The sequence below is a fragment of the Scyliorhinus canicula genome, chromosome 18 (assembly GCF_902713615.1).
Source record: "Scyliorhinus canicula chromosome 18, sScyCan1.1, whole genome shotgun sequence".
Classification (NCBI taxonomy): Eukaryota; Metazoa; Chordata; class Chondrichthyes; order Carcharhiniformes; family Scyliorhinidae; genus Scyliorhinus; species Scyliorhinus canicula.
Genome location: NC_052163.1, coordinates 59,152,752 through 59,296,930, shown reverse-complemented (window position 1 = coordinate 59,296,930; position 144,179 = coordinate 59,152,752). Strand labels below are relative to the sequence as shown.

The window sequence follows — 144,179 nt, the reverse complement described above, 5'->3', positions numbered from 1 at the left end:
AGTGTATATGGTCCCAATTGGGACGATGTGGGTTTCGCGAAGAATGTGTGTGGGGCCTGATGTGTTGGGTATGCTGGGTCTGCGAGGACTGCGTTTACTGCAGCAGAGAGAGAGACAGGCTTCCAACACATGAAGAAATGCAACTCGATTTTATTGAACACTTAACTATAATACATACTTTGACTTCCGGTGGCGGCGATGACGTAGGAAGCCGCACATTTGGCAGCTCCTGTTTCAAATGGACTTTTCGGCTCTTTTAGAGCCCAAAACAGAATTTTTTTCGACGTCTCCCGGTGGGAGAAGGTGTGCTGATCGACTTTCTCCGCATTTCATGAATCGAACTCGGAGTGGAAAGGGGGAAAAAACGGCAGCAGCTCCCCAGAAAAAACGGGGGAAGGAATCCAAGATGGCAGCCGGCGGAGCACCAGAGGAGTGGAAGCAGTGGGCCCAGGAGCAGCAAGCTGCTCTCCTGCGCTGTTTTGCAGATTTCAAGGCTGAGGTACTGAGCTCTCTGCAGGAAATGAACAAAAGGCTCTCGGGGATTCAGATGACCCAGGGTGCTGCCATCAAGGCGTTGCAGACGCAGGCCACTGAACGAGAGGAGGAGGCCGTGGTCCTCGTGAGTAAGGTGGGTGGGCACGAGGCACTCCACAAGAAGTGGCAGGACCGCTTTGAGGAGCTTGATCACCGCATGAGGTGGAAAAATCTGGGGATCTTGGGCCTTGCGGAGGGGCTGGAGGGGTCGGATCTGACAACCTACGTGGCTACGATGCTGAGACTCGCTAGTGGGGGCCGGATCTTTCCATCTGCCCCTGAAGCTGGAGGGAGCCCACAGAGTACTGGCCAGGAGGCCTAAGGAGAATGAAACCCCGCGTGCGGTGCTGGTGAGGTTCCACTGGTTCAGTGATCGGGAGTGTGTGCTGCGCTGGGCCAAGAATGTGAAGAGCAGTAACTGGAAGAATGGGGTAGTACGGATCTACCAGGATTGGAGTGCGGAGGTGGCTAAGTGGCGGTCCGGTTTTAATCGGACGAAAGAGGTGCTCTACAAGAAGAAGATAAAGTTCGGAATGTTGCAGCCTGCGCGCCTGTGGGTAACTTATTTGGACCGGCATTATTATTTTGATTCCCCGGAGGAGGTGTGGGCCTTCGTGCGGACCGAGAAACTGGACTCGAACTAGGGGTTGGGGGTTGCGGGGTCTGTTGTAATGCTTTATTGCTGGTTTCTGCTGTTGCTGTGTTCTCTTTTTCTGTACTTTTGTAATTTTGATATGGTTATTTATTGGGGTGTTGTTCTGTTTTTTGTGTGGGGCATTGTTTGAGTTTTGTATCTTGCGGGGAGGGTTGGGGGGGTTTGTTGTATTCTATGTCGGGTTGGGGGTATGGAGTGGGGCTGGTATTTGGGAGCTACGTCAGAAGGGTGTGGTGGGGCAGTGCGAAAGAGCGGGCTTTCCTCTGGTTTCCCGCGTTGCAGGGCTGGGGGGTGGAGACGATGACGGGGGGGGGGGGGGGGGGGAGGGGGCCTTAACTGGTTCTTCCCCACGCTGGAGCAGTGCCTGGAGGAGGGGTAGGATGGGGGATGATCCCACTTTGGGAGGGGTCGGGTTATAGGCAGGAGTTTCCGGGGTCAGCAGAAGTTAGCTGACCCACGGAAGTACAATGGAGGATGGTTCGCGGCTAGGAGGGTTCCTAGCCTGGGGGGGGAGGGAGGGGGGGAAAGGGGAATACCGGGTTGCTGCTGGCAGGGTCAAGAAGGAGCTGGTGGGGGCCGGGGGGGCAGAGGTGAGGTGTTGTCGCTGTGGGGACTGGGTCGGGCGGGGGGTGCTGGCCTGGGGCGGGCAGTCGACGGGCTATGGCTAGTCGACGGGGGAGGGGGGCGGGACGCCCTCTGATCCGGTTGGTCACCTGGAATGCGAGAGGATTGAATGGGCCGGTGAAGCGGTCGAGGGTACTTGCTCATCTGAGGGGGCTAAAGGCAGATGTGGCAATGCTTCAGGAGACCCACCTGAAGGTGGCAGACCAGGTCCGTTTGAGGAAGGGGTGGGTGGGGCAGGTTTTCCACTCTGGGTTGGATGTGAAGAACCGGGGAATGGCGATTCTGGTGGGGAAAAATGTGTCGTGTGAGGCATCTGAGGTGGTGGCGGATAAGGGGGGTAAGTATGTTATGGTTAGGGGCAGGCTACAGGGAGAGAAGGTGGTACTTGCTAGTGTGTATGCCCTAAATTGGGACGATGCGGGCTTTATGAGGCATATGCTGGGACGGGTCCCGGATCTAGAGGCGGGATGTCTGATTATGGGGGGGACTTCAATACGGGGTTGGATCCTTCACTGGATCGGTCCAGCTCTAGGACGGGTAGGAGGCCGGCGGTGGCCAAGGTACTGAGAGGGTTTATGGACCAGATGGGAGGGGTGGATCCATGGAGGTTTGTGAGGCCGAGGGCACGAGAGTACTCTTTCTTCTCCCACATATATAGGGTCTATTCTCGGATAGACTTCTTCGTGGTGAGTAGGGGACTGATTCCGAGAGTGGAGGAGACCGAATATTTGGCCATTGCAATCTCCGACCACGCTCCGCATAATAGAGTTGGAGATTGGGGAGGTGCGGGACCAGCGCCCGTTGTGGCGGTTGGATGTGGGGTTGTTGGCGGAGGAGGAGGTGTGCAGGAGGGTCCGGGCAAGTATTGAGGGGTACCTCGAGGTGAATGATACGGGGGAGGTCCAGGTGGGGATGGTCTGGGAAGCCCTGAAGGCAGTGATTCGTGAGGAGCTGATATCCATCCGGGCACACAGGGAGAGGAGCGAGAGGAGTGAGAGGGATAGACTGGTGGGAAAGATGCTGGAGGTAGACAGGAGGTACGCAGAGGCACCAGAGGAGGGACTGTTGGGGGAGAGGCGCAGCCTACAGGCTAAATTTGATTTGCTGACCACTAGAAAGGCAGAGGCACAGTGGAGGAAGGCACAAGGGGCAGTGTACGAACATGGTGAAAAGGCGAGTAGGATGCTGGCTTATCAGCTCCGCAAGCGGGATGCGGCTAAGGAAATTGCTGGAGTGAGAGACAAGAGTGTGAATGTGGTGCGGAAGGGGGAGAGGTGAATGAGGTCTTCAAGGACTTTTACGGGGAACTGTACCGGTCGGAGCCAACGGTGGAGAGGAGGGGAATGGAGAGGTTCCTCGACGGGCTTTCTTTCCCGAAGGTGCAGGAGGAGCAGGTGGAGGGGTTGGGGGCTGGAGGAGCTAGTTAAGGGGATCGGGCAGATGCAGTCAGGGAAGGCTCCGGGGCCGGATGGGTTCCCGGTGGAATTTTATAAAAAGTTTGTGGAGTTTGTGTCTTGCTGGTGCGGACACAATGAAGCGTGGGAAGGGGGGGACTTTGCCCCCGACAATGTCGCGGGCGCTGATTTCGTTAATCTTAAAGAGGGACAAGGACCCCCAGCAGTGTGGTTCATACAGGCCGCAGGGCAGCAGGGTAGCATGGTGGTTAGCATAAATGCTTCACAGCTCCAGGGTCCCAGGTTCGATTCCCGGCTGGGTCACTGTCTGTGTGGAGTCTGCACGTCCTCCCCCTGTGTGCGTGGGTTTCCTCCGGGTGCTCCGGTTTCCTCCCACAGTCCAAAGATGTGCGGGTTAGGTGGATTGGCCATGCTAAATTGCCCATAGTTTCCTAATAAAAGTAAGGTTAAGGGGGGGTTGTTGGGTTACGGGTATAGGGTGGATACGTGGGTTTGAGTAGGGTGATCATGGTTCGGCACAACATTGAGGGCCGAAGGGCCTGTTCTGTGCTGTACTGTTCTATGTTCTGTTCTATGTTCTATCTCTGCTCAATGTGGATGCCAAGGTGCCGGCAAAAATCCTGGCCACCAGGATAGAGGACTTTGTGCCAGGGGTTGTACATGAGGACCAGACAGGTTTTGTGAAGGGAAGGCAGCTGAACACGAATGTGCGGAGATTGTTGAATGTCATCATGATGCCGGCGATTGAGGGAGAGGCAGAGATAGTGGTGGCGCTGGATGCAGCGAAGGCCTTCAATAGAGTTGAGTGGGGGTACTTACGGGAGGTGTTGGGGAGGTTTGGATTTGGTGAAGGGTTTATTAGATGGGTGAGGCTGCTATATGAGGCCCCGATGGCGTGTGTGGCCACGAATGGGAAGAGGTCGGAGTATTTCCGGCTTTACCGAGGGACCAGGCAGGGTTGCCCCCGTCCCCCTTGTTGTTTGCATTGGCAATCGAGCCATTGGCGATGGCGTTGAGGGATTCAGGGAGGTGGAGAGGTTTGGTGCGAGGTGGGGAGGAACATAGGGTGTCGTTGTATGCCGATGACCTGTTACTGTATGTGGCGGACCCGGTGGGAGGGATGCCGGGGTTGATGGAGCTGCTAGCTGAGTTTGGGACCTTTTCAGGCTATAAACTAAATTTAGGCAAGAGTGAGGTGTTTGTGGTGCACCCTGGAGACCAGAAGAAAGGAATTGGTACGCTCCCGCTTAGGAGGGCAGGGGAGAGTTTTGGGTGCCTGGGGGTGCAGGTGGCCAGGGACTGGGGGACTCTTCACAAGCATAATTTCACCAGGCTTGTGGATCAGATGGAGGAGGAGTTCAAGAGGTGGGACATGCTACCATTGTCGTTGGCGGGGAGGGTGCAGTCCGTCAAAATGACGGTGCTTCCGAGGTTTGTGTTCCTCTTTCAGTGCCTGCCCATCTTCATCCCCAGGGCCTTCTGTAGGAGGGTGACTAGCAGTATTTTGAGCTTTGTGGGGGCACATGGGACTCCGAGAGTGAAGAGGGTTTTCCTGGAGCGAGGGGGGGGGATAGAGGCGGGCTGGCGCTGCCCAACCTTTTGGGGTACTATTGGGCGGCCAATGTGTCAATGGTGCGTAAATGGGTGATGGGGGGGGGGGGGGGGGGGCGGCGTGGAAAAGAATGGAGATGGCGTCATGTAGAGGTACGAGCCTGGGTGCCTTGGCAACGGCGCCGTTGCTGCTTTCTCCTAAGAAGTATACCACGAGCCCGGTGGTGGCAGCGACCCTAAGAATCTGGGGACAGTGGAGACGGCATAGGGGGGGAAACAGGGAGCTCGATGGAGGCTCCATTAGGTGGAAATCATCGGTTCATCCCGGGGAACACTGATGGGGGATTTAGGGGGTGGCAAAGGGTGGGCATCAGTAAATTGAGGGACCTGTTTATTGGTGTGAGGTTTGCGGGCCTGGGGGAACTGGAATTTAAATTTGGGCTCCCCCAAGGGAACATGTTCAGATACTTGCAGGTAAAGGCGTTTGCTAGGTGACAGGTAGAGGAGTTCCCTTTGCTGCCCTTGCGGGGGGCGATGGACAGAGTGCTTTCGGGGGTGTGGGTCGGAGAGGGGAAGGTGTCTGACATCTATAAGGTAATGCAGGAGGTGAGGAGTCGTCAGTGGAGGAGCTGAAGGCTAAATGGGAGGGGGAACTTGGGGAGCAGATAGAGGACGGGACTTGGGCGGATGCCTTGGAGAGAGTCAACTCTTCCTCTTCATGTGCGAGGCTTAGTCTCATCCAATTCAAGGTGCTGCACCGGGCCCACATGTCTGGGACTAGGATGAGTAGGTTCTTTGGGGGTGAGGACAGGTGCACCAGGTGTTCGGGGAGTCCAGCGAATCATGCCCATATGTTTTGGGCATGCCCGGCACTGGAAGGATTCTGGAAGGGGGTGGCGGGGACGGTGTCGAGAGTGGTTGGATCCAGGGTCAAACCAGGGTGGGGACTCGCGATTTTTGGAGTTGCGGTGGAGCCGGGAGTGCAGGAGGCGAAAGAGGTTGGTGTCCTGGCCTTTGCGTCCCTAGTAGCCCAGCGGAGGATCTTGATGCAGTGGAAAGATGCAAGGCCCCCAAGTGTGGAGACCTGGATCAGTGACATGGCGGGATTTATAAAATTGGAAAGGGTCAAATTTGCCCTGAGAGAATCAGTGCAAGGGTTCTATAAATGGTGGCAGCCTTTTCTGGACTTCCTGGCTCAAAGATAGGTATCTTGGTCAATAGCAGCAGCAACCTGGGGGGGAAGAGAGAGAGAGCGGGGGGGGGGGGGGGGGGGGGGAGGAGAAGGGGGGGGGGGGGGTGAGGGGGGGGGGGTAAGGGGGTGTTCCTTATTATAGTTTCTATTTTATTTTCTCTACGGTTATGTAACTTAACATTGTGTTAATTTAAGTTGTTGTTAATATGTTGTGTTGTTCATTGAGGAGGGGCAAATGTTTATGAGTGCTATCATTATTGTTATTTATAGTGGCCGTGTCTTGTCTGGTGATTGGCTGCTGTGTTCTGTGTGTTCATTGGTCATCCTGTGTGCCAATCAATGTCTGCCTGTGCACCATCATATACTTGTGTGTACATTATGACATCTCCCCCCTTTTAAAAAATGTGTATATGTCAATAAAGAGTGATTATGTGTATGTGCCTGTGAGCGTATTTACATGATTAGGAGCCTGACTATATACAAAATACGTGAACGTATTTACATGGGAAGGTGTCTAGTGCAGATAGAGTGCATGCAACAAATTAGAAAGAACAATATGTACAGACGTGTAAACGAAGCACAACGCAATGAAACATTCAGTCTATAAATTCAGTCTCTGTGGCGGGCGACAAATTCTGGTTGCACTGGAATGGGCGGAGCTGCATCCAATGTGGAGGGTGGCAAAAGAAGCGGCAGATCGGTGACCTCTTGTAAGGGTGTGTCCTGAGGAATCAGCAGGCGAAGCGGGACATCACATTCAGGCGGCGAGCATGGAAACAGCTGCAGTGCCCGCCTATTGCGCCGAAGAAAAGAGCCATCATACATGCGAACTAGAAATGATCTGGGGGCCACTTGCTTGACCACCACAGCTGTGGCAGACCAGCCACCATCAGGTAGCTGAACACGAACTCGGTCAGCAGGGACCAGAGCAGGGAGATCTGTGGTGTGGGCATCATAGGCCGACTTGCATTGGACCCGAGACTGTTGCATTCTTTGCAGGACCGGAAAATAGTCAAGGCCCGGGATGTGGATTGCTGGCACCGTCGTCCGTAGTGTGCGGTTCATTAGCAGTTAGAACATTATAGAACACTACAGCGCAGTACGGGCCCTTCGGCCCTCGATGTTGCGCCGACCTGTGAAACCATCTGAAGCCTATCTGACCTACACTATTCCATTTTCATCCATATGTCTATCCAGTAACCACTTAAATGCCCTTAAAGTTGGCGAGTCTACTACTGTTGCAGGCAGGGCATTCCACACCCCTACTACTCTCTGAGTAAAGAAACTGCCTCTGACATCTGTCCTATATCTACCAGCCCTCAATTTAAAGCTATGTCCCCTCGTGTCGGTCATCACCATCCGAGGAAAAAGACTCTCACTGTCCACCCTATCTAACCCTCTGACTATCTTATATGTCTCTATTAAGTCACCTCTCAGCCTTCTCCTCTCTAACGAAAACAACCTCATGTCCCTGAGCCTTTCCTCATAAGACCTTCCCTCCATACCAGGCAACATCCTAGTAAATCTCCTCTGAACCCTTTCCAAAGCTTCCACATCCTTCCTATAATGTGGTGACCAGAACTCCACGCAGTACTCCAGGTGCGGCCGCACCAGAGTTATGTACAGCTGCAGCATGACCTTGTGGCTCCGAAATTCAATCCCCCTACTGATAAAGGCTAGCACACCATATGCCTTCTTAACAGCCCTATTAACCTGGGTGGCAACTTTCAGGGATTTATATACCTGGATGCCGAGATCTCTCTGTTCATCTACACTACCAAGAATCTTGCCATTAGCCCAGTACTCTGCATTCCTGTTACTCCTTCCAAAGTGAACCACCTCACACTTTTCCGCATTAACTCCATCTGCCACCTCTCAGCCAGCTCTGCAGCTTATCTATGTCCCTCTGTATCCTATAACATCCTTCAGCACTATCCACAACTCCACCGACCTTCGTGTCATCTGCAAATTTACTAACCCATCCTTCTACACCCTCTTCCAGGTCATTTATAAAAATGACAAACAGCAGTGGCCCTAAAACAGATCCTTGCGGTACACCACTAGTAACTGAACTCCAGGATGAACATTTGCCATCAACCACCACCCTCTGTCTTCTTTCAGCTATCCAATTACTGATCCAAACCGCTAAATCACCTTCAATCCCATACTTCCTTATTTTCTGCAATAGCCTACCGTGGGGAACATTATCAAACGCCTTACTGAAATCCATATACACCACATCAACCGCTTTACCCTGATCCACCTGTTTGGTCGCCTTCTCAAAAAACTCAATAAGGTTTGTGAGACATGACCTACCCTTCACAAAACCGTGTTGACTATTGCTAATCAACTTGACCTTTTCAAGATGATTATAAACCCTGGGCGCGATTCTCCGGACTCACGACGGTTCGGAGAATAGCGGGCGTCGCAAATTTTTACGGCGACGCTGTTCCGACGCCCTCCCGCTATTCTTCGAACCCCACAAAATCTCGGAGTCGCCATTCCCGACAAACGCCTCCTTCCCGCCCCCGACACGACCAGATTCGCCACTAATAGCCCCCCCCGCTCTTCACCTGCCCGGATGGGCCGAAGTCCCGACATCATCGCGCCCTGTTTGCACGGCGTGAAACACACCTGCTATTTAAGTTCGTCAACCAGTCGGGCTGGCTGACGACAGCTTGGAGGAGGTGAGCGCACCGCTCAGCGCACCGCTCAGCGCACCGCTCGAGTCTGGCCACAATGGAGAAGGCATCCCTGAGAACGGGAGGGGGGGTCCAGAGCGGGGTCAGTGGGGGAGACGGAGGGGGCAGTGGGGGAGACGGGGGGGGGGGCAGTGGGGGAGACGGAGGGGGCAGTGGGGGAGACGGGGGGGCAGTGGGGGAGACGGAGGGGGCAGTGGGGGAGACGGGGGGGCAGTGGGGGGGACGGGGGGGGCAGCGGGGGGGACGGAGGGGGGAGTGGGGGGGGACGGGGGGGAGTGGGGGGGACGGGGGGGAGTGGGGGGGGGACAGGGGGGAGTGGGGGGGGACGGGGGGGCAGTGGGGGGGAGGGGGGAGTGGGGGGGGAGTGGGGGAGACGGGGGGGGAGCGGGGGAGATGGGGGGGCAGTGGGAGTGGGGGGGGGGTAAGGTAGAGAGTGAACGAGTGAGCCGTCCAACCCCGTAACAAAATGTCTGCCACCATGCCATGGCGTGCCGGTCACGAGGACACGGCCGCTGGTTGCACTGTGGCTTACGGCCACAGACGCACCCGTGAGGAGGACATAGTTTACTGGCCGTTGGATGCAGAAAGTGACCAGGGGTTAGGCTGACCGCGTGTCAGCAGCGCGACCAGGCCACCGGGACACACAGGTATCCCGTGGCTGGCGGCTGCCGAGGTGTTGACTAACCTCCGTCTAACATGTCCCGTTTCTCTGCCCCCACCACCCTTCTGTAGGTTAGCACAATGTCTGCGAACAGAACGGCTATGTTCTGCGCAGTGGTTGGGGCCGCTGCACTGCATTTGGAGATGCAGCAGCATCCACACCCACAACCCGCAGTGGATGCAGGGCCAGCTGCAGCAGCAGAGGGAAGGGCCGAGGAGTTGCCAGTCGTCGAGCAGCATGGGGGGGGGGGGGGGGGGGGGGAGGAGGAGGAGGAGGAGGAAGAGGAAGAGGAGAGAGTGAGGGTGCAGCCACGGCGCCAGAGGCGACAACCAAAGCCGAGGGTGTACCGTGTCCGGGTCTCTTTCCTAACAAGGACGGACATCATCTGCAGGAGGAGACTCCGGCTGAGTAGGCAGACGGTGATACATATCTGCGAACTCCTGTCGCACCTCGCCCCACGTGGAACGGGGGGAGGACACGCGATCCCGGTTGCCATCAAGGTGCCGGTCGCTCTTAACTTCTATGCTACCGGCTCCTTCCAGTCTCCGAGCGGGGATGTCTCCGGGATCTCCCAGTCATCGGTCCACAGGTGTATCCGGGATGTGACCGACGCCCTCTATGCCATCGCGGACCGCTACATCACCTTTCCCGAGGACCGAGCAAGTCAAGACTCACGAGCTCGTGGATTTGCCAGCGTGGCCGGGATACCGAGGGTGCAGGGGGCAATCGATTGTGTTCACGTCCCCATGCGCCCGCCTGCAGGGGACAGGGATGTGTTCACAAACAAAAGGGGGACATACTCCATGAATATCCAGGTGGTAAGCGACCCCTACATGAGGATCATGAACGTCTCTGCAAGGTTCCCAGGGACTGTGCATGACTCCTACATACCGGCGCAGTCGTTCATCCCTGCGATGTTTGAGGGACGTCCCCCCCCGGCTGAGGGGCTGGTTGCTAGACGACAGGGGTTATCCGCTGAGGTCTTGGCTGATGACGCCTATACGGAGGCCTCAGACCAATGCGGAAACACGATACAATGAGGTCCATGCAGCAACCAGGGGTGTGGTGGAGCGCTGCCTTGGCCTCCTGATGATGAGATTCAGGTGCCTGGACCGCTCCGGAGGGGCCCTGCAGTACCAGGCCGAAAGGGTCGCTCGCATTGTAGTGGTCTGCTGTGCGCTGCACAACATCGCGATGCAGAGGGGAGATGACCTGCTGCAGGAGGCGGAGGGAGAAGCCAGTGGCAGTGGTGCCAGCACAGAGGAGGAGGAGGAGGAGGAGGAGAGGGAGGAGGAGGAGGCTGGTGGAGCGGCGGGCGCAGCACGCAGACACGACCCAGGTGCTGGTGATGTCCAGGAGGCGGCACGACAGACCTGGCGAGGACGGCGGGCACGCGACGCTTTGGTGGCAGCACGGTTCACGCATCGCATGTGACGTCCCCGCTGAAACCAAACCACCACCTGCATCGCTAGTCGTGCAGAGGGTCAACACACAACTTCCACCACCACAACCCCCCCCACCCCCTCTCAGTGTACCCTGCTCCACTTCGACATCACCCTTACCACTGGGTCCAGACGGTATGGCACAACATTGATGGCTGTGTCAGCGGGTGTGATCAGTGCCATGTGGAATGATGACAGCTCGCTCTGCGATGAACTGTGAGCTCAGAATCGTTAGAGAGAGTCTGACCCATGGCAATAGCTGAACCATCCATCTTGGTGGCCGCTGAGATCGTCACTGACACTCCATCACGTGCCCGCGTGGGCTAGCTGTGGGAGGGGTTGGGGGGGGAGGGGCAGGGACTGCACACCCGGCACCGAAGTTTCACCACTTGTCAACCCCAGCGACACTCGGTCACCATTATGATTCCTGTGGCTGTGGAACAATCACACGGTATTACAAGTAAGGTGGAACAGTGCGTTTAATGTTAACAATTATTTACAGGTGCCCTAGTCCCTACAACTAAACTGTGCCCTTCACCCGTGCCAACTTACTCAGTGTCTATCTTAGTTGCCTTACGGGCCCTACCACTACGTCTAAGTGACTCCCCAGATGATACAGCAGGAGTGGAGGAGAATTGCTGCGAATCGCCCCCCTCGACTCGTTTCTCCTTGGCCAAGCGTTTCCTGGGGCGACCCGGCCTTGATGGGCCAGGCTGCTCTGCGGGCGTCTCGGGTGACATTGTGCCACCCTGCTCTGCCTGCTGCCCACCCGATGCACCAGGGATGGGACGGGGGGAGGCCGGGAATTCCGGGACGTCCCATGATGGACTTAATGGGACGGGCCCCGAAACCTCCTCCTCCCTCGGGGAGCCCGGTGGCTCCCGGGCCTCACTTTGGGACAGAGGTGCGAGCGGGGAGGTGCCCCGTCGCACCACCGACACCTGGCGCTGCCAGTCCTGGAGGCCTGCAACGGTATCCACCAGGATCCGAAGGTTTGCAGAGACGGAGTCCAGGGAGTTAGACATTCCCGCCAGGGACTGTGCGATCTCAACCTGTGTGTGCACGACGCCATCCAGCACATGTGTCAGGCGGTTGATGCTCTCGGCGACTGACTGCTGCGACTGGCCAATGACCTGGTGAGACTGGGCCAAGGCCTGCAGGGCGCCGGCAATGTCGTTTTGCCTCTGGCACATTGCTGCCTGTGAGAGGGCAACCCTGTCCAGTGCCGAGGATGACGCGTGCATATTAACCCCAACGCCTTGCATAACCTGACCCATTGCCTCCACCGCGGATGCCACCCGTGCGGTGTCGGCCTGGGTCTCTGCCATGAGCGGCACCACTCCCTGCTTGTAGACGCGGTTCGACTCCTCTAACAGCGTCTGCAGAGTCTGGAAGGAAGCCCTCATCCCGTCGTTGTTTCCCTGGGTTTCTTGAGGCATCGGCTGTGCGGGTGGGTTGAGAAACTCCAGGAACTCCGAAAAAGTCTGGGAGCCAGCTGCATCCTGGGCCTGGTCTGGCCTCCGCGAGTCCGGGCCCTCGGTTGCTCCGACCTCCACCTGCTGTACCTGCTCAGCTGTGATGTGCAAACCAGACTGTGACCCAGGAGACTCATCACTAAATAGGCCCGCCGGGGTGAGTGTCTCTGGGATGATGGATGGTGTGGGAGATAGCAGTGCCGCAAGCCCGATATTTTCGCAATTTAGCCCCTCCTCAATGGTGTGGGGCCGCTCAGAGTCCGGAGGGTTATCCCTGGCCATTTCCGGGGGTTGTGTTCTCGCCACCCTCTGGGCATCCTGATCCGCAGATTGGGTTGGGGAGGATGGGGCTCCCCGCTGATCGGGCACCCTCTGTCGTGCGGCCCCGGGTGAGGTGGCAGCAGATGCCTGTGTCCGTCTGCAGCCAGACAGCCCTGGTCGTTCGGCATCACGTCCTAGGGAAGAGAATGAGACGGGTTATTTAGATTTGCTCGGCAGGCCGCTGGACGGTCCCAGTGGGCAGCGTGTGAAGGGACAGAGGATGGGGGACGTATCCCAGTGGGCAGGGTGTGTGAAGGGACAGAGGATGGGGGAGGTGTCCAAGTGGGAAGGGTGTGTGAAGGGACAGAGGATGGGGGAGGTATCCCAGTGGGCAGGGTGTGTGAAGGGACAGAGGATGGGGGAGGTGTCCAAGTGGGCAGGGTGTGTGAAGGGACAGAGGATGGGGGAGGTATCCCAGTGGGCAGGGTGTGTGAAGGGACAGAGGATGGGGGAGGTGTCCAAGTGGGCAGGGTGTGTGAAGGGACAGAGGATGGGGGAGGTAACCCAGTGGGCAGGGTGTGTGAAGGGACAGAGGATGGGGGAGGGGTGGGTGTTTGTCAAGGAGGGTTGTCTCACTTGCTGCAGATCCGCCAACCTCGCATAGCGCGACATCCCGGGTGGCAGACCCCCCAACAAGGTCCAGTGCCCTCTGCTCAAAGGTGGTGAGGGGGTGCAGGTTGGGCGAACCCCCTCCAGTCTTGTGCCGCTCACGGTTGTTGTGAGCGGACTTGGCCTGTTGGGGGAGGGTACATAGGTAGATCATTACAATACGGCAGGTATCAGCAGTCCGTTCAGATACTGGCACAGTTTGGGGGTCAAGTTGTCATAAGACGATTGCATCTCTCCACGGGGCCAGAGCGCTGGGTCTGTGACAACTTTGTGAACCATCCTCAAATAACTCTGGCCCAATCCCCCTCCACCCCCCGTGCCAGGGGGGGAGGTGGGTGATTAGGTAAAGGGGGGGGGGAGGGATGGTTGTGACCAGGGGCACCTTCTTGGCACTTACCCTGGCAGCCCTTGTGAGGTCGTGTAGCTTTTTCCGGCACTGCTCTGCAGAGCGAGGGTTCTGCCCCACAGCACTGACGGCAGCGGCCACCTCACGCCAGGCCTGGCGTACCGCGCTGGCAGGTTGGCGATGCCCTCTCCGCGGGCGGAGGATGCCCCTCCTCTGCTCGACAGCATCGAGCAGAGTCTCGACATCGGCCTCCACAAAACGAGGTGCAGCTCTCCTGGACTCCGACATCATGGCCGACAGATTCTGTGCTCGCCCGCGCCTTTTTACGGCGTCGGGCGGCGTCACGTGGGCGTGATCGTGTCGTCGCCGCGTTCCGTCGTCATCGCGCACGTGATTCTCGCGGCCGCGTTACTAGCCCATTTCCCGGAAGTGAATACGTCGGGAAATGGACCTTTCCCGACCGTCATAAAACGCGCCCGTTTTTTACGACAGTTTCGCGATTTTTCGCGGGTGCGGAGAATCGCGCCCCCTATCTCTTATAACCTTTTCCAACATTTTACCCACAACCGAAGTAAGGCTCACAGGTCTATAATTATCAGGGTTGTCTCTAGTCCCCAGTTGTGCTGGGGACAGGCCAGCGGACAAGGGAGTCGCCCTGTAGGCTAGCAATGCCAGGTTAAAATCTGAACCCGAATCAGCCGCTTTACACAGCAGTCGTTTGACAATGTGTACCCCCTTTTCAGCTTTCCCATTTGACTGGGGGTAGTGGGGGCTCGAGGTGACGTGATTGAAATTGTACCGTCGTGCAAAATCCGTCCACTCCTGACTGAAGAAGCACAGGCTGTTATCAGTCATGACCGTGAGTGGAATACCATGACGGGCAAAGGTCTCTTTGCACGCCCTGATGACTGTCGCTGATATGAGGTCATGCAGTCTGACCACCTCGGGGTAATTAGAAAAATAATCCACAATGAGGACGTAGTGCCGGCCTTTTGCGTGGAAGACGTCAATGCCAACCTTGGTCCATGGGGGCGACACCAGTTCAGGCGGCTGCAAAGTCTCTTTCGGCTGAGCCGGCTGGAACCGTTGGCACGTTGGGTAATTGAGGACAGTGTTGCCGATGTCCTGATTGATGCCAGGCCATTATACTGCCTCTCGGGCTCGTCAGCGATACTTTTCCACCCCCAGGTGACCCTCGTGGAGTTGGCCAAGGACGAGCTCTCGCATACTCTGTGGTATTACTATTCTGTCCAGTTTCATCAGTATGCCATTGACCACTGCCAGATTTGTCGATCTGGCAGTGGTCAATGGCATACTTTATATTGCAGAATTGTGGGCACTGACCCTTTTGCCAACCATCTGTGAGATGGCGCATGACCCGTTGGAGTAGAGGATTGTGGCCGTTTCATGACGAATCTGTACGACCCTTTGTCAGTGGCCGGAAGGTTGGATGCGCAGAGCTCAACATGGGCATCGATCTGGCAGACGAAGTCCGACTGCTCGCACGGCGTGGTGATGGAGCGAGAGAGTGCATCGGCCACAATGAGCTCCTTGCCCGGGGTGTAGACCAGGTCAAAATCATAGCGTTGGAGTTTGAGGAGGATACGTTGTAGGCGTGGGTCATATCGTTGAGGTCCTTCTGTGTGATGTGAACCAGTGGCCTGTGGTCCGTTTTGACCGTAAATTTGGGGAGTCCATACACGTAGTCATGGAATTTGTCAATCCCCGTGAGAAGGCCCAGGCACTCTTTCTCGATTTGAGCATAGCTCTGCTCAGTTGGTATCTAGATGCATATGCGACTGGGGCCCAGGAGGAGGATTCGTCGCGCTGGAGGAGTACTGCCCCAATGCCAGACTGGCTCGCATCAGTGGAGATCTTCGTCTCCTTGGCAGGTTCGAAAAACGCCAGTACCGGGGCCTTGGTGAGTTCCGCCCTGAGCTCACGCCACTCTCGCTCATGAGCGGGGAGCCACTGGAAGTTGGTGGTTTTCTTTACAAGATTGAGGAGAGCTGTGGTGTGCGATGCAAGGTTGGGGATAAACTTCCCAAGGAAGTTGACCATCCCCAGGAAGCGGAGGACCGCTTTCTTGTCCTCCGGGGTCTTCATAGCATGGATCGCCGACACCTTATCTGCATCTGGCTGCACACCGAACTGCGAAATATGGTTGCCGGGGAACTTTATTTCTGCTTGATCGAACGAGCATTTGGCTATGTTGAGTCAGAGGCCATGCTCGTGGATCCTCTGGAACACTTGCTTGAGGCGATCGATGTGTTCCTGCGGAGTCGTGGACCAGACAATGATGTCATCGACGTACATCCGCACCCCCTCGATGCCCTCCATCATTTGCTCCATTATTCGGTGGAGCACCTCCGAGACAGAGATGATGCCAAAGGGCATCCGGTTGCAACAACACCGGCCAAACGGGGTGTTAAATGTGCAGAGCTTTCGACTGGATGCGTCAAGTTGTATCTGCGAAAACCCCTTGGACGCATCCAGCTTTTTGAAAAACTTGGCATGAGCCATTTCGCTGGTGAGCTCTTCGTGCTTAGGGATAGGGTAGTGTTCCCTCATGATGTTACGGTTCAAATCTTTCGGGTCGATACAAATGCGCAGTTCCCCTGATGGGTTTTTGACACAAACCATGGAGCTGACCCAGTCCGTGGGTTCCGTGACCTTAGAAATGACGCCCTGGTCCTGGAGGTCTTGCAGCTGCTGCTTGAGGCGGTCCTTAAGGGGCGCCGGCATCCGACGGGGTGCATGAAACACAGGTGTGGCATTTGGTTTCAAAAGAATCTTGTATATGTAGGGGAGTGTGCCCATACCCTCGAAGACGCTGTGGTATCGTGCAATGATGTCATTTAATTGGATTTGGAAGTTGACATCTGGCGAGGCTAATGCCTCAGCTGGCGACATGGAGTGAACCCGCTGTACAAGATTCAGGATCTTGCAGGCTGAGTACCGTGCAAGGAAGCTTTGTTGGACCGTACAATTTCGAAATGCAGGGTGGCTCTTGAGGAACGATGCAATACCACAGGCTGGCATAAGCCACTGGCAGCAATGGCATTGCCATTGTAGTCGAGAAGCTGGCAGGCAGATGGAAAATGCATTCCAAATTGGAAATTCCAAGAAATGCATGCAGCAATCCTAGATGCAATTGGCTTCAATAAGGGAGATCCTGTCGAAGGCCTCAATAAATGTAGGCAGAAAAAGACCGAGCACCCAACAGCGTTTGCTGGACGCCTTTGGACTCATTTCACAGCAGTATTTGGAGAGTCAGCCTGCGCCCATTTGACACCAGAGAATATGACCAAATGGACTCAAATCCTAGTCTCCCACGCGACCAAAGCAGGACAGAGAACTTGCGCCAATTATGACCCCTCAGACGAAACACACAATGAGAAATGGGTACTAAAGAGACTATCCCGAGCTTGGGAACAGTCCCTTCAGGGAATGTCAGATTACGGAAAAGCAGATGAAGAGCAGGCAGATGCTAACATGCATCCAGTCAGGACACATCAGAACCCCGCATGGGTACACGAGGGAAGAAATAGCCCACAGCAGCCTAAATCCCACGAATGCTACAATTGTGGACAGTTAGAACATTACACCCGAGAATGCAATGCCCCCCAGAAACAGCAGCGAAACCAGCAGGCAAATACCCTGAATAAGAATAGGGCCAAGCCCATTCATAGTATTAGCGCCTGTTCCGAGAATGCAGACATGAATGGCACTGATTGATGGTGTTCGGACTCCCCAACTTGGGTCTGCGACACCCTCTGGGACAAGTCCGGGAGACCGGCAGTAGCAGGCACAGTCCGGGGACACCCCGTAGAATTTCTTTGGGACACAGGAGGGTCCCGTACCACGTTAAATTCCTCCACAATGTACCAACGAGATACATAGCCCACCACAGATACCATTACCCTCAGCGGTTTCACAGGACACTTGCAGCAAGGACACATTACAGCCCCTGTAGCGATTCAGATAGGCAACATTAAAACCAAACACCCCGTTGTTCTAGTAGATCTACCCCAGATAGCCGAACACATTTTGGGATAGACTTTATGAGCTCCCACATTCATTCATTCGACCCCGTAAATAAATGTGTGTGGAGAATGGTAAAGGCAACACGAGCCTCCTCCATGCTCACAGTTGGAGACTACACACACAGGATTAGCGCAGTAGGAGACTTCTGGTTTGATCTACGAGCCATTGGTCAGGACAAAGACGGTAGAGACATTGTGCAGAGACACAAAGCCTCATTTGCCCAGCACAAGCACGACTGCGGCAAAATAGCAGGTTTAGTCAACATTACAGGACCCGACCCCAAACCCCAAAAACAGTACGGTTTTCCCCAACAGGCAGAGGGAGAAATCTCAAAGGTCATCCAGAGTTTGCTTGACCAAGGCGTACTTTGTTCAGTAGCCTCAACGAACAATGCCCCAATTTGGCCCGTCAGGAAACCCGATGGCTCATGGCGACTGACCATCAATTATAGGGCACTAAACAAAGTAAGCCCAGTAGCAGCCCCCACCGTAGCCACGAGTCCCGAGACAATGTTAAAACAGGGACCCCAGTCAAAATTTTACTCCGTTTTGGACATCAACAACGGCTTTTGATACATTCCATTGGATAAAGCATGCCAATACAAATTTGCTTTCACCTTCCAGGGACAGCAATACACGTGGACGTGCCTACCACAAGGCTTCCACAACTCCCCTTCCATTTTCCACCGACAGCTGGTGAATGGATTAGCTAAATTTTCCCGACCCGATTGCCTCATACAGTACGTAGACGACTTGCTTCTACAGACGGGCACTAAGGGAGAGCACATTTCACTTCTCTCCGAATTATTCGCACTCCTTCACGAGATCGGATGTAAGGTAAATCCCAAAAAGGCCCAGATTCTACAAGTAAGTCATTTATTTAGGCACAGTAATCACACATGGCGAACGCGAGATCGAGCAGAAACGCATTGACTCCATTGTCAAATTAACCTTGCCCCATAATGTCACAGCCCTCCGATCATTTCTAGGACTGGTTGGCTACTGCAGGAACCACATAGACGGTTTTTTCACAAAGGCCCTCTTTCCGAACTCCTATAAAAGCAAGCCCCATGGGAATGGCTTCCACAGCACGTGGATGCATTAAAACGAGCCCTCAGCACAGCTCCCGCATTACAGGTCGCAGACCCACTCTCCCCATACGCTAGGTTTGCAATTGAGGTTGCATCCACTGACCGAACCCTTTCGGCCGTGCTCCTCCAGGAAAGACACGATCGTTTTGGCCCCGTAGCATACGCCTAATGAGTTCTCGATCCAGTAGAGCAAGGATTTTCTGCCTGTGAAAGGCACTTGCTTGCAGTGTTTTGGGCTGTTCAGTACTTTGCGTACATAACAGGACTCAACCCCATAACCATTTTAACAGAGCATACCCCAACCCAACTTCTACTAGACGGTAGACTAAAGGACAGCACAGTCAGCCAAATCCGTGCAGCACGATGGACCCTACTCTTACAAGGACGGGACATTACAGTTAAAAGGACTAAGACACACACGTTTCTCGCAGATAATTTACATTACGCAGGCATCCTACATGAGTGTGAGATCATTACCACAAGGCAAAATACAGGACCCTTTGTACCCAAACCACCTCCCCCAAAACCAGGCACTATACCTCAGAGACCCCAGCCCACAGACACAAACGCACCCCTAAAGATTTATGTGGATGGCTTCTCCACAGTTTTAAATGGTAAACGAATCACTGGTTGTGGCATTTATGTAGAGGATGCGCAGGGACGCGTGTTAGAGGAGATATCATTGAAATTGCCTGGACATCTCGGTTCGCAGGCAGCAGAATTAGCAGCCGTGGCATATATTGTAGAGCACCCCGACTTGTTCCTGACCCCAGCCGACATATACTCCGACAGCCTATATGTCTGCAATAGTTTAATGGAATCCCTACCCATGTGGGAATCGAGAGGTTTTGTTTCCACAGATGGAAAACCCCTACCCTCAGCCCCATTACTCCAGCATATTCTCAGGACAGCAAAAGATCGTAAATATGGCATCATTAAAGTTCGCAGCCACCATCGTTCTTCCCCCCTGGTAACGTTAAGGCAGACGCCCTAGCAAAGGCAGGTTCCAGACACGGTCACATTTGGAATCCCCCCCCCGAGAGTGCCACAGTAGACATGGTTCAGGTCTCACAGACCAATATTCAAGATTTAGCTCAGGCCCAAAAGGAAGACAAAAACCTCAGGGAAGTTTTAAAAGGCAACTTCCCAGCCCCCCTGTGATAAGTACAGAAACACTTTAATGACACATGACGGCATAATTTTAAAGGACGGTATTTATGTGGTCCCCACCCAAGACAGAAACCAAATTATCTGCCAATTCCATGACAACCTTCGACATCAAGGAATAGAAGCAACCCTTGCCTACCTCAGACCTCTCTGCTGGTGACCCGATTTAAAATCCAATGTAACGCATTACATTGAAAATTGCTTAATTTGCGCCCAGAACAATCCAGACAGGTACGCGAGGAAAGGTCAGCTCAGTCACACCGGCCCTGTTAATGGCCCCTGGACGAATTTGCAGATTGATTCCATAGGACCCCTACCCTCCTGCAAGAATGGTTTTAAGTATGTGTTGGTAGTAATCGACACCTTCACGAAATGGGTGTAAGCTTTTCCATCTAGAACTATCATGGCCAAGACGACAGCCAAGATCCTAACGCAGCACATCTTCACAAGATGGGGTCTTCCCCGTAGCATAGAGTCAGACCAAGGCTCACATTTCACAGGACGCGTCATGAAAAATGTCCTCACAATTTTCGGCATCCGACAAAAATTTCATATTGCCTATCACCCCCAATTAAGCGGAATCGTAGACCGAATGAATACAACCCTCAAGGCAACCCTCAGGAAAGTGGTGCATCAGCACAATACCACATGGAACACAGTTCTCCCCTTTGCACTAATGTTCATAAGGAACATGGTATCCACTTCAACAGGATACACCCCCCACACCCTCATGACCGGACGACCCATGAAGGGAACAGAATACTTGTTGGGACTTGATTTGGACAGCCCCGCAGTCACCGCCCTCACGCATGAGAAAGCAGTACAGCAGATTATCAATAACGCTAAGGCAGCCCAGCTCGCCGCAGCTGTTAGGCTTGGCACACGAAAGAAACAAAGTAAAGTATGCTTTGACAAAACAGTACACGCCACTAAATTTTCAGTAGGGCAGCAGGTCATGCTCTCCCTATACAACCCCAGTTAATTTCTTTCCCCCAAATTCGCAGGACCCTACTCCATTTCAGATAAAGTCAGACCCTCCGTTTATAACATCACTTATCTCAATGGCAAGTCAGGATGGTTACACATAAACCAGCTTGAGGGTTAAGGCACACAGAGCAACCACTCACACCACATTTCACTTGCAGCAGCAGACAATCACGCCCCGCCCATGGACGGCCAGGCAGCTTTGGCACAGCTACTCCAGTCACGAGTGTGGCAACCGGGAGAAGATGATGACTCAGAGTCTGCCTCCCACCAGACGATCCCCTTTGCGACTCCTTTTGCAGTGGAACATTGAGGTGTCCAGATGATGGTAGAAAGGAACTGATTGAGATTTACGGTGTCCTTCTTTCTGATGGAGCATGCCCGATTTTGTTATTTTAGTTTGTTAATTTTAAATGTTGAATGTTTGTTTGTGTACGGCCCTCTGGTACAGTTTATTCATGGTCCCACGCCAAATTTTGATGCAGTCATAACCACTCTTTTAATGCCAAGTGGCAGTTAAAGGAAGAAGTTTGTCGACAGACACCCATTCATAGCTACTCTTCTGATTCAACGGTAATCATAAAAGGCAGTATCCACGATGAACACAACTTCTTTCCATTCTTGTCCGGTCACCCAGGCAGTGGAGTAACGGCACTGATCCCCGCCTTGCCTGAGGACTCGCATTTGGTCAGCTACGCTCGGGTAGTGCCCTTACGGCACTGGTCACCATCCTACTCAGGGATTCCACCCATTCTTGCCCCGCCTCGGCCCATACGCACCCCATTCTGAGCTTTTGGTTCAAAACTCTTTTACTGCACTTTTAGTATGTCGTTTAAAGAATGCTCTTTACCACAAGTTTTGTTTGTTTTCCGGCGACCCTTAGGTCGCTATCTCCCACATGCTATTTACATCCTTAAACACTTGGATGAAACGCTTTACTGCTGGACGGAGAAATTGTCCGCCCACTCACTGCATCGATCACACAGGCTGCGAGACTGCTGTGACTGTGACAGTATTTTCTTTTCGCATGTCCTGTCCCCAAAATATTTGGTTTTAAAAAAAAATGAGGGAGTCACATGTGGTGACAATTCTAATGGGCAATTGATGATAAAAGGACAGACAGACAGACTTACGAGATCTTAAACAAGGTAATAACAGATATTATGCTTGTGTCCACAGGAAATCCAGAACAACAGAAGACAGAGGAAGAGCCAGAAGGAAAAGAGACCATGAAGACAGACATCATGATCTACATTTGGATCTTCGTGGGATCACTACTGTTGCGCGCGGATGCGACCCTCCTGACCCCTACCCCACAGGCCGTGAATGTTTCCCATCCTGCCACACACCACACCCAGAGACAGCCACTGACACACCAACCTGGTGTGACAACCTTATAAAATGGTATTCCCTTTCATACATCGGTAGAAGCACTGTTAGTCATAGCGATACTCTGTAATGTCATCCAGACACTGAGACTTTGGAAATGGCGAAGGAAAGCCTCCCGCACTCTGGTGTATACACTCAGACCCTCTATTTTCGGACTCCAGCAAACCCCCCACTCTCTTTAAGTAAATAAAGTGTATTGACTAATTTCTTTTGTTTGTTCTGATAAAGAGAAATGTGAAATTCTGTACTTGACCGCCAAGATACAGAGAAATGTAATGCTGCTGCTATTATATAGTTTATAGTGTTTGTAAATTCTTTTGATTGACTAAGGATAGTTTAGAGAAGGATAGTTAGAGGTTCCCGTGTTTTAAATGATAAAGAAATGTAATGCATGCTTGAATGTCATAGTGCCCCTTAGAATTTTATAATAATGTGATGTACAGAAAGCAATTTAGGTAAAGGTTCCAATCCATAGGACAGAGTAGGATAGAACCTGTCCTTGATTGCGGGTGCTCGACTTAGGCAGAGAACAAAGAAGATTCAGTAATATGATCCTTCACGTTTCGCGTTGGAGGGAGTGTAGCTATCTGGGATGGCCACTTTCGGTATACAAAATGGACACCCGCAGAGCCTATAAGGAAATATGGACAATACTAAGCAACAAGCAGGCACAGTGCCTGAATGGAAGGCAGTCAGCAGACGGAACCAAAACTCTGGGTCGATTTACATATTGATGGCCCATCTCCGAGAAACAAAAGACTAGTGCTCAGGTAGCCGATACTGTCTCAGACAGTCCGGCACCACTACCTCAACCAGGAGACACAAACAAAGCAAGGCCAACGCCCACCTCGGACACGCCCAGCCATCAAGGCACCCTCCCCTTTATTGGCTTAGATCGATGGCAATGATCAAGAAGCGGCCCAATTAATTGGGACCAAGTTTAAGGCCCGCCCAAAAGCACGCAAAGCCCCCCTAGTATAAGAAGGAACCCCCGCAAAAGGTTCACTCTCTTGGATTTGGCTCTCAAGCGGAGAGACCCGTCCACCAGCACCACCAGAAGCAGTAAGTTGAAGTTCAACGCTCGCTACCAGACAGACGACCTTAGCTGTTCGCCTGTTACCTCTTTGAACCCAACAGCCTCAGATCCGAACAATGGCCATTGTTCCTCTGACCTAAGTGGGCACCCAAAGTTAAGTATAGGTGTTGGTGATAGATACAGTTTAGCCTGTAGTGTTATTGTGCATGAGTAAATCATACTGTGTGTAAATAAAGTAGTATTGACTTTGAACTGACTAACTGGTGTATTGGCTCTTTGATTGGTATTCGGGTTGAACCTTGTGGCAGTATCGAGAGATACCTGGCGACTCTGAAAGTATACTCATAATTTGGATTAAGAAAGGCAACCTTATTAACCATATTTATAGCAAGTAAACAGAGCAACAGTTCAGGCACAGTGTCCAGGCATCACGGTCTGATTGGGATGCTAGGCAATGACTCCCACATGCTACATGGCACGCCCACCCACGGGAATTCACTTGGCATGTGTAAGGTGCTCACAAACATGACCGCCAATTTCCTATTAGCAATAGCTTTCAAACGCACAGCCAGAGGCTTCTGCAGTCGGTGGGGGTTGTGGGTGGTTGGTGGGGCAGACGGGCAGACACAAGGGTCGTCCCTGGAATGGGTACACATGATCCAGGGGTTGACATGACGGAGCCAGTGCGGTTGTTCGCTCAGCAGTACCCCCACCAATCCCCCTTCCACCACCCCCCCCCCGCCACCACCCCGCCATCCCCCCATGGCAGACCACCCCAGCCCAGGGTGCCCCCTCCGCTCCCATCCGAGCACTGGGGTGGCAAGCCCAGTGTCCTGGGCTCTATGCCTGCGAGCGAAGATGGCTACAGGGCAGCACGATAGCACAGTGGTTAGCACAGTTGCGTCACAGCTCCAGTGTCCCAGGTTCGATTCCCAGCTTGGATCACTGTCTGATTGGAGTCTGCATGTTCTCCCCGTTTCTGCGTGGGTTACCTCCGGTTGCTCCAGTTTCGTCCCACAGTCCAAAGCTGTGCAGGTTGGGTGGATTGGCCATGATAAATTGCCCCTTAGTATTCAAAAAAGGTTAGTTGGGGAAATTGGATTATGGGAATAAAGGGGCTAGGATAGAGGCATGGGGTCTCTTTCCAAGGGCCGCTGCAGACTCGATGGGCCAAATGAACTCCTTCTGCACTGTAAATTCTACTCACCTGCTTGTCTCTCCACAGAAGCCCTTCCACCAGGTTCACATTTTTAAAAGGTGTACTAATTGGTGCCAGTGTGACCACTTGCTGGGGTGGGCCGCGGGATCACCGGAGGCTGTTGAATATGGGGTGGGCCGTGGGATCACCGGAGGCCGTTGGAAATGGAGTGGGCCGTGGGATCACCGGAGGCCGTTGGAAATGGAGTGGGCCGTGGGATCACTGGAGGCCGTTGGAAATGGGGTGGGCCGCGGGATCACCGGAGGCTGTTGGAAATGGGGTGGGCCGTGGGATCACCGGAAGCCGTTGGAAATGGGGTGGGCCGTGGGATCACCGGAGGTCGTTGGAAATGGGGTGGGCCGTGGGATCACCGGAAGCCGTTGGAAATGGGGTGGGCCGTGGGATCACCGGAAGCTGTTGGAAATGGGGTGGGCCGTGGGATCACCGGAGGTCGTTGGAAATGGGGTGGGCCGCGGGATCACCGGAGGCCGTTGGAAATGGAGTGGGCCGTGGGATCACCGGAAGCTGTTGGAAATGGGGTGGGCCGTGGGATCACCGGAAGCTGTTGGATATGGAGTGGGCCGCGGGATCACCGGAAGCTGTTGGAAATGGGGTGGGCCGTGGGATCACCGGAAGCTGTTGGAAATGGGGTGGGCCGTGGGATCACCGGAGGCCGTTGGAAATGGAGTGGGCCGCGGGATCACCGGAAGCTGTTGGATATGGGGTGGGCCGCGGGATCACCGGAAGCTGTTGGATATGGGGTGGGCCGTGGGATCACCGGAAGCTGTTGGATATGGGGTGGGCCGCGGGATCACCGGAGGCCGTTGGAAATGGGGTGGGCCGTGGGATCACCGGAAGCTGTTGGATATGGGGTGGGCCGTGGGATCACCGGAAGCTGTTGGATATGGGGTGGGCCGTGGGATCACCGGAGGCTGTTGGATATGGGGTGGGCCGTGGGATCACCGGAGGCTGTTGGATATGGGGTGGGCCGTGGGATCACCGGAGGCCGAAGGATCACATGATACTCGGCGAGGCAGAAGCCAAGGCTGGTATTTTGGAACGGGCTCAACTCAACTGTGTTGAAATGATTGGCTCAGCCTTTAGTTATTAAAACAGTTTCTGAGAACTCCTTTGGTGTGCGGCTCACCAGAAAGTGTGAAGAATGAAGCTTTGAATGTGGACAAAGGTTTCTAGCTGACCATTTGGGAATATTAGCTGATTTTGGATATGGGGTGGCTCCTGTTAATTGTATGGAAATAGGGCTTAAGTAGTGATTATTGGCTTCTCTCCACGATAAGGTGGGATCCCAATTTCACTTATGGGAGTGGGCCGGTTGGATCTCAAACTGTTTGGTGCCTGGCACGGTTCTCGCTTTTGGTTTCTCCCGCTATTCACTGGCTTGGAGAATCACGTCCGTCAGCTCCCTTCTCTCTCACAGGTGCTGTCAGACCTGCTGAGATTGTCCAGTATTTTCTGTTTTTGTTTCAGATTCCAGCATATGCAGTAATTTGCTTTTACCTTTTAGGAGGAGATTTGATAAAGCTGTCTGTGTATCAGTGTAGGTGCAATACAACTGAGCAAGCACTAGAGGGAGCACGGGAAAGCTATAAATACAGAGGGACAGGAAGTGAGGACACACTTCACGGAAGGGAGAACTGGTAGCAAGACACAGACACAGGCAGGCAGGCAGCATTGAGATAGCTATAAGTTAAGCTCTGAAGACAGAACGAATTCACAATAAAGCTGAAATCCAGTTGATATCAAAAGGAAGAAGTAACTTGAATTTTTCACAAAGACAAAACGCTGAAATCCAGTACAGATCGAAAGGAAACGGTAACTTACACTTTTTTAAAAAACGCTGAAATCCGCTGAAAATGGCGTCGGAGCACATTTCACAGTCTCTGGGGGACAAAGAATGAAAATCTGCGTCTGCGTATGCGCAGGAAACAGAAGCTGCGCATGTGCAGTTACAATCACCCGTTTTGCATTCTGCGCATGTGCAGGCCGCGCATGCGCAGTTTAAAAAAGTTTTTGTTGCGGAACGTTATGCGCATGCGCAAGTCACGCAGGCGCAGTGGACACAAAACCGCACAGTAAAGGAAGGCCGATGTGCGCATGCGCAATCGATTCCTACGCATGATGTCACGAGCGTCATGATGTCTGAGGATCCTGACCACGCCCACTTAAAAGGGAAATGCCCGAAAATTGAAAACAAGATATTTAAAGCTGTAAAACCAAATTTTCTTGCCTCAGAATACAGAAAAACGCCTGAACTTAAACCAGCAGTTGAAAATAACTCTCACAACACCCTGGAAAAAGCAGTCTGCACCACCCAAAGTGAAGAGAACAAAAAAAAATCCGAAACTAAAAAAGATGATTTGTTTTTCGAACAATACGACTCAGACATGGCTGAGTTATTCGGATATGCTGATCACAGTATCAGCGACACGGTCGCAATGCTCAACACGAATCTACTCGTGGTAGATGAATCCAACACCATGTGCCAGGGCAGATCGTCGATACATTGGATAACAGCAATACCCAAGACGAAGACGACGCCACACAGAGAGCACAGAAAGACTCCACAGAGAGAGCGTGACAGGCTCCACAGTGAGAGTGATGAAAGACTCAAAAAGGGAAGCAAGCAAACACTCCCTGGCGATCACAATGCATGAACAAGACCATGAAGGTCAACCCGCCGTATCTGAGCAACCACAAGCAGACTATGAAAGTCTACCAAGCTCACATAATCAAGAAGAAGATGATGTAAATCTACCCACTGCATACGAAAACGGTGACAAGGTGATCACACTCGACATACAGGAGGTACAGGATCACAGCGACACTGACAGTTCTCAGCTCGTCTGTACAGAAGCCAGAGTAGGGCCACCCATGGTTCGTTATGGGGGTTTGATGGCAAGCTAAGGCCCAAAACCAAACTGTAAATAAATGCCTATAAACATGTGCCTCGGCCATATTGGGGAATGTAAAATATGTATGCCGGCTAAAGGGGGCGGCCACAGTTGTTATTATGAAGATGCTTACCTGTAAATATACATGTTAATTTTTGCGTGTTTTCTTTCTAATAATTTGTAATTTGTTGGATATAAAATATGAAAACTCAATAAAATTTTTTTTAGAAAACCCCAAAAAAAACGTTTGGACTCATGAATGTTTTTATTAAGATTGGACTCATAAATATAAATTGGCTTTGTAAAATATGCAATAGCATCATCACTTGTATAGATACACATATCGTAAGTAATCTAACTGTTTTGTACAACTTTCTTTAACGATGTACAGAAAATATGTAAAGAAAAAGGGGGGATGTGGTGATTGTGTATCAGTGTAGATGCAATACAACTGAGCAAGCACTAGAGGGAGCACGGGAGAGCTATAAATACAGAGGGACAGGAAGTGAGGACACATTTCACGGAAGGGAGAACTGGTAGCAAGACATAGACACAGGCAGGCAGCATTGAGGTAGCTATAAGTTAAGCTCTGAAGACAGAACAAATTCACAATAAAGCATCTTCTCCAACTTTGAGACTACAAGCTTTATTAAGACACAAGGAACAACACATTGTCCAATGTCATAAATAATTTGAAAGAGCAAATGAGAAATGGTTTCCCCAATAGAAAAGTTGCCAGCCAGAGGACACAGAGTTAAGGTGATAAAGTGGGGTGCTCTTTCGGAGAGTCGGTGCACATTTGATGGGCCGAATGGATTATCAAAAAGGAACTACAGGCAACATGCTGAAACATTTTTTTCCACACAGTGAGTTAGTATGCTCTGGAATGGATTGCCTGAAAAGGCAGTTGGAGCAGAGTCAATGGTGTTGAGTTTGGCCCTTTATGCCCTACGAAGGAATCCACCAAACACTTTGAATTGTCCAACCCAGAATATTTTATTGAGTCTCTTGTGGTAAGATAGCAATCTGATACAGAACACATTATCCTGGAGTCTGCCTACCTCTGGAATCTGCACCGAGTACTGACCATTCACTTGTATGTCTTACTACCCTCTCAATCTTCTTCTGAAGATAGCCAGATGTGTCTCCCCTTATATGGGAGTCACTGGTCACATGACCTTGGTCTAGGGACCGCATGGTGTGTCTGCACCGCCACCTGCTGGTTGGAGGTCGCACACCATCCATCTATGATATAGCCCATAGGCATACACCACAAATGGTATCATTCGATGGAGAACTGGATAAAAACATGGAGGGAAAGGGATGCCTGGGTAGGGTGTGGAATTAACTGGACAGTTCTACCAAATATCCGATGCAGGCATGATGGGCCGAATAACTATTTTTTTGTGTTATATCATTCAATAATTTCTTGGGACTACCTCAACCTCGACTGCCTGTACTGGCCAATTGGAAGAAACAGATCATTTTAGATATTTTATTTTTTGATGCTCAACCTCTGAGACTGCCTGGAAAAGTGGGGACCACCTTGAGAAGTAAATAGTTGTCAGGTCATAGCACTTGAGCCGCTGATATACTGTACAAAGGCTCGCATGCTCATACGTGGCATGTAGCTGTTTCTGGCTTGTATATTATTAGAGCCGACATTAGTTGGATCACATGATACTCGGCGAGGCAGAAGCCAAGGTTGGTATTTTGGAACGGGCTCAACTCAACTGTGTTGAAATGACTGGCTCAGCCTTTAGTTATTAGAACACTTTCAGAGAACTCCTTTGGTGCGCGGCTCACCAGAAAGTGTGAAGAATGAAGCTTTGAATGCGGACAAAGGTTTCTAGCTGACCCACTTGGGAATATTAGCTTATTCTGGAACAACATACGATCATCTTTTTACACTTGGATCAGCTTTAACTGTAAGTGAATCTCTCAATTCAAAGTAGTTTTAAAACGTGACTGCATATTTATAGGTCTGTATGAATGATTTGATTAGATCTAAAATAGTTACAATTTTAAAAATCGCATAAGGAATTGCTCGGCTGTTTTCTCAAAAAAATCCCTTTACAGTTCAGGAAAAATGATCAACTTTTTGATAGAGGTCAGAGGGATTAAATTATACGTATCATCATTAAAAATTGCAACTGGACACTTTTTTAGCCAGTGAAGCAGAAGAGGGAGCATGTTACAAATGACCAAATTCTAAAACCATTGCTTAAGAACACATTTGTGTTGCACATGAAATGAAGTCGCTTATTGTCACGAGTAGGCTTCAATGAAGTTACTGTGAAAAGCCCCTAGTCGCCACATTCCAGCACCTGTCCGGGGAGGCTGGTACGGGAATCAAACTGTGCTGCTGGCCTGCTTGGTCTGCTTTAAAAGCCAGCGATTTAGCTGAGTAAGCTAAACCAGCCCCTGACACACATCACACAGGGTAAATCTGATAAAGAGGGCAACACAGTGGCCATGCTAAATTACCCCTTTATTGGAAAGAAAATAATTGGGTACTCCAAATTTATGAATCTGATAAAGAAAGAATGAAATAGCATTTATATAGAACTTTTCTCAACCTCAGGATGTTTCAAAGTACTTTTCTGTTAATTAAGTGCTTTTGAAGGGCAGTGTCACTGTTGCAGTGTAAGGAAAATAGCCAGCTAACTTGTGAACAGCAAGTTCCAAGAGATCACAATTAGAAGGGAGGTGGTGGTGGGTAGACTGTAGTAATCCAAAAACCCTGGCTAATCTTTCGAGGACCTTGAGTTCAAATCCTACTGTGGCCGATGGTGAAATTTGACTTCAATTTTTAAAAAAATCCGGAATTGGTATTCCAAAATTTCCATTTAATTATAATCATTCTTTGAAAGTTTTGGGTATCATGCTCACCAGAAGTTCAGTTCTCTAAATTGAGACTCCTATGCGGGCTCAAATAAGTTTTACACAGTTGGATGTACAGTCCTCTGGACTTTAAATATTGGCCCCATTTCAATATATGTTCAAGAAAGAGCACAATGGTGTTCTGGGCACTTTCTTCCTCCCTCACCCAACACAAAATAAATATATTAAATGGCCATTTTGCTTGCGACTCTTGATGTATGCAAAATTGCTGCCTTATCTGCCGACATGCAACAGTCATGGCACTACTAAGTAGCTCATCTCATTCAGATGATTCTGAATGAAGTACTATTTAACTACAAATCCTTATTCCTTTTTAATTGAGAACAGGTGGTCATACAAAAAAGCTCCCTAATAATACCACAGAGCATAACTATACAATCTGTGCATCTATTTAATTCCCATTTAACATTCAATGAAGCGATATTGTTTTGACTTAAGCAGGCTACTGCTGCCACAGGTGCAATCTTTTTGGATTGGTATTTACACTGCCCCTTGTTTGTGAGTCAGAGGTTATGGGCCCATATTCTAGTTCAGCACTTGATCAACTATTTAGGCTGATGCATCAATGCAGTTTTGAGAAAGTGGTCCACGAACAGAGGTAAGCTGTGAATTTGAATCCCCATTTAAAGAAAAACGTATGGTTGCATTTGACGTGCCCCTATTGGGTATATTTCCGAAAGGGGTAGGTAAAATAGGGTGGGTGTCCACCACAATACCTTCCCACCCACCCCAGAGCTCACCATAATAACACAGGCTGGTGGCGGGCACTGAAATGGGCAAGCTGCCTGCCATATTTAAATGCATGTTCAAGTTTAAACAAATAATGTTTAATAAACCTACGGATGTTTTTTGAGGATGTAAGTAGTAGAATAAATAAGGGAGAACCAGTGGATGTGGTGCATTTGGATTTTCAGAACGCTTTTGATAAAGTCCCACATAAGAGGTTAGTGTGCAAAATTAAAGCAGTTGGAGGTAATGTATTGTTTGGATTGAGAATTGGTTAGCAGCAGGAAACAGAGAGTAGGAATAAATGGCACTTTGTCAGAGTGGATGGTAATGACTAGTGGGGTCCCGCAGCGATCAGTGCTTGGGCCCCAGCTATTCACAATATATATCAAGGATTTGGATGCGGAAATCAAATGTTGGGCGGGATTCTCCCCTACCCGGCGGGGCGGGCGGTCCCTTTACAAGGAATGGCGTGAGCCACTCCGGCGTCGGGCCACCCGGAAGGTGCGGAATCCTCTGCACCTTCAGGGGCTAGGCCGGCGCCCGCGGGGTTGGCGCTGTGCCAGCCGGCGTCAAAGGGCTCGGCACCGCGCCAACTGTTGCCGAAGTGCCTACACCAGCTGGCGTGAATTGGCGCATGCGCAGGAGTGCCAGCATGTGCTGGTGTCATCTCAGCGCATGCACAGGGGGGTTCGTCTTTGCACCAGCCATGGTGGAGGTCCACAGCAGCCGGTGCGGAGGGAAAGAGTGCCCCCACGGCACAGGCCCACCGGCGGATTGGTGGGCCCCGAATGCGGGCCAGGCCACCGTGGGGCACCCCCAGGGCCAGATCCCCCCGCACCCCCTGAGGACCCCGGAGGCCGCCCGCAGAGCCAGGTCCCGCAGGTAAGTATCTGGTCTAATTAGCGCCGGCGGGACCTACTCAAAACGGGCCCGGAGAATCGCTGGGGGGCCCACTGCCAACAGCCCCCGACCGGCTCAGCGCAATTCCTGCCCCCGCCAAAACCTCGGCGCCGGAGAATTCGGCAGCCGGCGGGGGGCGGGATTCACGCCGCCCCCGTCGATTCTCCGGTCCAGCGGGGGCTCGTAGAATCCCACCCGTAATGTTTCCAAGTTTGTTGACGACACAAAACTAGGTGGAATTGTGAGTGGTGAAGAGGAAGTATAGAGGCTTCAGGCCAATTTAGACACGTTGAGTAAGTAGAAAATACAAGGCAGATGCTATATGACAATAAGTATGAAGTTGTCCACTTTAGGAGGAAAAACAGAATGGCAGAATGTTACTTAAATGGTGACTGATTGGGAACTGTTGATGTACAAAGGGGCGTGGGTGTCTTAATATACCCAGTCATTGAAACCAGCCATGCAGGTACAGCAGTTAGGAAGGCAAATGGTATGTTGACCTTCATTGCAAAAGTATTTGAGTACAGGAGCAAGGATGTCTTATTGCAGTTGTACAGGCCTTGGGCAAACCACATCTGGAGTACTGTGTGCAGTTTCTCCTTATCTGAGAAAATATTTATTTGCCATAGAGGGAGTGCAGCGAAGGTTCACCAGACTGATTCCTGGGTTGGCAGGATTGTCGTATGGGAAGAGATTGGGCCAACTAGGCCTGTATTAACTGGAGTTTAGAAGAATGAGATGGGAGCTCATTAAAATGTATAAAATTCTACAGGGCTGGACAGACTGGATGTAGGGATGTTGTTTTCCCTAGCTTGTGGTGGGGGGGGGGGGTTCCCACAATAAGGGGTCATGGTCTCAGGATACGGGATAACCCATTTAGGACTGAGGTGAGGAGAAATATCTTCACTCAGAGGGTGGTGGACCGGTGGAATTATCGACCAAATAAGGGTGTGGAGGCCAAGTCACTGAATGCATTTAAGAAAAAAATAGATAGATTTGTGGACACGAAAGACATCAAAGCGTATGGGGAGAGAGTGGGAGATGGCATTGAAATAGATGATAAGCCATGATCACATTGAATGGCAGAGCAGGCTCGATGGGCGGAATAGCCTACTCCTGCTCTTATTTTCTAAGTTTCTATGTTTAGGGCGGTTGATGACGGTTTTGTGGTCTCCTTTCCCATGACTAGCTTTCAATCCCATATTTATTAATTTAATTAATTGAATTTACAAAAAAAATCCACTATGGGGAGATTTGAACCCACTGCCCCGACAGAATTAGCCTGGGCCCCTGAACTACTAGTCCAATGACATTACCACTAAACCTCCACCTCTCCATAACTTCCTCACCATCAACATCCTGGGGTTGGGGGTGGTATATTGACCAGAAACTTAACTGAACCAGCCTGGTTGTAAGAGCAGATCAGAGGCTGAGAATTTTGATGTGACTAACTCAGCTCTTGCCTCCACAAAGCCAGTTCACTAGCTACAAGGCACAAGTCAGGGGTGTGAAGGAATACTCTTCACTCATCTTGATGAGTGCAGTTCCAAGAACATTTAAGAAGCTCAACACCATCTAGGTCAAAGCAGCCACTGCCTTGAACATTCACACCCAACGCACAGTGGCAGCAATGTATACTATCTGCAACATGCATAGATTACAGTACAGAAGGAGGCCATTCAGCCCATCGAGTCTGCACCAGCCCTTTGAAAGAGCACCCTACTTAAAATCACACCTCCACCCTATCCCTGTAACCCAGTAACCCCACCCAACATTTTGGACACCTAAGAGCAATTTAGCATGGCCCATCCACCTAACCGCACATCTTTGGATTGTGGGAGGAAACCGGGGCACCCGGAGAAACCCCACGCAGACACGGGGAGAACATGCAGACTCTGCACAGACAGTGACCCAGCCGGGAATTGAACGCGGGACCCTGGAGCTGTGAAGCAACAGCGCTACCCACTGTGCTACCGTGCCGCTATTTTGCACTGCAGCAACAATTGGGGGGAAGTGGTGGTGTAGTGGTATTGTCACTGGACTAGTAACCCGGAGACGCAGGATCGTGCTCTGAGGATCCGGCTTCCAATCCCACCACAGCAGATGGTGGCATTAAAATCTGGAATTAAAAAAGTCTATAATGACCTGTCGATTGTTGTAAAAATCCATCCGGTCCATCTGTATTTATTAGGATCCCCAATCTATATTGTTAGCTGTTCTCAATTATTGGTCTGGCCTACATGTGACTCCAGACCCAAAGCAATGCGGTTAACTCCGAAATGGTCTAGCAAGCAAGTTCAGGGGCAATTAGGCAAGCGACGCCCACATTCCATAAATTAAAAAAAAACTCACAAAGGCTCCTTTGAAAGCACCTTCCAAACCAATGAACTCTAGTGTTTAGAAGAATGAGGGCAGCAAACCCAAAGGAAAACTACCACTACCATTAAACCACGACTTGTAGGCATATCAGTTTTCATTCCCTATTGCTGGGTCAAATAACTGGAATGCCCCATGCTTAACTGTACTGTGGGAGTATCTATATTACATTGCCTGCAGAGGTTCAAGAAGACAGCTCACCACCACCCACTCTACACCAAAAATGCCAGCCAGTGATTTCTACATCATCTCAAGAATGAATTCAAAAGTGCACGGACCACTATTAATTGTAGTTCTGATTATTACTTTTTATTACACCGATTAATGTATTTTTTTGGTTTCTGGTTACTGTGTTCATATAATACTGATTTTTTTTGAGTATCAATGATTAATATTTGCAGCACTGATTGCTGCTCTTTTGCTAATTGCAGAGAGATGGGCGCTCTGGCTTTATTGAGCCTTCCATTACTGGTGGCTGGGATTGCTGGCATTGCTTACATTTACAAGAGAATAATGCAATTGATGTCCAAATCAGCTGTGCGGAATAAAGTGATTGTGATAACTGACGCCATATCAGGACTTGGCAAAGGTGAGCAATCAATTGTTCTTTGTTTCTTTTGTGAACAGTGCCTTTTTTATTTGAATTCTTATATAAGTCTACCATAGATAACAACTTGAAATTACCCACGGCCGTGGCTTTAGCGTACTAAATCATCTCAAGGTGTTGAACAGCTGTGTATTGGAAAACATAAAGGGCCTCATGGTGGCATGGTGGTTAGCATCAATGCTTCACAGCTCCAGGGTCCCAGGTTTGATTCTCGGCTGGGTCACTGTCTGTGTGGAGTCTGCACGTCCTCCCCGTGTGTGCGTGGGTTTCCTCCGGGTGCTCCGTTTTCCTCCCACAGTCCAAAGATGTGCGGGTTAGGTGGATTGGCCATGCTAAATTGCCCGTAGTGTAAGGTTAATGGGTTATGGGTATACGGGTTACGTGGGTTTAAGTAGGGTGATCATTGTTCGGCACAACATCGAGGGCCGAAGGGCCTGTTCTGTGCTGTACTGTTCTATGTTCTATGTTCTATTTGACATTGAATCACATAAAGAGAGATTAACAGGTGATCGAAAGATTGGTCAAAGAGGTAGGTTTTAAGGTAGATCTTATATAAGGAGAAAGGTTAGATAGATGGAAGTACAGAAAGGTTTGGAAAATAATTTCAGAGCTAGGGGCCAAGACAGCTGAGGGCACCGTCTCCAATTATGGAATAATTCAAATTAGAGAAGTGCAAGAGGCCAGAATTAGAGGAGCTTAGACATGCTGTAGAGCAGTGCATCTCAAACTATCTGATGTGGTGTACTGGCAGTTTTTTTTTTCAATGTGCCAGGGACCGGTGAGCGAAACAAGCCAATCCAGGATTACTGTCTCTTTCTTTTCTGGAAACACTCCAAGTACCGGCAGACGATGGCTCGTGTACTGGCACCGGTACACGTACCACACTTTGAGAAGCACTGCTGTAGAGCATCAGAAGGATAGAAAGGTAGGGAGGAGTGTGGTAGTCACCACTGATGTATATATTGTATATAGAGGATGTCGGTGTAGGTATTTTGTGGTAAGGCCCTGTACTACAGGTACTTGGGAGTTCCCTGCCTGATGGCTCCGCCCAGTAGGTGGAGTATACATATGTGTGCTCCCAGTACAGCAGCCACTTCGCCAGCTGCTGCAGGAGGCCACACATCTTAGTGTAATAAAGCCTCGATTGCATCCAGCTCTCGTCTTTGTGTAATTGATCGTGCATCAATTTATTACACTAAGTTTTCAGAAGATAGACCTCCGCATCAAGCCGGATCGCCTGCAGCTGGATCCGCAGTCAGACAATGCCAAAAAGGACTTTCAACATTGGCTAGCCTGTTTCGAAACATTCATCAGGTCTGCGCCTGACGAAATTCCAGAAGCTCAGAAAATTCAGATCCTCTACAGGCGGCTGAGTTCCAACGTTTTTCCACTTATCCAGGACGTGCCGACCTACGCAGAAGCCATGGCGCTACTGAAGGAAAACTACGCTCAGCGGACTAACACGGTCTACGCCAGTCACATCCTTTCCACTCGTCGTCAGCTTCCTGGTGAGTCAGTGCAAGATTTCTGGCGTGCCCTGATTCCCCCAGTTAGAGGCTGTGACTGTCAGGCCGACACGGCCATGGAACACTCGCATTTGCTCATGAGAGATGCTTTTGTCACAGGGATAGGGTCCGATTACATCCGACAGCGTCTCTCAGAAGGGGCCACGCTGGACCTCGCGGAGACAAAAAAGCTAGCGCTCTTGCTTACGGTTGCTTCGCGCAACATCCAGGCCTGCACCCCTGGCCACGCGGCCCACCCCCCCCTGCACATCATGGACTCCGCAGACGGCCGCCCCATCGTGGACCTCACCAGCAACCCCCCCCCAGCCAACCCCAAGCCTGTGCCGCGCGGCAGCCAACCAACCCCAGGGGTCCAAAATGTTACTTCTTACCTGGCTGGCAGGATATTCACTCTCCTCACTGACCAACGGTCGGTAGCCTTCATGTTCAACAACACACAGATCAAAAAGATCTGTAAGATCAAAAATGATAAAATATTGAGGTGGAGGATCGAGCTCTCCACCTACAACTACGAGATTTTGTATCGCCCCGGTAAGCTCAACGAGCCCCCTGATGCCCTATCCCGAGGTACATGTGCCAGCGCACAAGTGGACCGACTCCGGACTCTGCACGACAACCTCTGTCACCCAGGGGTCACACTTTTTTACCATTTCATCAAGGCTCGCAATCTGCCCTACTCCATTGAGGAAGTCAGGGCTATCACCAGAGACTGCCAGGTCTGCGCGGAGTGCAAACTGCACTTCTACTGGCCAGACCGTGCGCACCTGGTGAAGGCTTCCCGCCCCTTTGAACGCCTCAGCGTGGACTTCAAAGGGCCCCTCCCCTCCATCGACCGTAACATGTACTTCCTCAGTGTGGTCGATGAGTATTCCAGATTCCCCTTCGCCAACCCATGCCCCGACATGACGTCTGCCACAGTCATCAAAGCCCTCAACACCAGCGACAGGGGATCCTCATTCATGAGCGATGTGCTGCGTCAGTTCCTGCTCTACAGGGGCATTTTCTCGAGCAGGACGACTAGCTATAATCCCTGGCGAAATGGACAGGTGGAGAGGGAGAATGGGACGATCTGGAGGGCCGTCCAGCTGGCTCTATGGTCCAGAAATCTCCCGGCCTCCCGCTGGCAGGAGGCCCTTCCTGACGCACTTCACTCCATTCGGTTGCTCCTGTGCACCGCAACTAATGAAACACCCCATGAACGTCTCTTTACCTTCCCTAGGAAGTCCACCTCCGGGGTGTTGCTCCCAACTTGGCTTGCAGCTCCAGGACCCGTACTCCTCCATAAACACGTATGACTCCACAAGGCGGACCCGTTGGTTGAGAGGGTACAGCTACTTCACGCCAGCCCACAGTACGCTTACGTAGCATACCCCGACGGCCACCAAGATACTGTCTCCCTCAGGGACCTGGCACCAGCTGGTTCCCAACACACCCCCCACCTCCGACTCGGTGCCACCCTCCCCTCCCCCGGTGCACCCCACCGCAGCCCCCGCTCCGGGACAATCCGTCAATCCGTCCTCCCCTTGCCCACACCCGAGGATGAAAAGGATTTCAACACACTCCCGGGGTTACTGAAGACCAAACCGACACCGGAATCACCGCCAGCACTGCGGTGCTCCCGATGGAAGATCAAGGCTCTGGACCGACTGAATCTGTAACATGACCTGGACTTTTAAAACACCATCCCGCTGTACATAATTTTCCTCTCCTCCCCGCTGGACTCAATTTTTTTTTGCTCTCTGTACTTTGAAAAGTCGACCTGTATATGGTTCTCCACCACCCCCGCTGGACTCAATCTTAACAGGGGGTGAATGTGGTAGTCACCACTGATGTATATATTGTATATAGAGGATGTCGGTGTTTTGTGGTAAGGCCCTGTACTACAGGTACGGGGATAATTCCCTGCCTGCCGGTCCCGCCCAGTAGGTGGAGTATAAATATGTGTGCTCCCAGTACAGCAGCCACTTCGCCAGCTGCTGTAGGAGGCCACACATCTTAGTGTAATAAAGCCTCGATTACATCCAACTCTCGTCTTTGTGTAATTGATCGTGCATCAAGGAGCGAAGACATGGAACGATGAGGTGCTATACTCCTAACATAGTCTGGGGCATCTTCATCTGTTGGTTCACTTCTATGTACCTTGGTTTTATGCTTTTCCCCTAATTGACTCTCTTTTAAAATCTTGATATTTGTTAGGTTTCCCCTGTTGCTTCGCCCAAGTGACTACTACTGCTTTGGAACCTTGAACAGTGAGAGCTAGCGGGTTATTCACTATGATCACCCAGTTCTGTCATCGTTCAATATCCATAATAATAATCTTTATTATTGTCACAGGTAGGCTTACATTAACACTGCAATGAAGTTACTGTGAAAAGCCCCCAGTCGTCACACTCCGGCACCCGTTTGGGTACACTGAGGGAAAATTCAGAATGTCCAACTCACTGAAAAGCATGTCTTTTGGGACTTGTGGCAAGAAACCAGAGCGCCCGGAGGAAACCCACGCAGGCATGGGGAGAACGTGCAGACTCCGCACAGACAGTGACTCAAGCCGGGAATCGAACCCGGGCCCTGGCGCTATGAAGCAACAGTGCTACCGTGCTGCCCTTCTATTTCTAGCAGCAGTTCCCAAACAAATCTCCTCAAATCAGGAGTACTGAAATAATTCCTAACTTATTGAGAACATCGAACAATATATATATTGGGAATCCAGATAACAACATTAATGAGTGCCTTACTTACAAGGCAACCGAGACAACTTTCTATTTATCTCTGGGCCTCCATTTATGGTCTGCCTGTGTCAGTTTAGCTCAGTTGGTAAAGTTCAAGCTATGATGGTTGAGATATTGGCTGGAGTTCTCATGCCGTTCGCTGACTGCGGAATTCCCTGGTTCCACTGGCAGCATGGCCCCCGTCTGCAGGTTTCCTGGCCGCCTGGTGTGGTTTCAATGGGAAATTCCATTGACAGTGGTGGGAGCAGAGAATTCCGCTACTGGTAAATGGCATGCTGCCGCCCGCTGCCGGGAAACACACGCTGGGAGGCCGGAGAATCCCACCGATTAGCATTCTGTTATAATTGACACAGGAATGCGACCTAACATCAACCCTTTATTCCCAAGTATATCTCTGACATTTCTCTGTCCCTCTCCACAATCTTCACCCCATAGCCAATGTTTGCCGGTCCACACTGGCTTTCTTCTATTTACCCAGCAACCACCAACACCTAGCCTTTAAAAAAAAAAATGACACGTGACTTACATATAAATCTCATTTCACAGTCACCCTACAATAAGCGAACATGAGCATTTTTAGGAAAGGAAAAGGCTCAGCTCTAATATTTCAATATTAAATGGTTTGCCAACACTTACCCTTTTAGTGTTGCGCATGAAGGAATGACATTAGGATGAAATACTGGGTGGTGGCTGAGCCTGTAGAACTGTACATAGGAAGATGGGGATAAAGGAACAAAGGGAGATGAATAGGCCATGTAGCCTATTGAGCCCATTGTTCCACCATTCACTTAGATAATAGCTAGTCTGTGACCTAACTCTGCATGCCCGACTTTTCCCCATATCCCTACAATACTTTAATTAACAAAAATCTATCAACTTCAGATTTAAAATTTCAATCAACTTCAGATTTTAAATTTACAATTGATCTAGCATCAATGGCTATTTGCGGAAGAAAGTTCCAAACTTCTCCTATCTTTTGTGCAGAGACTTTTTCCCTAACTTCACTCCTGAAAGATCTGGTTTTAAATTTTTGACTATGTGCCCCTTAGTCCTAGACTCTCTAACCAATGAAATGAAATGAAAATTGCTTGTTGTCACAAGTAGGCTTCAAATGAAGTTACTGTGAAAAGCCCCCGAGTCGCCACATTCCGGCGCCTGTTCAGGGAGGCTGGTACAGGAATTGAACCGTGCTGCTGGCCTGTCTTGGTCTGCTTTCAAAGCCAGCGATTTAGCCCTGTGCTAAACAGCCCCTGTTCGATAGTTCTAAATATTTCTATTCACTTTTCTGTTGCCCTTAATGTCCTGGAAACTTTGTCAAATCGGACCTTAGCTATCTAAATTCCAGGGAATACAACCCTAGTTTGTGTAATTTCTCCTCTTAATTTAACACTTGGAGTCCAGGTATCATTCTCTTCACAATGTTAAACTTCCACCAGCAATGTTGCCTCTCTGTGTCGATAGCAAATTTGGATTTGTGACCCACTATTCTATCATCTAAATCATTAATAAATATGGTAAGTAGTTGAGGTCCCAATACACACTTTTGTGGGACAACCGCTAATCACATTCTGCAATTAGACCACCTGCTCATTATCCCTCCTCTGTTTCCTGCCACTCAGCCAATTTTCTAACTGGGTCAATAATCTGCCTTCAATATTATAAGCTTCAACTTTAGCTAACAGCCTCTCATGAGGAACTTTAAGAAAATGCCTTCTGGTAGTCCATATAGGTAGTCTACAGTAGAGGCTGTTTAGCACAGGGCTGGGGCTGTTTAGCACAGGGCAGGCCAGCAGCGCGGTTCGATTCCCCGTACCTGCCTCCCCGAACAGGCGCCGGAATGTGGCGACTAGGGGCTTTTCACAGTAACTTCATTTGAAGCCTACTCGTGACAATAAGCGATTTTCATTTCATTTCATGTAAATAATGGCTGTAGGCATCCTCTGTCCACATTCTTCATCACACCTTCAAAAAAATTTAATCAGGTTTTTCAGGCATGTTGGCTCTCTCTGATCAGCTGAAAATCGTCAAGGTGCTTAGTCATCCTATACTTACTTATAGATTTCAGTGATTTCCTGACAATAGATGTCAAGCTAACTGGAATATTATTCACTGGTTTTCCTTCCTCAGATTTCTTAAATTGTGAAGTGGAGGCACCTTTTACGAATCCGGAGGAAAGGGGCTGGATTCTCCCCTACCCGGCGGGGCGGGGGGTCCTGGCGGGATGGAGTGGCGTGAACCACTCCGGCGTCGGGCCGCCCCAGAGGGGTGGATTTATCACCTTGAGGGGCAAGGCCCGCGCCGGAATGGTTCCTGTCCCGCCGGCTAGCGTGGAAGGCCTTTGGCGCCACACCAGCCGGGGCCGAAGGGACTTCGCCGGCCGGCGGAAGTCCGCGCATGCGCGGGAGCATCAGCGGCTGCTGACGTCATCCCCACGCATGCGCAGGGGAGGGGGGTCACTTCCGCGTCAGCCATCGCGGAGGCTATGGCCGACACGGAAGGAAAAGAGTGCCCCCACGGCACAGGCCCGCCCGCGGATCGGTGGGCCCTGATCGCGGGCCAGGCCACCATGGGGGCAACCCCCGGGGCCAGATCGCCCCCGCGCTCCCCCAGGACCCCACCCGCGCCGCCAGTCCCGCCATTCACGCCGGCAGGACCGGCATTACAGCAGCGGGACTTTGGCCCATCGCTGGCTGGAGAATCGCTGGGGGGGCCCGCCGACTGGCGCGGCGCGATTCCCGCCCCCGCCGAATCTCCGGTGCCGGAGACTTCGGGAGATGGTGGGGGCGGGATTCACGCTGGCCCCTGGCGATTCTCCGACCTGGCGGGGGGTCGGAGAATCCAGCCCCAGGTTCCTGAATTGAGAGTACCTTGGAAGATTATAATTAGGACATTGTAAATGTCCTAATTCCTTTAAAATCCTGGGATAGAAACTAGCTGGCCCTGTAGATTGGTCATTGGTATTTTCTTGTTCATGACTGTTATGTTGCTTATGTTAATTTTGGTACACCTTTGTGCCTTATATTACCATCCCAGGTCAGACCCCAACATTGGTGCGGCACTGGGCAAAACCCCAATAGTTTATTTTTAATTTTGTTATTTTTAGTTTTGTGAGTCTGAGGAACGGACATCTTGCTCCTGGAGTGATTACACTAAGAAACAGGGGTATGGTATATTAAAACAAATGATATTACTAATAGAGTATTAAAATTTTTAGCATCACACTAGAAAATAATTTACAATTACCCCTTAAACAATGATACTCAACACAATGAAGACAATCGGCGGAATTTTCCCTGCAGGAAACCAAGTGCTGATGCTGGGACTTAATTGGTGGTGTTCTATGACAGCAAAATTGGCGACGTTTCCAGATCAATCCACTGACCGTTAAAGGGCTAGCACCGGCGCCACGTGGAACATGACTGATTTCAATGAAAAGCGGTGTCTGATTCGCTGGATTCAGGATTGGCGCTCGATAAGCTGACAAGCTGCACTCCACTCCCCACACACACCATCCCAGCCAACAAGATGGCAGCAAGGAGAGCAGCAGTGCCGTTCACCGACACCGAGCTGGAGACCCTACTAGACGCAGTGGAGGAGAGGCGGGCTACCCTGTACCCTGGGGTGGGGAGGTGGTTGCCACCTGCCTCCATGCACCGGGCCTGGGTGCAGGTGGGGGAGGTCATGAGCGCTGTGGGCAACACCGCTAGGACCGGCCAGCAGTGCCACGAGAAACTGCATGTCCTCCTCAGGGTGGCCAGAGTGAGTAGGCAGCACTGTGCCCCCGGAACTAACCCCTGCCCCACACACCCCTTACCCGCTTCTCCCTACCTGAACCCCTAACATCCACCACCTGCCAGCACCCATACCTGTCTCCATGGCCAGCTGCCCTAGCCATGAAGGCCATCAGCCACCCATGCCTTGTGCTGCAGAAGTCGGACTGTCTAACACAGTGCGGTTTCTGTCTCTTCTCACCCCACCCCCCTCCACCCCCCAGGAGAAGGCGGTGCTCAACTGCAGCAGAGCAGTGGGCCCTGGATCTGACTGGTGGGCCCGGGGAGAGGGCAGTCGCTGAGGTGGAGGTCAACATCAGGCGAGCAATTGAGTCTCCGCTGTGTTGCGGTTCTCCATTGCATATGTGTCACCACCCCCACCATTACCCCTCCCCACATACCTGTCCCCCCAGCTCTCCACCACCCCCACTCTGCCCTCTCCCCCACACACTGCGCCTCCACCACCTCCCCAATCCACTGTCCAATCATGTGCCTTGCCTTGTGTCTTGTAGGGTCACCTGGCGATGACACGGGCCCTTCTGGTGTCCCCCGACACTGCCCCAGCCCCAACCCTGGGAGGAGAGCAGTGAGGAGGAGGGGGTTGACATGGACATGAACGGGAGCCCTCGACCCGCAGCCGGGGACACCCCAGAGCACCAGTTATGGGATGACGCTGACTTTCTGTCACAGCTGTCTCCAACACCCGCCACCATCCTAGAAACACTAGCCTTGGTTGGGCACCTCAGAGAAGAGGCCCCTGGGGCACTATCTGGTGCGCATGTCTGGTTGGCGCCTTTGGCAATGCTGCTGTCACCATTGCCCTTAAGCTGGACTCCCTACAGGATTCCTCCTCCATCCTAGCCCATTCCACTCCCTTTCCTTCCACACCATCGCCTCACCTTCTCCACATTTGGTGCCCAATAGTAATGTAGCAGGTCCGGCAAAGCCAATCTCCCTGCTGCTTATGCCTTTGCAACAGGGTCCTCTTAACCCTTGGCACCTTCCCTGCCCATACAAAGTCCGAAATAATTGTGTCCAGTTTCCGAAAGAAGGCCTTTGGTATAAAGATCGGGAGTGTCTGGAAAATGAACAGGAACCTCGGCAGAATGTTTATCTTCACCACTTGCACCCTCCCCGCCAAAGTCAAGTGCAGCGTGTCCCACCTCTTGAGATCCTCCCTAGCCTCCTCCACCAGTTTCTTAAATTCCATTTGTGAAGAGTCGCCCATCAGAGTGGCAAGGAATTACGAGGGGACGGAGGGAGCATCAGGTGTTGCTCTATGCTGACGACCTGAATCCCCAGGTATCTGAACCTGTCTCTAACCACCTTAAATTGCATCCCCGGTAGATTGGCTTGCCAACCCAACTCATTCACTGGGAACATTTCGCTTTTCCCTACATTTAACTTATACCCCGAGAACTCCCCAAATTTCCCCAACAGGCGGGTCTAGCGGGTCCAAAACATACAACAGTAGGTCGTCAGCATAGAGCAACATCTGATGCTTCCTCCATCCCCTCTTAATTCCTTGCCACTCTGCCGACCCACTAAGAGCCATTCCCAGAGGCTCTATAGCCAGCACAAGGAGCTGTGGCAACAGCAGGCACCCCTGCCTTGTTCCCTTGTGTAATTCAAAATTCAATGAACCCATGTCATTGGTCCGCACAGTCGCCCTCGGTGCCACATATAACAGACGCACCCATGCCACAAACTTCGGTCCAAACTTTCCCAGTACTTCAAACAGGTACCGCCATTCCACCCGGTGGAATGCCTTCTCCTCATCGATGGACACCACTCCCTCCGGTACCTGAGCTCCTGATGGGGTCATAGTCACATTTAACAGCTTCCTTATTTTGCTCGAAAGCTGCCTGGTCTTTAAGAAGCCTGTTTGGTCCTCCACAACCACCCCCACAACACAACCTTCCATCCTTCCCGCCACCAACTTAGCCAGCACTTTCACATCTGTATTTAACAGTGATATGGGCCAATAGAACCCACATTCCAACGTTTCCTTCCCCTTTTTTGGTATTAATGTGATTGTTGCCTGCGTTATCATCTCCGGCAGCTCCCCCTTGTCCAGTGCCTCATTAAACGCCCCCAACAGATGTGGTGCCAGGTCTGCCCCTCCACCCCAACCAACTCCTTATAAAATTATGCCAAATAACTATCGGGCCCCGGAGCCTTCCCCGACTTCATAGCCCTTATACTGTCCAACACCTCCCTCAGCCCCAGGGGCTCCTCTAGCGTCTGCCTCTTTTCCTCCAGCTGTGGAAACTCCAGTTCATCTAAGAACCGTCCCATGTCCCCCTCTTTAACACCCCCCTCTGCTCTGTATAACTCCTGATAATAATCCCTAAATGCCTCATTTATCTTCACCGGCTCCAACACCACATCCCCTGCCCCAGTCCGTATCTTCAATATTGTCTGCCTCCGTAGCTGATGCACTAATATTCAACTCACCTTCTCCCCATATTCGTACTGCACCCCTCTTGCCATACGCATCTGTCCTACCGCCCTCCCCATTGTCAGCCTATCTAATTGCCCCTGTAATTTTTTCCTCCTCGCCAATCCCTCTGTGGTGGGCACCCTCGAGTATTCCCTACAACTCCACTATCTTGTTCATTAGCCGTTCATATTCCTCTTTCCTTTTACTATCCGCATGAGCCTTGAACGAGATAATCTCCTCTCGGACCACCACTTTTAGCGCTTCCCAAAAGGTGGCTGCCAACCCCTCCCCGTTTTGGTTCAATTCTACATAATCTTTAATCACAGCCCACACTTTGTCACAAAACCCTCCATCTGCCAACAACACCGAATCAAACCTCCACCCTGGCTTCTGCTCCTGCCCTGATTTAAGCTGAATCTCAAGCCAATGGCTCTCATGGTCTGAGATTACAATCCCCACGTTCTCTGCCCCCTCCACCCCAACCAAAACCTCCTGGCTCACCACAGAAAAGTCAATTTTGGAGTATACCCTGTGAACATGTGAATAAAAGGAATACTCCCTTCCCCCTGGGTTCTGCCACAGGTCCACCATACCCACCTTTTCCATAAACCCACTCAGCTCCTTTGCCATTTGTATCCTACCCATCGGCCTGGGGCTCGACCTATCCACCCTTGGCGCTAGGACACAGTTAAAGTCTCCTCCCATAATCACCTGGTGCTTGGCCAAGTCCGGGATTGCTGCCAGCAACCCCCTCATAAAACCTACATCATCCCAATTCAGTGCATACACATTCTACCTCAGAGACCTGTGTGCTCTGTCCACTTCCGAGACCTTATCCAGCACCCCCTCCACCACAGCCCCGAGAACATCCTCGAAACGTACCTCATGGCACTTCCACCTTCCACTGCTTCAGGCAGGCCCACTATTCGCAGATTCTGCCTTCTCGATCTATTTTACTGCTCTTTCACAATTGCTCTCAACGTCTTGCAAAGGTCTCCTAACCGGACCACCTCCGCCTCCAATGCCACCACCCGACTGCTGTGATCCAACATCGCCCTCTCAATCTCTCGGATCTGCGATCCCTGCGCCTCCAAACATTTCTCCACCCTCTCCATCGAGCCCTTCAGGGGTGCCACAGCCCCTTTGATGGCCTTCGAGCAGTTCTGCTGCATCTCCTTCCTCTGCTGGCGGAACTCTTCCTTGATGAAGGCCATCAACTGTTCCATCTGGGGCTTTCCAACTTGCACATGCCCTTCCCGCTCAGCCATCTTTCCACTGGCTGATGCGTCACAGGTCCCTTCCAACTCCTTGGCCAGGTCTTTCACCTTCTTCTGCCGGGTTTGGTAACCAGTGGACATACCACTCCCAGGGGGAACTTCTCCACCGACCTTCAATTATACTTTTCTGTCAAAGTTACACCCAATGTTGGGTAAAAAGTGCTCTTTTCTATGCCTTCAAACAGGAGCTGCCCTGTGTGCTACTCACACCATGGCCACCGCTGGAAGTCGAACTTTGATATTGTTTCCAAGTTTCTTTTTATATTCTATTTTTGTTGCTCTTACAATCTGCTTTGTCACTCTTTGCTGTTCTTTGTATTTTTCCCATTCACCAGTATATGTGGTACATTTTGCATTTTAGAAACACAGAAATATAGGCCAGAATCGGCCATGAATGTGCTGGAGTATCGCTGACATCACCTTCTGAATGTGCTGACTGTTCCCTATCGTCTCCATCAGCTCTGGGAATATCTCTTCCATTGGCTCAGCATCAGGCTGGGACCCAGCTGGGTCCTGGGACCCAGCAGACCTCCGTCTGCTGTCTTGCATGGTGGTTCCTGTCTCCACCTGATGTGCATCAGCAGCTGTGTGGTGCTCACCAGATTGTGCCCCAGAAGCCTGACCACTAACACTTCCCACCGAGGTGCGCGTATCTGCGCTGTACGAGGATGGCAATGACAGCTGTAATGCCTTGATTGTGCCTTCCTTGGAACTCCCCTCTGAGCTGTTCTCCTGGGAATCAGGAGAGGGTGCCGCCTGGGATGGGCTGGCACCGTCGGCTGGAGGATCTGTGGGAGCATGGACATGTGGTCAGCGGGAGAGATAGGTCAGTCAGTAAGGCAATAACAACTCACGATTGACAGACCCTCCGGGCGGAGCCCGGTGGTTCCTCACCTCTGCGGCATCTGCCAGCCTCCACATTGGTGACCGCCCTGTCTTTGGCACCCCAATCATCTCCAGGCCCGATCCTCGAAGGAGGTGAGGATTCTTAAGTCCGGCACCAAATGCCAGTCTTGGCCCTCTCCCGGCGATTGTGGGACAGGTTTTCCTGAGGAGAGATTGAGAGGGCGTGGTTTATGGTGGTGAGAAGGGTGTGTGTGAAGGAATGGTCTTGAGGGGGGTTGAAGGGAGAGTGGGGTGGAGGGAGGGAAGGGAGAGGGGGTGGAGGGAGGGTTGAGGTTGCATGGAGAGTTGGTGGGGTGGATGCCCGCATGGGGGCAGAAAGGTCTCGGTGGATGGGGGGGACATTGGTGTTGACTCACTCGTGCTGCCCAGTGTAGGTCGTTGACCTTTTTCTGGCACTGGAGGCTAGTCCCCCTGGTCAACTCCTAGCGCTCACAGCTGCCGCCACCTCATTCCAGGTAGCACTGACTGCCCTGTGACTGACCGTCCGGGACACTCGGGGGACCAGGACATCCCTCCTGGCCTCCACTACGCCTAGAAGCTTCCCCAGATCTGCATTCCCGAATCTTGGGGCTAGTCTCCTGGGCGCCATTGTTGTGAGCTGGCTGGGGTCGGTGAGTGTGGTGCCGGGGAATTGGCTGGCGATCCTTCATGTGCAATGATAAGCCCATGGGGCCTCGTTCAGTGGACCAATTGATGTTCAATAGCATTGCCGGCCTCGCTGGTCCGAGCGCCGGGAAGCCCGCGGCAGTTCCTGCTCGCTACCACATTCAAAATCTTTCTGGAGAATCATGCCCTCAGTGTTGATGCTGGGGCAGGGTTCATGGACTTCCATGACAGCAAGACTGGTGCCGCACTTGGACCAATTCAGTGACTGTTAAGGGGCTAGCACTGGCGTCATGTGGAACACAATCGATTCCAATGTGAAACAGTGCCGGATTCGCTATTGACACTCAGGAGGCTGACAAGCTGCAGCCACATATCCACACTTCACTCCCCACACACACCATCCCAGCCAACAAAATGGCACTGGTCCTGTTGATGGGTTGGCTGGGGCCAGAGGGCTCCTCGGGGTATGGCCTGGGAGGGACACCCATACGACCCGTGGCCCTACGTTAACAGTGGCCGGCCAGCGGCTTGCGCTGTTGCATGGCTGCTTTGCAGGCCGTGGGAATGGTGTTCCATGCCAGTCCACCCCGACCCCACAGCCCACCTCCTGGCCACTCCCCCGGCCCCGCAGGAGCCCCTGGCCAGCGGCACGACTGTCAGCAAACTATGCCGATGTTGGATACCTTCTGGTGGTGGTGATACAAAAGGGTGAGCATGTTCAAGCCATAAGCTCTGCTTCACTCGCACAGACACAACATTTATCAAAACCTAAGAGGGCGGCACGGTGGCACATTGGTTAGCACTGCTGCCTCACAGTGCCATGGACCTGGGTTCAATTCCGGCCTTGGATCAATGTCTGTGTGGAGTTTGTAGGTTCTCCCCATATCTGCATGGGTTTCCTCCGGGTGCTCCAGTTTCTTCCCACAATCCAAAGATGTGCAGGTTAGGAGAATTGGCCATGCAAAATTGTCCCTTAGTGTCCAGGGATATGCAGGTTAGGTTATGGGGTTACGGGGTAGGGGAGAATGGGCATGGGTAGAGTGCTCATTTGAAGGGTTTGTGCAGACTTGATGGGCCGAATGCACTCCTGCACTGTAGGGGTTCTATGGCTCTAAAGGTTTTGTCAGTCTAAACTTAACCTTTAGATTGTTGTGCCAACAATTTCATCTCATTGCAGTTTCCCTCTTTAGCACAAGATTGGGGGAAGGGCTATTAAACCATCTGTCTGTTTGGGGAGATGAAATAAATCCTCAGGCAATATGTGATGCCAAGAATGAATGAGCTGGACATCAGATACTTTGCTGTTCATTGAGTCCTTGTGTCTAAATTGGCTGCTGTGTTTGCCTGGAACACAACAGTGGCTAGATTATCAAACCCTGTTGAATAGTGTCAGAGGATGGGTATGCTTGCATAAATCTGTATATTGTTCCTCAAAATAAGAGAGTTCAAAAGTATTTATTTTTGAAGTCAATAGAGTAATAAGCACAGTGATAACTATTCTTCACAATAAATAAACAGTTAAGTGTACGTTTATGGTAATACGTGGTGAGCTCACTGGAGGTGCTGACATGGATTTGTTGGGCCGAATAGCCTCCTTCTGTGCCAGAATGGTTCAATTTACATGTAATTCCCATGTAATTCTGATATCTCTTTTAAACTGTTGCTTTTTCATCCCAGCTATGAGAATCCACATCTATCTCAGTCAATTAATTGTTCTTCCTTATCAGTAATGCTGCTTTTACAGGAATCACTCCCAACTTTGCTCTGGCTTTCTCTTGACCTTGGATAGATTACTGAACAAAGGCTCCTCCTAAAGATGACAATATAACTTATCTTGTGTTGAAGTGGCCTTGTCCTGGGAGGACAGCTGAGAGGTGTCAGACAAAGGAAGCACATAACAGAATTTTGACCAGCTAGCCTCAGTTTGGTAACTTCAAAGCCCACTGAATCTCTATTGCCAAAACTGTCTCAGCCAGGGATGCAATTTACGGCCAGAGGACCTACATCAAATAGTGCATTTTTCATGACACAACAAAACAGAGCTTAGTTACCGAGTCTTGTGGTGAATGGAAGATTTTAGGAATATTGCGTTCTAAATATTGAACCAATTCATGGGTTAAAAGCCTGGGATTCTAGTGCATTTGACTACAGTCATCATGTTTTTACAAAGGATTCTGTTTTGTCAAGGCCTGGGAGCTTCTCGGAGCCAGAAGGTGACATTGACGAAAAGAATATGGGCCTGGATTCTCCGATTTGGAGACTATGGACGGGATTCTCCGACCCCCCGCTGGGTCAGAGAATCGCCGGCGGGGCACTGCCAACGGCCCCCGACCAGAGCGGCGTGATCCCCGCCCCCGCCCAAAAAACGGCGCCGGAGAATTTGGCAGCCGCCGTCAGAGTGGCGGGGCAGGATTCACGCCCATTTTCGGCCAGTCCCGCCAGTGTGGATTAGACCAGGTCCGTACCGGTGGGACCTGGCTCTGAGGGCGGCCTGTGGGGTCCCCGGGGGGGCGAGGGGGATCCGGCCCTGGGGGGGCCCCACGATCGGGGCCCATCGATCTGCAGGCGGGCCTGTGCCGTGGGGGCACTCTTTCCCTCCGCGCCGGCCTGTGCAAAGCTCTGCCATGGCCGAGAAGAAACCCCCTGCGCATGCGCAGGAATCACGGCAGTGGTTCTGGGAACATGCTGGCGCTCCTACGCATGCACCAACCCGCGCCGGCTGGCAGAGGCCCTTCGGCGCCGATTGGCGCGGCACCAACTACTACAGCACCGACCTAGCCCTCGAAGGTGCGGAGGACTCCGCACCTTCCAGGCTGCCTGACGCCAGAGTGGTTCACGCCACTTCTTGACACTGGTACGGCCCGCCCGAAAACAGATAATCCCGGCCTATGTCCCCATGCCGGCGTGGAAGCAGCAGAGTTTTATGCCAGGAAATCTGGCACAAAACGGCCACCGATTCCCTGATTTGTTGGGACTAGCAGGGAGGCAGTCTAGAGCACCCGGCTCTAGCTGCCGACAGGGCCTGGAGAATTGCCTGTTCTGTGGCCGCACATCTGCACGCCACCGGCCTAAAGCGGCCGTGCCGTGCTTCATAGCGGATGACGCTCGTGGACCCGGCCTGCGAAATAGTGCCCCCCCTCACGGCCGTCTCGCGTGCCCTGGACCACCCTGGACCGCCCCATCACAGTACTCCCAGCCCCGAATATGTCCACCCCTGCTTTCCCCCGGCTGTGGTGGCGCTGGACTGAGTCCACAGCCGCCATGCCACTCAATGGGGTGAGACCATGAGAGATCCATGCCGTCGGGAACTTGGCTGGTCGGGTATGGAGCATTGTGGGGCGGGCCTCAGCCACCGTACGGAGGTCGTGGATACAGCGTGCGGCATTCAGGGGGCGGAGCATTGCAAAAGCTGCACCGCCCCCAATTTCGATGTCATGAGGGAATCTCCGCCCCGTTGCCGAACATGATTTCAATAAAGAACAAAGAACAAAGAAAAGTACAGCACAGGAACAGGTCCTTCAGCCCTCCATGCCCGTGCCAACCATGCTGCCCGTCTAAACTAAAATCTTTGACACTTCCTGGGTCTGTATCCCTCTATTCCCATCCTATTCATGTATTTGTCAAGATGCCCCTTAAACCTCACTATCGTCCCTGCTTCCACCACCTCCTCCGGCAGCGAGTTCCAGGCAACCACTACCCTCTGTGTAAAAAAACTTGCCTCGTACATCTCCTCTAAACCTTGCCCCTCGCACCTTAAACCTATGCCCCCAAGTAATTGACCCCTCTACCCTGGGGAAAAGCCTCTGACTATCCACTCTGTCTATGCCCCTCATAATTTTGTAGACCTCTATCAGGTCGCCCCTCAACCTCCGTCGTTCCAGTGAGAACAATACGAGTTTATTCAACTGCTCCTCACAGCTAATGCCCTCCATACCAGGCAACATCCTGGTAAATCTCTTCTGCACCCTCTCTAAAGCCTCCACATCCTTCTGGTAGTGTGGCGACCAGAATTGAACACTATACTCCAAGTGTGGCCTTCCTAAGGTTCTATACAGCTGCAACATGACTTGCCAATTCTTATACTCAGTGCCCCGGTCAATGAAGGCAAGCATGCCATATGCCTTCTTGACTACCTTCTGCACCTGTGTTGCCCCCTTCAGTGACCTGTGGACCTGTACACCTAGATCTCTCTGATTTTCAATACTCTTAAGGCTCACCGGCCTGTAGTTCCCTGGATTATCCTTGCTACCCTTCTTAAACAAAGGATCAATATTGGCTATTCTCCAGTCATCCGGGACATCACCTGAAGACAGTGTGGATCCAAAGATTTCCGTCAAGGCCTCAGCAATTTCCTCTCTAGCCTCCTTCAGTATTCTGCGGTAGATCCCATCCGGCCCTGGGGACTTATCTACCTTAATATTTTTCAAGATGCCCAACACCTCATCTTTCTGGATCTCAATGTGATCCAGGCTATCTACACACCCTTCCCCGGACTCAATATCCACCAATTCCTTGATGCAATGATGCAAAGTAGTCATTTAGTACCTGGACCATTTCCTCTGGCTCCACACATAGATTCCCTTGCCTATCCTTCAGTGGGCCAACCCTTTCCTTGGCTATCCTCTTGCTTTTTATGTACATGTAAAAAGCATTGGGATTTTCCTTAACCCACCCCCATGCCATACTAGTTTAAACCCTCCCGTGTGACACTAGCAAACTGCGCGGCCAGGATATTTATGCCTCTCCAGTTTAGATGCAACCAGTCCTTCTTATACAGGTCACACCTGCCCCGGAAGAGCTCCCAGTGGTCCAGATAATGGAAACCCTCCCTCCTACGCCAGCTGTTTAGCCACGTGTTTAGCTGCTCTATCTTCCTATTTCTAGCCTCACTGGCACGTGGCACAGGGAGTAATCCTGAGATTACAACCCTAGAGGTCCTGTCTTTTAACTTTCTGCCTAGCTCCCTGAACTCCTGCTGCAGGACCTCTACGTCGGGATTGGAGAATCCAGCCCATGGTTTTTCAGTCTGGGCTAATGCACTGTGGTTTGACTGGGGAAAGTCGCTGGGGAGTTAATGCACTGTCAGTCTGCAGATTTAATTTGCTTCTTAGGGAGATGATGTCATTGCTGGGTGGAGCCAAGGAATGCAGAGAGTCAGTCCTAGAGAAGGCTTTGAAGAGCAAAGTGGTGAAGTCTGATCTGTCTGACACTGAGTCCACAATTTTCTCAGACTAGAATAATTATAAAAGAGTAATAATATTTAAAGCAGAGCAGTCTTGTCTGGGACAATGAAGGAGCTGAAACACAGCAGATAAACCAACATTTTTGAAGATATTCAGCCTGAATGGTTTCTAACATGAGCCAAATCTGTTTTATAAAGCAAGTATTACTCTATGTCCTGCTGATTTAATAATAATAATCTCATAATTTTTATTAGTGTCACAAGTAGGCTTATGTTAGCACTGCAATGAAGTTACTGTGAAAATCACTGTGAATATCCCCTAGTCGTCACACCCCGGCACCTGTTCGGGTACACTAAGAGAGAATGCAGTATGTCCAAATCACCTAACAGCACGTCTTTCGGGACTTGTGGGATAAAACCAGAGAAACCAGATGAAACCCACGCAGACATAGGGAGAGTGTGCAGACTCCGTACAGACAATGATTCAAGCCGGGTCCCTGGTGCTATGAAGCAACAGTGCTAACCACTGTGCTACTCTGCCACCCATTTTAAGATAGATTGAAAGTTATATGCTTCTTTTCTTGTTGTTTAATGGGAAATAAAGTAGTAGTTATTCGGGTAATTGTAAGCTGTTCTTTTCGGTTGTAAAGTTAAAAAGCTTAATAGTGTATTCATAATAAAGTTTTTTGTTTTAAAAAATAGCAAATCCCAATTTCTTCATGCAATCACTCCTGGGGTGAATCATTCTTTCTGCACAGTCTTACAAATCAACTAAAATATTGGAGTTTCGGTCCAGTATCCTAACCACTGTTGGAGTCTGGTCTGGGATCACAATAGTCTATTTAAAAAGAGTCTGCAGAAAACTCTCTTTATGATTAACTCAGAAGGTTAGTTCATTTTTCATTTAAAAACCTCAACACACACACACATATACAGTAAGTGGGATGCAAAAGAGGGAGTTTTTACAACTTTTGATAAAGACAGTAAAAGAATCAGAGAAATATTTTGTTCAAATTATTTCCAGAGTTCAGGAAGTCAAAGTTCAGAGACAACAGCATGAACATCCTTGAATGTGAATGAGGATGCAGCATAATGAGATTTCTGTCCATAAATTGCTTGGCCATCGATGGTTGGATGCTTTTAAAATACAACAGGCTTCAAGGAGTTGAGAGATGGTGGGCGACTGCTTGATCAGCTGGGAGACCACTGTTGTTGCTTTTCAGTTTGTGGGGTAATCAACAAACTCCTCTGTGAGGCTTGAAATGTAATACCAAAACTGCCCAAGAGGTTAGAAGCATCGGGCTATGTGATGTGGCTCATTAATTTGTTAATTGCAGTTTCACAAGTAGTTTCTGTCCCTCTGGCTGAAACCCATCATTTCCCTTAGGAGTGCTGGCCGCAGCAAAGAGGCTCCCGCAGGTCCATAAAAGCGCGGCTTTTTTCGGGGGTTTTCCCGGCGGCATTTAAAAAAAATTTAAAGTCCCGTGAAATCGGCCCTGCCTCCCATCAGTTCCACGGAGCTGAAGAGAAAAAAAAAGAGGAGAGACTGGTCCCGGTGTGCTGCATGTGGAAGTGTGGGGATCGCAAAAAGAAACAGCTTAAAAGTCGGAACACAGAGAGGATAAGACAAAAAAACCCATTTATTTTATTCCACTCTTTTTCTCGCCTGAAAATTTAAAAAACGTTTTTAAAAAAAAACTTTAAAAAAAACCTTTAAGAAAAAAAAAATCCTTTTTATTTTAAACAAAAATCGTTTTTAAAAGGAAAAAACCCTTGGGGTTTTTTTCTTTGGGGGAAAAAAATAATAATTTCTTTGCCGCACCAAAACCCAGTAAAAAGAAAGGCACATAACAGAAATATGCCTGAAAATAATAATAAATCGGGGGTCGGCGAAAAAGGAGCAGCCGTGAAGGCGAAGGAAAAAGGCAGGAGCTGCGTCCGCACAGGCAGACGGCCACACGGGGCGAGGCGGAGGTTCAGGTGAACCAGGAAGCGGAAAAGCTGGCGAGCTGAACAGCGGAGCAGGAATAGGATGCAGCGACCATCCCCCCCCCCCCCCCGCCCCCTCAACCCCCCGCACAGGGGGAGGAATGGAGAAGCGTGCTGAAAACTGAAATAAACGCCATAAAGGACGAGATAAAAACCGATAAACGCCATGAGGGAGGCACTCAGAACGGAGCTCCACACAATGATGAAGGAGACAACGGATAAAATGCAGCGAACCATCGATGGCCTGGAAAGGGAGGTGGAGGCACAGGAGAAAACGATTCAGGAGTTGGAGAGGGCCGCCTTGGACCAGAGCGACAGGATGGTAACTCAGAAAACCGAGGTGAAAAGGCTGGTAACGACCCAGGGGAGCCTGAGAGGGAAAGTGGAGGACCAGGAAAATAGGTCCAGATGGCAGAATGTTAAAATAGTGGGTCGGCCAGAGGGGATGGAGGGCAGAGACACAATAGGCTACGCCACCCAAATGCGGGGCAAGCTAGTGGGAAGGGAGAAATTTCCAAACCCTCCAGAAATCGGCAGAGCGCACAGGTCGCTGCGACCCAGGCCCAAAGCCGGGCAGCAGCCCAGAGTGATTATCGTGAAGCTTCACCGGTTCCAAGACAGGGAAAAAATCCTAAAGTTGGCCCGGCAGATGAAATCGAGCACGTGGGAAGGGATGATCATAAGGGTGTACCAGGACATTGGGGCGGACCTGGCGAAAAGAAGGGCTGAATTCAACAGGGCCAAATCAGCACTCTACAAAAGTAATGTGAAATGTGGGGTGTTATTCCCGGCCAAACTCTTGGTAACATTTGAGGGGAAGGAGCTGTTTTTTAACACCCCAACGGCAGCTGAGGAGTTCGTTAGAGCGAACAAACTGGGGGAGGGACAGCCGCAACGGCCATCATGAAAGCGACGAGGATGGAAAAGAAAGGAAGAATCGGAATAAAGAGCGGAGGGCAGACCGCAAACCGAGACAATAAGATCACAAACTGTACACATGTGTTTGGTGTACTGTGCGGGACTGTGCTGACTTGTTCCCAGGCTCGTTGCATCTCTCAATGCAATGGGTGGGGGGGGGGGGGGGGGCGCGAAGCAAGGTAAATGAGGATGAGAAAGGTGGACAGGAGGGCAAGACAAGAGCTAGCAAAAGGAAGGTAAAACAGGACAAGCGCAAGGCAAGTACTGGGAAAGGGGGCACCATGCTAGCGAGGAGGGCCAACAGGGGAGGGCAGGAAGAAAGGAGGGCTGTGCCGCGCCTCTCAGGGGAGAGGGAGCGCCTGGTACAAAGAGCGGGGGGGGGGAAACAGGGCAGAAGGGGGAAGAACACAGGGGGGGGCAGAGGGACAGGGACTATGGGGGGGAAGGAGTCGGGGGAGAGTGCAGAACAAAAGAGAAGCAAAGAGACGGGTGAGGTAGATAAGCAGCACGAACACAGGCCTTGGTGGGCATGGAGCAAGATGGCGCCACAAACAACCACTCGGGAGGGCTGCAGGGCAGAGGGAGACCCTGGAGTGCAGGGGCACAGCCACGTGCCGTACTTATAGCTGGCGGCCATGTTGGGTGCCCCTGGACAAAGCAAAACCCTGGAGCCCTGGGGCCCGACCTCATGGTGAGAGCTGCGACCGTGGCCATTTTGGACAGCCCTCGAACAAAGGTAAACCCCGGAGTGCAGGGGCGCATCCACCAGGTAAGTATGGGTGATCCCGCAGGACAGGGGGGGTCGAAAACCCCCCACCAGGATTGTTACCTGGAATGTAAGGGGACTCAACGGCCCAGTGAAAAGATCAAGAATCTTCACCCACCTAATAAGCCTAAAAGCCGACATAATCTACCTACAAGAGATGCACCTGAGGGAGCAGGACTGACTGCTGGTAAGTAAGGATTGGGTGGGACAGACATATCACTCATGCTTCGGACGAGGGCTAGGGGGTAGCAATATTAATTATCAAGAGGACAAGGTTTACGGAAACCAAGACAGTTACGGACCCAGGAGGATGGTAGGTGATGGTCAGCAGTGTCCTGGAAGGGGCACCGGTCATGACTGGTAAATGTGTCTGCTCCGAACTGGGACGACACAGAATCCCCGACCTTGACACACACCGACTGATCATGGGGGGGGCGACTTCAACTATGTACAGGACCCACTGAGCGACCGATCAAACACCAGAGCAGGGAAAAAGACTGGCATGGTTAACAAACTAGGAGCATTTATGGAGCAGATGGGGGCGGTGGGCCCCTGTAGAGATCTACCAAGCGGATCTAGTGGCACTTGCGAACACTAAAGCTCAGTAGAAATTTGAGTTAACACTTCTTGGGTGCAAATAAGAATTGTTGTATTGACTCTAGTTAATTACAATTGAGAATGACTTAAATCATATTCTCTAATAAGTCCAGTTAGCAAAAGGACTCAAAGAGAAGCAATTTGTAGACAATATAACTTTCAAATAATACAGAAATCATTTTCTTGCTTACGGCAAAACTGCTTGCATTTACTTCAAGTGTTAGAGTTAGAAAGTGAAAGTATGAGAGATAGAGACAGCGAATAGCTTAGAACAAAGAATATAGAATGATCCGGATAAAAATGGCTGTACAATCTATCACGGTTATACTAAATCATATCTGTCTTTAGCCACCTATGTAATCCTAATTGGTTTGGTTTAGAATCAAATAAGTTTGATTTGACGGTTAGCTGTCTGTCTTTAATGTGCAACATTAACTTGAAATGTTTCAGAAATTAATTATTTTATGTGTTCTGGAATGTGATTTGGTGCCGTTATCGCAAGCGGCTTGAACTGGATTCTTGCTGACTTGACTGTTAGGACAATGGCTCCTTTAGGTTACTGTACCATTGCTATGCTGTTGTCATGGAGCTGCCCTGTCCTTGTACTGCTTAGGGTAATTTTATCCTGCAAATGTATTTGTTAGCTGAATAAGAATGCTGTTTCAATCTATAATGAATTATGCCGTTTCTGTGTTATATTGAAGCTATGTTTTGAAATGAATTATGCTGAATATGTGTTTTGAAATGACATGAGGTTATGAGTGAGTTTTAAAATGGATATTTAACAGACTAGAGGCTTAATGCTAAATAGCTATCTTCACCTATGACCAGGTGTGTTAGAAAATAGCTGGCTTCTACAGCCCATGGAGGTTCCTGCACCCGGGAGAGAAGGAATTTTCATACTTCCCACAAGTACACACGGTATACACCCGTATCGACGTCTTTGCAGTGGGGAAATCTGTCCTTCCAGGGATCACGGGAACGGAGTACTCCGCGATCGTTATCTCCGACCACTCTCCACACTATATGGATGTGAGGTTGGAGACAGGCCGGGCCCAGCGCCCCCCGAGGAGGCTGGACACGGACCTCCTGGCCGATAAGGCCTTCTATCAAAAAACATCGCGGGCAATAGGTGACTATGTTAGTAACAACCAACACGGGGAGGTCTCACCCTCCACGTTCTGGGAGGCACTGATGGCCGTGATTAGAGGAGAGATCATAGCCTACAAGGCAAGCAGAGATAGGGAAGTGAGGGTGGCCAGGCAACAACTGGTGGACTCCATCCTGGAAGTTGATAGAAAGTACTCCAAGACCACGACCGTAGAGTTGCTGGCGGAGAGGAAAAAGCTGCAAATGGACTTTAACCTGCTATCCACTAGGAAAGCAGTGTACCAACTCCGCCAGACACGGGGGACCTTCGACAAACACGGAGACAAGGCTGGCTGCCTATTGGCTCACCAGCTGAGAAAGCAGGAGCCACAAGGGAAATAGTGCAGGTAAAGGATAGCAGAGGCAGATTGGTAACAGAACCAAAGGAGGTCAATCGGGCATTTGAGACCTTCTACCAGGGATTGTACTCCTCCGAGCCCCCCAACGGGGGCACAGGGATGAAACAGTTCCTAGACGGACTGGAACTACCAGTTGTGGGGGAAGACAGATGGGGGGAGCTGGAAGCACCAATAGACCTGGGAGAAATCATGGAGAGCATCAGCTCCATGCAGGCGGGGAAGGTACCGGGACCTGACGGGTTCCCGGCGGACTTCTACAAAACGTTTGCACCAGTCCTGGCCCCATACCTAAGAGACGTGTTCGCGGACTCACTGGCAAGGGGCACCCTGCCGCCCCCCACACGCTAGCGCAGGCCACAGGTTCACTGATACACAAAAAAGATAAAGACCTGACGAAATGCGGATCATCCAGACCCATTTCACAGCTGAACGTGGATGCGAAAATACTTGTAAAGGTCCTGGCCAAAAGGCTGTAGGGCTGTGTACCAGAGGTGGTTGCAGAGGACCAAACGGGCTTTGTCAAGGGTAGGCATCTCATAGCGAACATCAAGCGGCTGCTGAACGTAATAATGACCCCCTCCGGGGAGAGAATACCAGAGGTGATCATCTCCCTGGACGCAGAAAAAGCCTTCGACAGAGTCGAATGGAAACACCTCCTCGAAGTACTGGAAGGGTTTGGGCTCAGAGCGGGGTTCAACGCCTGGGTGAGGCTCCTGTACAACGCTCCCAAAGCGAGTGTCCAAACTAACACCACCAGCTCTGAATACTTCCAGCTGCAGAGAGGAACATGACAGGGCTGCCTCCTGTCCCCACTCTTGTTCGCGCTAGCGATCGAACCCCTGGCGATAGCCCTGCGGGACGCGAAAAGCTGGAAGCGAATCCGGAGAGGAGACAGAGAGCACAGAGTCTCACTCTATGCAGATGACCTGCTCCTCCTATGTCTCAAAGCCACAGGAGGGACTGACGGCAATACTGCAAATACTGAAAGAGTTTGGAACCTTCACGGGGTACAAATTTAACCTGGGCAAAAGCGAGGCATTCCCAGTGAACCCAAACGGGGGGGGGGGGGGGGGGGGGGGGGGGCGGGTCAGAGAGCTGGAGGGGCTCCCTTTCAAAACAGCCCAGAACAGATTTCATTACCTGGGGATCCAGATAGCCAGAGACTGGACACAGATCCACAAGTGGAACCTGACCAGCATGGTGGAGGAAGTAAGAAGAGACCTTCAAAGGTGGGGCTCACTCCTACTCTCCCTGGCGGGAAGAGTGCAGACGATCAAGATGAACGTACTGCCAAGGTTCCTCTTCCTGTTTAGATCCATTCAGATCTTCATCTCTAAGGCCTTTTTCCAAAACATAGACAGTCTCGTCATAGCGTTTGTGTGGGGGGGGGGGTAAGAACCCGAGAATTCCCAAACAGACACTGCAAAGAAGGAAAATCAAAGGCGGCTTGGCCTTATCAAACCTACAATACTACCGCTGGGCAGCAACAGCAGAAAGAGTGAGGTGATGGGTACAAGAACCCATAACAGGCTGGGTACAAATGGAGGAGGCATCCTGTAAAGGAACGACCCTCGAGGCACTGGCCACAGCAGCACTCCTATCCCCCTCAACAAGGTACACAACAAGCCCAGTGGGAGTGGCCACGCTGAGAACGTGGACCCAGCTGTGGCAACACTTTGGGATAACCAAAATGTCCCCCATGGCCCCCATCTGCGGCAATTACAGATTCCCCCCAGCCATGCTGGATACCACCTACAAAAGATGGAGGGGGGAAAGTCGGGGACTTCTACATAGGGCACAGACTGGCGTCACTAGATGAACTGACGAGGATGATGAGGCTCGCAAAAGGACAGGAAATGAGACACCTCCAAATAAAACACTTCCTCTGCAAAGAGGCAGTAGGGTACCCGGATCCCCAGAAACCACACTACTAGAGGACCTGATAGGCACAAGCAACGAGAAGGGGGGGCTATGTGGGAAAATATACGGACTGCTACTGGACAGAGCCCAGACTCCACTGGAGGAAACCAGACAGAAATGGGAGGATGAATGGGGGGATGTGGTGGGGAGAGGGGTCCGACCCCGGGGGGGGGGCCTCAGCTGTGGCCTGGCCCACGATCGGGGCCTATCGATCGGCGGGCCGGCCTCTCGGGCTGGGTGCCTCTTTTGTTCCGCGCCGGCCCCTGTAGCCCTACCTCATGTTGAGTCGGGTCCGGCGCGGGAAAGGGAGCATTCAAGGCAATTGCGCCGGTCCCACTGCGTATGCATGCGTAGGCGCCGGCCCCACTCCGCATGCGCAGGCCCGCGGCGCCCATCTGACGCCGGGGATCAGCAGCTGGAGCGGCGTGGGTCGCTCCAGTGCCGTGCTGGCCCCCTGTAGGGGTCAGAATCGCAGCTCCTGAGGCCATGTTGACACCGTCGAGGAACACGACGGCGGCTATGACGGCGTCAACACTTAGCCTCAGGATCGGAGAATCCCGCCCAATGAGTTTCGATGTTGCTGTAGGAAAAGCAAAATGCTGCGGATGCTAGAAATCTGAAAACCCCCCAGAAAATGTTGGGAAAGCTCAGGTCTGGCAGCATCCAAGAAGAGAGAAACAGAGTTAACGTTTTGAGTCTGCATGACTGTTCTTCAGCTCTGAAGAAGTCACAGATTCACAGAAAAATGCAGTGCAGAAAAGGCCCTTCAGCCCATCAAGTCTGCACCGCCGCATGAAAAGCACCTGATCTGCCAATCCTAATTCCATTTGCCAGCACTTGGCCCATAGCTTTGAATGTCAAGACGTGTCAAGTGCTCATCCAGGTACTTTGTAAAGGATGTGAGGCAATGCGCCTCTGCCATCTTCCCAGACAAGGTGTTCCAGGCCGTCACCACCTTCTGGTAAAACGGTTTTTCCTCAATTCCCCCCTGAAGCCCCCGCCCTCACCTTGAATTTGTGTCCTCTCGTAACTGACCCTTCAACTAAGGGGAACAGCTGTTCCCTAACCACCCTGCCCGCACCTCTTATAATCTTGTACACCTCAAGAAGGTCACCCCTCAGTCATCTCTGCTCCAGCGAAAATAACCCAAGCCTATTCAACCTTTCTTTATAACTTAAATGTTCCATCCCAGGCAACATGCTGGTGAATCGCCTCTGCACCCGCTCCAGTGCAATCACATCCTTCCTATAATGTGCTGACCAGAACTGCACACAGTACTCCAGCTGTGGCCTCACCAATGTTCTATATAACTCCAAGATGACTTCCTTGCTTTTGTAAACTAGGCCACGCTTGAAAAAGGCAAGTGTCCCATATGCCTTTTTCACAACCCTATTAACCTGCCATTCTGCCTTCAGAGATCTATTTACAAACACACCAAGGCCCATGTAAACCACATCAACTGCACTAACCTCATTTACACACTTAGTCACGTGCTCAAAAAATTCAATCAAATTTGTTAGACATGACCTCCTTCTGCAAAAGCCATGCTATTCCTGATCCAACCTAACCTCTCCAAGTGGAGATAGATTCTCTCCTTCAGAAATTGCTCTATTAGTTTTCCTACCACTGACGTGAGACTCATTGGCCTGTATTTCCCTCGCTTATCCCTGCAACCTTTCTTAAATAGTGGGACCATATTCACGGTTCTCCAGTCCTCTTGCACCTCTCCCATGGCCAGAGAGGAATTAAAAATTTGGTTCAGGGCACCTGCGATCTCCTGCCTTGCCTTCCACAGTAACCTGGGATACAATTCTTCCAGACCTGGAGATTTCTCCACTTTTAAGCCTGCCAACACCTCCAATACCTTCTCCCTCCCTATGACAACTTGCTCAATAATCTCACAGACTCTCTCCCCAGGTTCCATATCTGCCTCCTCATATTCTTGGGTGAAGACAGATGTGAAATATTCATTTCACACCCTACCTCTGGCTCCACCCATAGATTCCCCCCTTGGTCCCGATGTTTTCCATAGTGATCCTCTTCCCATTGATATACTTATAGAATATCTTGGGATTGTCTCTACTTTTACCAGCTAGAGATTTCTCATATCCCCTCTTTGCTCTCCTGTTTTGCCCTGGCTGGGGAGCCAATTCATCTCATAGCCTTCTAGTTTCATGATTATAATGTGGCCTTACAATGGGGTGTGAGTTCCACAGGAATGAGAGTGGAATTTTGTTCTTGAAATCACTGATGTAAATTTCCAGATCAGATGGTCAACCTTGTGAGTCATGTGACTAGTAGCAGCCACCTTTTTGGTTCTGCAAAAAACTTTAAAAATAGCAAAAAAATAAAGTTTTAATGTGCGCAATATTGATCTCTTTTCATGTTTTGATATGACATATGCAACCAACTTATAATTGTCACAGGCTAACTGAACTTTACTAAAGCACAGAGGGGCTGGTTTAGCACAGTGGGCTAAACAGCTAGCTTGTAATGCAGAAGAAGACAGCAGGGACAGACGAAGCCTGTGTGGAATATAAGGAAAGTAGGAAGGAACTTAACCAAGGAGTCAGGAGGGCTAGATGGGTACACGAAACGTCATTGGCAAATAGGGTTAAGGAAAATCCCAAGGCTTTTTACACATACATAAAAAGGAAGAGGGTAGCCAGGGAAAGGGTTGGCCCACTGAAGGATAGGCAAGGGAATCTATGTGTGGAGCCAGAGGAAATGGGCGAGGTACTAAATTAATACTTTGCATCAGTATTCACCAAAGAGAAGGAATTGGTGGATGTTGAGTCTGGAGAAGGGTGTGTAGATAGCCTGTGTCACATTAAGATACAAAAAGACGAGGTGTTGGGTGTCTTGAAAAATATTAAGGTGGATAAGTCCCCAGGGCCTGATGGGATCTACCCCAGAATACTGAAGGAGGCTCGAGAGGAAATTGCTGAGGCCTTGACATAAATCTTTGGATCCTCACTGTCTTCAGGTGATGTCCCGGAGACTGGAGAATAGCCAATGTTGTTCCTTTGTTTAAGAAGGGTAGCAAGGATAATCCAGGGCACTACAGGCAGGTGAGCCTTACGTCAGTGGTAGGGAAATTACTGGAGAGAATTCTTCGAGACAGGATCTACTCTCATTTGGAAGCAAATGGACATATTAGCGAGAGGCAGCATGGTTTTGTGAAGGGGAGGTCGTGTCTCACTAACTTGATAGAGTTTTTCGAAGAGGTCACAAAGATGATTGATGCAGGTAGGGCAGTGTGTGTTGTCTATATGGACTTCAGTAAGGCCTTTGACAAGGTTGACTGGTACAAAAGGTGAAGTCACACAGGATCAGGGGTGAGCTGGCAAGATGAATACAGAACTGGCTAGGTCATAGAAGGCAGAGAGTAGCAATGGAAGGGTGCTTTTCTAATTGGAGGGCTGTGACTAGTGGTGTTCCACAGGGATCAGTGCTGGGATCTTTGCTGTTCGTAGTATATATAAATGATTTGGAGGAAAATGTGACTGGTCTGATTAGTAAATTTGCAGACGACACAAAGGTTGGTGGAATTGCGGATAGCGATGAGGACTGTCAGAGGATACAGCAGGGTTTAGATCGTTTGGAGACTTGGGCGGAGAGATGGCAGATGGAGTTTAATCCAGACAAATGTGAGGTAATGCATTTTGGAAGCGCTAATGCAGGTAGGGAATATACAGTGAATGGTAGAACCCTCGAGTATTGACAGTCAGAGTGATCAAGGTGTACAGGTCCACAGGTCACTGAAAGGGGCAACACAGGTGCAGAAGGTAGTCAAGAAGGCATACGGCATGCTTGCCTTCATTGGCCGGGGCATTGAGTATAAGAATTGGCATGTCATGTTGCAGCTGTATAGAACCTTAGTTCGGCCACACTTGGAGTATAGTGTTCAATTCTGGTCGCCACACTACCAGAAGGATATGGAGGCTTTAGAGAGGGCGCAGAAGAGATTTACCAAGATGTTGCCTGGCATGGAGGGCATTAGCTATGAGGAGTGGTTGAGTAAACTTGGATTGTTCTCACTGGAACGATGGAGGTTGAGGGGCGACCTGATAGAGGTCTGCAAAATTATGAGGTGCATAGACAGAGTGGATAGTCAGAGGCTTTTCCCTAGGGTAGAGGGGTCAATTACTAGGGGGCATACGTTTAAGGTGCGAGGGGCAAGGTTTAGAGGAGATGTATGAGGCAAGTTTTTACACAGAGGTAGTGGTTGCCTGGAACTCGCTGCCGGAGGAGGTGGTGGAAGCAGGGATGATAGTGACATTTAAGGGGCACCTGAACAAATACATGAATAGGATGGGAATAGAGGGATACGGACCCAGGAAGTGTAGAAGATTTTAGTTTAGACGGGCAGTATGGTTGGCATGGGCTTGGAGGGCCGAAGGGCCTGTTGCTGTGCTGTACTTTTCTTTGTTCTTTTTTCTTCTTCTAGCCATGGTTCAATTCCCGTACCAGCCTCCCCGAACAGGCGCCGGAATGTGGCAACTGGGGGCTTGTCACAGTAACTTCATTGAAGCCTACTTGTGACAATAAATAATAATTATTATTAATTTAAAAATTTCATAAAAAGACCTCAAGAAAATTAAATTAACTGTTATAATTGAAAGAGAATCCAATAGGTTCTGTACGGATGTGCGAACCTCCCCATTGGACTTGCCTTTCTGTATTATACCTGCTAATTCTCAATGGCTAGGCAGTAAAGTCAGCTTCAAAGCGACCAAACCAGAGTAGTTGTACTCATATCAACATGGCTTCAATGCCAGTGGACTTGGAAGGTTCAAAGATCTCACAAGTTGGCCAATTTGCTTTGCCAGTTCACGTATGTGAGGTCCTCGGTTTCTGGGGGTGGAAATTGTCAAGCTGCTGAATTTAAAAACTGTAAAATTTGAAGAACTTATGCCATGTAGAAGGATACTTATAGCAGATGTATGCATGTTTGACTTTGATTGAAGTTCAATGTCTTGTTATTTAGAGATGTTCTATTTCAGTGTTCCTTCTATATTGGTACATCATTTGCTGACACACTAAATAGATCAGTGAACCAATTGGCAATATATAATATGTATGTAATTGGTTATGTGTCAGAGAATACATTCCTGCTGGTTCTGCGCCATGTGATGTGTAGTGACGTCAGCAGTGTGTGGGGACTTAAGGCAGATCACCATCTTGATTGTATACGCAACACCTCTGAATAAACCTCTCATTGTGTTTTACAAGAATCCAGAATGTGGGCACTTCCATACCTTTTCTCTTTGCGGCAACAAAGAAATATAACAGCAGAAAACTGGCGACAAGGATTGAGGCAGGAAAAAAAATCGCTGAAAAAGAGGTTTTCATTGACTAACAGTGGGGCGGCATCAAGACCAACAGAGAATTCCTGCGAACGGACTCGTATGAGAGCGCACACACATACACACACACAAATGTTGGACGAAGCACTGCCGCCGAGGCAGAAGGTTAAAATAAAATGTAGGCAACGACTGTGAGTAAGAAGGCCAACAGTCAGGGAAGACTTGTTTGCATTGAAGTGAGTGGGGTCTCGGCTGAAGGGACCACTCACGTAGCAAAGTTAAACGGGCTGTGGGGAACGGGGATTTTGACGTCCGCTGACACTGCACAGGCCACGACTCGGGGGAGAAAGTTGGTCTACAGTCGGGAAAAATGGAAAGGAATTCCTAGTTGCTTGTAAAGGGATTGTTTGTGCCTTATTTTCCATTTAAAAATTTAAAGGTAGTGTCAACCCTAGGAGCCAGGATCCCAAAAAATGGTGGGAAAGACAGGCACCATCCATGCATTTGATAAGGACTGTGAGACATGGATTTTATATGAGGAAAGATTCCAATTGTTTCTCTTAGCAAATCAGATACTAGAGGGCCGAAAGGTCGCAACATTTCTCAGCTTAGTTGGGTGTAAAATGTTTATGCTGTAACAGAATTTAGTTCACCTAGAAAAACCAAGAGGTAAGTCCTCTATTGAATTAATGAAAATCTCCGAAACCGTTATTGACTGCAGAAAGGTTTTGGTTCCATTGCCGTAGTCAGGAAGAAGATGAAAGCATTTTACAATTTGTATCGTCTTTAAGAAGGTGAGCTAAATATTGCAAATTTGGTGCAACACTTAATGATACTCTTCATGAACAGTTTAGCTTATTTGTGGAGTCTGCATATTCAGAAGATATTCAGAGGAAGCAGCTCAGTGTAAGTGATTTAATTGTAAAATCTGCTGTGGAAGCTGCCACACCTACGGAGCAAGCAACAAGATAAGCTTCACAGATAGGGTCTGGAACAAAATGGATGCTATAAGGAACGAGGCTGCAAAGGTGCAACATGTCACTGTTACACACAGGTTGGACACTCTGTGGGGGGATGATGTTAAATCAAGTACGTGCAGGAACTGTGGTAAGAAGGGCCACGTTGGCAAGGCATGTTGGGCTCAGAAAACTTCCCTTACACGACGAAGGTACAAGACAAAAAACTCAGTTGAACAATCTAGTTGTGTCTACCAATTAGTGGATGAAGCTCAAGATTACTCATAAGACAGCACAGCCAAGCTACTGCAAGAGCTAAAGGTAGGTGATTTTTCAATGTAGGGTGATCAACAATGTTTTTGGGCCCATCAAAAACTTGAAGGTCATGAAATTAAAATGTAAGTGGATACAGGCGCTGCAGTATCATTAATAGCTGTGACAAATTATCATCAAAAGCTGAAGCATCTGTTTTTAAAACTGTCAAATGTGATCCTAAAGCTGTGCACTGAAGAGTAGTACCATTAAATGGATGCATTATGGTGAAAGTAGAAGCAAATGGACAGATGGTGACGTTGCCTCTTCATGTTGTCAGTGGAAACTTTCCTGCTCTATTTGGCAGAGCATGGTTGGCTAAGATTAGGCTTAACTGGGAAATAGTCAATCAATTCGTGGATTCAAAGAGCAGCTGCAACAATTTCTGCAGAAGCACGGGAAGGTGTTTGAAGATTCACTGGGCTCTATGAATGGAGTTGAGGTACACCTAAAAATCAAGCCAGACAGCACACTCAAATGTCTCAAAGATAGAACGGTCCTATACTTCATTAAGCCTAAAGTTGAAGAAGAACTAGAGTCATTGAACCTTTGCTACAAGTGATTGGGTAACACCAATAGTTCCTGTACTAAAACGCAATGGCTCAATAAGAATTTGGGGAGGTTTTAAAATGAATGTAAACTCAGTGTTGAGCACAGATCATTATTCACTGCTGCTGATTGAAGACTTGTTTGCTGCACTTTCTGAAGGGCAGAAATTCAGTAAAATGGATATTTCACATTCATATCTGCAGTTGAATGTGGCTGCTGAATCTCAGACATTACTCTGTAACACACCAAGGTCTGTTTCATTACAGAAGACTCCCTTTTGGAATAATATCTGCACCTGCTCTTTTTCAAAGATCCATGGATCAAATTCTATGTGACTTGAATGGAGTGAAATGTTATTTGAATGACATACTCATCACTGGTTTGAGTGAACAGGAACACTTGGAGAATTTGGAAACTACCCTGAAGCATTTACAGAGCCACAAACTGAGAGTTAAAAAGAAAAAGTGCAACTTTTTAAAGTCATCTACAAATTACTTTGATCATATTATCGACAAAGATGGCTTACACAAAGAGCCGAAGAACATGTCCTCAAAATGTGACACAATTAAGGTTGTTTTTAGCATTGATAAATTATGGTAAATTTGTGCTGAATTTAGCAACACGATTGAAGCCTTGACATACTTTGCTATATGTCAAACAGGCATGGCACTGGTCAGAAGAATGTGAAAATGCATCCAATGAAGCGAAAGAAGCTTTAAAGAAGTCAGTGCGGTTGGTTCATTTCAATCCCAAGTTGCAACTTGCCTGCGATGCCTCACTCCATCAGATTGGTATAGTTATCGCGCACATTTTACATTCAGGAAAGGAACGACCGTTAGCATTTGCTTCACACACTCTTACTAGTGCAGAAATGAATTACGCTCATCTAGAAAAAGAAGATTTGAGCATCATGGTTTTGAGCATTAATAAGCAGGCTACTGTCTGCAAATGCGGCTTGGTAGAACTGTCCATAACATCAGCTTTGGCGACCTGATAGAGGTCTACAAAATTATGAGGGGCATAGACAGAGTGGATAGTCAGAGGCTTTTTCCCAGGGTAGAGGGGTAAATTACTAGCGGGCATAGGTTTAAGGTGCAAGGGGCAAGGTTTAGAGGAGATGTACGAGGCAAGTTTTTTACAGAGGGTAGTGGGTGCCTGGAACTCGCTGCTGGAGGAGGTGGTGGAAGCAGGGATGATAATGAGATTTAAGGGGCATCTTGACAAATACATGAATAGGATGGGAATAGAGGGATACGGATCCAGGAAATGTAGATTTTAGTTTAGATGGGCAGCATGATCGGCACGGGCTTGGAGGGCCAAGGGGCCTGTTTCTGTGCTGTACTATTCTTTGTTCTTTGTTTATCATTTTCAGTGTAAGAAGGTTTCCTTATGGGCGTCAATTTACTCTTTTGATGGATCATCACCCTTGTCCAATCTTTGGGCTATTTAAAGGATACCTTTGGCAGCTAGTAGATTGCAAAGATGGTCATTGATATTGTTGGTACACACTTACAATATCCAATATTGCAAGTCACAGCAGCATACAAATGCTAATGCTTCGTCATGATTGCCGTTACAAGTCAAGCATGAATCAGAAGAATATTTTGTCAACATCCTGCATTTCTTGCTCGTGGATAGTGTACCTGTGGCTTCATCTCAAGTTCAAAGATGAGCAAGAACCGATCCAGTGATGGAGAAAGTGATGGATTTGGTCCAAAAACACTGTCAGACGTTGATAGGAAAAATACAGACCTCAAGCCCTGCATGACACAAAGACTTGAGCTGACAGTGTAGAATGGAGTTCTATTGTGGGGAATCCGTGTGATTATTCCTCCGTGCTTACATAGTAGAGTCCTTGACCAACTGCATGAGGGACATCCTGGTGTGCTGAGGATGAAGGAGTTAGTACACAGTTATTTTTGGTGGCCAAGATTAGATGCTCAAATTGAAGAGAAAGTAGGGCAATGTCAATCCTGTGCAAAACTAAGGAACACTCCACCATTACAACCATTACAACAATGGGAATGGCCGACACAGCCATGGCAGAGAATACACATCAATTATGCTGGTTCACTGGTGGGTCACATGTTCTTAGTGATTATGAACTCTCACTCAAAATGGCCCAAAGTTATGATAATGAAGTCAACAATGACTGATAATAATAATAATCTTTATTGTCACAAGTAGGCTTAAATTAACACTGCAATGAAGTTACTGTGAAAAGCCCCTAGTTGCCACACTCCGGTGCCTGTTCAGGGACACAGTGAGAATTCAGAATTGCCAATTCACCTAACAGCACGTCTTTCAGGACTTGTGGGAGAAAACCGGAGCACCCGGAGGAAACCCACACAGTCACGGGGAGAACGTCCAGATTCTGCACAGATAGTGACCCAAGCCGGGAATCGAACCTGGGACCCTGGTGCTGTGAGACCATTAAGACACTAGACAAAGTATTTGCAAGATTTGGAACACTGGAGCAGACTGTCAGTGATAATGACACTCAGTTTACTTCAAAGGAGTTTGCAGACTATTTGAAAGGAAACGGTATATGCCATATCAAGTCAGCTGATATCATCCAGCAATGAAAAGGATTGGCTGAACATTTTGTGCAATCATTAAAGCATTGTATCAAAGCGTCAAAGGATCAGTGGACATTGGCAAGTTGAGTAAACAAATTCCTAATGACTTACCGGAACACTGTACATGTTACCATGCAGAGTTCCCTGGCAATGTTGCTGCTCAAGAACAAACTACAAACAGTTTGATTTGTTAACTCCACCTGATACTTCAGAGATCGTCAAATGACACAAACAACAAGCACAAATTGCTGGGAGGGAGAAAATCTCTAGAAAACTATTATTCAACCAGAGAGAGAGAGAGAGTTTTAGCTAGGAGTTACACCACCAATGAGAATAGTGTACCAGCAATGATCCTAGCGAAGACAGGTCCTGTCATAATATACACCAGTATATCATGGTGCAGACACACACTGATGGACACACACAGGGACCAATCAACATGTACAAACACCGCAGCCAATCACCAGTTAGAATACACACACTATAAAGGCAGAGGTCACCACGGTTCCCGCTCATTCTGGGTGCTGCCTCTGAGTGTAACAAGAACTCATCCAGCCCAGCACAGACTTACAACACGTGCTGAGAGAATCAACTGGTTCGGACAAGGCTTAGGTCTCTAGTTTAAGTTAGCATCATTTAGACCCACAATCATCGTGTGTTAGTTAGTTAGAGGTAGTTAATAAAATTGAGTTGAACCTTCATCATTGTTGGAAGTGTCTGTTCATCTCTCAAGTCTCCACTAGCCAACACTTCAGGTCCAATATCATACACCGTACAGATGATCAAAGAGTTTGTTGACATCATGATGATCAGTTACTTGCTACACAAAATGAGTTCGCAGAACCTCTCAAGAAGTTCTTCCCTTAGAAAATCTAGAGAGTAATACTTGGAACAGCGACCAGAGACAGTGACGGGTTTAGATTGTGTTTCTGAGGACTTTTCAATACCTATCGTGACCGATACTGAAAAAAAACTACCCAAGTACCATCATTTACAGAAAGGAATGAGGACACTTCCATGGTCTCAAGTGGCTAAGTTCAAGAACGCCAAATTCTACCAAAAAGGAATAGACGTCCACCACAGAGACTGTCTTATTGAATTGTATATGTGTATAGAAATAACACATAAGGAGATCTGTCGTATAAATGTTAATGTTGTCATTACACTAATGAAGTAAAGAGGGATGGGTGTTATGTATCAGAGAATACATTCCTGCTGGTTTCGCACCATTTGATGTGTAATGACATCAGCAGAGTGTTTGTGCGGGCTTTGGGAAGATCACCATCTTGATTGTTTGAGCAACACCTCTTAATAAACCTCTCATCGTGTTTTACAAGAATCCAGAGTCTGGGCACCTCCATAACCTTTCTCTTTGCGACAATCAAGAAATATAACAGTAATATGGACTCAAAATCCTGAAATGACGATGTAACTGATTAATCTTCGGCTACATACTATGATGAGAGTTAAGCCTGTTATAGGATGAGATTACAGATAAGGCATGATATGTTAAGTCAGGTTGATCACTGTTGAGTTTGTTAGCTTGATCTTTGTGGGAACACTAGGGTTACGGGTCGAAAATAGTAATGGTCAATTCAATTATGCAAACAAGAACTTAATCAGAATTCAGTGTGACATCTCTTGTGTCCTGCATGTGCTGCATTTTTACCACAAGATATGGGCAACGAAAGGACCAAAAGCCTGGGATTATGTGAGATCAGGATGCATGCCAATGGTACGAATACCTATGATTATCAAGACACTAACAGGACGGACCTCAATAAAGGAATTTTAAAACTTTTTGGGATTTTATGGGGTCATCATTGTGGTCAGGGAAATAAGAAACTTTGAAACAGTTTGAAGGTACACCTAGGTGATGCTCATCGAACATATGGAATGTTTGGGTGAATTGCAACAGTCAAAGGGGCATTTTGAAACAATTCATGAGGACTCTGTCCATAAGGGGTGACATCGCTTTGACCACTCACAGAGCTGACCATGAAGGAAGTAATCAATCCCTGATCACTACAGATTTTGAACATGTAGGGAGGAGTATAAGAAAGGTCGACCTTTCATTTGTTCCTTGCTGTACACGTAGACTTTGGCCAACTTGCCAGAAGTTACATTCTTTCCCCTGAGTGTCAGCCCAGTGCTCCAGGTGTGAAAAGGCACTAGAAGGAGCTGGCAGTGCTAGGTATTGTGAGTCTCATTTAGGGAATGCGTAACCCTTTTGTTTCCTGTTTGAGTCAAAGCAGAAAGCTGGGAAGGAAGTACCAGGTTTTCTGTAAGTTAAAGTAAAGAAATTATAGATTTGCACCACTGCCACTGTACATCAGTGATATAAGGAGTGAATGTTTAAAGTTGTTGATGGGGTGACAATCAAATGGACTGCTTTTTCCTTGATGGTGCTGAGCTTCTTGAGTGTTATTGCAATTGCCCCCATCCAGTCAAGGGGAAAATATTTCATCACATGCCTGAATTGTGACTTGTGGATGGGTCACAGGCTTTGGGGAGTCAGTAGGTGAGTTACTTTATTATAATAATAATAATCTTATAATAATAATCACAAGTAGGCTTACATTAACACTGCAATGCAGTTACTGTGAAAAGCCCCGAGTCGTCACATTCCGGCGCCTGTTTGGGTACACGGAGGGAGAGTTCAGGATGTCCAAATTACTTAACAGCACGTCTTTCGGGACTTGTGGGAGGAAACCGGAGCGCCCGGAGGAAACCCACGCAGACATAGGGAAAATGCGCAGACTCCGCACAGACAGTGACCCAAGCCGGGAATCGAAACTGGGACCCTGGCACTGTGAAGCAACAATGCTAACCACTGTGCTACTAATTCCCAGCATCAGACCTGCTCTTCTAGCCATTCATATGTCTGATCCATTTCAGATTTGGGTCAATGATAATGCCAGGATGTTGATGCTGTGGGATTCAGTGTTGGTCATTCCATTGAATGTCAAGGGAGATGGTTGTATTCTGTCTTTTTGGGGATGATCATTGCCTGCCATTTGGGTGGTGCAAATGTTACTTGCCACTTATCATCCCAAGTTTGAATGTTGGCCAGGTTTTGCTGCATAGCCTTCTGCCATCTTTTATATAGGCGGCACGGTAGCCCAGTTGTTAGAACTGTTGTTTCACAGCGCCAGGGACCCGGGTTCGATTCCTGGCTTAGCCACAGACTGTTTCAAAATCTGAGTCACGAATGGGGCTGAGCATTGTGCAGTCATAAGCGAACATCCCCACCTCTGACCTCATGATGGAGAGAAGGCCCCTGAAGGAATTAAAGGTGGTTAGGCCAAGGATGCGATCCTGAGGAACACTTATAGCCATGAACTGGAACTGAGACTATTAACCTCAAACAATCACAATCATCATCCTGTGTGCTAAGTATGACTCCAACCTGATTCCCACTGACTCCAGTTTTTGCTTGGGCTCCTTGATTTCATACTCTGTGAAATGCTATCTTGATGTCAAAGGCAGTCACTCTCAACACACCTCTTCAGTTTTGGCGGAGCTTAAACTGAGCACCAATAAGCAGGCTACTGTGTGCAAATGCGGCTCGGTAGAACTGTCTATAACATCTTCCATCATATTGCTGATGATGGAGAGGTGGTGATAATTGGCTGGATTAGATTTGTCCTGCATTTTGTGCACATCGCGTATCTAGCCAATCTTCCGCATTGCTGGGTAGATGCCCAGTGCTGTAGCTGTGCTGGCACAGCTTGGCTAAAGGATCATCTAGTCTGGAGTATAAGTCTTTAGTGATATGTTGTCAGGGCCCATAGCCTTCAGCCATCTTTTATATAGGCGGCACGGTAGCACAGTTGTTAGAACTGTTGCTTCACAGCGCCAGGGACCCGGGTTCGATTCCTGGTTTGGATCACTGTCTGTGCGGAGTCTACACATTCTCCCCGTGTCTGCGTGGGTTTCCTCTGGATGCTCTGGCATCCTCCCACAAGTCCCGAAAGACGGGCTGGATTCTCCGTCCCGCCGCGCCAGATTTCTGGTTCAGCACGTTGGCGGGATGCTATGTTTCGCCGGCTGGTCAATGGGGTTTCCCATTAAAGAGGGTCTTTTTGGAGCGGGGCAGGGATAGAGGGGGGCTGGCGCTGCCCAACCTCTCTGGGTACTATTGGGCGGCTAACGTCTCGATGGTACGTAAGTGGGTAATGGACGGGGAGGGGGCAGCATGGAAACGGATGGAGAGGGCGTCCTGTGGAGGCATGAGCCTGATGGCACTGGTAACGGCGCCGTTGCCGCTCCCTCCAATGAGGTACACTACGAGCCCGGTGGTGGCGGCTACCCTCAAAATTTGGGGGCAGTGGAGGCGGTACAGGGGGGACGTGGGGGGCTCAGTGGAGGCCCCGCTGCAGGGGAACCACTGGTTTGTCCCAGGGAACATTGATGGCGGGTTCCTGGGGTGGCACAGGGCGGGCATTAGGAAGTTGGGAGACCTGTTCATTGATGGGAGGTTTGCGAGCCTGGGTGAACTGGAGGAGAAATTTGAGCTCCCCCCAGGGAATATGTTCAGGTACCTTCAGGTCAAGGCGTTTGCTAGGCAGAAGGTGGAGGGGTTCCCTTCGCTGCCCCCGCGGGGGGTAAGGGATAGGGTGCTTTCGGGGGTGTGGGTCGGGGATGGGAAGGTGTCTGACATCTACCAGGTGATGCAGGAGGTGGAAGAGCCGTCGGTAGAGGAGCTGAAGGGTAAGTGGGAAGTGGAGCTGGGGGGGGCAGATTGAGGAGGGGACATGGGCAGATGCCCTGGAGAGGGTGAACTCCTCCTCTTCATGTGCGAGGCTTAGCCTCATCCAGTTCAAGGTACTGCACAGGGCTCATTTGTCCGGGACGAGGATAGCAAGTTTTTTGGGGGTAAGGACAGGTGCATCAGGTGTTCGGGGAGCCCAGCGAACCATGCCCATATGTTTTCGGCATGCCCGGCACTAGGGGAATTCTGGCAGGGGGTGGCGAGGACGGTGTCGAGGGTGGTAGGGTCCAGGGTCAAGCCAGGCTGGGGACTCGCGATATTTGGGGTTGGGGTGGAGCCGGGAGTGCAGGAGGCGAAAGAGGCCGATGTTTTGGCCTTTGCGTCCCTAGTAGCCAGGCGGAGGATCTTGCTGCAGTGGAAAGATGCGAGACCTCCGAGCGTGGAGACCTGGATCAATGACATGGCAGGATTCATTAAGCTGGAGAGGGTCAAATTCACCCTGAGGGGGTCAGTACAAGGGTTCTTTAGGCGGTGGCAGCCTTTCCTCGACTTTCTGGCTCAACAATAAGGAACTAGGTCAGCAGCAGCAGCAACCCGGGGGGGAGGGGGGAAAAGGGGGGGGGGGTCTCAGGGGGGTATTGTTTAAGTTAATTTGCTTATTGTTAATTTATTTTGTTGTTTATTGGGTTGGGGGTGGGTGGGTGGGGGGGTTTGTTACATGCGTTGTTACGGGTGCCGGGGGGTGTTTATTATTGTTATTAGTATTATTGTTCTGTTGATACATATTTTCCAAAAAATTCCAATAAAAATTATTTAAAAAAAAAAAAAGGGGTTTCCCATTGTGGGGCAGCCCCACGCTGTCGGGAAACCCCCGGGCTGCCGGCACAATGGAGCGTCCCAACGTCGGAGAATCCAGCCCATGCAGTTAGGTGAATTGGACATTCTGAATTCTCCCTCAGTGTACCTGAACAGGCGCCGGAGTGAGACGACTAGGGGATTTTCACAGTAACTTCATTGCAGTGTTAATGTAAGCCTACTTGTGACACTAATAAAGATTATTATTATTATCTGTATGTGAAATTCCATTCAAAGTGTAGACAAATTAACAATCGTGTAAAATATGCAAAATAAAGACAAGAAGCTATTAAATGGTGGAAAATTCTAATTAATGCCACTTCTAACATGTAAGCTTATACCAACTAAGAAATGGTTTAAGACTACCACAAATCATTTCATTTAAAATTATTGCCATGGATGGAGGAACTTTAATTCATTCAGTCGAAGCAAGATTCAAACCCAAGTCTAGAGGTGGGAGTGTAGAATGCAGAACATTCCACCATCCAGTCCCTCAGTAGTTTTTGCAAATTTAACAGGGCAGGCTTTTTAAAAAAACCGTCAGACAAGAAAGGTTCACATTAAATGAACAGTGTTAAAATTGGTGGGATTACTGCAGCATTTGGTAAACTTTGGTTGGGAGTTTCCCTGAAATCGGCAAAGTCAGCAGATGTAAAAATCAGTGTCACACCTGCTACCCACAATGGTGTTTCGTCTGTGCCGTATCGTCAACTCCCAGGGGACGGACGGACAGGAAACACCACCACAGGGGACCCTGGACTTTGGGTCCGATGAGGACCTCGACATTACGCCACTGCTATCTCCTACCCCCTCCACCATCGCAGAGACACATACCTCGGTTGGGCACTTTAGTGATGAGGCTTCTGGTACACTAACTGGTGCGCACCACATAGCCGTCCCGGTGCCGCAGGTGGAGGTAGGAGCAGCTGAGGGGCCGGACGGTCAGAGGGCAGCCCGGCCCAAGCAACCAGCTGCAGCCCAGACGGGTCCCGTTCCTGGAGTTACCACACCCACCTGTCGCCCCTATGCAGTCACGGACCAATGGACGATCGAAGGGGGCGATGACCGGCTTGCAGCACCTGCAGACGCAAGTGGAGGAGTCCACCCGCATCTAGGAGCAGGGAGTGGTGCCAGTAATATGTGCCACCCAGGCCGAAACCGCAAGAATGGCGTCCACGGTGGAGGCAATGGGTACGACGGTGTCAGATATGGGTCGTAGTATGCAAGGCCTGGGGCTTTCCGTGCAGGCGGCGCCCATGGCCTGGGATATGGCTCCCTTCTCACAGGAAGCCTTGAGCCAGATACAGCTGCAGATTGCAGCGGCACTCAACGCCATGGCCCAGTCTCTGCAGGCCTTGCATACTGCGACCCAAATCTGACACCATCGTACCCATTGCAGGCAGTAGCTCAGCAGGCCATCGCTGAGGGCATCGGCACCATTGTCCAGGTGCTGCCCGGCGTCGCCCAGACACAGGCAAGGATGGCCAACTCCCTGAGTTCCATGGCTGCAAACTTGCAAAACCCTGTTGATACCAGAGCAGGCCTCCAGGACTGGCAGGGCCAGGTGCCAGGGGGTGCGTTGGGTGCAGGATCCGCTCGTCCTGTCGGGGAGGTACACACCAGCTGATAACAGGGCGGTGTTCATGAATAAGAAGGGGATCTACTCCATGAACATTCAGGTGGTCTGTGACCACCGGATGAAGATCCTGCACGTCTGCGGCGGTACCCAGCCAGTGGGTGAGTCGACGGAACACCGCGACATCTCGGACTCCCCCCACCTTCCGTCCCAGGTGCATCTGGTGGGCAACAGGCAGGACAGGCTGGCAGCTCACCATCCCTGTCGCCCGAGCCGCAGCCTGGCCCATCCAGTCCGGGCCGCCCCAGGAAACGGCCGCCAAAGGGGACCATAGTCACAGGGCAGTAATCACAGGAGTCCACCTCCAGTTCTGTTGTAATGTCTGGGGAACAACCTAGACTTTGTTAAAGGGCCCGTAAGGCCAAAAAAGTGGACACTTAGTAAGTTGGCATGGGTGCAGGGCGCAGATTAGTCATAGGGGCTAGGGCACATGTATGAACTGTTTGTCATTAAAATCACTTTCACACCTACAGACGCTGCCTCTGTGCTCTGTCCGATGCGTGCGTGTGTGGGGTGTGAGGTAAACACCAATGTGTGTGTAAGGGGTGATGGGATGTCGAGCTCAGGTAAGTGTGCCCCCCCCTCCCTGGGCCTCCCTCACCATTGCGCCCCTGGGCAGACAACGGATCCGTGCGCCGCAGTGTCCAGGCCGCATGCAGGGACGGTCCAGGTGGAGGGTATTACTGTGGCCATGAGTCAGACATTGTCTAATGATGTAGAGCCCGGAGCTCATCACAGAGCGGGTTGTCATCATCCTCCATGGCCTGCAATATACACACTTCCATTGGCGACCGTGTGAGCCATGCCCGTTGTGCAGCAGGTGGATGTGCAATGGAGGGGTGGTGTGCATGCGGGTGATGCGGTGGTGGGTGGAGTGAGGGTGGTGGGTGGGGTGAGGGTGCTGGGTGGGGTGGCGTACTGTGCTGTCCGTGCCCATACACGGCGAATCTCACCCCCCCAGTCTGCGCACGGTGTGGCTATCAGCCTGTCCCATGCCCGCTGGCCCAGCCGGTAATGGTGGGCAGCCTCCCGTCCCTGTCCAGCCCGTCTGTCCCGTACATTGCCCACATCCTCCTCACCTGGGGAGGCCTGCCCTTGGTCGTGTTGCTCCTCCCCCTCCCCCTCCTCTGCCTCCAGCACATCACCCCTCTGCTGGGCAATATTGTGGAGGACGCAGCAGGCAACAATGATGCGCCCGACCCTCTCCGAATGGCACTGGAGGGCCCCTCCAGAGCGGTCCAGGCGCATCTTTAGCAGCCTACAGGACTTCTCGACCACACCCCTGGTTGCTGCATGAGCATTGTTGTAGCGTCAGCTGGAGTCCGCACTGCGATGTGTATCCCATCGATCGCCCCGTACCATGGGCATCATGGCCATGGCTGCGAATCCCACTGCCTGGGCATCCTGGTGGGCCCGGTCTGCAGGGAACTGGATGTACCGGTCCGCGATGTCGTACAGGGCATCGGTCAGTGCACGGAAGCACCAGTGCCCCGATGCCTGGGAGATACCGTACAGGTCCCCACTCGGCAACTGGAATGACCCCGTGGCGTAAATGTTCAGGCCCATCATCAACTTGACGGCCCCGGGAAGAGGGTGTCCACCCCCAGTCCCATGCGGTGCCAGGTGTGCCATCAGGTGGCAGATATGGCCGACGGTTTCCCGGCTCATCCTGAATGTCCTCCTGCATGCCCGGTACGTGAGGTCCTGGTATGACGAGCGGCGCCGGTACACACGGGGCCCCATCGGGTGCCTCCGCCGCCTGCCTGGCACGTCCCTGCTCCAGCTCCCATCGGGCAACATATGGAAGGGTGGGTCACGCTACAGCGGCCAACATCGCTGGGTGATGCCCAAACACAACGGTCTGCAGGGGTAGGGGTAGACGACATATCATCATTGCCCATACCCCCCCTCCGCAGCCAGGTGCCATGGGCTCCTGGTCGCGACTGTTGCCAGCTGGCACCTGGCCTGGGAAAGCTACGCCCCCCCCCCAGCCCAGACACTCCCCTCCCCATCCCCGGCACCCCCCTCCCCATCCCCGGCACCCCCTCCCCATCCCCGGCACCCCCCTGCCCATCCCCGGCACTCCCCTCCCCATCCCCGGCACCCCCTTGCCCATCCCTGGCACCCCCTCCCCATCCCCGGCACCCCCCTCCCCATCCCCGGCACCCCCTCCCCATCCCCGGCACCCCGCTGCCCATCCCCGGCACTCCCCTCCCCATTCCTGGCACCCCCATCCCCGGCACCCCCTCCCCATTCCCGGCACCCCCATCCCCATCCCCGGCACTCCCCTCCCCATCCCCGGCACCCCCCTCCCCATCCCCGGTACCTCCCTCCCCATCCCCGGCATTCCCCTCCCCATCTCCGGCACCTCCCTCCCCATCCCCGGCACCCCCCTCCCCATCCCCGGCACCTCCCTCCCCATCCGTGCTGTCTCCTCTCCAGCGGCCACCCCACGCCGACCCCTGCCTCCGCGCTCGCCGGCGTGACTGGTTGACGCTGTTTTATTTACGCGCCGTGACCTGTGGTCATGTCATCGCGCTGATTCTAGCGATTCTGCGAGGCGCGCTGCGTGATTCCCGTCGGTGGGATTTTTCGTCTGCTGGAGAATACGGCACCCGGCGTCGGAGCGGCAGGGCGGGATTCACGCTGCTGCCCCCCCCCCCCCCCCCCCCCGGGTATTCTCCGATCCGGTGTCAGAATAGAACCATCGTTTTTTAATTTGTAGAACTGTGAGGAAAGTGAAGTACTTCACCCCAGGAATGATGACTCTGACCAACAGATATCTTTTATATTGAAACAAACTTTTATTCTTAACACAGGATTCCTTAACATCACAGAAAATAGCTTTTTAATTACCAATTAAATAGTTCTTAAAATAATAGAAAACCATTTACTGCCACCTTATTCCATCTCTATTTCCAATTAAGCAAAGCCCAACACACGTTAAAAGCCACTCGAAATAAAGTTAGCAAACATAGGGGACGGGATTCTCCCTTCTGGGGACTAAGTCCCCACGCCCGCCGGAAAACGGGCGGGAATCACACCGGACTTTTTCCTAGAAAGTCCGGGCATGCAGAAACGCGATTGGGAGGAGAATCACACGTGAGCCGAAAATGGTGGCTGGCGCCGGGTGCCTGATGGAATGCCATGCTCCAGTGCCTCAACAGCGGCGTCTATGCATTCTACTCCGCACTTAGTGTAAACGCTGTTGGCATATCATTAACGGGCCTGACCCGGTATTCTGCAGGGCCTCTGCGATGCTCCAACTCCACCAGGAGGAATTACCGACGGCTGCTATCATAGAATCATAGATATTACAGTGCAGAAGGAGGCCATTCAGCCCATCGAGTCTGCATCGGCCATTGGAAAGATCATTCTACCTAAACCCACCTCCAACCTATCCCCGTAACCCAGTCACCCCACCTAACCTTTTTTGGACACAAAAGGGCAAATTTAGCATGGCCAATCCACCTAACCTGCACATCTTTGGATTGTGGGAGGAAACCGGAGCACCCAGAGGAAATCCACGCAGACACGGGGGAAACGTGCAGATTCCGCACAGACAGTGACCCAAGCTGGAAATCGAACCTGGGATCCTGGAGCTGCGAAGCAACTGTGCTAACCACTGTACTACTGTGCCGCCCGGTTGGTTTTAATATTGGGAAACAGGCACTGCTGAGGGAGGGAGAGGAGGTGGGACACACTCCGAGTGGTGCATCGACATCCTGATGATGCCTGGACCGCTCTGGAGGGGCTCTGCAGTATAACGCTAAGAGAGTCACATACATTGTGGGGGCCTGCTGCATACTCCACAATGTCTGACTCCTGCCCGTTGTAGCTCTTTCCACCGTCTGCTTGGGTGATCCCTGATGTAAGCTTGCCATTTCATCACATGGTCCCACTGAATCCTTGAGCTGGCGGAGGTGTGGACAGGATGTGGGAACAGTGGGGAGGAGGGGGGGGGGGGCCGTGTTGGGTGAGAGGGAGGGGAAGGAGCCGGATACTGGGTAATGTGTAGGGTCCGATCTGGCCCGTGACTACCTTTACCCCCACCTCCTACCGCACCAGCACTGCCTCTGCAGCCAGCCCAGCCCATCCCTAACATCCTGCTGACAGAACACTGAGGCAGCTTGGAACTTTTGCGCACAGGTGTTTATTGCAAATTACATGTAAGCATCACTATAAAGATTTGGGCCCTAGCCCCTAACACTACGCTATGTACTGCAATCATGCCAACTTAATTGGTGTCCACCTTTCTGGCCTTATGGGCCCTAATGCTATGTCTAGGTGGCTACCCAGGCGGTACATCAGGGGTGCAGGCAACCTGCTGTGAATCCTGCTCTGTGGCATGGGTCCCCTTTGGTGGTTGTCCTCTGGACTGACTGGGCCTGGATGGACCCGGCAGTCACTCGGGTGTCTCAAGTGGCATGGCACCACTCTGTTCTGCTCGCTGCTCATTGGATGTGCCAGGGACTGGAGGGGGGGGTGTTATTGTAGTGTTCTGGTACCTCCCCTGCTGGAGTCACCGGCATGGGCACCGTCACCTCCTCCTCCCTCATGGTGCCCGATGTCCCCGGGCTACTCTGTGGGACGGGGTGCAACGGGATCAAACACTTGGGGTTCCCCTGCCACCTGACGCTGCCGGTTTTGGAGGCCCACTCTCGTTTTGACATGGGTCTCCATACTCGTGGCCATGGAACACAGGGATTGTGCCACCTCCATCTGGGACTGTGCCACATCACTCAGTGACTGTGCCACCTCTCTCTGTGACTGGCTCAGGTCAGCCAGTGCCCAGGCAATGCCGACGACGCCCTCAGCCATAACCCCTTGTGACTGGGCCAAGTTCTGGGGCGCCGCTGTAATGTCCAGGGTCCAGGCCTCTCTGGTACATATCTGCCTGTGACAGGGCAGCCCTGTGCTGTGCCTCAGCCACTGCCTGCACAGATTGCCCCAGGCCTTGGACATCTTGACCCATACCTTCGCTCCCAAGGCCTCCACCGCGGACACCGCCCATACAGTATTAGCCTGGGTGGCACGCATTGTCGGCATCATCTCTTGCCTCTGCATGCGGTTGGACTCCTCCAACTGCACCTGTAGGCACTTGATGGTTGCTGGCAGACCCTCATGTAGTCCCTGGCTCTGTGTCTGAATCTCTGAGATCCCTCTCTGGATGCATCTCATCCTTGGGGATGGACCGCCTTCCGACCGTCTGCCCTCCCCCGGTGGTTCCTACCTCTGTGTGGTGTGCACCAGATAATGCTCCGGGAGCCTCTTCACTACAGTGCCCAACCGAGGTGTTGTCCCCTGACAGGTGCTCTACGTGTTGCGGGCTGGTGTTTGGGGGCTTGCATCACTGTGCATTGCCTACTCGTCACTGGAATCTGCTTGTGGCTGGAGTTGGAGGACACCAGAAGGGCCCAGCTTGTCGCCAGGTGATCCTGCAATGCACAAGATATTACACATTGGATCATGGGTTGGGTGGTGTGGGGGTGGTGAGGGGATAATGAGGGGGTGCTGGCATATGGTGCAAGGTGGGGAGTGTGCAGACTGTTGGCATGTGCCGTTCGGTCGCTTTCCGGGTGGGGGAGCGAATAGGGGTTTTTGGGATGCGTTTTGGAGCCAGGGACAGAGTGCTGACTACTCACCCTGACGGTCTTGATCTTGAGGATCTTGTGCAGTTTCTTTCTGCGCTGCTGTCTGGTCCTTGTGATGGGGCGCATGGCGCTCAACGTCTCTGCCACCTACGTCCAGGCCCAGTGTACGGCGGTGAGTGACAGCCTCTTTCCCACCTCGGGGAACAGGGTGGCCCGCCTTTCCTCCACGGCGTCCAGCAATGTCTCCATCTCAGCATCCGCAAACCGGGATGCCACTTTGTTGGCTGGGATGAGTGTTGAGTGTGCATGTCTCTCGAATGGCAATCCCCACCCCGGCGAATCGGACACCGATTTTCATTGGAATTGATCGAGTTCCACAAGATGCCGGTGCTAGCCCATTAATTGATCATTAATTGTTCCGGGATGGGCAGCACGGTGGCACAGTGGTTAGCATTGCTGCCTCACAGTGCTGAGGTCCCAGGTTCGATCCTGGCCCTGGGTCACCGTCCGTGGGGAGTTTGCCCATTCTCCTCGTGTTTGCGTGGGTTTCACCCCCACAACCCAAAGATGTGCAGGGTAGGTGGATTGGTCACGCTAAATTGGAAAAAAAATGAATTGGGTACTCTGTTATGGGCCAGGGTTTAGAGAACCCCAAAGTGTATCATGGAGTACACCTGACCCACAACTTTTAATAGCAGAAATGGAAAAGTATTTTTTAAAGAAAAACAATGTTTATTCTATGAACTCAAGTTAACCTTTTTAAAACATACAGTGAACATCTTAGCAACCATTAATTCAAATACAACCCCCAAAGAATGCAACACTAAGTAGTCCTTGAGCTTTCCTTTTAACATCCATAAGACTTAAAACAAAACCTTTTAACAGAAGCACATCAGGTTTACATTCACTACTGAGAACATTTATAATTTTGAATTCACCAAATGATCAAGAGATCGTCTTTTCACGGCAGAGAGATCAATAGTACACCTACTTTGTCTGGCTTCAGCTCCAACACTGAAAACGAAACTAAAAAAACACAGACACACCCAAGCTTTTTTCAAAGTGAAACTAAAGGCTGACTGAGAGCTCAGTTCCACCCACACTCTGACATCACTGCAGTAATAAACACCCATTTCTTTTACAGTTATTCTATAAAAACACCCATTTCTTAAAGGTCCTCTCACATGACAACTCTAAATTGATTAAAAGAAATAATGGTAGGTCTGTCCCACCCAGCCCTTCCTTATCCACAGTCGGCCCTACTCCCCAAGGTTCGTCTCCTGGAGGAAGACTATGTCGTCTTTCAAACTTATCAGGTTGGTGAAGACCCTGGATCTTTCCATTGAGCAGTTGAGTCGTCCAACATTCCAGGTGACTGTCCTGGTGGGGGTTTCTGTCCCCCACTTCCTGCAGATCGATCATATTTACTTGGTGGATGCGCTCTTGCACTTTGGGGTTTCCCTTTGTTAGGAGGCCATCCAAAATGGCAGCGGTCATCGTTCTCACCATGAGGCCGGGTCCCTGCGCTCCGGGATTTCCCCTTGTCCAAGTGGTATCCAACATGGCCACCAACTCTTTCCCTCTCTATCCCCCTTTCTGCCCTTCCCCACTCCCCTGCTTATTTACCCCTGCCTTTCCCCACAACCCTGTCCCCCTTCCCCCCCCCCCCCCCTCCCCAAACCAGGCACTCTCATCCCCGCTGAATGATACACTGCGGTCTCCCTCTCTTTCATATTTCCTGGTGCTAGCTTTCCCTGCTCGCCCATTGTCCCGGTTGTCAGTCTCCCTCTCTCGGGGGTGGCCGGCGGCCCCTCGTCTCGTGGGTCCGCCAACTCGCTTGCTCGCTGTTCCTGCTCTTTTCTACCGCTTCTGGCTTCCCTGCGGCCTCCTGAGCTACTGCTTGCTGGCCTACTGCCCTTCCTTCCTGCCTTTTTTGTTTAGGAGTTGAATTAGTCCGAATCTTCGGGTTAAATACGGTGAACGATGCCTGTTTTACTGTCTTCTGGAGGAGAGCCACCTGATGTGCGACTACTTAGCACATCCCCATCACCGAAGGTCTTGAGGAATCAATGTTGATTGAGCAGGCACAATTGCTACACTTACCCGACTCCACGCATTGGAAGCCAGAAAACCCCACCATTATTTCAGAAATTGGACAATTTGACCCAGAAAAGAATAATATCAACTCCAAATACACCAGTGGTCCGTTTAATGGAAAGTCTGTTCCCATACACATACCATACTAAAAAAAATGGGAAAATGCCCTTGGAAGTGATATGACCAATGCCACTGACAGTTGATATGAGAGTCTGCCACACAGCCTTTCATCAGCATAAATGGTTTAAAGTTATATATAGGGCTGATCAAAATGCCTTTAGGACAGTTGTGAAGCCTATATTTAGGTATTAAGTCCTCCTTTCCTGCTGTTGTCAATTAACCTGTGACATTCTGTGAATGAAGGATACAGAAATCCTGTTGAACCAGTAAATTTGACTGCAAACTGCTGCTCTTGTGCATCTTTCTTTATTTTCATGTGGTGGTGGTTTCAATTGAGGGGTCTAAAACAGAAGGAAATAGATACAAGATTACATGTAAATGATGTGGTGCTGAATCAATCTAAATTGTTTTTGAATTGCATTGTGAGATGTTTTCCAGTCACTGGGAGAGTGAGTTTATAACATTTAATGTGAAGGGCAGCAGACTACGCCCCCTCCCCCGTGCCACACCCCTCCTCTACCCCCATCCGCCCCCCTCCCCCGCGCCTCCCCGCCCCATTCCCCCACCCACCCCGTGCCGCCGCCACCCCTGCCACGTGCCCCCCGCCGCCTCCCCCCCACCCGCCGAGTCCCCCCGCCCTCCGCCAAGTAGTGCATTGAAGCATTAGCTTATATTGTATGCTCAAGTATGCTTGAGAACTTTATGCAGGTTTCTAGTTTCCTTTTTATAAAAAGACTACAGAGGCAACAGAGAAATGTGGAGAAATAATTCACCCGGATGATAACAGAGCTGGGAGGATGCACTTAGCAAAAAAGGCTGAATAGAGTTGGGTTCTTCTGTCTAGAATAGAGAATGATGAGGGGTGAGGAAATGACTGGTACTGGTCTGAACTGGCATCTTAAGGCAGTGATTTTCAAACTTTTTCCCCCGGGATCCACTTTCACCAACCGGCCAACCTTCAGGACCCACGCCGGCCGACATTCACGACCCACCATTTTCGCTTACTTTCAATGTGACAGGTGAATCTGCTTGGTCCTCACGATCTCACTTGCTTTGTTATTTCTGCTAAGGACTTCAGCTGATGATTTAAGTTCTCACTGAAAAAACTTAGGAGGTTCGTCCTCAAACTCTCTATGCTCAGTCTTCAAATGCCTTTGAAGTCTTGAGCGTTTTAAACTTTCATTTTCCAGCACTTTCCTTCATATAAAACACATTGGGCTGGATTCTCCCAAAATGAGACTATGTCCCCATGCCAGTGTAAAAACGGTGGAGTTTCACTCCCGAAATTCCTATAACAAAGATGAACTAATTCTAAGCCCTGCAGGGGCCTAGCAGGGACCAGGAATAAATCTTGCAGATTTAGCTGCATATACAGGCCCCCGCACTTCCGGTTTGCAGTCCGCGCAAGCACACAGCGGCGACCTCACCGAGCGCCATGGACCACGGAGCCACACCGTGAAAAGAGACCCCCCCCCCGATCGGTCATGTGCCCGAGCCTGAAACCACGCAGATTTAATCCCCGACCCCCTATAAGGCTCCCCCTGGCCTTCTGAGACGGCAGCCGCCACGCCAGCATCCCGACTGGCAATAGGTGGTTAGTTCCACGCCATCGGGAACTCGGCTGGCCATGTGCGGAGGATTGCTGGGCGGGCCTCTGACAATGGCCCCCCAGTGGCGTGGTGTACTTCGCAGTCACGCCGATTTTCAGAGCCCGGAGAATCGCCGGACAACCGCCAGGCCCGATTACGCCGTGAAAGTGGATTCTCCGTCCCTGCGCCAGCCGCAATTTCGGCAAGGGGCTGTGGAGAATACAGCCCATGGGCTTTGCACCCTGATTTGCATTGGCACAATGAACAAAGCCATACCTCAAGATATCATCTTTGTACTGCTGTGTTCCCAATTTCAGTTTTTTCTTTGTCCAAAACAATCCATCTTCAGTTCTTCACAGTCCTGCTTACTGACAGCTAGAAAATGGAGGAATCGCTCCTCCGTAATTTCATGGCAAAAGCACAGACGTACAGGGCGTGTGACAGTGTATGTGCCAGGCACGTGACCTGCTCTGAACTGCTGCTGGTAGACTGTATCGTTCCATTTAACAGTTGGCCTTGGCCGGCATTCTCAATAGAAAAGCCGGTCGTGGCCGTTGGGCATTGCTACCACGATCGGGAATGCCGTAACCGCTCGCTCCGCAACCTTCCCAATACCCGCTCGCAGGTCATGACCCGCAGTTTGAAACACCCTGTCTTAAGGTATACGTGGCCAGTTCAGATCAGTGCCTGTCATTTCCCACGTTTTACTGCTTATTCCTTCTGGGAAAGATCTTTGTGGTTATGAAAGCATTTTTTCCGGAAGGGCTGGGTGGGTAGAGCAAAAGTATGGGCCATAAATATAAGATAGTAATTAATACATCCAATAGCAAATGAATAAGAAAATTGTTTGTGCACTTGGAGTAGTTTCTTTTTATTTATTTTTTCATGAGTGTGGGCATGGTTCACATTTATTGCCCATTCCAAATTGCTCTTGGACTATGTCATTTACCAAGACATTTCAGAGGGCAGTTAAGAGTTAGTTCTACATTGCTGTCAGTTTGGAGTCACATATGGGCCAGACTGGGTATGGATGGCAGATTTCCTTCTTTAAAAGGACTCTATAGTGAACCAAGTGGATTTCTACAACAAGCAATGATAAATGTCATGGCCAACGACTTCCAGTGGTGGCTTTGAGGGAGTAGGTCGCACATTTGGTGGCTCCCGTTTCGGTCGGACTTTTGGACCTTCCCCTGACTTTTTTGCGCTTTTGAGTGCGGAACTAGAAAGCAATAGTACTCAGGCACAGGACCCATACAGAATTATATGGACCTAAGAAGCCGGAGGGACCGTAAACAGCAGAAGAAGTGGTTGAGTAAGGGCACAGTGGAGGCTGTGAGAGAGACCAGCATGGCTGGTGTTCACAGCAAGGAGCCGACAGCCCAGCCCACAATGGAGCAGCTGCTGCAGGCTATGCAGGAGGGCTTTTTGGCTTTGAAGTGTGACAACTTGGAGCCGCTTCAGAAGTCGATTGATCGGATGGGAAAAAGGCTGGTTGATCAGGCTGAGAAACTCCAGAAGTTGGAGAAGTCAGTGGAGGAGAAGGCTGACTTTCAAACGGCGGCGGATGTGGAGATTCGGAGGCTGAGGGACCAGCAAAAAGTGCTTCTGGAAAGGCTGGAAGACCTGGACAACAGATCTCGCCGGCAGAACGTGAGAATCGTGGGCCTCCCAGAGGGGGCAGAGGGGCCAGACACTGCCACATTTGTGGAGGGTATGTTTCAGAAGTTGCTGGGGAATGAGGTGTTACCGCACTGCCGGTGGTGGACGGGGCACACAGAGTGCAGGTGAGGCAGCCACGACAAGGGGATTCCCCATGAGCGATGGTGGTACGCTTTCACAGGTACCTGGACAAGGAACGGGTGCTGCAATGGGCAAAGAGCACACAAAGCTGTATTTGGGACAATACCACCCTGCGTGTATACCAAGATTTGAGCGCGGAGGTGGCCAGGAGGAGGGGAGGCTACAGGCAGGTGAAGGAGATACCGTATAAAAACAAGGTGAAATTCGGGCTGCTATTTCCGGCGTGACTGTGGGTTATGTATAAGGGTCAGCACCACTATTTCGAGGAACCCGAAGAGGCGATGGACTTTGTTAAGAAGCAAGGGCTGGCCCTGAGCTGAGGACGTTTGGACTCATGTTAGAGCTTTTAAGTATAAGTGGTGTTTCTCTCGTTTCGGGATGTATCTTTTTTTTTTGTTTGTTGTTTTTGCGTGCTTTTTGCGTGGTTTACCTGAATGTTTCCTGTTTGGGCTCTTTGCTTATTTGGAGTTTGCCTTGGGGGGAATTAATAAAGAAAACAATTAAAAGGGTTGGGTTAAAATGGATGCTTCAGGGGAACTTTGCAATCTTTTTCGGTGTCTGTATGGGAAAGACTGAAGAGTGCCTGTTATTATCTCTTTTTTTCTTGTTTAACTTGAATTGTGCTATTGTGGGGGTTGTTTATGACTTTTATAGAGTGTTTGCTTAAGTAAGGCTGATCTGGGGAAGTAGTGTGGAGGGGTCAGGGGGAGGGGTGACTAGGAACAATGGGTGGGAGACGGGCTGGTGCCGAGGCTGGGAGCCCCAGGCTAGCTGAGTGCAGCTAGTCAATGGGAACCAAGGTGGGGGGTGTCCATATAGTTAGATTAGAGCAGGGGTTAGGTGATAGGATGGCGTTGCTAGGTGGGGGAGGGGGGAGGAGTTGTTCTGCTGACGAGGATGGAAACTGGGCGTGCTAACAGTGAGGAGGTCATGGGTGGAGCCAGCCAGGAGGCGGGCCAGAGGAAGCGTGACACATGGCTGGGGGGCTAGCCAAGGAAAGGGGATGGCTGATCGGCAAAGGCGGGGGGAGGGCGAAGTGCCCCCCAACCAGGCTGATCACCTGGAATGTTAGAGGGTTAAACGGTGTGTTTGCGCATCTGCAGGTTCTGAAGGCGGACATAGTCTTGTTGCAGGAGACGCACCTGAAAGTGGCAGACCAGGTTAGGTTAAGGAAGGGCTGGGTCAGTCAGGTCTTTCATTCGGGGCTGGATTCTAAGACGAGAGGGGTTGTGATCCTGATTAATAAAAGGGTACAATTTGTGGCGGAAGGCACAGTCGTGGATGGGGGTGGCAGGTTCATTATGGTGAGGGGTAAGCTCAAAGAGGTGAGCGTAGTCCTGGTCAGTGTGTATGCCCCTAATTGGGACAATGTGGATTTTATTAGGAGGATGCTCGGGAAGATCCCCGATTTGTACTCGCAGAAGTTGATCATGGGTGGGGGCTTTAATACAGTCCTGGACCCGAGCCTGGACCGGTCATGTTCAAGAACAGCTAGGTTGCCAGCGATGACAAATGAACTGAGAGGGTTCATGGAGCAAATGGGGGGAGCAGATCCATGGAGATTTAGCCGGCCGACGGTGAGGGAGTTCTCATACTACTCCCACGTCCACAAGGTGTATTCCCGAATTGACTACTTTGTTGTGAGTCGGGACCTGCTGGCCGGAATGGTGGGGCAGAATATTCGGCAATTGCCATATCAGACCATGCTCCACACTGGGTAGACCTGCAGTTTTGTAAGGACAGCTTTCAGCGCCCACCATGGAGGCTGGAAGTTGGACTACCCATGGATGAGGCGGTGTGTGAGAGGCTGAGGAAATGCATGCTGAATTACCTGCAGGTGAACGCTACTGGAGAAGTCTCGGCAGCGGTGCTCTGGGAGGCACTGAAGGCAGTGGTGAGAGGGGAGCTGATTTCAATCCAGGCGTACAGGGACAGGACGGATAGGGCAGAGACGGACCGACTGATTAAGGAAATTCTACGGATGGACAGGAGTTACGCGGAATCCCCGAGGCCAGAGTTACTCAGGAAACGACAGAGGCTGCAGGCCAAGTTTGGGGTGCTGACCACAGGCAAGGCTGTAGAGCAGCTTAGAAAGGTAAAAGGCGTGATTAATGAGCATGGGGAGAAGGCCAGTAGAATGCTTACGCAGCAACTGAGGAAGAGGGAAGCAGCTAGGGAAATAGGGAGGGTAGTGGATGGGAAAGGTAATCTAGTGGGTGATCCAGCAGGGCTGAACAAGGTCTTTAGGGACTTTTTTTTTTTTATAAATGTTTTTATTCAGTTTTCATATTTTATATTGAACAAATTACAAATTGTTAGGAGAGAAAAAGAAAAAAAAAACAAACACGCAAAAATTAACATACATATTTACAGGTAAGCATCTTCGTAGTAGTAACTGCGCCCCCCCCCCCCCCCCCCCCTCAACATGTTTATTTAGTTTGGTTTTGGGCCTTAGCTAGCCATCGAACCCCCGTACCGAACCTGTAGCCCCCCCCCCCCCTCCCGCTACCTTCCCCCGACTATTCTTCCTCTTGTACATTGGCCACAAATAGGTCCCGGAACAGTTGCATGAATGGCTCCCACGTTCTGTGGAAGCCGTCGTCCGACCCTCGGATGGCAAATTTGATTTTCTCCATTTGGAGAGATTCCGAGAGGTCGGACAGCCAGTCCGCAGCTCTGGGCGGTGCTGCTGACCGCCAGCCAAACAGGATTCTACGGCGGGCGATCAGGGAGGCAAAGGCAAGGGCGTCCGCCCTCCTCCCCAGGAATAGATCTGGCTGTTCTGAAACCCCGAAGACCGCCACTATCGGGCATGGCTCCACCCTCACTCCCACCACTTTGGACATAACCTCGAAGAAGGCTGTCCAGTACTCCACGAGTCTGGGGCAAGACCAGAACATGTGGGCGTGGTTGGCCGGGCCTCTTTGGCACCGTTCACATCTGTCTTCCACCTCCGGGAAGAACCTACTCATACGGTTTCTCGTTAAGTGGGCTCTATGTACCACTTTTAGTTGCGTCAGGCTGAGCCTTGCGCACGTGGAGGTGGAGTTGACCCTATGCAGTGCTTCGCTCCAGAGTCCCCACCCTATCTCCATCCCCAGGTCGTCCTCCCATTTCCTTCTTGTTGCGTCCAGTACGGTGTCGTCCCTATCTACCAGTCGGTCATACATGTCACTACAGTTCCCTTTCTCTAGGATACTTGCGTCCAGTAGGTCTTCCAGTAGTGTCTGTCGTGGCGGTTGTGGGTACGTCCTTGTCTCCTTTCGTAGGAAGATTTTGAGCTGCAGGTACCGTAGCTCGTTCCCCCCAGCTAGCTGAAATTTCTCTGTCAGTTCGTCCAGTGTTGCGATCCTGTCGTCCGTGTATAGGTCCCCGACTGTCAGTGTCCCCCCGTCCTGCCTCCACCTTTTGAAGGTGGCGTCAGTCAGTGCTGGTGTGAACCTATGGTTGTTGCAGATGGGAGCCCTGTTCGACATTTTGGTCAGGCCAAGTTGCTGCCGCAGTTGGTTCCAGGATTGGAGGGTGGCTGTCACCACTGGGCTGCTGGAGTGTTTTTTGGGTGGGGATGGGAGTGCTGCCGTGGCGAGGGCCCGGAGGGAGGTTCCCATGCAGGAGGCCTCCTCCGCACGCACCCACTCAGCTTCTGGCTCCTGGATCCATCCCCTTACTCGCTCGGCTGTTGCTGCCCAGTGGTAGAATTGTAGATTCGGGAGGGCTAGCCCTCCCCTGGTTTTTGTTTTTTGTAAGACCTTCTTTGGGATCCTAGCATTTTTACCCCCCCATACGAACGCCATGATGAGTTTGTCCAGCGCTTTGAAAAAGGCCTTGGGGATGTAGATCGGAATGGATCTAAACAGGAAGAGGAACCTGGGCAGTACGTTCATTTTGATCGTCTGAACTCTCCCCGCGAGGGAGAGCGGGAGTGTGTTCCATCTTTGCAGGTCCTTTTTAACTTCCTCCGTCAGGCTGGTGAGGTTCCATTTGTGGATCCCTTTCCAGTCATGGGCTATTTGGATCCCCAGGTAGCGGAATTTATGTCGGGCTTGATTGAACGGCAGCCCCTTTAGTGCTGCCCCCCCCCCCCTTGCGGGTGTACTGGGAAGATCTCACTTTTGCTCATGTTGAGTTTGTAGCCCGAGAAGGCTCCAAACTCTTTCAGGAGCGCGATGATTCCGTCCATGCTGCTTTGTGGGTCCGAGATATAGAGGAGCAGATCATCCGCATAGAGTGAGACTCTGTGCTCTCTACCTCCCCTTCGGATCCCCCTCCAATTTTTTGCTGCCCTGAGCGCGATTGCTAGCGGTTCGATTGCTAGTGCGAACAGCAGCGGGGACAGTGGGCATCCTTGTCTGGTGCCCCTGTGCAGCTGGAAGTATTGGGAGTTGGTATTGTTGGTCTGTACACTCGCCATGGGAGCGTTGTACAGGAGCTTTACCCAAGCGGTGAACCCTGTTCCAAGCCCGAACCGCTCCAGTACCTCTATGAGGTATTTCCACTCGACTCTGTCGAAGGCCTTTTCTGCGTCCAGGGAGACGATCACCTCTTGTGTTCTCTCCCCGGAGGGGGTCATTATCACGTTCAGCAGGCGCCTGATGTTCGCGGTAAGCTGTCTACCTTTGACAAAGCCCGTCTGGTCCTCTGTGACCACCTCAGGTACACAGTCTTCTAGCCTCTTGGCTAGGATTTTGGCCAGTATTTTGGCGTCTGCATTCAGCAGAGATATGGGTCTGTATGACCCACATTCCGTTGGGTCTTTGTCTTTCTTAGGTATCACCGAGATTGAGGCCTGTGCTAACGTGGGTGGCAACGTGCCCCTAGCTAGCGAGTCTGTGAACATCTCCTGCAGGTGCGGGGCCAGCGCTGTCGCAAATTTTTTGTAGAAGTCCGCCGGGAATCCGTCCGGTCCCGGCGCCTTCCCCGCCTGCATGGAGCTAATGCTGTCCATGATCTCTCCCAGTGCTAGTGGTGCTTCCAGATCCCGTTTTCTGCCCTCTCCCACAACTGGTATGTCCAGTCCGTCAAGAAACCGGTTCATCCCTGCCTTCCCCGTTGGGGGCTCTGAGGTGTACAGCTCTTGGTAGAAGGCCTTGAAGGTTTTGTTAATCCTCTCTGGTTCTGTTTCCAACGTGCCTCTGGTATCTCTGATTTGCGCAATTTCTCTGCTGGCTGCCTGCTTTCTCAGCTGGTGGGCCAACAGGCGGCTGGCTTTGTCTCCGTGTTTGTATAGGGCCCCGCGTGCCTGGCGGAGTTGGTGTACTACTTTCCTGGTGGAGAGCAGGTCAAAGTTCCTTTGTAATTCTTTCCTCTCCGCCAGGAGTTCTACAGTCGGGGCCTCGGAGTATTTATGGTCTACCTCCAGTATGGAGTCGACCAGCTTCTGCCTAGCCACCCTTTCCTCCCTATCTCTTTGCGCTTTGTAGGCTATGATTTCCCCTCTTAGTACGGCCTTAAGCGCTTCCCAGAACGTGGAGGGTGAGACCTCCCCGTTTTGGTTGATCTCAGTGTACTCCGCTATGGCCTGCGCTATCCTTTCGCTGAAGGCCTTGTCAGCTAGTAAGGCACCGTCCAACCTCCATTTGGGGCGCTGGGCCCTTCCCGTCTCTAGCCGCACATCCATGTAGTGTGGAGCGTGGTCTGATATCACAATTGCGGAGTATTCCACCTTGTCTATCTCTGGAAGCACCGTTTTCCCCACCACAAAGAAGTCAATTCTGGTGTACACGTTGTGTACTGGGGAGAAGAAAGAGAATTCTTTCTCCCCGGGTGGGCGAATCTCCAGGGGTCTACTGCTCCCATCTGCTCCATATAGTGACTGAGTTCCCTTGCCATGTTTGAGGTTTTCCCCGTTCTGGGGTTTGATCTGTCCGTCGTTGGGTCCTGTACACAGTTGAAGTCCCCCCCCCATGATTAGTCGGTGCGTCGCTATGTCCGGGATTTCTGCCATGGTCTTTTGGATGAAGCTCGTGTCGTCCCAGTTGGGCGCGTACACGTTAACTAGAACTACCGGCGCCCCATCCAGGGCCCCGCTGACCATGACATACCGTCCCCCTGGGTCCGTAACCGTCTTTGTCGCCCTAAACATTGTCTTCTTGCCAATCAGGATCGCCACCCCCCTGGCCCTTGCCCCATAACAGGAATGATAGGTTTGTCCCACCCAGCCCTTTCTTACCCGCAGTTGGTCCTGCTCCCTCAAGTGCGTCTCTTGGAGGAAGACTATGTCGGCCCTCATGTTTCTAAGGTGGGTGAGGACTCTAGATCTCTTCACTGGGCCGTTAAGTCCCCTTACGTTCCAGGTGACTATTCTGGTGGGGGGCTTCTGCCCCCTTGCTCCTGTGGGGTTAACCATATTTGTCCGGTGGACGCGCCCCTGCCCTCTGGGGTTTCCCTTTGTTAGGGGGCCGTCCAGGATGTCCACTATCACTGCTCTCCCCATGCGGTCGGGTCCCTGCGCTCCGGGGTTCCCCCTTGTCCCGGGGATACCCGCCATGGCCGTCCACTGTGTGTCCGCCACGCGGGTAGTCCCCTGCACTCCGGGGGGCCCCTTCACCCACAGACCGTACTGGGTGGGTGCTTGCAGCAGTTCCCTGTTTCGAGCCCTTGTCTGTGGCACTTTGTGGCCCTATTCCCTTTCTGGCCTCTTTTGTCCCTTCGTCCCTGCATTTCCCCTCCCTGGTCTCTCGCCCCCCGAGTGCCCCCCCCCCCCCCCGCTCTATCCCTTTCGGGGATACCCCTGTATACCCCTCCATTGCCCCTCTCTCCCCCATTCCTGTCCCCATTTGCTCTCCCACCTTTGATGGGTGATCCCCCCCCTCCCCTGCCTGGCGCCTTCCCCCCTGTTGGGGGTGCGCTGCGGCCCTGCTCTGTTGCGCGCCCCCTTCGCTAGCTTTCCTGCTAGCACGGTGGCTCCCCTCTCGGAGGTTGCTGTCCCGCTTCCCCTCTCCCCTCTCCAGTACTCCCGTTCCCTCGTGCCGGGGCCTGGCCTCCCACCTGGAGCGGGCCCTTGGGCATTGGGTTGTTTTTCGTTCTGGGTGTTCCTGCCAGGGGGGAGGGGGCTGGCTTTGCCTCGCCCCTCCCCACCCCCCCGTCGGCATGACGTATCTCCTTGCCATGGGCCCCTCGTCCCTACTTCCCATGGCGTTTTTCCAGCCCGTGCTCCTCGACGAATCTATTCGCCTCGGCAGGGGCTGTAAAGAAATATTCCTTGTGTTGGTATGTGACCCAGAGTTTTGCTGGGTACAGCATACCAAAACGTACTTTGTTCTTATAGAGAGCTGCTTTCGCTCTGTTGAACTCCGCCCGTCTCTTAGCTATGTCCGCTCCAAAATCCTCGTAGATTCGGATGGCGTGCCCGTCCCAATTGCAGGCTCTATTCTCCTTGGCCCAGCGCAGGATTGTCTCCCTATCCCGGTACCGGTGCAGTCTGGCTATAACTGCTCTCGGTTTTTTCCCCTTCCTTGGGCTTCGGGCGCAGTGACCGATGAGCTCTGTCCATTTCCGGTGGGGTGGGAAAAGTTTCCCGCCCCACTAAGGAGCCCAGCATCGCAGCCACGAATGTTGTGGGATTTCTACCCTCTATCCCCTCTGGCAGGCCCACTATCTTAATATTTTGCCTTCTCGAGCTGATCTCCTGGTCGTCTACCCTGCCCTTCAGGCTCCCCTGTGTTGCACTCAGTTTCGCCATTTCCCTCTCCAGGGACATGGCCCGGTCGCTCACGTCAGTCGCTGCCTTCTTCAGCTCATTAATGGTTGCCCTCTGGGCTTCCAGTATCTTCCCTTGGGCATCCACTTTCTCCTCCAATCTGGTCAGAGTCTGCTGCACCCCTGACATGGCCCTGGTCACTGCTGCCTGTGCTGCGGCCTCTGCGTCTGCTTTTAACTCTGCCTTGATTGCCTGCAGCTGCTCCCTTACCACCTCGGCAATGGCTTCCTTCCAATTCACGCCCCCCTCTAACCCCAGGGGAGAGGTTGCCCGCCCGTCCAGCTCTTTTGGATGCGGCGATACATCCTTCCCGCTGCTTCGCGTGTTGACTCGTTCGCCCAAGCTGGTTTGCCCTTTGCCCCGTCTACTTCCGGTGCCCCCTTTCTCTTGGCTCCCTTCTGGTATTTTTTTTCTCCCCCTTCCCCTTCATCTTTTCTTCTCTCCTTGTTCTTCTTTTCCCCCTTTTCCGCACCCTATTTTTATTTTATTTATTATTATATATATATATATATATATTATTGTTTTATTTTTTTTAAATAAAAATTTATTTCCCCCCTTCTTTCCTTTACCCCTTTATTTTACCCCTTTTCTCTTTACCAGTTTTCTTTTGGGGTTTTTTAAAAAAAAAAACAGAAATATAAGTCTCTTTTTTTTCTTTTGTTTTCTCTCTCCACTCGCCCAGGAGAGAGAGAGAGAGAGTCCCTTTGTCCTTGCCACGTGGTGGTCACTGCAGTTGGGGGGGGAGGGGCGAGTGGGCCGGTGGTCGCTGCCGGTAAGGGAGGGGGGGGTGTCCCCGCTGCTGGTTGGGGGGGGGGGTGTCCCCGCTGCTGGTTGGGGGGGGGGGGGGTGTCCCCGCTGCTGGTTGGGGGGGGGGGTGTCCTCGCTGCTGGTTGGGGGGGGGGTGTCCCCGCTGCTGGTTGGGGGGGGGGTGTCCCCGCTGCTGGTTGGGGGGGGGGGGGTGTCCCCGCTGCTGGTTGGGGGGGGGGTGTCCCCGCTGCTGGTTGGGGGGGGTGTCCCCGCTGCTGGTTGGGGGGGGGTGTCCCCGCTGCTGGTTGGGGGGGGGGTCCCCGCTGCTGGTTGGGGAGGGGGGTCCCCGCTGCTGGTTGGGGGGGGGTCCCCGCTGCTGGTTGGGGGGGGGGGGGGGTCCCCGCTGCTGGTTGGGGGGGGGTCCCCGCTGCTGGTTGGGGGGGGGAGAAAAGAGGGCCCGCCGCTGCCGCACTGCTCCCGGCCCGCGTCGGGGGGGAGAGAGGAGGGCCCGCCGCTGCCGCTCTGCTCCCGGCCCGCGTGGGGGGGGGGAGGGGGAGGGAGAAGAGGATCCGCCGCTGCCGCTCTGCTCCCGGCCCGCGTCTGGGGGGGGGGGGGGGGGGGGAGAGAGGAGGGCCCGCCGCTGCCGCTGCCGCTCTGCTCCCGGCCCGCGTCTGGGGGGGGGGGGGGGGGGGAGAGAGGAGGGCCCGCCGCTGCCGCTCTGCTCCCGGCCCGCGTGGGGGGGGGAGGGGGAGGGAGAAGAGGGTCCGCCGCTGCCGCTCTGCTCCCGGCCCGCGTCTGGGGGGGGGGGGGGAGAAGAGGGTCCGCCGCTGCCGCACCGCTCCTGGCCCGCGTGGGGGTGGGGGGAGGGAGAGGGGTTGGACCTGCCGCTGTTGGGCTGGGGGTGTCGCCGCCGCTCCTCTGCGTCGCCTCTCCGCCTCCGCTCGCTTCTCCTCCGCTCGCTCCTTCTCCTCCGCTGCCGCTTCTCCTCGGCTCGCTCCTTCTCCTCGGCTCGCTCCTTCTCCTCCGCTCGCTCCTTCTCCTCCGCTGCCGCTTCTCCTCCGCTCGCTCCTTCTCCTCCGCCGTCCGGCCTGTCGGGGGGGTTCCTTGTCTGGCGCTTGCGGGAGCCCCTCTCCCTGCGACCTCCTCGCTCGCCGCCCGGAAGTCGAATTTCCTTTAGGGACTTTTAAAGGAAGCTGTACACTTCGAAACCACCCGGGGGACCGGGAGGGAATGTTGCCATTCCTGGATGGACTGACCTTCCCAAGAGTGGGGAGGGGGTTGGTGGACGGACTGGGGGCACTGGTCAGGATCAAAGAGATATTGGGGGGCTTGAAGGTCATGCAGTCGGGTAAAGCCCCGGGGCCGGATGGGTATCCGGTGGAGTTTTACAAAATATTTGCCGGGATAGTGGGGCCGGTGCTGGTCAGGGTCTTTAACGAGGCAAGAGACAGAGGGAGTTTACCCCCGACGATGTTGCAGGCCACCATCTTGCTAATTCTGAAACAGGATAAGGACCCAGAGGCCTGTAGGTCATACAGGCCGATCTCTTTGATCAACATAGACGCCAAGTTACTGGCCAAGATTTTGGCGACCAGAATTGAGGACTGTGTACCGGATGTAATTGTGGAGGACCAAACCAGGTTTGTAAAGGGGAGGCAGCTGGTGGCCAACATAAGAAGGCTGCTCAACGTGATTATAATGCCCCCGGAGAGTAGAGAAGTAGAGATAGTGGTAGCCATGGATGCTGAAAAGGCTTTTGACCGGGTCGAGTGGAATTATCTGTGGGAGGTACGAGGACGGTTCGGGTTCGGGGCGGGGTTCATCGACTGGGTTAGACTGTTGTATCAGGCCCCGGAGGCAAGTGTAAGGACGAACAGGACGACATCGGACTACTTTAGACTGCACCGTGGGACAAGACAGGGCTGCCCTCTCTCCCCACTGCTGTTTGCGCTGGCCATAGAGCCGCTGGCAATTGCACTGAAAGCTTCTAGGGGCTGGAAAGGGCTGGTCCGGGGGGGGGGGGGGGGGGGGAGTGGAAAATAGAGTCTCGTTATCCGCGGATGATCTGCTGTTATATGTATCGGAACCAATGGTGGGGATGGACGATATTATGGCAACCCTGAGGGAATTTGGCCGGTTCTCAGGATACAAACTGAACATGGTTAAGAGCGAGTTGTTTGTAATTCAGGCGAGGGGGCAGGAGAGTAGGCTGAAGGGGTTGCCGTTCAGGCTAGTGGGGGAGAGTTTCCCATATTTGGGGATTCAGGTGGCACGGGATGGGGCAGGTTGCATAAGCTCAACCTATCCTGACTGGTGGAACGAGTGAGGGAGGAGGTCCGGAGGTGGGATGCGCTCCCGCTGTCATTGGCGGGGAGGGTGCAGACTGTTAAGATGACGATTCTCCCGCGGTTCTTGTTTGTTTTTCAGTGTTTCCCCATCTTTATCCCGCGGTCCTTCTTTAAGAGGCTGAATAAAATTATTCTGGGATTTGTGTGGGCAGGGAAGTTCCCGTGGGTGAAGAGGGTGATGCTTGAAAGGAGCAGAGGAGAAGGGGGGCTGGCATTGCCGAACTTCAGCAACTATTACTGGGCGGCCAACATAGCGATGATAAGGAAATGGATGGTGGGTGCGGGGTCGGTTTGGGAGCGGATGGAGGCAGGGGCAGGGGCACTAGCTTGGCAGCCCTGGTCACGGCGCTTTGCCGCTTTTGCCGGCACGGTACTCCACCAGCCCGATAGTGGTGGCGGCTCTTCGGATCTGGGGCCAGTGGAGGAGGCATATAGGGGAGGTAACAGCATCGGTGTGGACCCCAATCTGCGGCAACCACCGATTTGCCCTGGGGAACATGGACGGGGGGTGGGGGTATCGACTGTGGAAGAGGGCGGGATTGTTAGGATAGGGGATCTGTGCCTGGAAGGGAGCTTTCCGAGCATGAGGGCGCTGGAGGAGAAGTTTGGGCTGGCGAGAGGGAACGACTTTAGATACTTGCAGGTGAGGGATTTTGTACGCAGATTGGTGCCGTCCTTTCCCATGTCTCCCGCCGAAGGGGAGGCAGGATAGTGTAGTTTCTAGGGGAGAGGTGGGAGAGGGTCGAGTTTCAGACTTCTACAAGGAGCTAATGAGAGCTGAGGATACGCAGACCGAGGACCTGAAGCTTAAGTGGGAGGAGGAGCTCGGGGAGGAGCTGGAGGATGGTATTTGGCCAGAATCCCTGAGCAGAGTAAACACGACCGCAACATGCGCCAGGCTCAGCCTGATTCAGTTTAAGGTCATGCACCGGGCCCACATGACGGTGGCCCGGATGAGACGATTCTTCGGGCTGGAGGACAAGTGTGCTAGATGCGCCGGAGGGTCGGCTAACCATGTATACATGTTCTGGCCGTGCCCTAAACTCAGGGGATATTGACAGGGATTCGCAGATGTCATGTCCCGGGTATTGAAAACTGGGGTGGTAATGAGCCCGGAGGTGGCAATCTTTGGGGTTTCGGAGGACCCGGGAGACCAGGAAGAGAGCGAGGCCGATGTTCTGGCCGTTGCTTCCCTGGTAGCCCGGTGACGAATACTGTTAGCATGGAGGGACTCAAAGCCCCCGAGGGCTGAGGTATGGCTATCGGACATGGCGAGCTTTCTTGGCCTAGAGAAAGTCAAGTTCGCCTTGAGAGGTTCGCTACTAGGGTTCGTCCGAAGGTGGCAGCCATTTATTGACTTCTTGGCAGAGGAGTAAGCGGGGGTGAGGGGGGGGGGGGGGGGGCGCTAGGGTAGCGTAGGGGGATATTGAGGCAGGTCCGTGCGTGAACAGAGCCGTGGTTTGCACTATGTTTAATTTGTAATTTGTGTCTTGACTTCTTTTTGTTTTTGTACTGTACAATGTCACTTTTTCTATGTGCCTAAAATACCTCAATAAAATTGTTTGTTAAAAAAAAATGTCATGGCCAACGTTACGGAGACCAGCTTTCATATTCCAAATGTATTTATTAGTTGAGATGAATAGCATAGATGCATTTAAGAGAAAGCTGAACAAGCATGCAAGGGCGAAAAGGAGGATATACTGATAGGTGAAGGGCTGCGAGTAGACTTGGCTGGAGAACATATACCCACACTGACCAGTTGGGCCGTATAGCCTGTTTCTGTGCTGTAATTCTGGGCTGAATTGTACCAGTCACATGGAGCTGTGAGTTGGGCAGACATGCAAAATGGTGGCAGAAGACATTGGGGGGAAGCTTGATGCCTTTCTGCCACCATGGGATATTCCCTGAAGTAGGAATGCAATGCCATGGTCACCTGCTGACAGGATGCGAGTTGCCAATGATTCCAATTAACTGCCACTTTATAACGACTCTGGGACTTGACCAGCGTCAGCACTACTTCCCACCACACGGGGAGGTTGCTCGAGGGCCAACAGTGGACAGCCCCCCTCACCAGAGACAATAGCTGGCTCTGCACGGTAGCACAGTGGTTAGCACAGTTGCTTCACAGCTCCAGGGTCCCAGGTCTGACTCCCAGATTGGGTCACTGTCTGTGCAGAGTCTGCACGTTCTCCCCGTGTCTGCGTGGGATTCCTCCGGGTGCTCCGGTTTCCACCCACAGTCCAAAGTGTGCAGGTTAGATAGGTTGGCTACGCTGAATTGCCCTTAGTGTCCAAAAAAAGGTTAGATGGGATTACGGGGACAGGGTGGAGGTGTAGGGATAGGGTGGAGGTGTAGGGATAGGGTGGAGGTGTGGGCTTCGGCAGGGTGCTCTTTCCAAGGGCTGGTGCAGACTCGATGGGCCGAATGGCCTCCTTCTGCACTGTAAATTCTATGAATTCTATGCATCTGGATGGTTCACCCCTTCCTGTCTGGTCCCAGCACATAAACAAATATTCTTACTGGCCTTCAAAGGCACCTTAATTTGGGGGCACCCCTTCTTCCTCCTGCAGCGTCAGCAGCGGCCACCTTTACCGGTAGCACTTTCCTGTCTGCTGAGCTGCTGACCCTTTGATTGGACTGGTAGCACTGAGAGACTGGCTGGTCACTGCCCTCAATTGGACAGCGGTCCCAGTGGCGGCCTTTTTAATTGGCTGCTGTTGGTAAACCCCCCCCCCCCCCCCCCCCCCCCCATCCACCCATGGTCTCGCCCTCTAGCTTCATTGGCTCAGTCCTACTTTCATGCCTGACCTCTAGACCTCATGGCTTTCTGTGAAATCTAACCCTTTGTGTAAGCCTCTGGAGTATGACATTTTCCTGACTCAAGAGTGTTACAAACTGAACCACGTTGACACTACATGGGATTAGGTCCACTGATCATGTGGAGGGAAAACAACACAGAAAGAAAAATGGCCCGTTTCCATGTTCAAATTCCTTTGCAATTCAGAGATTGGCTGGCTTCCATTTGTGTTTCTCCCAAGTGGCTATTCTTCATGTGTCCATGGTCGATTCCATCATACAGTGGCCAATCTATGTCTCTTAAATGACGTGGGTAACACAGCCTTGAAACAAAATATGACCCAAAGCCCCAAATATATTACATTGCAGTAAAGAGAAATGCATTTTTCCATTGTATTAAAAAAAATGAAATGGAGTTCAAGTATTCTTTAATTTAACAGAATTTCATGCTTACCAGAATGTTCCAGAGTGTTTCACAGTGGAGGAGGTCGAGTCGTCTTGTGTGGCAACGATTTGGAAAAGTTAGAAGCCCTGCAACAGGCCCTAATTGATGTTGCTGACCCTAGTCGTGTGAGTATTGTTTTTAGCAATATATATCTCTCTGATATTTTCAGCATCTATTTTAAACACATTAATGGAGATGGGGTTGAAAAATAATACAACTTTCTCCTGTCACTTTTCTCTTCACCCTCAAGATATTTAAGTGCAGGGAAAATAAGCATTTGATGTTGTGATTGTGTAACTGGTTACTTTGTTAATCTATCCAAATTTGAACAGAAGTGGTGACATTAAAGCACAAATCTGTATTTGGCTGAAAGAAAACATGATTCTATTTACCTCGCCATGCAGTACAGTAAAAATAGATTTCCCACCAAGGAGCACTATATTCAGACCTGCAGCTTAGACTGTTCCTTGAAGGCACACTTTGTTAGTCTCATCTAGGATAACAGTGACAGAAAAAACAAAACAGGTGATCTGAAGAGTATTAGGAGACATCCATAAATTGGACTGTTGTGAATTTCCCAACTTCAGATTAATTACTACATTCCTGGTTGGATTATTTATATTAGATGCCAATCTATATGTGTGTTCGTATTTAAAATTATAATAAATGTCAGGATATGTGTGTCACTCGCAACAGCATTTATTGTTCCGTTCAACAGCCCTTAAGGCGGCAGGGAGCATTCTTCCTGCACCGCTGGAGTCTGTTTGGTTAAGGTACTCCCAAAATGCTGCTGAATGGGGGGTGTCAGGATCTGAAACAGCGACAATATAGGAATGGTAAATATCCAGGTCAATCATGTGTGACCTGGAGGGGAATTTAGAGATGTTAGAGTTTCCCACGTACCAGCTGTCCTTGTCGTTCTAGGTGGTGGAGGTGGCGGGTTTGTGAGGTTCCCAGATTGGTATTTCTACCACTGTGGGAATAAGGATAGACCAGTAATTGGATAATGGAGGGAGAAAGACAAATGTGTAAAAGGTAATAAAGTATATATTTCCCAGATGGAACGAGATTTACCAGATGGCAGCTGACTGCAATAATGTATCCATTCTGACAAAGCTCTAATATGGAATGCAAATCAATTCATGTTTGGTATTATATGACATTTTTACATTCAAACCATTTTGATTGATGAAAAACTGCCACCATTTGGATCTGGATACATGAAGATTTATTGAAAGCTTTTTCTTTGTAGACATTCAGTCCAAAGTTTGTGCTCCTGGACCTCAGTGAAACAGAGAATGTTCCTGAGGTAGCTAAGGAAATCCTCGAATCCTATGGATGTGTGGATGTGCTAATTAACAACAGCAGCCTGAAAGTTAAAGGAGGTGCTCTCAATGTCACTTTAGAAATGGACAAGAAGATAATGGATGCAAATTACTTTGGACCAATGTCCCTGACTAAAGGTAACCAGTAGCCTCACGCTTACTGTCAATAGATGACAATTTTGTAACATGATGCTTAAAAGTGGTGGACATGGTAGCAAAATTAACTTAAATAAAACTGGCACTTTATTCAGGAATAAGGAGGCTTGTAATCAAAACAAGGTGCAGTAATAAAGGGCAGGAGCTTTGAGAAATGCATGGAACATTGAGATGATTTTTGAGAATCATTTCCACTTGATGGCAAAATGAATTACAGAGAGGTTACCAAACAAGTCTGATCACAATCGATGATGGTCAACAGTTGAGCATTGACATGGTAGTTCATAGAGAAATCCTGGAACCAGTTTCTGGTAACACGCAGAGACTCTCGACTAGTAAAGGAGGCAAGTTGACAATATATATAGTTACATGATTGTGAGAAGCATTAGAAATAAGGCACCCAAGCCTTTGAGGCAGAAAAAAAATTATGGTTTAGTGGGCATGTCGGAAAATAGGTTATCCGTAGAAATTGGCAAGCATAAAATTGCCATAATCCCAGATGACCATAGTTTGCTTTCCCCTTTGAGGAGGAGAGCTGACTGGTGGTGATTTAACCTGAGTATTAGCACACCTCAGGCAAAGGGCAAGGTTGAGAAGGTGGGTCTTCATGAATAACCTCAGCTGGTATGAGAATTGAACCACGAACCAGCTGTCCAGCCAACTGAGCTAAATCAGCCCCCATTCTATGGATTAAGGATCGGATGACAGACAAATGCAGAGATTAGGTGAGCTGTGCATAACTAGTTGGATATTGCAAAGATTTACAATCCATATCAATGGCTTAGGTGAAGGGTTTGAGTGTATTCATGTTTTCTGATTATATAAAGCAAGGTAGGAAAGTAAGTTAGGAGGAAAACACGAGGCTGAAAAAGAACATAGACAGGTAAGTGATGGCAAAAATGTGGCAAATGGAATATAATATGGGAAATCATAGAATCCCTACAGTGCAGAAGGAGGCCATTTGGCCCACTGAGTCTGCACCGACCCTCCGAAAGAGCACCCCACCCAAGTCCCACTCCCCCGTCCTATCGCCATAACCCCACCCAACCTGCAAATCTTTGGACACAAGAGGCAATTTACCATGGCCAATCGACCTAACTTGCACATCTTTGTCTGTGGGAGGAAACCGGAGCACCTGGAGGAAACCCATTCAGACACGGGGAGAACATGCAAACTCCACACACACACAAGGCCGGAATTGAACCCGTGTCCTTGGTGCCGTGAGTCAGCAGTGCTTGCCACTGTGCCACCCTTATGTGATGTTATGCACTTTGGTAGGAAATATGAAGAAGTCAAATATTTGTTAAAAAGTGGAAGACTGAGAAATGCTATTGGGCAGCCCGGTAGCATTGTGGATAGCATAATTGCTTCACAGCTCCAGGGTCCCAGGTTCGATTCCGGCTTGGGTCACTGTCTGTGCGGAGTCTGCACATCCTCCCCGTGTGTGCTTGGGTTTCCTCCGGGTGCTTCGGTTTCCTCCCACAGTCCAAAGATGTGCGGGTTAGGTGGCTTGGCCATGATAAATTGTCCTTAGTATCCAAAATTGCCCTTAGTGTTGGGTGGGGTTACTGGGTTATGGGGATAGGGTGGAGGTGTTGACCTTCGGTAGGGTGCTCTTTCCAAGAGCCGGTGTAGACTCGATGGGCCGAATGGCCTCCTTCTGCACTGTAAATTCTATGATAATTCTATGATGTATTCAAAGGAATAAGTGGGGCTGTACATAAATAATAGGAAATTAACATTTGGCATCGTAATTAGGGCAGCACATGGTATGTTAGCCTTTAGTGGAGTATGAGAATAAATAAGACGTACTGCAATTATGTAGTACCTTGTTGAGACCACACCTGGAATACAGATAGAGCAGGAAAGTAGAGATGAGTGTTAGGGGCCAGGGTTTAGAGAACCCCAAAGTGTATCATGGAGTTCACCTGACCCACAACTTTTAATAGATTGTGGTATGGGGAGCACATGGCACACTCTACAGGTGTGGTACAGCAGAAATGGAAAAGTATTTTTTAAAGCAAAACAATGTTTATTCTATGAACCCAAGTTAACCTTTTTAAAACATACAGTGAACATCTTAGCAACCATCAATTCAAATATAACCCCCAAAGAATACAACACTAAGTAATCCTTAAGCTGTCCTTTTAACATCCATAAGACTTAAAAAACCTTTAAACAGAAGCACATCAGGTTAAAGTCACTACTGAGAGCAGTTATTAGTTTTAAATCACCAAAGGATCGATTTACAGTTTTTAGATTACAGAGAGAGACTCATACACTTCTGGCTGTGACTGCAGCTATCCAGCTCTGAAAATGAATCTAAAACACACCCTGCAGCAAACAGCCTAAAACAAAAGTAAAAAGCTGACAAACAGCCCTGCTCCACCCATATTCTGACATCACTGATAAACATCATTTCTTAAAGGTACAGTTCTTAAACACCCATTTCTTAAAGGTACTCTCACATGACAATGAGGTAGAAAACAGCCAGGATCTTAATAAATGATAAGTCTTACAACACCAGGTTAAAGTCCAACATGTTTGTTTCGAATCACTAGCTTTCGGAGCACTGCTCCTTCCTCAGGTGAAGGAGCAGTGCTCCGAAATCTAATGATTTGAAACAAACCTGTTGGAGTTTAACCTGGTGTTGTAAGACTTCTTACTGTGCTCACCCCAGTCTAACGCCGGCATCTCCACATCATTAATAAATGATTGAGCAGGCTGAAATCGCTGTATTCTCTTGTTCCTATTTCTTATGTTCATATATTAAAATACTGCAGAAGCTTGAAATCTGAATTTCAGGCAATAGAGGTTAATCTCATGGATATGGAAAATCACAGAATGAGTTACTCTAGTTGACATATTTCAGGTGAAAATGGCAAAATTAACAGCAGGGGTGTACTATAGCCTACAAGGTTAGAAGAAGGTGGTAGTTTACTCCATGAGATGGTAAGTGGAGTACTTAAATGCTCCTGCAATCCTGGACAGGAGTTGCGCTCATAGGAAGTCAATCAGTGATTTGAAATGATTTAGTTCAATGTTTAAACATTTATCAGTGCACAATGTCAGAGGGAAATGCATGAGCTTGCAATCATTTCAATGCGAGTTTCTGCAGTTGGCAAACCAACATTTTCTTCCCCTTCACAGAACTTCTTCCATCGATGATCTCCAGACATAATGGCCAGATTGTGTTAGTCAACAGCATCCAGGGGAAATTAGGTCTCCCATTTCGCGCAGCATGTAAGTTTTACACATACTGTGATTGATATGACAAGAATATACTAAAAGAGGATATATCAGTGCTTATAGATGTCGCACTTCATTACATGTGTGAAACAGCCTTAGAATGGTGCGTGCTTCTGACCCACGCTTCTAATTTCCAGCCTGAAACACATTCCAATGTAGGGAAGGCAATGGAGTAGTGGTATTATCGCTGGTCTACTAATCCAACGACCCAGAACCATGTTCTGCGGACCTGGGGCGTTGAATCCTGCCATGGCAGATGGTGAAATTTGAATTCAGTAAAAATTTAGAATTAAAAGTTTAAAGGCGACCAATGTCGATTGTTGTAAACACCCATCTGGTTCACTAATGCCCTTTAGGGAAGGCAATCTGTCGTCCTTGCCTGGTCTGGCCTACATGTGACTCCAGATCCACAGCAATGTGGTTGACTCTTACAATGCCCTCAGGATGGGCAATAAATGCTGGTCACAGAGACGCCCAGATCCCTTGAATGAATAAAAAAAAATTGCTGACCAGGCACCAAAACCCCTTTGTTTACTTTGCACAGGTCAGACTAGCAAATTAATTAAACAACCTCATCTGAGTAGAGTAATCGTTTCAGCATTACATGGTATCACACTAATGCTTTCCCAGTGTTTTGTCCAACTTACAGTGAGACACATTGTGAATGTATGCCTATTATTTTCTTAACTGTTATGGGATTTATAGAACATAGAACATAGAACAGTACAGCACAGAACAGGCCCTTCGGCCCTCGATGTTGTGCCGAGCAATGATCACCCTACTCAAACCCACGTATCCACCCTATACCCTTAACCTTACTTTTAGGACACTACGGGCAATTTAGCATGGCCAATCCACCTAACCCGCACATCTTTGGACTGTGGGAGGAAACCGGAGCACCCGGAGGAAACCCACGCACACACGGGGAGGACGTGCAGACTCCGCACAGACAGTGACCCAGCCGGGAACTGAACCTGGGACCCTGGAGCTGTGAAGCATTTATGCTAACCACCATGCTACCGTGCTGCCCTAAGCAGATTTAGAGAGGGATGAACACTAAAACCAGTGGAAATATGAAATTTATGGCTTTCAAGTCTCAGATTTGTTTAGGTAAACACAAGTGCCATAAAGCCTCTGATTTAGTTCATTGTCATTTTTTATTTTATTATTATTTTTTAAAGTACCCAATTTTTTTTTCCAATTAAGGGGCAATTTATTGTGGTCAATTCACCAACCTGCACATCTTTGCGTTTTGAGGGTGAGACCCACGCAGACATGGGGAGAACAGGCAAACTCCACACAGACAGTGACCCAGGACCGAGATTGAACCTGGGTCCTCGGCGCTGTGAGGCAGCAGTGCTAACCACTGCACCACTGTGCTCTCCTGTTCACTGCCATTTCAATTCCATTACAATGTCCCATGCCAATATGATTACTTTTCAATATTTAAACAAGTAAAAGCCCATGTTCTTTGTTTCCTTAACTGGCAGTCCCCAAGGATGGTATTTTAATTAGATTAGATTTTAAATACTGTCATATACATTGAGTAAACAAATAAGGGGATCAACAGGGGCAGGGATAATCCTGTTAACATAAATTCAAAATCGGCACTCTATAATTTTTGACCAGTTACATATTGTGGATTTTGAGGTTTAAAACCTGCCATGTGCAACATCCTTACAATCTTTCCAGTGAAAATAACTAAAAAAAACAACACGGGCGCGATTCTCCGCTCTCCACGCCGCGTGGGAGAATTGCGGGAGGGCCCCCCGACAAATTTCACGCCCCCCTCGCGATTCTCCCCCCCCCGCCCCGCTCGGAAGAATCGGCGCTCACCGTTTCTCACGGCGACCGGCGATTCTCCGGCCCGGATGGGCCGAGCGGCCTGCCGTTTCACGACGGCGGCAACCACACCTGGTCACTGCCGTCGTGAAACGGGTGTGGAGATGCCTGTTTGGGACTTGTAGGGGGCCTGGTGTAGAATGAGCACCACGACTGTGCTCGGGAGGGGACAGGACCGCGATCGGTGCCCAACGATCGTCGGGCCGGCGTCTCAATTGGACGCACTATTTCCCCTCCGCTGCCCCGCAAGATCAAGCCGCCATGTCTTGCGGGGCGGCTCAGGGGAAAGACGGCCACCGCGCATGCGCGGGTTCGAGCTGTCAGCATCGTGAGGTCAGCCACGCATGCGCGGGTTGAAGCCGACCAACCTGTGCATGCGCGGCTGACGTCATTAGGCGCGCCGGCCGCGTCATTCTTGGCGCGACGCCCCCGCGGCCGCGAGTTACGGAGCGCCGCTCCTAGCCCCGCCGGGAGGGGAGAATAAGGGGCGAGGAGCGGCCTCCGAGGCCATCGTGAAACTCGGCCGAGTTCATGGCGGCCCTCCCGATTTTACCCGGGAGTGGAGAATTCCGCCCCACAAGTTTTAGGACTGCTGAGGAAAGCAACAAGAACAACACCGAGTATAAAGGAGTGGCGAGGAAAGATTATGGAAGATCAAGATCGACAGTTTAGGGGAAAAGTCTAAGCTCACACACGTGAACTTTGGCAACCACAAGCTCATTCCTAGTATGTTCTATTCACCCGAGTACAAAACATCTCACATTTCAGTAAACATTTGCAAGCAACATCTGTAACCTTACTCAGGATGGATGTAAAGGTGGGCAGCTCAGTGGCGCAACGGTTAGCATTGTTGCCTCACGACACCGAGGATTCGTGTCCAGCCCTGGGTCACTGTCCGTGTGGAGTTTGCACATTCTCCCCTTGTCTGTGTGGGTTTCACCCCTACAACCCAAAAAATGTGCGATGTTGGCCATGCTAAAATGCCTCTTAATTGGAAAAGAATACTTGGGTACTCTATATTTATATTTTAAAAAAAGGATGGATGTAGAGGTGCTTTATGTGGAAATAGTACTTAGAAAATGACATATTTGCGGTAACAGATGCTATTCTGAAATTGGGGTTAACTTTCATAGTTGACGTAGAACAGTGGAAGCTTTATTTTTATCTGGTCTAATCATCTGTTACCCAAGAGAGCTTGATGTTGAACTGGATGCTCAAAATAGCACCGTGTTCATTTCCCACTCATGATATTATAGAATTGTACAGCCCAGAGGAGGGCCTTCAATCTGTCGTGCTGTTGAAACAGCTATCTTCTTAGTCATACTCCCTTCTCTCTTACTCCATTGCTCTGCAAATATTTCCTTTTCAAGTATATATCCAATCCCCCTTTGAAACTTATTTTTGAAAGTCATTCCACTGCTTTTTCAGCCGTGCATCCCAAGACATAACAACTCAGGAGGGAAATAAACAATCTCTTACTTTGACAAGAGCAACTCGCTGATAAAGTATAGTTGTCCAGATTCATGGCAGGATGTTTCACTTGCACATAAAATATGTTGTGAATGTTCCCCTGTGTAGATGCTGCTTCTAAACATGCAGTACAAGCCTTTTTCGATTGCCTGAGAGCTGAAGTTGCAGAATTTGGGATCACTGTGAGCACCGTGACCCCAACTTTCATTCGCTCCTATCACCAAATGCCAGAGGCTGGGAATTGGGAAGCGTCCATTTGGAAATGTAAGTATCAGCATTTTTATTCATTGCTTTAAACAAGGCCCTTGGAAAAAAATCTGTCTGTATGAGCATTTCTTTAATCGATATGTATCTTGCAATGTATTGGAGTCTTTGGGTAGTTGGAACCAATTTATTTTTGGTGGGAGTTATTATCTTTGCTGAATGATTGATATAAATGGAGTTTGAAATTCGATTTTGGAATTTCATGAAAGCAATTCCTTGGATTCATCTCCAAATTCAGCAACACAAAAGGAGCATATATTTGTTTTCACACTGATTTTCAAACAATTCAGTGTTCTTGCCAAGCAACCGAGATCTGGGACGTACATGAGATTCGGGCATGTTCGCCAACTATGACCCAATTCATGAACTCAGACCCAACTTAGATAAATAAATCCTTATTATTCTATTCTGAAATATCAGTTTTAACTTTAAAAAAATCTTTCATTGGATGTAGCGATGCCATCATTTAACAGCCTTTCTTGATTGCCCTTGAGGTGGTGGTGGTGAGCTGCCTTGCTGAACTGTGCAGTCCATGTGGTGTTCCCATACATCTGCTGCCCTTGTTCTCCTCAGTCAGTGATGGGCAACTTACAGTCCAGGGGCCATATGTGGCCCACAAGACATTTTGTTGACTATTGCCTATGCGCAGAGTTGCCATAGTCCGCTGGTTTCCATCAGCTTTATTCCTACTGGTATACCTGAAGCAAAATGGATGTCAAGCAAAGGCACGTGAAGCAAGATGCAGGCTGATCGCACAAACATTGACCTCAAGAGCAATGCGCTCCCTCTGCATCCAATCACGTGTAAATATTTATTTTGCTTTTATCACTTGAAGTTGATGACATTTCTATTAATATGAATGATCAAGCATTTTCCATGATGTATTAAATATTCATCATGTATTCAATCTTATTCAAAGATCATAGTTGGCGAACATGCCCGATTTCAATCTTGCAGCAAACTGAGATGAAGAGGGCCATTCACGTGACCCACTCACTAGCTTCGGTTGTCCACCCCTGTTCTAGATGGTAGAGGTCGTGGGTTTGGAAGGTCCTGTCCAAGGAGTCTGGGTGGGTTGCTGCATTTCATCTTGTAGATGATACATACTGCTGCAATTGTACATTGGTGCTGGAGGGAAGTGAATGTTTAATCTGGTGGAGGGGTGCCAATTAAATGGGCTATTTTGTCCTTGATGGTGTCAAGTTGCTTGAGTATTAGGGCAGCATAGTGGCACAGTTAGCACTGCTGCCTCACGGCATGGAGGTCCCAGGTTTGATCCCGCTATGGGTCACTGTCCGTGTGGAGTTTTCGCATTCTCCCCGTGTTTGCATGGGCTTTGCCCCCACAACCCAAAAATGTGCAGGTTAAGTGGATTGGCCATGCTAAATTGCCTCTTAATTGGAAAAAGTGAATTGGGTACTCTAAATTTATTTTAAAAACGTTTCTTGAGTATCATTGGAGCTGCATTCATCCAATCTAGGCAAGTAGATTATACTCCTGACTTGTAACTTGGATGTGGATACTGTGGTTAATGAGGAGGTGGGTTACTTGCCACAGAATTCCCCTCCTCTGACCTGCTTGCAGCCACAGCGTTTATATGGCTGGTTCAGTTCAGTTTCTGCTCAATGGTAACCCCCAGGAGTTGATAATAAATTACATAAATTATTTACCTAACTGTCAAGTAAGATAATGAAATGAAAATCGCTTATTGTCACGAGTAGGCTTCAATGAAATTACTGTGAAAAGCCCCTAGTCGCCACATTCCGGCGCCTGTTCGGGGAGGCTGGTACGGGAATCGAACCGTGCTGCTGGCCTGCTTGGTCTGCTTTAAAAGCCAGCGATTTAGCTGAGTGAGCTAAACCAGCCCCGGTAATACAGGTAAACCAGATAATACAGCAGACCTTAGTGTACAGTAATTGCTAATTCATATCATTTAAAAATAAAACAACTCATTGTTTCTTTGAGCTAACATTGTTGACCAAGAGCATTGGCCAAGACACTGGGAACATCCATTGCCTTTCTTCGAATTGTGACCTGTGATTTTAAATCTGAACAGGACAGACAAATGAAATCATAGTTGAAAGACAATAATCCATAAATAATCATAAAAGAAGCAGTGGGCAAATTCAAGGAAATAGGTTTTGGGAGAATTAAAAAAAATATATAAATTTAGTGTACCAATTCATTTTTCCAATTAAGGGGCAATTTAGCATGGTCAATCCACCTCCTCTGCACATCTTTGGGTTGTGGGGGCGAAACGCACGCAAACACGGGGAGAATGTGCAAACTCCACACGGACAGTGACCCAGAGCCGGGATTGAACCTGGGATTTCGGCACCGTGAGGCAGCAGTGCTTGGGAGAAATGTTAATTGTGTTCTATCATTGTTTTTTTGCTATTTAGTTTTTTTCAGGAAGTGGGCCTATGGTGTTCACCCAGTGGAAGTAGCGGAGGAAGTGATGTACACAGTGAACAGAGGCAGCAAGGAAGTGATGATCGGAAACCCAGTGCCCAAAGCATTTGTTTATTTAAGAACGTTCTTCCCAGGGATCTTTTTTTCAATTGTTGCTGCTGGAATCTCAAACGAATCCACAGCAGAGGAAGAACAATAATCTTCTTTGCTTGTACTCTTTGCTTGTACTTTGCTGTTTCTACATCTTTACTGCTTTATCTTTCATTAGAATCTTCTATTTTTTCTGCTTATTGTTTCTTTCTGATTCAGTCAGCTCTCCCAATTTGCCTGCTTTTAGAAGCTTCTTTCATAAACATCACTCCACTTTCCTGTCTTCTGTTTTCTTTTTCTATTCTGATGAGTTACATCTTCTGTCTCACCTTTCGAGAATTGGTGGTGTAAATTGAGCACAGGTCAATAAACTTGGCTTGTATTCTCATGACTGTAGGAAATTGAGAATAATCTGATAGAGGTGTTTAAAACGTCAAAGGGATTTGACAGGGTAGATCCATATAAACTATTTCCTCTGGCGAGGGAATCAAGAGGAAAGGCACCTAACCTTAAAAATAAAGCCTGGTCATTCAGGTGCGAAATCGAAACAAAAGGGTAGGAGGAATCTGCCATTCTTTTCCCCTAAAGAGGCTGTGAATGCCAGGATAATTGGTGCTTGCAAGGTGGAGTTATACAGATGTAAGTAAGGATATCAGAGTATGTGGAGCAGAGAGAGGTAAATGGGTTTGAGTTACAGATCAGCACAGTAGGCACAAGGCTGAATAACCTAATATGTTCTACTTTGCATTGACAAAAACACTTTTACTCTTTAACATCAATTAGAGCCAAGCTGCATCCAATCAACTTTATGGGCTGCACAATGATTCAGCCCGATACTACAGCACCTCAAAATACTGGGGGAAAGCAGCAGTTGCACTTTTGGAGTCAGGCTGGGTAAACTGGCCCTCTACATCAGAGAAGGACAACTGAATAGCAGGGAAAATTAGCCAAGGAAAGTGTGAACACTAATGGGACTAAAGTAGCAAGTCAAAAACCACATTGATCAGTTTGATATCTTGTATGTTGCTTCTGAACTTTGGAGGAGTTTTGCTGCCATTTCCACGTTCAGATTGGCAGAAACAATTTCCTCTGTTGGTGATCTAACTAAATTGTGGGAAAAACTTCAGGGGTTGAATGGCCTCTCCTCTTGTTCCTATATTCCTTTAATTTGCATTTGGCATCATTATATTTTTTGGGAGAACCTTAATAACGTCTTAACATGCTACTGTTGATTCAGTTTCCAGCAACAAAAATAAAGCTAAGTAAATTAAATGGTTTGTCACAAGCGATATGTTGGTATAAATGTAACTTAAAAAAAAACATGTGCCACCGTGGTGCAAACCAGCTCCATAAACAATGGACTTTAATTGAAATCAGTGTGGTATTTCAATTTTATAAATAATGTTAATTGTGAACAAGAGACAGGAAACTGGGATTGGAGTATAATTGAACACATTTACTATCTGATACATGGGCAGCACGGTAGCATTGTGGATAGCACAATCGCTTCACAGCTCCAGGGTCCTAGGTTAGATTCCGGCTTGGGTCACTGTCTGTGCGGAGTCTGCACATCCTCCCCGTGTGTGCGTGGGTTTCCTCCGGGTGCTCCGGTTTCCTCCCACAGTCCAAAGATGTGCAGGTTAGGTGGATTGGCCATGATAAATTGCCCTTAGTGTCCAAAATTGCCCTTAGTGTTGGGTGGGGTTACTGGGTTATGGGGATAGGGTGGAGGTGTTAACTTTGGGTAGGGTGCTCTTTCCAGGAGCCGGTGCAGACTCGATGGGCTGAATGGCCTCCTTCTGCACTGTAAATTGTATGTAATTGTATGTATGTCTGAGATCCCTATAGGGCTGACTGGTATCATTACACATCCACTGAACAGAAAATCAGTTGAAAGAAAAACATGTCAATCCTCACAAGCATCTACACAATGTACTTCATGAGTTTAGATATTCACAGTATCTTGGTGCTATTTCATGAGGTATCTGTTTATAGCATGTGCATTTTAATGACTTTTCATTGCATTTGTAAATAAAAATCACTTGAAGCAATTAGCGCTGTCACACCATACCCACATGATGATTCAGTATTTACACAATCATAAATAAAAGTAATTTTTACACCCCCCTCCAAATCATCTCACATTCTCTCCTGATGATGCTGACTCATAACATATGGCTCCACATGGTACTTCGGTAGTGAGTCTAGATGGTTACTGTTAGTACATTATTTGACACTGAAAAGTGCCACAGCTAAATTTGATCCTATTTTCACTGATGTTCCACACACATGCACGTTACAATAAATATAACGCAGCCAAATGCGAGACCCTGACTTGCCCCTTAGTGTCCAAAAGGTTAGATGGGGTTACTTTGTTACGGGGGTGGGGTGGAGGTGTGGGCTTAAGTAAGGTGCTCTTTGTAGGGGCCGGTGCAGACTCGATGGGCCAAATGGCCTCCTTCTGCACTGTAAATTCTATGATTTGACTAGATTTTCGGCTGCTATGAATTAGGTGCAACTGAGATACAATTGCAGTACTTCCACTGTCATCGCCACTGAAATTAGTCAACTCAATATCGATTGAGGATTAAAATTGAACCCTTCTGATCAGTGTAGATTAATACCACACCTTGCATTCACCCACCAAGTCATTTATAGATCAATAGAATTACGGTGCAGGTGGAGGTCATTTGGCCCATTGAGTCTGCACCAATCCTCTGAAAGAGACTCAATCTATCCCCGTAACCCCACCTAATCTCCACATCTTTGGACACTATAGGGCAATTTTAGATAGCCAATCCACCTAACCTGCACATCTTTGGACACTATGGGGCAATTTTAGATGGCCAATCCACCTAACCTGCACATCTTTGGACACTATGGGGCAATTTTAGCATGGCCAATCCACCTAATCTGCATATCATTGGACTCATCCTTATTGTTTTATTAAATGTAGTAACTTGATAAACATGTCCTGAACTAAGTTAATTCTGCGGTGATGAAATTACTCTCTATGACATTAAAGAACTCACATCGTGCATCCTATAATATTCACGTCTGCTAATTTAATGGAAGGATGAAGCCATTGAAAATAAATAGGTTAATGCTTGCAATTTAAACGAGGACAAACATGTTAAGCTTTCCTCTACAGTAGACTGAACATGTTTGTATGCAATAGTTATATAAGAAAAAATATACAATTTGCTAGCGAATTCTTAAATGTTACAGCTTTAATGTGCAATCTCTTATTGCTCTGTGGGATTTACCTCCAATAAAGCAATATATTTAATTCTCTCCTCTGTTTTGTTCTCAATGAATTATGTGTCAGAGAGCACCTTATTAAGAATATTTAGAATTTAATAATTCCTGAAATGACCATTGGGCTCCTTATACTGCAAGCACTGGCTTGATAATACCTGCATTAGGACCTCCAGTGACAGCCAAGGAGTGAGCGGTCGCACATTTGCTGGCTCCCGTTCAAGGTAGATTTTTTAGGGCCTTTGGTGTTTGAGGGCAAAAGGTGCATGAGTGCCCAGGGAATGCAAGACTCCTCTGGTGGGGCTGGTGTATGGCTCATCAGATGAGGAGTGCCACAAAGAGAGAGAAGGAAGGTTTGCGAGGTGAGACACAGGTGAAGATGGCGGAAAGGGGGCAACGCTGCCCTCCCAGTGGTTGACGGAGCAGCTGCTGGAGTCCCTAAATGACAAATTTCAGCAGCAGAGGAAAGAGGCCTTAGGGGATTTAGCCAAGGTGGTGAAGCCGTTTAGGATGGTGATCGAGGATGTGGAGCAGAGGAAGAAGGCTCAGGCCCTGGCGATTCAAAAGGAGTCGGAGTCGGTGGTGAAGCATGAGGGTCGCAGACCTCACTGGAGGCGGAGATGGGGATGGTGATCAGCAGCCAGAAACACTGAGAAAGAAGCTGGAGGACATTGAGAACTGCTCCAAGAGGCAGAATTTGAGGATCGTTGGGATGCCCGTAGGCATTGAAAGTGCGGAGGCCGCCAAGTTTCTGGCAAGCATGCTGGAGAAGTTGATGGCAGAGGGGCCATTGACCAGCCCCTAGAGGTGGATCAAACGCACAGAGCGCTGAGAAGCAGGTCACAGGTGGGGGAGCCGCCGAGGGCAATGGTGGTAAACTGCAGGGGTTCCTGGATAAATAGCCCCACCACCAGGCTGGTCAGATGGAACGTGTGAGTGTTGAATGGGCCAGTTAAATGGTCGCGTGTTTGGTATATCTGAGGAGTTTGAAGGCGGACGTTGTGTTCTTGCAGGAGACACACCTGTAGTTGTGGAATCACACGAGGATTAGAAAGGGATGGGTGTGGCAGGTGTTTAGTTCAGGGTTAGACATGAAGACGTGTGGGTGGTGGTATTGCTAATAAGAGAGTTGCGCTTGAGGTGGGAAACATTGTGGCCGATCCTGGGGGTAGGTATGTGATGGTCAGTAGGAAATTGGAGGGGATGCCGGTACTCCTGATGAGTGTTTATGCCTTGAATTTGGACGATGTGCACTTTATGAGGTGGGTGTTAGGGAGGATCCCGGACCTAGCGACGCATAGGCTGGTTATGAGGGGAGGCTATTTTAATGCAGTCCTAGATCCTAGGTTGGACTGGTCAACTCCTAAGTCGTCGAGGTTGTTGGCTGGTGGCTCGGGCGTTAAGGGGGTTCTGGAACGCATAGGGAGGGGGTGGACCTATGGAGGTTTGGGAGGCTGAGGGTGAAGGAGTTCCCATACTTCTCACATGTGCACTGGGTGTACTCCTGGATCAACTTTTTTGTGATCGATAAGACGCTGTTGGCAGGGGTGGCTAACTCAAGTACTCGGCGATTGTGGTTTCCGACCATGCGCCGCACTGGGTGGATTTGCGGGTGGTTCATGGGGGTAGCTCCATGGCTGTAGTGGAGGTTAGATTTGGGGCTGTTGGCGGATGAGGTTGTGTGTTAGCAGGTGAGGACTGCCATTCGGGGTTATGTGGAGCTAAATGACACAGGGAAGGTCACGGCCGTCACGTTGTGGAAGGCACTTAAGGCGGTAGTTAAGGGCAAATTTATTTTGATCCGAGTGCATAGGGAGAGGGTGGAATGAGAGGAGAGGGCAAGGCTGGTAGAGGAGATTCTGAGAGTGGATCAGAGGAACTCGGTTGTGCCAGAGGAGGGGTTGTTGAAGGAGAGGCAGAGGTTTGGGCTAATGTCCATGGGGAGGGCAGTAGGACAATTGCGGAAGGCCAGTGTATTGTGTGATCTTGTCTCTGCAATGAATCTACAGAACTGCTGATAACTTAACTAGAATGATGTTTTATTGATGTACACGTGGTAAAGTAACAATCAGAATGCTATACAGACCAAGTTATTGACTGAGTTGCCTAGACTCTCCTGGAACTATCCTTATGTGTGTCTATCCTGGTGTACCCTTACAACCTTCTGCCGATAGCCAAATGTCACATGACTGATGTCTGACACCACCTTCAGGTAGGAGGTCGCACTGCTGAGTGCATGTAATATTATAGGTAGGCATATCACCACATGTATCAGTATGGGAAAAAGGCGAGTAGGATTCTGACCCATCAGCTGAGGAAGCAGGCAGCGGTGAGGGAGATTGGCAGCAGTGAGGGATGAGAGGATAAGGTGGTGATGGGGTGAATAGGATATTTGAGGCTCTCTACAGGAGGTTTTTGAGTCAGAGATCCCGCCGGGGGGTGGGGGGTGGGGGGGGGGAATGTTTCCGGTTGGGCTGGAGTTCCCCAAGGTGGAGGAGGAGAGGGGGCACTGATTGGGCTAAAGGAGGTGATGGACGATGTGGGTGCGTGCAGGCAGGGTAGGCACTGGGGACGGACGGGTTCCCATTGGAGTTTTATAAGACATTTGGTGCGGAGCGGAGCCGCTGCTAGTGAGGACGTACACTGAGGCAAGGGATAGGGGGGGGAGCTTCCTCCCACATTATCACTGGCTTCCATCTCCCCAATTTTGAAGAAAGATAAGGATCGCCCGATGTCGTTGCTTAATGTCAATGCGAAGTTGTTGGCGAAGGTGCTGCGTTGTGAATAGGAGACTGTGTACCGGGGGTGATAGGGGAGGATCAGACGGGTTTTTGTGAAGGGAAGGCAGTTGGTCGGTGCAGGCTTGGAGGGCCGAAGGGCCTGTTCCTGTGCTGTATTGTGCTTTGTGACAGAGGGAGCGCCAGGGGAGCGAAGGTGTTGGCTGCGTTTATGAAGGAGATAGGGGGAATGGATCGTGGCAGTTTCTGCATCCACGGGACAGGGAGTATTCATTCATTTTGCCAGTGCATAATGTGCACTCAAGGATCGACTTCTTTATTATGGGGAAGTTGTTGTCAGGGGTGATGAAAGCGGAACACTCGACGACTGTTATTTCCGACCATGCTCCGTATTTGGTGGACGTGGTCCTGGAGAAGGAGCCGGCACAGAGGCCGGTGTGGTTGTGGGGCTGTTTGCTGACCTAAATGTTTGTGTTAAGAAGGGAAAGGTGATTATGACTATGTGGGGTTCAATAGGAATGGGGAGGTCTCGCCATCAGTGGTCTGGGAGGCTCTGAAGACGGTGGTAAGGGGTGAGATCTTCTTGGCAGGCCTCCACCGACAGGGGAAAGGAGGTGAACTGGATGAGGGGGCGGGCTTTGTCGGCATAGTTGGGGACCCACTGGGCGTAGTATGAGAAGAAGCCCCAGCCTGTGTTTGAGGGATTTGAGGGAGTTGGGGAGGGGTAGTTCTATCAGGGGGCGCATGCGTTCGGGATCGGGGCCTATCAATCCGTTACGCACTACGTAGCCAAGGATGGCTAGACGGTTGGTGCTAAACACACACTTATCCTTATTGTAAGTTAAATTAAGGAGTTTTGCGGTTCGGAGGAATTTTTGAATGTTGATGTCATGGTCCTGCTGGTCGTGGCGCAGATGGTGATGTTATCGAGATACGGAAAGGTAGCCCGTAAACCATACTTGTCGACCATTCGGTCCATCTCCCGTTGGAAGACCGAGACTCCATTTGTGACACCGAATGGAATCCTGAGGAAGTGGTAGAGGCGCCCATCTGCCTCAAACACGGTGTACTTTCGGTCACTTGTGCGAATGGTGAGCTGGTGGTAGGCGGACTTCAGGTCCCCCGTGGAGAAGACTTTGTACTTCGCGATCCTGTTAACCAGGTCGGAAATACGGGGGAGAGGATACGCGTCCAGTTGCGTAAACCTGTTGATGGTCTGACTGTAATCGATGACCATCCGGTTTTTCTCCCCAGTCAGAACTACCAGCACTTGAGCTCGCCAGGGACTGTTGCTGGCCTGGATCACTCCTTCCTTAAGGAGCCTCTGGACCTCGGACCCGATGAAGGTCTGGTCCTGGGCATTGTATCGTCTGCTCCTAGTGGCAACAGGTTTACAATCTGGGGTGAGATTAGCATACAAGGAAGGGGGGTCCACTTTGAGGGACGCGAGGCTGCAAACAGTAAGAGGAGGAATAGGGCCGCCGAATTGGAAGGTCAAGCTCTGCAGGTTGCACTGTAAGTCCAGGCCCAAGAGTGCCGGAGCGCATAGACGGGGGAGAATGAGGAGTTTGAAATTTTTCAAAACCCTCCCCTGGACTGTGAGGTCCGGTATGCAGCACCCGGTGATTTGGACGGAATGTGAATCTGAGGCCAATTCAATTTTATGTTTAACTGGGTGGATGGGGAGCGCGCAGCATCTTACCGTGTCGGGGTGGACAAAACTTTCCGTGCTCCCAGAGTCCAGCAGGCACCTTGTTTTGTGTCCGTTGAGCTGCACCATTGTTGTAGTCTTGGCGAGCGAGCGTGGTTGCGACTGGTCAAGCTTGATGGAAGCCAGTCGTGGTGAGAGTTCCAGATCCTCTTCAGTGGCAGAGTAGTCGCTTGTAGGGCCTTCTGAGTTGGCCCAAGATGGCGGCGCCCAGGACCCGCACGTGGAGTTGGGATCCCAAGATGGCGGCGCCCATGGCCCACACATAACGTCTAGGGCCCAAGATGGCGGCGCCCGTGGGAGCCTCTTGGCGGCTGGGGGCAGTGTCAACAGCGTCTGCGGGCCGGTCGGGACAGCAGGGAGCGCGGGTCGGGAGGGCTGTGGGGCCGTTGAGGGAGCCGGGAGGCGAGCCGGAGAGGTTGGTGCGCGGCGTGGGGCCCTGGGGGGGGCCCGGGGGGGGGGGGGGGGGTGCGATCTGCGGTCGCTGTGCGGGACAGCAGCGACCAACTTGGTTTGGCAGACCACCGCGTAGTGGCCCTTCTTCCCCCAGCTCTTACACAGAGCGGAGCGGGCCAGGCAGCGTGGGTGGGGGTGCTTTGAGAGGCCACAGAAATAGCAACGGGGCCCCGCTAGTTTATCGGAGCGACCTGCGGTGCAGGTTTGGGGTGGGGGTTGGGGTCCACGGAGGAAGGGGGTGACGCGTGCCATGAAGTCCAGGGGGTTGCTGCGCGGCCGGGGGCGTATGCGCGGGTGTTCAGGTCAGCAACCTCCAGGGAGGTTGCACGTGTCCGTGCCTCAGCTAGGCTGAGGGCGTTCTTCTCTAGCAATCGTTGGTGGATAGAAGGAGACTGCATGCCAGCAACGTAAGCGTCTCTGATTAGACATTCCATGTGCTCCGTCGCCGAAACTTGGAGACATGCGCACGTTCTCCCTAGAGCTGCGAGGGCCTGGCAAAACTCGTCGAGGGACTCACCAGGGAACTGTTGTCTAGTTGTCAGGAGATGCCGTGCATAAACTTCGTTGACCGGCCGGAGAAAGTGTCCTTTGAGAATCTCCATGGCCGCATCAAAGTCACCTTCGTCTTCGATCATTGCGTAGACCGATGTGCCCACGCATGAGTGGAGGATGTGGAGTTTCTGCTCCTTGGTGGGCTTGCCGGCTGCAGTTGTCAGGTAGCTATCAAAACACGCCTGCCAGTGTTTAAAAATTGCAGACGCATTTGCAGCATACGGGCTGGTGCGGAGGCAGTCAGGCTTGATGCGAAGCTCCATTCCAAACTTCTAGCTGATTAAATTGAGGTACCATCAATTCGACTCAAGACACATTTAGGATCCAAACTGTGGCTTTAATCAGCTAGTTGTTAGCCCGGTGGTCGACTACAGAGAATGGCCGACCGCCGAGAACTCTGGGTACTTATACCCCGCCGCCTACTTGCCTCTCGACCAATTGGAGAGCAGTCACATGACTAGTCCCAACCAATCGGACGAGAAGCACATGACCAGCCAGAGCCAATGGGAAGCCAGTGCTCTGCACCAATAGCAGTGCGCATATCCATACCACCACAATCATTGGCCTCTAAGTACCTCTTGATACACCCCCGAACCCGCCCGCCCACCTTCTCATCCACCAGCAGTCTTACCTCCAGGCGCCAGAGCGGGTGCTGGTCCCTCTCCTCCCCCAGCTCAAGGTCTACCCAGTGCGGGGCATGGTCCGAAATGACTATGGCCGAATACTCAACATCCTTCACCCTCGAAATCAGCCCCCTGCTCAGGACAAAAAAATCGATCTGGGAATAGGCTTTATGCATGTGGTAAAAAAAAAGAATACTCCCTGGCCATCGGCCTCGCGAAACTCCAAGGATCCACCCTTCCCACCTGGTCCATAAACCCCCTCAACACCTTGCCGCCGCAGGCCTCCTGCCCGTCCTGGACATGGATCGATCCAATGGGGGATCCAGCACTGTGTTAAAGTCCCCCCCCCCAGTATCAAGCCCCCGTCTCTAGATCCGGAATGCGGCCCAACATGCGCCGCATAAAACCCGCATCGTCCCAATTTGGGGCATAGACATTCACCAGCACCACCTGTTCCCCTTGCAACTTGCCGCTCACCATCACATACTTCCCTCCACTGTCAGCCACCACCTTTGAAGCCTCAAACGACACCCTTTTTCCCACCAGAATCGCCACCCCCCCGATTTTTTGCATCCAGCCCCGAATGAAACACCTGGCCTACCCAGCCCTTCCTCAGTCTAACCTGGTCCGCTACCTTCAGGTGCGTCTCCTGGAGCATAGCCACGTCCGCCTTCAGCCCCCTCAGGTGCGTAAACACCTGGGCCGGTTTGACCGGCCCATTCAGCCCCCTCACATTCCAAGTTATCAGCCGGATCAGAGGGCTCCCTGCCCCCCTCCCCTGCCGACTAGCCATAACCCGTCCCCTGCCCGCCCCAGGCCAGCGCCCCTCGCTTGGCCCGTTCCCCACGGTGGCAAACCCCCACCCCGGCCCCCCTGCAGACTCCAGCTCCTTCCTGGCCATTTCAGCAGCAACCCGGTACCCCCCATCCACCCCCCCCCACCCCCCGCAGGCTAGGACCCCTCCCAGCCGCGTTACTCCCTCCGTAGCACTCCCATGAGCCAGCTAACTTCTGCTGACCCCGGCAGCTCCCGCTACACCTCCGACCCCTCCCAACTTGGGGCTACTCCTCCTCCCCCAGACCCATCAGCAGACCCTCCTCCTCTCCCTCCCGCTCTTGCGCGGGAAAAAAGCTTGCGCTTCTCAGCTCCGAACCCGCCCCCATCCACCCTCAGCGCGGGAAACAGAAGAAAAGCCCGCGCTTTCCCTCTGCCCGACCCCACCCCCGCAAAAAAAGACAGCACCCCTCCCTACCCTAGAAACAACCCACAACCATCTTAAAACAGCATGAAACAGCATAAAACAAAGACCCTTCCAACCAAAAGTTAACACAGTTATTTACAAACCCCCGACCCTCAGTCAGAGTCCAACTTCTCGGCCCGCACAAAGGCCCACGCCTCCTCCGGGGACTCAAAATAAAAGTGCCGGTCTTTGTCGGTGACCCACAGACGTGCCGGCTGTAACATGCCAAACTTCACATTCTTTCTGTGGAGCACCGCCCTCGTCCGGTTGTAACCGGCCCTCCGCTTGGCCACCCCCGCACTCCAGTCCTGGTAGATCCGCACTACCGTGTTCTCCCACTTGCTGCTCCGTTCCTTCTTGGCCCACCCAAGCACGCACTCTCGGTCAACGAACCGGTGGAATCGCACCAGCACCGCCCGTGGCGGCTCATTCGGTTTGGGCCTCCTGGCCAGTATTCTGTGGGTCCCCTCCAGCTCCAGGGAACCCTGGAAGGACCCAGCTCCCATCAGCGAGTTCAACAAGACGACCACATATGCCCCCAGGTCTGACCCTTCCAGCCCCTCCGTGAGGCCCAGGATCTGCAGGATCTGCCTCGACTGGTTCTCCATCTCCTCGAACCGCTCCTGCCACTTCTTGTGGAGTGCCTCGTGCATCTCCACCTTTACCGCGAGGGCTGCAGCCTCATCCTCTCTTTCGGAGGCTTGTTGTCGGAGCTCCCGGATCTCCACCCCCTGGGCTGTCTGCGTCGCCAGCAGCTTGTCCGTATTCGCATTCAGCGAGTCCAGCAACTCCACTTTGAGCTCCTTAAACAGCGCTGTAGAGTCTCCTGCTGCACCTGCGCCCACTGCCTCCATTCCTTGAGGCCTCCGCCGGCCGCCATCTTGATTCTCTTCCCCTGCTTTTTCTTAGGCGCTGCCACCGCTATTCTGCTGGCCCCGCTCCTGGTCAAGACCACAGACCACTGGGGATCCGCTGCAGACACCTTCCCACGTCGGGAACCGTTGAGCAAGTACCGCTGGGGGCCCTTAAAAGAGCCCAAAAGTCCGTTCCTGGCGGGAGCTGCCGAACGTGCGGATTATCTCCGCATAGCCGCAACCGGAAGCGGGCGGTGGTAATCTCAGCAATCAACGGGAGGATTTGGCATAGTTGGAGGGCGATTAAGGCCAAGTTGGAGGAGGAGCTTGGGATGGAGCTGGAGAAGGGTTTTGGTGGGAGGTGCTGCGGACAGTGAATGCCTCAACCTCGTGTGCGGGGCTGGGGTTGATGTGTAGCCACCTGGGGTGACCACTGCCCAAACACAAAATGGAAGGTTGCAAGGAATGCAGGGAAAATGGACATGTTGTAAAAAGCAAGCAGCTTGCAAAGCGCTTGTATATTTGGACTGCTGCAGAAACCAGTTTTGACTGTTGCTGAAACCAGACAACACTATGAAAAGAAACAAGTTAACATATTAATGAGGCGATACCGGGCGATCCCCAGGCACAATAGAAACAAGTTAACACTAATCGATACATTCAATGGAAGGCCAGACTTTACGGCGCCAAAGAAGCCCAAAACAATAAGTCCCAAGAACCGCCACAGTGATCGAGGTACTGCCCCGTTATTGGGGAATTCAAATCAATCGATTGGGAAGAGACCTAATCGATTGCGAGAGTATAGAGGGTCCGCCCAGGTGGGCACAAGACCCTGAGAGGAGTATAAGACAGAGACCGCGACCCCAGCTCTCTCTCTCTGCCAGCCTCTCCTTGATCAGCCAGCCCTCCCAGCAGAACACCGTTGCAGCAGAAGAACCTTGAGGAGGAGAGGTCTGGACAGTAGCCGCCAGCAAGTAAGTGTCACAACACACGCTACGAGAGTAGACACTCCTGACCCCCTTTAGTCCATAACTACTGGAAGCCTGCAGACCCAGGACAAAGCTAGAAGCCGTTGTTCCCTGATCCGGCAGTCCCCTTATCCAGATAAGTATTTGGCCTATTTGTGGTAGGATTAGCCTAGTCTTATAGTTTTATATGCATGATTAGTAAATTACTGTAATATAATAAACGTGTCTTGTTTGAACTTACTAATTGGTGTATGGATTTATTGCTTTGAACTTGACCTTGAAACTTGTGGCGGTATCTTAATGATACCTGGTGACTCTAGAGCTAAGGAATGAAACAGAGCCAAATTGAGTGTTAAGCACACTCACCCAGAACGAGCAACAGATGCAGTATATAGAACGCGCTTGATGAAGGAGATGATGAGTCAGCTGTTTGCAGGGGTGAAGGACATTTGTGAATGGTGTGCGAGGGGTCTGGCTAAACACGTACATATGTTCTGGCCTTGCCTGAAGTTCTGGAGGTCGTTTTTCAGCGGTCCTACTTGTCGATTTGCAGTCCAGTCCGCTGGGAGCCATATTTGGGGTGTCAGATTTGACAGAGCTGCAGACAGGAGTGGGGCAGATGTTTTAGCCTTCACCTTGCTGATTGCTCGCAGGTGGGTCCTGTTGGAGTGGAGGTCAATCTCTCCACCCTGTGCCTCAGTAAGGCTGGGGGACTTGATTGAGTTCCTGTACTTGGAGAAGGTTAAGTTCATTTTGAGGGGGGCGAGTGAGAGTTTCCACAGGATATGGGGTCTGTTTATATTACATTTTAAAGTGCTGGTTACCATCAGTTGCTAAGGAGGGGGGGGGGGGGGGGTTGTGGGGATGCTGGTTGCTCTGAGTTATTGGGTGTCGAAGGATGGGTGAGGTGTTTTGTAGTTTTACTTTGTGTTGTATACCTAAAATTTTAATAATCGAATAAAAATACTTTTTAAAAAGGCTGAGTTAGATAGATTTTTGATTGTCAAGGGAGGTGAGGGTTGTGGGGGACGAACAGGAAAGTGGAGCTGAGGCCACAATCAGATCAGCCATAGTTTTATTGAAAAACAGTGCAGGCCTGAGGATCCGAATGGCCTACTCCTGCACCTCATGCCTATGCTCCTCCTCTGTCTTAAGTTCTCAAACACGCCCATTGTGGGAATAGTGAAAAAGTAAACTGAATAAACCAATCTAGCTGGCTGGTTTATTTCAGTTGGCTGGTTGGTGATGCAGAGCGAGGCCAACAGCGCGGGTTCAAATCCTGTGCCGGCTGAGGTTATTCATAAAGGTCCCGCCTTCTCAACCTGTCCCTTGCCGGAGGTGTGGTGATCCTCAGGTTGAATCACCAACCGTCAGCTCTCTCCCTCAAAGGGGAAAGCAGCCTAGGACCATTTGGGATTATGGCGACTTTACATGTTAAATGATACATTGTGCTTATTGGTGGCAGGAACACAGCTTCCCCAGTAAGTGGCACCAGATCACAACTAAATAAGAGATACGTTTGCTCTCTAGCGGCAAAGAATTAGTACTGCAGGAACTTGGCCACTTCTTAACTTTACATGCTGAGATTTGTTTTTGAAAAGCACTTTTATTTTCTGTTTTTATCAGTGGAATACTGTTTTCACGATGCTATCAGAAGCTGCAATCTATTGACCCGGCCATTAGTATGCTTAGTGTTGACCTCCTCTGCAGAATAGCTAGAGGGAGAAACCTGCAGGCACGTTTGGGACTGAACCTCTAGAATAGTTCAAGACTTTTTGGGATGGAGGAAAATACTGAACTTTACAAGGGCTGTCATTTTTGCATGGGTCTATTACACACTTTTTGCATCCAAACCAGTGTTAAAGACATATGGGGTTTTGGAAAATATCCATCTGCTCTACTCCTACAATCTGTAGGAACAAAAGAACAAGAATGTTCATAGAATTGTAGGTGCAAGTATTCATGACTAGACCTTTGAGTGAGTAAAGAAGTGATTTATTAATTTTCAGAGCTCTCGGAGAAAAGGCCTTTGACCCCCACGGTCTGTGCAGCACCTTTTCTCGCCTGAGCTGAGGTCGCACTGGGTTAGTATACAGAAGGAAAGCGGAATTAGTTTGCGTTCGCATTTACATATGCCCAATCAATTCTGTTTGCGTCACAATTCATTACATGCATCTTCAATGCCATAAACCTTTAATTGGCAGTTTGCCGTACCCGATCAATTCATTACATACATAACGGTTACATAAAGTCATGGGGTCAATAGTCCAGCCACGTTGAACATGTCCTTCCTCATTCCTTGCTAGTTCCTTAATTTGGGGCCCCTTTGTCAGTTACAAGAATAGACATTGGGCAAAGGTTGCCAATGGCTCATTGTCTCTCTGGATGCATCTGGTTGTGGATCACTTGTTTTGCACAAAGCTTTACTACTTCAGCAGCAGATACTGATAACATAGGGTCAGGAACATTGACAGAGTCCATTTTATATCAGGTGGCATCCATTTTGTATCTTCTGTAGTCCGTTCGGAATTCTACCTCTTCAGTCCTCCCTGTTGGTCCTTGGACATCCCGATGTCCCAAGTTGACCACATCTCCAGTTGGGCTCTTCACATCCATCTCGATATTTCCCTGTCCGGGACGTCATGGTCGTTGATACGGGGATGGACATGTCGGAGAGGTCTCTTTGCGGCTGGAATTCATCATAGACGTCCTTGTTCTGCACGGGCGCGACTGGTAGGACCTGTCCCATTATCTTAGCACAACATAGCTTTACTATGCTTATAAGACAGCAAAAAAGCAAACACATAACGGCAACTAATATCAGCGAATGCATGATCCATGTTCCCCATCCTCCTCTAAAAGGCCAATGGAGCCAGCCCTCCCCACCCCGGGGCCTTGCTTAAAGTCATTGAGTTTGTTTTTTTTTTTGCGTCAATAGCTTCCGTGATATTGTAACTCATCTTTAACATGGGTCACACATTTATCCCCCACGATGGTACATACACCCCCTTGCTGGGCTAGTTGAATAGTCTACTGCATAACCGGTTTGCTTGGTGTACAATCTCAACTCAGACAACTCCCGGTTAATGGCCTCTAATCCCTTTCAAGTATTATCACCCAGGATGGTCAGGCCGCAAATAAGATCATTCCTATTTTTCACACTGATCACCCCCACCGATCCTCCCAATAATAGGGAACTAAGGAGCCCGTAGCCGAGTGATGAGCCTAAAGTAACAGGGTCTCTCCAATCAGCGCAGAATTCCGTGCTAATTGCCTGAGTCACTATTCTCCTACGGATGACGGCATGGGACGGTATGCGGCCCTATTGCTCCCACCGCGAAAAGGACGGGAGGGTAGGTGTTGCTGTGGTGAACGTACTGTTGAGGAGGAACATAAATCCCTCCTTGGCTCGGTAACATTTAATGGCTCGGTTATTGGTCCATATGAACTGTGCATACCACCAACTGCGGGGGTTGTTTGATTTCCTATTAAAACCGATCAATTGGTAAGAATCGAATGGGTACACCCAGGCAGCGGAGATTACATGGTTTCCGTTACAGTGGTCGCAAATAAATTGTCTCCCCACTGTGACGTTAAAGCATCTTTCCTTATCGCAAATACAAGGAGGTAGTATGGGTTGAAGTCAGAAATATGAAAGGAGCAGTCACCTTGTTGGGAGTTTTCTATAGGCCCCCCAATAGCAGCAGAGATGTGGAGGAACAGATTGGGTAACAGATTTTGGAAAGGTGCAGAAGTCACAGGGTAGTAGTCATGGATGACTTCAACTTCCCAAATATTGAGTGGAAACTCTTCAGATCAAATAGTTTGGATTGAGTGGTGTTTGTGCAATGTGTCCAGGAAGCTTTTCTAACACAGCATGTAGATTGTCCGACCAGAGGGGAGGCCATATTGGATTTGGTACTTGGTAATGAACCAGGGCAAGTGATAGATTTGTTAGTGGGGGAGCATTTTGGAGATAGTGACCACAATTCTGTGACTTTCACTTTGGTAATGGAGAGGGATAGGTGCTTGCAACAGGGTAAGGTTTACAATTGGGGGAAGGGTAAATACTATGCTGTCAGACAAGAACTGAAGTGCATAAGTTGGGAACATAGGCCGTCAGGGAAGGACACAATTGAAACGCGGAACTTGTTCAAGGAACAGATACTACGTGTCCTTGATATGTATGTCCCTGTCAGGCAGGGAAGAGATGGTCGAGTGAGGGGACCATGGTTGACAAGAGAGTTGAATGTCTTGTTAAGAGGAAGAAGGATACTTATGTAAGGCTGAGGAAACAAGGTTCAGACAGGGCGCTGGAGGGATACAAGATAGCCAGAGGGGAACTGAAGAAAGGGATTAGGAGAGCTAAGAGTGGGCATGAAAAATCATTGGCGGGTAGAATCAAGCAAAACCCCATGGCCTTTTACACATATGTGAGAGATATGAGAATGACTAGAGTGAGGTTGGGTCCGATCAAGGACAGAGATTGTGTATCGAGTCTGAAGAGATAGGAGAGGTCTTGAACGAGTACTTTTCTTCATATTTATGAATGAGAGGAGCCATATTGTTGGAGAGGACAGTGTGAAACAGACTGGTAAGCTCGAGGAGATACTTGTTAGGAAGGAAGATGTGTTGGGCATTTTAAAAAACTTGAGGATAGACAAGTCCCCGGGCCGGACAGAATATATCCAAGGATTCTATGGCAAGCAAGAGATGACATTGCAGAGCCGTTGGCAATGATCTTTTTGTCCTCACTGTCAACAGGGGTGGTACCAGGGGATTGGAGAGTGGCGAATGTCGTGCACCTGTTCAAAAAAAGGAATAGGGATAACCCTGGGAAATACAGGCCAGTTAATATTACTTTGGTGGTAGGCAAAGTAATGGAAAGAGTACTGAGGGATAGGATTTCTGCGCATCTGGAAAGACACTGCTTGATTAGGGATAGTCAGCACGGATTTGTGAGGGGTAGGTCTTGCCTTACAAGTCTTATTGAATTCTTTGAGGAGTTGACCAAGCATGTGGATGAAGGTAAAGCAGTGGATGTAGTGTACATGGATTTTAGTAAGGCATTTGATAAGGTTCCCTATGGTAGGCTTATGCAGAAAGTAAGGAGGCAAGGGATAGGGGGATATTTGGCCAGTTGGATAACAAACTGGCTTACCGATAGAAGTCAGAGTGGTAGTGGATGGCAAATATTCAGCCTGGAGTCCAGTTACCAATATCGTACTGCAGGGATCAGTTCTGGGTTTGTGATTTTCATTAATGACTTGGATGAGGGAGTTGAAGGGTGGGCTAGTAAATTTGCAGACAATACAAAGATTGATGGAGTTGTGGATAGTGAGGAGGGCTGTTGTCGGCTGCAAAGAGACATGGATAGGATGCAGAGCTGGGCTGAGAAGTGGCAGATGGTGTTTAACCCTGAAAAGTGTGAGGTTGTCCATTTTGGAAGGACAAATATGAATGCGGAATACAGGGTTAACAGTAGGGTTCTTCGCAATGTGGAGGAGCAGAGAGATCTTGGGGTCTATGTTCATAGGTCTTTGAAAGTTGCCACTCTAGTGGATAGAGCTGTGAAGAAGGCCTATGGTGTGCTAGCGTTCATTGGCAGAGGGATTGAATTTAAGAGCCGTGAGGTGATGATGCAGTTGTACAAAACCTTGGTAAGGCCACATTTGGAGTATGGTGTGCAGTTCTGGTCGCCTCATTTTAGGAAGGATGTGGAAGCTTTGGAAAAGGTGCAAAGGAGATTTACCAGGATGTTGCCTGGAATAGAGAGTATGTCTTGGGAGGAAAGGTTGAGGGTGCTAGGCCTTTTCTCCTTAGAACGGAGAAGGATGAGGGGCGACTTGATAGAGGTTTATGAGATGATCAGGGGAATAGATAGAGTAGAGATTGTTTCCCCGGGTGGAACAAACCATTACAGGGGGACATAAATTTAAGGTGAATGATGGTAGATATAGGGGGGATGTCAGAGGTAGGTTCTTTACCCAGAGAGTAGTGGGGGCATGGAATGCACTGCCTGTGGAAGTAGTTGAGTCAGAAACATTAGGGACCTTCACGCGGCTATTGGATAGGTACATGGATTACGGTAGAATGATGGGCTGTAGATTAATTTGTTCTTAATCTAGGACAGATGTTCAGCACAACATCATAGGCCAAAGGGCCTGTTCTGTGCTGTATTTTTCTATGTTCTAAATTGGCCCCGATGTACTCGACAATGTTGGTGAGTACACTGTTTCTGTACACATGTGGAATTTTTGGGGACAAGGGCATAGACACATCCCCATCCCTGCCCTGTAAAACATAGGTGATACTCCGCGTTCTCTGAACATCTTGTCCCTCCAGTCCGCTGTATTCCACGGCAAGTGGGGTGCGTGGAGTTTATTAGTTCCATGCATCTTCCTTGTATGCTCCTACTATAGCTGCCCGTCTGTCCCACACAGGGTCTATCTGACGTGTCTGCAGTGTAAGTTGGAGGGGGGTCCAACTCGGCGTGGCCACAAACAAGGCCTGTACAGACTTTGCCAATGGGTAACACACAGACTGCTTTCCGTACAATCGTATGAGTTTTTAAAAAAAGATTGTCTTCCAATCCCATCACCCTTACACCCGTGACCATACATATTAACGCAACTACATTCCTTAGAAGACTGGGGAAGCACGTCATCTTGCTTCCCATCCTTATCTCTATTCACTCCCTTAGCTTATCCCTAAGCTAAGCAACGAGCATAATACAAGGATCCCAATAGATACAAATTACATAACCATAAATTGAACGATCTGGATACAAAAGCAAGTATCAGTTCATCATCCATTACTTCATAGCTTGGTTATCTGATTTAGACTTAAGCAACCAACCTTTCATCTGCGCATAGCCAGTGTGAATGAGAGAAGCCTCATGAGGTTGTTTTTTTCCTCATATAATTTTAATTGTGTCCAATGTTTCCACACTCCTTTTCCCCTTATGTCCAGGCAGGCACAGGTGTCTCCACTAATTATAATCTCATAAGACCTGCTCCATTTTGGGGCAAACCCTGGTTTACTGGACAGGGTTTTTACCATGACCTTACTACCCGCTAGGCGAACGTAAGCCGCCATCGCAAACTCTTGTGCCCGATCCTTATTTTCCTGATTGTCAGGAGCGTCCTGTCGCATTGTTTTGAGTTGTGTACTCATTTCCAGAACGTACCATTTTAATCTGTCTTTTAGGGACCCACATCGGCCCCGCCTGTTATGATGCCTTCTGGTAATTGCATCGCTCTTCCTGTCATTAGTTCATAAGGGGTTAAGCCTGTGGTTCGGTTTCCCGTGGCCCACAGTTTCATTAAGATAATAGGCAATACTTTGGTCCAGATTTTTCCTGACGTCGGTATTGCCTTTGCTAGGGCATTTTTAAGAGTTCGATTCATCCATTCCACCATTCCCGAGCTTTGGGGATGGTAGGGAACGTGGGATTTCTGCTTTATTCCCATTAATCGGCACACCGTTTTTAGAACTCTTCCAGTAAAATGGGTATCCTGGTCTGAGTCTATCTGAATAGGCACTCCCCATCGGGGAATTACTTCTTCAGCTAAGACTCTAGCGACTATCACAGCAGTACAATGCAGCGTAGGGAAAGCCTCCACCCATCGGATGAATTGATCGATAATCACCAGACAGTATGTTTTGCCATGTGATGGTGGCATGGGACCTGTAAAATCTATCTGCATGTGTTCCCATGGTCCCTGTGGTCTCGGTTGGTGTCCCATTCTGACTTTTATGGGTCTCCCCATATTATGCTGGGCACAGGTGACGCACCAATGACAGTAGTGTGCAACATCTCGCCCCATTCCTTTCCACCACCACTCCCTTCCCAGGCTCCCTATCATGGCTTGTCCAGGCCCGTGGTGGAGCTCCAATAATGTATGCTGAATACATTTGGGGCCATTACCTGATTATCCTTTCGCCAAACTCCATCACTACCCTCCTCCGCACCTTGCTTTTCCCAAGTACCTCTTTCTCCGTCGGGGGTGTCCTCATGGAGTTCTTTAATACTTATCTCTTTCTCTGTGTGGTTTATAAGGGCGATCGGTGCTTCCTCAACCTCATTCTGTTCTAACGCCTTTTGCGCCGCTAGGTCTGCAGCTTGATTCCCCTGGTGATTTATCCAGTCCAAGCTGTTCCGGTCTGGTTCTCTCTGATGTGCCTTAATTTTAATCACTGCTACCTGTTGGGGTTTGTTACTAGGATCTAAGAGGGCTTCTATTCTCAACTGATGTTTTATAGGATTACCCAGTTGTAATAAATCCCCTACTACCCCAAGCAGTCATGTACAACTTCAAAAGGGTACCTACTGTCTTTATAAATGTTCACTGTCTTGTTTTCTGATAACTCTAGTGCTTTGGTGAGCGCCATTCCTTATACTCGGCAGCAGATAGGGTATTTTGGCCTCCAGGTGGCTTGCCATGATTGCTGAAACAGGCAGCTTCCAAACGGCCCCGTTTATGACAATAGTTACATTGTTTCTCAAGATTCTTGCCCTTACATTCCTTCGCGAAGTGGCCCATTTTTCCACAATTGTGGCATGGCCCTTTCTTGGGCTTCGCTCCGGACTCTCACTTGGCCACGGCCGCCACCGTCCTGTTTTACCTTAACTCTGTCAGTGTCTTCACCAGCGCACCCATCTACCCTGCATGCCCATTCCACTAAGTCATCATAGTTCCTGGTGGTCACTACCCCCAGTTTAATGATGGCCTGATGTTTACTTGACAAGCCATCCCTGAAGGCTTGTATGAATGCCGGGTCTGTCCTAACAGCGTTGGCTTGGCCCGAACTTTCTTGATAAACCATAAATAGCCACACCCCATATTCTGAAGCTCCCTCACCTTTTCTTTGTTTGGTGGTAGTGATCTTACTCCAGTTTGTGGGTGAATCACCTAAGACTCGTTGGACTTCCGCCTTAAAAACAGGGAAAGCTGGCTGTTGGACGTCTATCTCATCTGTGAGAGGCACTGCGTGGGTCCAGCTTCTCCCGCTAAAATCCTTGCTGCAGCAACCACAGGACCGCTGGCCACAAGTCGACAATTGTCCGCCGGACATGCTGCCCTTACTATTTGGTGAATGTCTCTTAAGTGCAGTGGTGACCCACCTAGACGGCATTGAGTTCCGTCCAAAAATTTACATTCTGGCTTTGGGGCTGAAGTTTTCCCAGGACGGTCATAATCTGTTTTTCTCCCGGGGTGAATGGTTTGTAACTGGTGGTCGGGTTTGCCAAGGTACCCCCTCGGCTCACAGGTGCCACAACGACCGTCTCCTCACTAAGAGGGGCAGTTGGTTCTATACTATCATATGGGGGCATGGAGGTCGTGTCCGGACTAGGCCCCATTCTTTTTGCATGGTGACGATCCAGAGGGGGTGCCCTGCGCGGGTGTTGGAGGTCCGGGGGACCCTCCCATAGTGTGTTGGGGCTTGGCAGGGGTCAGAGGTCACTTGGGCTCCAGAGATCGGGACACCATTTTTAAACTGAGGTGTTCCGGCGAGCGGAGCTGTCTCACTTTAATATACAGATTTGCTAAAAAGTGAGAGGGAAATTTACATTGCAACGTCTTGTGAGATTGCGTTAGATCGCTGCGCCGAGCTGCTTTTTGGGCGCAGCGAGGCTGTAAAATCACGCACAATCTCACTGTATCTATGAGGAAACCTTCAGAAGAAAAGTCAAAATAGTAATTTGAAAGGTTGTGCAGAAAATCGGCATCTGCCCTTAAGCTTTCTGAGTAATTCCTAAAACACCTTATTCTAAATCTGACATTTGTAAAAGGGTTTGTTGCAGTTATGACAGATATCCTAATAGGGCCTGCCAGCTTGAATTACTAGTTCTACAATCTCCTGTGCTGTGTCAGCTCATTGCACTGTCACTTCAAGCAATGCTATTAGTCATAGATCTAATGATAGATTCTTCCCTTTCTGCAGATGAAGATCAGCCCATGCAAAAACCTCTCCAAAATAGCTTCTCGGAATTGATCTATTAGAAACCTTCTTCCATATTAGAATTATGTGACAATAGCCAAAAAGTGAAATAAATGGCAAAATGATACTGAAAAAAAAGTGCGATGAAAATCAGTGCAGCCTGAAGGACAAAATACTCAAGCCTGAGGTTTCCAAATACACGGCCTACAAGATTACGGACAAATGGGTAAATAATTCACCTACAGAATTATAATACATTGGCATTTCCTCAATCATTACGATCATTTATCAACCCCTCCACCCAAACGGTCCCCCACTCATAATAATTGCTTCCAAACTACATAATACATGAATGAATAATCAGACTTGTTCAGAAGGTCTCTTCGCATTTTGACCAGATTTGCAGGTACACAGAAACCTGCAATCTCCTGAAGATTCAGTTGCTCCAACAAGCATTAAAGGCAATCTCATCCCATTAATGCATACCCCCATTTTCCATCCTTTTTTGAGAAATAATAAATGGCTCTTTTGCTGGTTGTAATCTGCTTGTTGCTGCAAGGGAGGAGACGAGGAGTAAGAGAAGCAGACAGGACATCCAGAGACTGAAGCACCACCAGTGTGGACATCATTTCTTATACAATGCTCAAGAACAGGGAATGAAGGGAAGGATATATTCTTGGTGATGAGGCTTACTTCTTCCTGCTGTGGCTGATGACTTTTAGCGCCCTGCAGAACGAAGCAACCAAGTATATGCATCCACTGAGCACTATCAGGCTGAACTGCTGCTCCAGGTGTTAGATAGGCCTGGGGTTGTCCTGTATACTTGCCAGAGAGGGTACTGAGGTTAGTTTTGACAGCTTGTCTGGATCTTGACATACTGGGAGTGGGGTGAACATGGCAGGGAGCCAAGAGAAGGAGACAATCCTGGTCTGTGGGAGCAGTACCAAGGAATGTATAGTAATTTTCAGAATAATTCACTTCTGCATTTACTTCTGATAACCTATGCAGAATTGAGCAGGACCCATTGTTAGAGCTTTATGTTTAAAATTTTTTTAGCATTACATTAATTTGTGGATAAATCATGGCCGTTGCCAGTTTTACGTTTGATGGGGATGTGTATGATACACCACAGGGGCTCCTTAATAACGCCAATGCTTTTGCCTGAGTGAAGTCCTGGAGAAATTATTATATTACAAGCACATTACCCAGTTCTACTGATTCCTGGTTATCATAGTCACCAGATTACCAAGTGTTGGCAGAATCGAGTCTGACTATATACACGCTGTGCTTCAGTCTTGCTTTGTCAATGTTGAATGTCAGTAGGCCTCCTTTCCATTTGCTTCGAGTCAACAACAGGGATTAAAGGGAGATACATCTCTGGGACCTGATGCCCTGCACCCTAGGGTATTAAGGGAGGTGGCAGCAGAGATAGTGGGTGCATTGGTTATGATATTTCAGAATTTCCTGGATTCTGGAAGGATCCCGATGGGTTGGAAATACTCTAATATGACGGCCCTATTCAAAAAGGGAGGCAAAAAGTAGGGAACTATAGACCGGTTAGCTTGCCTTCTGTGGTGGGGAATTGGCTGGAATCAATCTTAAAGGAGGAACCTGTGGATGTGGTATGTCTAGACTTCCAGAAGACATTTGCCGCATAAAAGACATCCAGAAGGTGAAATCGCAGGGGATTGGGGTGGATTGCATTAAGGATTGGCTGACTTACAGAAAGCAAAGGGTAGGGATAAATGGGCCTTTCTCTGGCTGAAGAACTGTGATTAGCGGGGTGCCGCAGTGGTCAGTCCTCAGACCTTAACTGCTACAATCTATGTAAATGATCTGCAAGCAGGGACAAGGTGTAACGTAGCAAAATTTGGGGATGATACTAAAATAGGTGGAAAGCAGGCAGTGAAGAGGAATTAAAAATTTCACAGACGGATATAGATAGGCTAGGATATTTAAATTTGGCAGATGGAGTTTAATGTAGATAAGTGTGAGGTTATCCATTTTGGGCAAAAAAATAGAAAGATAAATTATCTAAATGTAAAGCAGATTCAAAATGCGTCTCGGCAGAAGAATCAGGGAGTCTTTGTTCATGAATCACAGAAGGTCGGTATGCAGGTACAGCATTTAATTAAAAAGGCAAATTGAATACTAGTGTTTATTTCAAAAGGACTGGAGTACAAAAGTAGAGAAGTGTTGCTGCAATTGTATAGGGTGTTGGTGAGACCACAGCTGGAGTATTGTGCTCAGTTTTGGTCTACTTATTTGAGGAAAGATGTGGTGGCATTGAAGGCAGTTCAGAGGAGGTTCACCAGATTGATTCTGGGGATGAAAGGTTTGACGTACGAGGAGAGACTAAACAGTTTGAGTTTATTCTCCCTGGAGTTTAGAAGGATGAGAGGGGATCTGATCGAGGTATATAAAATGCTAAAAGGGATTGATAAAGTAAACGTAGACCAAATATTCCCCCTTGTAGGGCAATCTAGAATTAGAGGTCACAGGTATAGGTTAAGAGGCAGTAGATTTAAAATTGAAATGAGGAGGAACTACTTCTCGCAGAGGGTGGTGAACTTGTGCCCCATAGTGCGGTGGAATTGGCGTCATTAAATGGTTTCAAAGAGATATGGCAAACAGGTAGGGGGATGGGTTTGAGGAAGAAATCAGCCATGATCTAATTGAATGGCTGAGAAGGTTTGAAGAGCTGAAGTGCCTACTTCTGCTCCTAATTCCTATGTTCCTAACAACATTCTCTTCCATAAGCATGTTGCCTAACTCTTTGCCTAAGGATTTTAAATGCACACTATCTTATCCTACATACCTTAAATAAATATTCAATGGAACTAAATCCAACCTGTTAAATCAATTTAAACACCTCAATTATATATCAATACCGGGGCTGGTTTAGTAAAGAGCTGGCTTTTAAAGCAGACCAAGGCAGGCCAGCAGCACGGTTCAATTCCCGTACCAGCCTCCCGAACAGGCGCCGGAATGTGGCGACTAGGGCCTTTACACAGTAACTTCATTTGAAGCCTACTTGTGACAATAAGCGATTTTCATTTCATTTCAAGTTGTGAAGGAAACACATGAATAAGTAGGTAGAGTTTGCAAGTATTTAGGACATTATACTTCTCAAGGAAATGTCCCTTTAAGAAAGGTTTTTGTCTCGTCTTGGGTGGGGTTACTGGGTTATGGGGATTGGGTGAAGGCGTGGGCTTAGGTGGGGTGCTCTTTCCAAGGGCTGGTGCAGACTTGATGGGCCGAATAGCCTCCTTCTGCACTGTAATTTCTATCATTCTATGATTCTCACATGGCTTCAGCCATGTCATTTTGTGGGTGAAGCTGAGCTGTGAGGTTTTCTTTTGCTTTCACTTTCACATTTGGCTGCTGTGGACTCAGACAGAGAACAGAAGTATTTTGGCCTGTCTCTCTATTTTCAGTTTAAAGAGTTGTTCCAAGAAAAAAACCATTGATTATAGCTACCTGCTGTTTTGCTAACTTAAAAGATATAGTTTGCTTTCTGGAAGGGTTTAAACCTGCTGGTGAGACGGGGTCAGAATCTCAGGGAAAGCTAGTCTTATTCAAGTGGAAATGCAGGGGGGGGGGGGGGGGGGGCGCAGCACAGTGGGTTAGCCCTGCTGCCTCATGGCGCTGGGGTCCCAGGTTCGATCCCGGCTCCGGGTCACTGCCCATGTGGAGCTTGCACATTCTCCCCATGTTTGCGTGGGTTTTGCCCCCACAACCCAAAGATGTGCAGGGTAGGTGGATTGGCCACACTAAATTGACCCTTAATTGGAAAAAATTAATTGGGTACTCTAAATTTAAAATTAAAAAAAAAGAAAATTTAAAAAAAAAGAATGCAGAGTGCTGGGCCACACCCTTGAAAAGGTTTTTTTTTGTGGTTATGGGATTTTGTTTTTCAATTGGAGAATTAAGGGGGAATTAAGTGTTATACATAGATTACTGTAGCTGTGGAGTGTCTTTATGTTTGTAATTGATAAAAATTCTTGCTGTGTGTTTATATAAATGTTAACTCAGTTCTTAGAATAAAGCTTATTTTGATTAAAGTGGCTGGGAAGACTGTTGAATCACAGGTCAAGTGCTCACCCTAGCCAATTTCAACATAAGTTATAGGTCAGGTGAACTCCATAATATACTTTGGAGTTTCTAACCCTCGCTCATAACATACTTTAGAAGTGAGAAATTTGTAAACAATTATGGGCAACACGGTAGCATAGTGGTGCTGGATTTAAAGTGTGCCATTGAACTCTCCCTCCTCACGAATATACGGAGAAATTACTGTAAGAGTATAAAAAGCCCATTGATTATGGGGTGCTTAGTTTAAGTCGCCCTTCACATTTGGACTTCTTATTGGGCATGAGACGGTGCAGTTCGGAAAGAATTCCTCCGGCGGAGCAGCCCGCCCGAGGCAGTTTCGTGGTGGAGTTCGCATTGCAGGTGCTGTCGCAACCCGGGGGGATACTTCGCCCAAGGAGGATGGTGAGAGCCGGCCGCTGTGCCACCACTGTGGTCGAAAGTCTCGTGGGAATCAGGGCCATCCGGAGCAGGGCAGGATGTGCTGTCCGCGACTTCAGCAGCGGCAGCCCCAACGAGGGCTTTGCACATGAACACCAAGGACGATGAATGCTTGCTGCAGTTGCATTGTGTAGTGTCTCCAGAGGTTGCACTGATTTGGATTACTTTTAGAGTAAACTTTGCAACACTGTTCGGGTACCAGGATCTCCCATTGGGACGCCCTCAGCTTGTTGCTGCCCAGGAGTGCCCCATCCCTGCCTGTGGCAGATGAGGTGATTTTGGCCTTAAATTTCATTGACACCTTTCCGATGACAGCTGTGGGAGGAAACCCGCGCAGACATAGGGAGAACATGCGAACTCCACACAGTCACCCCAGGCAATTGACGCAGAGGGACCCGGCGTTGGCCAAGCTTCGTCTTTCTGTTACTCAGTGGGGTTAAAAGGTTTTTTCCACAGACTCTGCAACCCTTTGCTCAGCGGCTCTCTGGCTCTGGCCTTGGAGGATGGAGTGATATTGTGGCATGCTCAAGTGGTCATTCCCCCTCTGGGACGGTTAGCCCTGTTATAGAACTTGATCGTTGGCCATCCGGGGGCTTCCAAAATGAAAATGTTGGAGAGGAGAGCTATGTTTGGTGGTTGGGTATCAATGTGAACATCGAACAAATAGTACAAAACTGCCCAACGTGCCAGGAATTGCAGAATCTACCCTCGTCAGCCCTCTCCGCTGTGGGAATAGCTGGGTCGTCCACCGCGGATTTACCTCCACGCGGATTTTGATCCAAAATCTGGTTTAGCTCACTCGGCTAAATCGCTGGCTTTTACAGCAGACCAAGTAGGCCAGCACCACGGTTCGATTCCCATACCAGCGTCCCCGGACAGGCGCCAGAATGTGGCGACTAGGGGCTTTTCACAGTAACTTCATTGAGGCCTACTCGTGACAATAAGCGATTTTCATTTTTCTTTTCATGTTTTCAATAATTATGTGCTCCAATCCAAGTGGCTGGAAGTTTTCCGGATGTCTTCCACAACATCCAGTGCTACTATTTTGAAGCTCAGGGGATTTTTTTGTTGCCACTGGCATTCGGAGATGCTGGTTAAAGACAATAGAAGTCCTTTTACCAGCGAGGAGTTTGCCATTTTTATGCTGCACAATGGCATTCGGCACATCCGTATAGTGCCATATCATCCTTCCTCTAATGAACTGGCAGGGAGGGCGGTCCAAACTTTTAAATGAGGTTTGGAAAAAGCTGTCTACCGGATCTATGGACATACGGTTGGGGTATTTTTTATTCAATTAAAGTATGGCGCTGCATACGACCACCAGGATTGCTCCAGCTGAACTCTTGATGGGACGACGACTCTGGACTCATGAGTCTTACTCTTCCAAACCTTGGGACCATGGTTGAGTGGCATCAGAGGTTGCAGAAGAATCACCTCAGTTCTGGGATTTCGGGGCAAACGTTCCGTGCCGGGGACACCGTAAACGTACGGACGTTTGCCACTGATGCACTGTGGCCCGAGAGTGGTGCTGGACCACACTGGCCCGTTCTCGTTATCGGGTCAGAGTCCAAGAGAAGACCCTTAAGAAAGTATGTGGACCATCTGACCAGGCATTAGGTCACCTGTCGAGGTGCTCCACCGGAGCCGGAGCATTGGGTTCAGGGTCCAGCTGGATAGGTTGTCACATCCGGACCTGCAAAAGTACTACGACACGGGGTCTGTTATGAACACAGGGGTATCCATGCCAGCCGGATGACAGTATGTCCAGTACCGAGGTCCCTATGGTTCCTCTTCGGCAGGCAGCCAGGAAGCGGCATGCTGCGGCCTGTTATGTTCCACCCGACCCAGATCAACTATAAGTGGTGCAGCAGGACTCCGACAGTAGCGGCTGATGGGGGACTTTCAGAATCCGGGGGTGGGGGGTGGTGCTATTATAACCCCCATGAAGACATGGGTACACAATCATTGATCTCCCTGTGGGACTCATGGAATACGTGTTCCCTAGGTAGGGGGTGGAGACCAACTATCTGGGCTGCTTAAGGTCGGGGATAAAAGCAGGCCCACCTCAGGGCCTGATCAGTTCTATCCTCCCAGCAAGGTCTGCATTTGGAAATGTTGTCCCAAGCCTGTAATTGTAAATACATTTGTCATTGTTTCCGGTGCTTCCTTAATGAGCTATTACGGATTGGGTTAAGGAAGAAGGATTTGTGGCCAAATGATGCATTTTACAACATCTGGATGAGCCAAAGTGGTCACCAATGCAATGTAGGAAGCACAGTAATACATTTGTCCACAGCAAGGTCCCTCATACAGCAATGAGCTAGTGACCAGAAAATCTTTTTTAGTGATGCTGGTTGAAGAATACATTTTGACCAGGACAAAAGGGGAGAACTCCCCCACTCATTAAAATATTGCCCATGCATGTCTTCCATCCACCAGAGGGCAGATGTGGCTTCAGTTTAATTTTCATTGAAGAAACAATACTTCCAATCCTGCTGCACTCCCTCAGTATTGCACTGAGGGGGTCAGCCTGGATTTTGTGCTCAACCCTGGAGAGGGATGTGAACCATTCTCACTCAGAGGCAAGACGGCTACAAGAGCTATAGTGACATAGTAATCTTGGAAGAGCATGATATGTCTAAATTGACATTATCAGTAAAAGAACCAATTCATTGTAACAATGCTACTTAATTTGTGCCATACACATTACATTTGTGGAAGAGTAGTCACTTCATTCAACTAATATGTCACATTCATGTCATCCAAGATTAGTGCCCAGGTCTCTGGAGTGGGACTTGAACCCATGGCTCCCAAGGTTGGGTTAGGTTTGAAATATTCGGGATGTCAACCCTCCAGGACCTGCTTGGAATCTCCAGGATTTGAAGATCATATGCAGGACACTGCTCTGTGCAACCTTAGATAAAAATATCCGAGGGACATGGGACATTAAAAATGATTGTTTTTTCCAACAATTTTTGAATATGTCACTTTACCAGGCAGAAATATTGACAATTGGGTTAGTGGCAGAAGACTCTTTGGCAAACAGTCCAACCAACATCTAATTGGGCAATGCATAGTTTTGCTTTCCAATTGGTGTACAAAAATAGTGGGTCACAAACAAGGTGCGTTGGCTGGCTAATGGCTTGATCGTGGGGGAAAGTCATGTGATGAAATCTTCAGGAAAGGCAAGGGCTGACTTTGAAGGTTAGGTTCAGTTTTATGGTTTGAAGTGGGTTTGGGTTAAGTTTAAAGGTTGGGTTGAGTTTAAGGTTAGGGTTGAGTTTGAAGGTTGGGTTCATTTTGAGGGATGGTGTTGGGTTTGAGGTTTGTGTTAAGGGTTCATTTTGA

The 144,179-nt window shown here is 50.1% G+C and overlaps 1 protein-coding gene across 2 annotated transcripts; it reads left to right on the top strand.

Moving 5' to 3' along the window:
* The first annotated feature begins 29,042 nt into the window (after positions 1 to 29,042).
* On the top strand, positions 29,043 to 114,232 carry dhrs7cb (dehydrogenase/reductase (SDR family) member 7Cb). Of its 2 annotated transcripts, none has more exons than XM_038778170.1 (7): positions 29,043 to 29,278; positions 34,691 to 34,848; positions 103,161 to 103,273; positions 104,401 to 104,611; positions 107,780 to 107,872; positions 111,299 to 111,454; positions 113,857 to 114,232. In XM_038778170.1, the coding sequence occupies exons 2-7, from the start codon at positions 34,695 to 34,697 to the stop codon at positions 114,063 to 114,065; spliced, it is 936 nt and encodes a 311-aa protein (XP_038634098.1). In that variant the 5' UTR covers positions 29,043 to 29,278; positions 34,691 to 34,694; the 3' UTR covers positions 114,066 to 114,232. The 2 variants fall into 2 exon arrangements, with proteins under 2 accessions (XP_038634098.1, XP_038634099.1); XM_038778171.1 differs by having other exon boundaries at positions 34,661 to 34,848.
* The last annotated feature ends 29,947 nt before the right edge of the window (positions 114,233 to 144,179 follow it).

Excerpts from the sequence above, each read along its gene's own strand:
- dhrs7cb (XM_038778170.1), top strand. The coding sequence starts at position 34,695 with ATGGGCGCTCTGGCTTTATTGAGCCTTCCATTACTGGTGGCTGGGATT. Across the intron at positions 103,274-104,400 it reads ATGTTGCTGACCCTAGTCGT|ACATTCAGTCCAAAGTTTGT; the intron begins GTGAGTATTGTT and ends TTTTCTTTGTAG. Across the intron at positions 111,455-113,856 it reads GGAAGCGTCCATTTGGAAAT|TTTTTTTCAGGAAGTGGGCC; the intron begins GTAAGTATCAGC and ends TTTGCTATTTAG.